Source organism: Hyla sarda, chromosome 13 (assembly GCF_029499605.1).
Source record: "Hyla sarda isolate aHylSar1 chromosome 13, aHylSar1.hap1, whole genome shotgun sequence".
Lineage (NCBI taxonomy): Eukaryota > Metazoa > Chordata > Amphibia > Anura > Hylidae > Hyla > Hyla sarda.
This window is the reverse complement of record NC_079201.1, coordinates 49,340,142-49,484,320: the sequence shown is the minus strand read 5'-3', so window position 1 is coordinate 49,484,320 and position 144,179 is coordinate 49,340,142. Positions and strand designations below refer to the sequence as shown.

The following is a 144,179-nucleotide window of genomic DNA, read 5'->3' as shown; positions in this document are numbered from 1 at the left end:
AGGAAAACTAGCAGGGAGTGATGGTTTGCTTGTGGAATTTTATCTTGAGTTTTGGAATTATCAAAGAGTATGGGTGAGAGTGTGATTGTGTTATTGTTTAAAAAAGGGGATAAGAGGGACCAAAAATTGGAGTCCTATAGCGCTCTTGAATTGTGACTATAAAATTATTGCTAAGGTGATAGCAAATAGATTAAAGGACATGATTGATTGTATGGTAGGTGAGGAGCAAATGAGTGCAGTGCTTGAACGTAAGAGTGTTTGTTGAGGTTAAGGGATGTATTGTGGGACTGTAAAACTAGGAAACAAGGTGTGGCTGTTGTTACAGTGGATTTTGAGAAAGCGTATGATAGGGTGGTACATGATTTAATGTGCCTGAAAGAATGATGAAATGGATTGAATGTGTCTGTAGTGGTATTTGTAGTAAAGTTCAGGTGAATGGTTTTTTGAGTAGGGGGTGAAGCAGGGGTGCGACAGGGGTGTCCCCAGTCAGCAATTCTTTTTATTTGTATGATTGAACCTCTGTTGGGTATGAGTAGGAGGGATAAGGTGATGTGTGGGGGTAGAGATTCCAGGGAGTTATGGGAAGGATATGCATGTGATTGGATACATGGATGATATTACTGTTATATGTAAATCAATGGCGGGGGTAAGACATGTTAAGTTGATTCATTGTTTTTGTTTGATGAGCGGTTTTAAACTGAATGTTGACAAGAGTGGTTGTAAATTCTTTGAAGGATGGAGTGAAAGTTGGGAGAGGGTTCTAGGGACGGTGGGAAATAAAAGACAGTTTTGGTCTTTAAGGACTTTATCTATTGAGGAAAGGATCTTGTTTATTAAATCTGTTATTATTCCTATTTTGTTGTATGTTAATTATGTGTTTCCTCCACCTGATAGGTGTCTCGATAATTATCAGACAGATCTTTGTTTTATTTTGGAATTCAAGGATGGAGAAATTGAGTCGTGGAAAAGTGGTTGTCCCGATTCGGCTCACAGGTTGTGGATCCACTGTGTCAGCGAGGGATTGGCGTGGACCGTGCTGGTGGACCGGTTCTAAGAGGCTACTGGTGTTCACCAGAGCCCGCCGCAAAGCGGGATGGTCTTGCTGCGGCAGTAGCAACCAGGTCGTATCCACTAGCAACGGCTCAACCTCGCTGACTGCTGAGAAGGCGTGGGACAGAAGGACTAGGCAGAGGCAAGGTAAGACGTAGCAGAAGGTCGGGGCAGGCGGCAAGGTTCGTAGTCAAGATGGATAGCAGGAGTTCAGGTAACACAGGCTTGGACAACACTAAACGCTTTCACTGGCACAAGGCAACAAGATCCGGCAAGGGAGTGTAGGGGCAGTGAGCAGAGATAGCCTGGGAGCAGATGGAAGCCAATTAAGCTAATTGGGCCAGGCACCAATCATTGGTGCACTGGCCCTTTAAGTCTAAGAGAGCTGGCGCGCGCGTGCCCTAGAGAGCGGAGCCGTGCGCGCCAGCACATGACAGCAGCGGACCGGGACGGGTAAGTGACTTGGGATGCGATTCGCAAGCGGGCGCGTCCCGCTGTGCGAATCGCATCCCCGACGGCCATGTCAGTGCAGCGCTCCCGGTCAGCGGGACTGACCGGGGCGCTGCAGGGAGAGAGACGCCGTGAGCGCTCCGGGGAGGAGCGGGGACCCGGAGCGCTCGGCGTAACAGTGGTAAAAAGCGTAAAGTGTGTCACTTTTTGTGTTGCTATAAGTAAGAAGGAATGAGTGTTTGGGTGCATGATGAATTATTTGGCTGGGAATGTGTTGTTAAAATATAAGTTAATGGAGAGAGATTTAAGAATGCCGGTGAGTTTTGATGTTCCTTGGTTCTACCAGAGGATTGAGAGGTGTATTAGGAGGAAAAATTTAAGAAGTGTGACTGAATGAGATGATAGTAAGAAGGTAATGAAAATACTGGAACATAGGGAAACTGTTGAATGTGTGGGTGGATTGTCTGAAAATGAATGTAAGCTGGTGTGGAAAAATGTCAGCAATAAGGAATTGACAAATAGACAAAAAGATCTGTCTTGGATGTTGGCCCATGGGTGTTTGCCATCACATGAATTTCAACAGAGAAGGAGATTAGTGGATAGTTAAATGTGTCAGAGATTGTTGTGGTGGGTGTGAGAATTCTGTACATGTGTTCTGAGAGCGGTCATGTGAAGATTGTGTGGAGAGGGATGTCTGGCCTAATAAAGGGTTTTACCAGGATTGAAGTCCTATCTTTTCATAAGATGATGTATGGGTTGTGTGGGGTGAGTAGAGAGAAGGCGAGAGTGTTATGGCTTATAGTTAATTGTGTAAAACAGGTACTATGGGATGTTAGGAATATTAAGATCCTTAGACAGACTGAAGTGCGTGGGAATGGGTGTCTAGGCATGATCCGTGGTAAATTTTTTCTTTATGTTTTAAGTGATCAGAAAAATTTGGGTTTTGATGATTCCGAAGGAATATGGAAATATAAAAAATGAAAACATTGGATATGAACTGTATTCCAATTAGTTTCTTTCTTTTCTTGCAGAATGGACTCTGATGGAGGGACAGAATATCTTGGGATATTTAAAGGAAAGAGATAAAGGGAAAGTTATGGTTGTATGTCCATTTATAATTTCTGTATTCTATATTGTACATGACGAGAATGTATTTGTCAGAATCCGGGTTGGCGGAGGGTGAGGACAATGGAAGTGGATCCTCTGTACCAGAGAGGTGATGGTGTGGGCCGTACCAGGGGAACGGAGTCTAAGGGGTTACTGATATTCACCAGAGCCCGCCGCAAAGCGGGATGGACTTGCTGCGGCAGGTAACCCCCAGGTCGTTCCACCCGGTAGCGACTCAACCTCTCTGGCGGCTGAGATGGCGCGGTACAAAAGGACAAGGCAAGGTCAGACGTAGCAGAAAGATCAGGGCAGGCGGCAAGGTTCGTAGTCAGGGGAAACAGCAGAGATTCTGGAAATACAGGCAAGGACACACTGGAACGCTTTCACTAGGCAACAAGATCCGGCAGGGACAGGAAGGGGAAGTGATGTTTTATAGGGAAAATAGTGATTGGACTAGATTGGGCCAGGCACCAATTAGTGGTGCACTGGCGCTTTAAATTTCAGAGAGTCGGGGCACGCGCGCCCTAGAGAGCGGGGCCGCACGTGCCGGGATGGGACAGAGGAAGGACAGAGCAGGTGAGAAGAGACATGGGATGCGATCCGTGAGCGGGCAAGTCCCGTCCCGTGGATCGCATCCCCTCAGGTGACAGGGTAGCAGCGCTCTCGGTCAGCAGCGCCGACCGGAGCGCTGCAAGCAGAGTAAAACCGCGAGCGCTCCGGGGAAGCAGCGGGACCCGGAGCGCTCGGCGTTACAGTACTGTCTATGTTTTTGTCCTGATTGAATATGTAATATTTCATTGTTTATGTTTTGAAAGATTATGCATTGAATATTTTCTTTTCTATAAAAATAAATACAGGAGCTCTTAACAGAAGGTATTCGGCTACCCCTCTACTCGGCCATGCGGGATCGCCCAGGTTTATTGCCCCTATGGAGGGGCAAGTGGTGGAGAAAGAGAATGACATTGGAGCCCAGAGGACCATAGTGCCAATGCGTACAACTTACACTCCTGTGGTCTCTGTGTGGGGGGGGATCAGTTGAGCAATGGCAGTTCCTCTCCAGCTTCCTCAATGTGCACAGTGGAGTCGGATGTGGGGGGCTATGAGAGTTCTAGTCAACTCTCTGGCTTATAAGATTGAACATGAGCCTCTCTTTTCTAATCTCCAATGGTTGTTTTATCTGGATTGTCAATGAACATGAGAAGTCTGAGTGCGAGAGCGAGAAGGGTTGCCCTTTTTAATTACTTGTCTATTTTTGTTGCCTCTGTGTTTTTCCTACAGGAGTGCAGCATCCCGCATAGCTTAAATTACAATAAGTACAAGAACGATTGGGTACACGGTCCATCAGTCTGGTCTGGATCTAACTAATCCAGATCAGCAAGAGGTCGCCATACTTTTTAAGAAATAAAATGTTTTTATTGATTTTATTAATGAGATTTTACCAAGCAGAATTTAAATGGTTAAAGCTTTTATTGATGGTATCAGATGGCAGTTTTTAAATTTTTATGGTTCGCCAGATAAAAATGAAAGCACTAGAATGCTAGTGATTTTACCCTTTTTTATCAATGACTCTGAACCTCTTATTTTAGCAGGTGATTTTAATTGTATTTTAAGGAAGGAACAGCATTTTTCCAACGCAAAAAGTAGGAACTACGATAAAATTTCCTCTGTTAAAGATTATGATTTTTAGATTTTAAGTTTACTGATGTTTTTAAGAAATTTAACAGTGTTTTACCTGGGAAAGATGGTGTAACCTGGAGCAATGCAAACTGCTGCTCCAGGATCGATTTTATCTTCTGCCTTTTAAATGTTACATTTTAACCAATGTTTTTTCTGACCACAAACTTTTATCTTTTAAGGAGAAAAGTGATTTTAAAAAGAAAACTGGTCGGATTACCTGGAAACTAAACGTATCCCTGATTGAAGATCGGCAGGTTTTATCCGATTTTATCATCTTCTACAAGGACTGCAGATGGGGAGGTGAGATCCTAACAATTCCCATCAGTACTTGGTGGGAAAAGATTTTTTTAATGAAATTTGCAGTCTCAAATGCTATGGAGAAGCACGAGTTTTACTCTCTTCTCAATACCCATCTGCAAACCCTGTACAAATTTAGAGATAATGATATTGATGCAGAAAAAGACATTACTGAGCTTAAAAAAGAAATAGCAAAATGCCTGGAGCAGAAGGGGAAGGAGATCATTTTTAGATTGAAAATAAAACATATAGAGGAAAATGAGACCTGCTCCAGGTACTTTTTTAAGAAGGTAACAGAGAAAAAGGTTTAAATTGAAAATATCCAAGGTGAAAAAGATGCACAGGGTATTTTAAAGATCTTTGCAGATCTTTTTAATACAAAAAATGTTAATGTTGATTTTATGAATGACTCATTGAAGGAGATTTCCAATGTTTTAGATCCTGTGTCCCAGTCTCTCTTACAGAGGGAGATCTCGGAACAGAAGATTTTGGAGACAATTAAAAGTTTTAAATCAGGTAAGGTGCCTGGTCCTGACGGTATACCCATTGAGTTTTATGTGGTCTTTTATGGAATTTTAAAAGACAATCTTTTCTCCCTTTTTGCTAAAGTTTTTAAGTGAAAAGCCCTCCCAGGATCATGGAGGAATGGTGATGTCTCCTTGCTTTTTAAGAAAGGAGACCGGACTGAGCTGAAGAACTGGAGACCAATCACCCTCCTCAATTGTGACTACAAAGCAATGGCAAAACTGTGTGCAAATAGATTAAAAAGTGTAATAGAAAAAATAATTAATTCAAATCAGGTCTGTGGGGTACCTGGGAGGAGCATATGGGAGAATCTTAACCTTGCTAAGGATGTAATATGTGACACAAAGTCTAGAAAAAGAAAACTCGCTGTTTTATCCCTGGACTTCAAAAAAGCGTTTGACAGTGTGTCACATTTTTATCTTTTTAAGATTTTACAGAAAATGAGTATCCCTGAAGGTTTTTTTTACTGTCTCTTCAAGCTTTTTATAAGTAAGATTTTAGTAAATTTAAAATCCGGAGTGAAGCAGGGGTGTCCCTCATCCCCACTACTATTTATTTGTGCGTAAAAGCCTCTTTTGTGTGCCCTGAGAAGAAACAAATAGATATGAGGGGTCCCCCTGCCGGGAGGAGGGGGGACTTGAGGCAAAGGTAGTGGGGTACATGGATGATGTTGTGATGGTCTTTCCACCCCCTGAAGTGATTTTGAACAAAATTATTAAAGCCTGTTTTACTTTCTTTTGGAGCTCCAGGTATGAGAAACTAAAAAGAGAAATTGTAATGAAGCCAAAAGCTATGGGTGGAAAGGATTTCCCTGACATCAAAGCATTCCTTTTTATCAAGTTTTTTTAGCATGTGTGTTACTGCACTTTTTAAGGAAAATTATTGACCATAATTTATCCGTTATAATAAAGGTTATTTCATGCGAAAACAAGTGGTTTTCCACTGTTTAAAGTTGTCCCTATGCTTTAAATCTTCCCCAGCAGTACAACATTTTAGAGAGAACTTTTAATCTGTATAATTTTAATGGGAAAAGTGTCCAAAATATAATGAATAACAAGAAAGTATTGAAATACATTAGAGAAAGTGGTTTTATTGCACCTATAAGAAAGCTTAATAATGAACAATGTAAAAAAAATATGGAAAATGGCAAATACTAACTATATTTTTAATTCACAGAAGGGTCTGGCTTGGAGCTGCATACATGAGTGTCTTTCATGCCGGGCATTCCAGTACCGAAGAAGGATGGCCAACTTTGTAATCTGCCCAAGGGAACAAGGAACAAGAGAGCATGTAATACCTATTTTGGACTAGTTTTTAAGCACAACACAAATGGACTAAAATACTTCCTCTGGCGAAAAGGATTACCGGACTGAAAGATTTTAACATTGTAGATGTTTTTTAAGGTTGTCTGGAATGCCCAACACAGACTCAAGAAATCATGGCATGGAAGATTGTAAACTGTGTAAAGGCAGCTCTATGGAAAGCCAGAAATATTTTATTTATTTTTTTATTATTTATAAGTCAACAAGTGCCCATTTTAAAGTGTATTATGATTGTATGTTAAATTGTACTATGATTGTTTTTGTGAGTTATTTATAAGAACAATTATTTATTCATATGCACTTTGTTAAAATGTTATGTTTTTAATAAAGATACCCCGGAAGGCCCCGGTATCCAAATAAAAAAAATCTGTTCTTATCAGAACAAATCAGCTTGGTCTGGACAGAAGGTGCTGGTATTCTGCAAGCAGCAGAGAGCATTTGGTGTGGTGATCCTGTGGTTTAAGAACCATGTCTGCAAGAGGTGTCACTGGTGTGGAGAAGACCGTTCGCCTGACCGTTGATATTAAAGATGGCGAGAATAATATCGTCTATATCGGACACAAAATTGTGAAGAAGATGCCCGGATTAGCTGTGTACAGGCTGTTCTGTGTCCAGGAATCGAGAAAGACTGGCATATACGACATTTCCTTTAAAACAGTGGGTGAGTGTTTGCTTATTTTATGAATGTTTGAAGACCAATGCCAAAAATACAGTCATGAAAAACGTATAGTTCCTGTCGTTGTTTGAGATGGAGGAGAAGGTGCTGTTCATGCACGTCTACAATCTGTTTATGGATGTGACCATCCTAAAGAACTTTCTCAATATCTATTGCTCCAGTGTGAAAGGTGGCCTGAAGCATACAAGTGTTCTTGGAGTGTTTAATGGCACCATACAAGTTCTATGTCATGCATTGGAGGGGTTAAACATCCCCCTGCAAATTTCACAGTGGCTGGCTTCAGAGGATACCTGTACTATCAAGGACAGCCCTCTTTCTGCAGAAATTGTTTCAGTTTTGGCCATGTGAAGGAAGAATGCCCTGGTCTCAAGAGGTGTCGGAACTGTAAGATCGCTGGGCATGATGCTGGCAGATGTACTCAGCCTAAGACCTGTGATGGATGTGGGCAGCCTGGACATGTGTACAAAGCTTGTACTGAGGTGGAAAAGAAGACAGTGGAGAAGAAAAGACAGGATGAAGCTAGAAGTGAGCAGATGGCCAGAGAGATGGAGGCAAGAAGTGTCTTAAAAGGACTCAGCCAGTCTAATGATGGGGTTGATAAGATCCTTTACCAGATTCTGTCAGAGTCTGAGCCGGAGGAGATGGAGCATGAGCAACAGCAAGCAGAGATAGTGATTGAGGAGACACCTAGCCTGCCCTGTAGGACTTTGCAGAAGATTGATGCCTGGTCTGATTCGGAGGATGAGGGCCACGATGGTTGGGTGCAGAGGAACAAAGGCAAGCCAGATGCAGAATGTTTTTGTCCCCCAAGGAAAACAGCAAAGTTATCCCATCTGGTACCGATGGAATTGCCGCTCGTGGGTACGAGCAATTCATTTGCACTATTATTTGAGACCTGCTTGGATCAATGCTCTGGAGAAGAAGCTGCTTCCGGGTCGCCGTCCTGATTAGCTCCCTGAGAATGTTTCTTTTTCATCCTTTTCTTCCATGTTTAACATGTCTTTTGTTTTAGCTACCTCCAATGTTTGAGTTTTTAACAGCAAGGTAAGGAGGAAGGCGGTTTTGGACATTTTGGCTGGCATGGGTGCGGATGTTATCTGTGTGCAGGAATGTGGTCTGGACATTGCGCCAAAACCATCAGAGTGGGACTATGGGCCAGCGGTTTGGTCCGTTTCTACAGTTAATAGAAATGATGGGGTGGGAATTCTGTTTAAGACTAAAAAGTTTTAGATTTGTGAGTCTATAGTTATCCAGGAGGGAAGATGTTTGTTAGTTGTAGTTAAACTGCACGGGGTTAAATTTCACCTTATAAATGTGTATGCACCTGCTCATAAGGCAGACAGAGTGGAGTTGATACAATTAAAATATCTCTCTCATCGAGATTGCCTGTAGTGTGGGTGGGGGATTTTAATTGTGACTTAGAAAAGGATGTTGATATTTCAGGCAATTTACTTAAAAGTATGATTCTAGATACTCTAGGTGCTTCTTCAAAAAAGTCATTGGTAAAAAAGATTATTTCATTCAAGTATATGTGGGAGAATGGGAGTATGGCTGAGAGCATGAAGAGTGATGATTAGTGTTGATCCATAAGAAGGGAGAAATGAAGGAGGTAACCAATTGGAGACCAATTACCCTATTAAATGTTGATTATAAAATCTTTGCTAAATTAGTGGCATATAGGATGAGAGATGTTCTTCACCAATCACTTGATCAATGACAAGTGTGTGATGTGCGAGGGAAGAGGTTGAGTGACAATTTTTATTTACTGAGAGATGTTTTGTGGGATAGTATGGTGAGAGGGCAAGTGTTAGGTGTGTTGTCTATTGATTTTGAGAAAGCGTATGATTTTTTATTTAAAGTTTTGGTGAGAATAGGGTTCCCTAGTGACTTTGTGCAGGTGGTGAGAGTGTTGTATAAGGATGTGTTCAGTAAACTCTTGATAAATGGTTGGGTTGGGTCAAAGATTGATGTGTGTTCTGGGGTAAGGCAGGGTTGCCCCCTGTCTCCAGAGGTTTTTATTTGTGCTCTTGAGCCTTTGATGCAACTGATTCGTAAGGATACGTGTGTGAGAGGAGAGAGGATTCATGGTAGTGGGGTAAGTGTTGGCTTACATGGATGATGTATGTGTGGCATGTGAGTCAGGGGCGGCTTTGAGAAGGGCTAAGTTGTTAGTGGGTATGTTCTGTGGGGCTTCGGCATTTAAGGTAAATTGGGGAAAAGGTGTATATCAAAGTTTTGGTGGTCAAATGGAAACTTATGATTTTGGTGTTTGGAGAGTGGAGGAGGAGATTGAAGTGTTAGAGGTTAAAATGGATGAAAGGTTGGATGGCAGGCAGAGTTGGGAGGAGGTGCAACAGAAGGTAGTGAAAAAATTGTCCTTTTGGAAATTAAGAGAACTTTCAATAAGTTCTGGTGGTAAAAAAGTGTTAACCTGTCGATTCTGTTATATGTTGCGGTGGTTTTTCCAACCAGATATTTGATGTTGAGGAAAATTAAGAGACTCCTGTTTGTCTTTTTTTGGAGTTTGAAAATGGAAAGGGTATGGAGAGAGGTGGTAATGAGGGAAGCTAAAAATGGTGGTATGTGGTTTTCCAGGCCTGGATGTTTATTTAGGTGCGAATGTGATTTTTGCTGTGAAGAGGATGTTGCAGGGTGAAACAGGTTCTGCATGTATGGTGCCGTATTTAGGTGGGAGTGTGCTGTGTAAGCTGGACTTGATGCTAAGGAATTTAATGGTACCGATTGCCTTTGAGAGCAAAATGGTATGTATATGTGGGAAAATGTTTTGGTACTTTCAAGCTGCATGGAGGTGTTTGTGAGTAAAAGGCACATTGTGGCTTTTGCTAGAAAAGATGAACTACAGTGTCCTATTAATATGGTGAGAGGCGTGGATGTGGGTCGAGTATGGAAGAGCTTGCTGACAGTTGGGATATCAAACAGGCAGAGGGCGATTGCTTGTCAAGGGTTAGAGAATTTCAGCATAATAGAGGAATGGGGAGAGATGCCCAACAGAGAAGTGTGGAGGGTGTGAAAAGTGTGATGCATGTGTTTTGGAATTGCGACATGGTGCAGGATGTGTGGAGTGGAATAGGTCCCCTATGTAAAGAGAGGACTGGAATTAACTCCATGTCCTATGATGTTATCATGTTTGGTCTGAGTATGGTTGGGAAGTCGAATGAAAGGGTGCTGTAGATACCATTGACCATTGTAAAGGAAGTCTTATGGGATGCATGGAACTTGTTTGTTTTAAAGAGAAAATAAGTGTCTGTGGAGGGATCTTTAAAATGGTCCTCAATAGGTTATATACTGTTTATTTGTGGGATAAGAGTTGGGAGATGTTGATGCAGAGAGGATCTGGAAATTTTTGAAATGGAGGCATGTAGTTAAATGTTAGAAGAGTACTGAACAGTAATGTTACAATGAAGAATAAATGCGGAACACTCACCCAGTGTGCATAGCAGGATTGTTCTTTATTCTTCATATCAGGATACAGACAGGGGAGCGGGATGGTACGTGTGCGGGGGAATGCTGGTCAGCGGCGACGGACTGTATTCGCGATGAAGCGCCTCGGCGCGAATACGGTCCATCGCCGCTGACCTGCATACCCCCGCACATGTACCATCCCGCTCCCCTGTCTGTATCCTGATATGAAGAAGTCTTGCCAATAAATAACAATCCTGCTATGCACACTGGGTGAATGCTCGGCATTTATTCTTCATTGTGACATTGATCGAACTGCATTCCACAGCGTGATTAGCACCACTCAGTTAGCAGGTGTGACTTCGGCACGCAGGATCGCACCACCGGCCAGCTTATGCATGTGAATAGCTACAGGTAGTTAGTGCTCACACCACACCTTTTCTTTGTATTGAACAGTAATGTTAGAAGAGTTCTGTGCAGTTATGACTATATGCTTCTATTGTACATGTTTTTTGTGAAATAAAAAGACTTTATAAAAAAAAAATCTGTTCTTATCAGTTTAATATCTGATACGTTCCCTATCTGGGGACCATACATTAAATGGATTTTTGAGAACAGGGGCCGATTTCGAAGCTTGCTTCCGTCGCCCCCTATGCATTGAACCGATATGGCAGTATCTTTGGGTACAGTGCACCACCCCATTTCAGTGTTAAAAAGAAAGATTCCTTGTTTCTCTGCTGCTTGCTTGCTGGCTAGTCCAGTGGGCCTTGCTGCAGCCGAAAAACAAAAGGTGCTGAATGGCCTCCTTAATTGGATAAGCTCAGGGCCAGCACACCTGTGCAGGTTTGACATGACATGATAGGTAGCTGTCTTGCAGGTGGTGGGTGCTGAATCTTGTTACTTGACATGGGGGTCTCCTGGCTATTCACACAGGTGTGTCATTGCTGTTGATTGATCATGCATTGGTTTCGTGGTATTGGAATAATAAAAACAAATGTTGGCAGCCATCCATTGCAATATTGGATTGGTAATCAGCTAAGAGGCATTTGTTTTTACAAACCGCTGCTCTGCTGCTCACAACCAATGATGCAATATAGTGTCTCCATCTGCTGGTGGTATTGAATAAGCATTAGTGCAATGATAGGGTCTGAAGAAGAAGAAGTAAAATAAGAAGAAGCATAGAAAAACAGGAGGAAAGAATAAAAACATGGAAAGAAAAAAAATGTATCTATATATAAAAAAAAAAATATATATATATATATATATATATATATATATATATATATATACACATACATACATATATATGTGTGCATTTATGGAGTTGGAAACATAGGTGCACTTAACAAACTCATTGCGGCTATTCCCCATTGAGAGATTGTTGCATCCAGGACCCTTAGCATTGTGAGATGCCACTCAATACCACTGGCATGGCTAGGTGTAAACAGCATATCACCTTTGTTGTGTATGTAACCATGGAGATTGTGATGTCACCTAGGCCGAACAAAGAACAGCCTTATCAGAAGCAGCACCGCCATGAGCAGAAGCAGCACCGCCATAGTTTGTCAAATATCCTGGATTTAACCAAGACAAGTGAGTCCAATAGGATGCAGGCATCTCCTCTATCCTTACAGCTTCCCGTGGCTGTTGGTTTTATACCATTTAGGGACAGCCAAGGAGGCGGCTGCAGGCAACAAAGGTAGGTGTGTGTTTCATATGCAGATCCTAAACCCAGTATCACATGCAAGGAGGAGGAGTAAGAAGGGTTCCTGCAAAAGCCGGGGTATGGATTGCATTCAAAAATGCTCTATCAGCGTGGAATGGACTCCTGTCTTTCTGCTTAGCAATAATGATAGGGTTTAGGATGTGCTGTGTGCACTGGTGGCTGACTGCCACCCACCCAGAGTGTGTATGGGAGGCTGCCAGCCAGCCTCCCTTCCTACAAGTAGTGATAGTGCTTGTGAAGGGGACATTGTTGGTTCTGCCCCTTACCCGGTTATCGCTTCTCTGCCTTTTGGCTCAGATCAAGGTTTCCTTGGTCTGGGGTGCAGGTGACTCTGCGTGACAGAGTGCTTTCGATGATACTGTGGTTCCAGGACCGACGGAGAATGAACGGCTTTTTGAAGAACAGGATTCAGGTGAAGGTTGAGGTGGCAGATGAGGAGAAAAGCAAGATCACGTTTGTGGGGCATCGCTTGGTTGAGGATATGGCTGGATTATCGATGACGGATCTCTTTTGCCTACAGGAAAGTAGGAAGCAAGGTATTTATGATGTGACCTTCAGTAACATTAATGGTTGCCTCTCCTTTTACCATAGTCTGCGAGAAAACAAGGAAAATGAGGTAATGGAGAATGTATAATTTGAGCCCTTTATGGATGTGAAGTTGATCGAAAGTTTTTTGAAACAATATTGTGCGAGTGTCAGGTGGAGTGCCACAGAAGAGTGTTTTGAGTGTGTTCAATGCGGAGTATAAGTTCTGGGTGAGGCTGAGGCCAGGCCAGATGGAATATATGGAGTAAGGCACCCCCCCCCCCCCGGCCAGTTTTTCCAATGGCGGGGCAAAGGGGGTATTTGTCATACCCAGGTCAGCAGATGTATTGCCACACACCAAGGAGCAGTGCCCAAGTGTTAAACTATGTAGAAACTGTAAGCAGGCGGGTCATAAGGCTGGTGCATGCCCTGAGCCTAAAGTTTGCCATCTGTGTGGAAAGCCTGGGCATGTCCTGAGGGACTGCCTGGTACAGAAAAAAAGAAGGGAGGAGGCTCAGGAAGAAAGGCAGAAAACGCTGGAAAAGAGGCAGGAGGAGGGAAGGAGGTATTTGGAAGAAAAAATAAATAATGGAGGCAAGAAATGTGGTGAAGGAGAGTCCAGTTTTGGAGGGAAAGTCTGCCTAAAAACTTGAGGAGAAGAAAACAGCTGAGGTGGAGGAAATGGAGGAGAAAAAAAATTGATAATTTTTCCAGTAAAGAGAGTGAGGAGGAGGAGCCTCACATTGACTGTCCAGAGTCAGAGGAAGAATCTACATCAGGAATGCAGGTGGGGGGGGGGGTGTTTCAGGCCCCCTAAAAAAGGCCAGGAAAAAAGCAAGGTCTGAGAGGAGTGAGTCGGTTCCGGTTGGTACGAGCAACCGTTTCCGACCGCTATTTGAATCCGAGATTGATTTCGAAGGTCATGAACAAGTACCGCTCGCTACCTTGAACCAAAAAGTGGCAAAATGATTGATGTTTTTTTTTATTAATGGTTCTTTTTGACTTGTCATAGGGTGTATGGTGGTGGAATGTTTCATCAAATGTTAGGGTGTTTAGAAATAGGGTACGGAGGGCTGCAATTTTGCAAGAGTTGGCAGGCATGGGAGCTGATGTTGTGTGTGTACAGGAGTGTGGGTTGGTGGAGGAGGTGAGGAAAGGGGAGGGGAAATATGGGAAAACAGTATGGTCTATGTCTTCTGTTAATAGGAATAGGAATAAGGATAAGAGGTTTAAGGTAGAAAGTTATACAGTGATTGAAGAGGGAATATGTTTGATGGTCAGAGTGGAAGTGGGTGGAGCTAAGGTTCACATAATTAATGTATATGCGTCAGTTAAAAAGAAAGAAAGTGTGGAGTTGTTTGAGAAATTGAAGTTGTTTTTTTTTTTTAAATGGATGTGTCTGGTAGGATGTTAAAGAATATGGTGAATGACTTGAAGTTGCAGGATGTTGTCAAGTTATGTAATGTTGATATGAGTCCGACTTACTTTTCAGATAGAGAGGAGTGTGCTTCGAGATTGGATATTAGTTTTCTGTCAAAAGGTGTGGTGGGTATAGAATATAAGCAGATAAAAGTAATGTATTCAGATCATGAGTGTGTGCGATGTGGCTTAGGGATAGATGTGGAATGTATGAGTGGGCGGAGTTTATGGAAATTGAATGTTGGTTTGATGGAAGAGGAAGGAGTATATGAAAGTTAGTTACTTTTGACTTAAAATGTAGAAAACAAAGACAGACAGGGAAAGCAAAAACATATAACTTTAAAAAGGCAAACTTCCCTGGGCTGAGGGCTGCACTACAGGACATAGACTGGGGGGAGGTGTTCTCAAATACTGATACAGAAGGTAAGTGGGACATCTTTAAATCAACTCTAAATAACTATACAGCTAAATATATACCAAAGGGGAACAAATATAAACGATTAAAACTAAATCCTACATGGCTGACAAATGAGGTTAAAAGAGCAATAAACAACAAAAAAATAGCCTTCAAAAAATAAAAATCTGATGGGTCAGCTATAACATTTAAACAGTACAAGGAGCTTAATAAAATCTGTAAAAATTTTATAAAAACAGCAAAAATTCAAAATGAGAGACAGGTGGCCAAAGAAAGCAAAACTAATCCTAAATATTTTTTTAGATATATAAATACAAAAAAACCAAGGACAGAGCATGTAGGACCCCTTAATAATGATAATGGGGAGGTTGTCACGGGCGATCAAGAGAAGGCGGAGCTACTGAATGGGTTCTTTAGTTCTGTATATACTATGGAAGAAGGAGCTGACATTGGCCAGGTCAGTGCTGGTAACACATCATATAATGTATTGAACTGGCTTAATGTAGAGATGGTACAAGGTAAGTTAAGTAAAGTAAATGTAAGCAAATCTCCAGGGCCGGATGGACTACACCCAAGAGTTCTTAGAGAGGTAAGTTCAGTAATATCTGTACCCTTGTTCATGATATTTAGAGATTCTCTGGTGTCTGGTATTGTGCCAAGGGACTGGCGCAAGGCTAATGTGGTACCAATCTTCAAGAAGGGCTCTAGGTCTTCGCCAGGCAATTATAGACCGGTAAGTCTAACGTGCATTGTGGGTAAATTGTTTGAAGGACTTATAAGGGATTACATACAGGAATACATAGGGGATAATAGTATTATAAGTGATAGCCAGCATGGGTTTACTAAGGATAGAAGTTGTCAAACCAATCTAATTTGCTTTTATGAAGAGGTGAGTAGAAGCCTTGACAGAGGAATGGCTGTGGATATAGTGTTTCTGGATTTTGCCAAAGCGTTTGATACTGTCCCTCACAGACGTCTGACAGGTAAGTTAAGGTCCTTGGGCTTGGAAACTTTAGTTTGTAACTGGATTGAACACTGGCTCATGGATCGTACCCAGAGAGTGGTGGTCAATGATTCGTACTCTGATTGGTCCCCGGTTATTAGTGGTGTACCCCAAGGTTCAGTACTGGGCCCGCTGCTGTTTAATTTATTTATCAATGATATAGAGGATGGTATTAATAGCTCTGTTTCTATCTTTGCAGATGACACCAAGCTTTGTAGCACGGTACAGTCTATAGAGGATGTGCATAAGTTACAAGATGACTTGGATAGACTAAGTGTCTGGGCATCCACTTGGCAAATGAGGTTCAATGTGGATAAATGTAAAGTTATACATCTGGGTACTAATAACCTGCATGCGTCGTATGTCTTAGGGGGGATTAAACTGGCAGAGTCACTGGTAGAGAAGGATCTGGGTGTACTTGTAGATCACAGACTACAAAATAGCATGCAATGTCAGGCTGCTGCTTCCAAAGCCGGCAGGATATTGTCATGTATCAAAAGAGGCATGGACTCAAGGGACAGGGACATAATACTCCCCCTTTATAAAGCATTGGTACGGCCTCACCTGGAATATGCTGTTCAGTTTTGGTCGCCTGTTCATAAAAGGGACACTGCGGAGTTGGAAAGGGTGCAGAGACGCGCGACTAAACTAATATGGGGCATGGAACATCTTAGCTATGAGGAGCGATTAAAGGAGTTACAATTGTTTAGTCTTGAGAAGAGACGTTTAAGGGGGGATATGATAAACGTATATAAGTATATAAATGGTCCATACAAAAAATATGGAGAAAAACTGTTCCAGGTTAAACCCCCCCAAAGGACGAGGGGGCACTCCCTCCGTCTGGAGAAGAAAAAGTTTAGTCTCAAGGGGCGACACGCCTTCTTTACCGTGAGGACTGTGAATTTATGGAACGGTCTACCTCAGGAACTGGTCACAGCAGGAACAATTAACAGCTTTAAAACAGGGTTAGATACATTCCTGGAACAAAATAACATTAATGCTTATGCAGAATTATAAAACTACATCCCTTTCCCTTATCCCCTTACACCCTTCCCTTCAATCCCCTGGTTGGACTTGATGTCTTTTTTCAACCATACTAACTATGTAACTATGTAACTATGTAACAAAGGTATGAGAAGAAGTATAAGATTTGGAAGAAAAAAGGAGGATTTTGTGGATGTGTTGTGCTGGTGGGGCTGGGTGAAGGAGAGAACGCAAGTATTTTTCAAGAGAGAATGGTATAAGAGAGCAGCGGAGAAAAGAAGACGGTATGAGTGGTTGCAGAAAAGATTGAGCTTCTTGAAGAAATGGAGGAAAAGTGGGGGATGTGTGGAAGCCGAAATTGAGGAGACTAAGAGCAAAGTAGGGGAATGGATGTTGGAGAGAGGAAGGGAGAATGTGTATCAAGCAAAGGTAGAAAAGTTGGAAAAAGATGAAAAATGTTTGAGATTTTTCTTTAAAAAATTGTTGGATAAAAGAGAGGAGTTGATTGAGGTGTATGATAAAGATGGTGTGGTGGTAAAAGGTGAAAAGGTGTTGCGTGTGGTTGAAGATTTTTATAAGGATTTGTATGCTGAGAAAGAGTGTGATGAAGATTTGCAGTCTGAGGTGATGGGAAGGATTGAGAACAGAGTGCATGATGGGGAAGTAGAAAGTTTGATGAAAGGAGTGGGGGTGAAAGAGTTGGAATTGGTGATTAAAAGGAGGGCTAGGAATAAAACGCTGGGTGAGGATGGGTTGCCAGTTGAATTTTATGCTAAAATGTGGGAAATCATTAGAGAGGATATGGTAGAGATATATGATTTTGTGTGAAGGAATGGTAGACTGGAGGAAAGTATGAAGTGTGGTGTGGTGGTGTTGATTTATAAAAAAAGGAGATAAAAAGGATGTTACTGAATGTTGATTATAAAATTTTTGCAAAAGTATTGCCAATAGAATGAGAGATGTGATTGATCAGGTGATTGGAGAAGAGCGAGTATGTGGTGTACCAAAAGAAGGATAAGTGAGAATTTGGGTTTGTTGCGGGATGTGTTATGGGATGGTATGGGGAGGGGACGGAGTATTGTCTTTGGATTTTGAGAAAGCATTTGATAGATTGTCGCATGGCTTTTTATTTAAAGTATTGATTAGAATGGGTTTTCCGGGAGATTTTCTAAGAACGATAAGAGTGTTGTATGAAGGAGTGTATAGTAAAGTATTGATTAATGGCTGGGTTAGTAAGAAAGTGAATGTGTGTTCTGGAGTGAGACAGGGGTGTCCCTTGTCACCTTTGGTCTTTATATGTGCTATAGAGCCTTTGTTGCAATTGTTGAGAAGAGATAAATGTATGAGAGGTATAATGATTCCAGGAAGTGGAGGGAGAGAGTTGAAAGTTTTGGCATATATGGATGATGTTTGTGTAATCTGTGAGTATGTAGGGGCTTTGAGGAGAGCAAAGTTATTGGTGGGATTCTTTTGTAGTGCTTCAGGTTTTAAAGTTAACTGGGATAAAAGTGAATATAAGACTTTTGGAAGAATGAGTGAGGTAGAGGATGTTGGAGTGAAATGTGTAGATGGGGCGATTAAAGTGTTGGGAGTCAAGTTTGATGAGAGGCTTGATGGAAGAGAAAGTTGGGAGGATGTTGGTGTTAAAATAAAGAAGAAGTTGGATTTTTGGAAGATGAGAGAATTGTCATTGATTGGGAAGATTGTGGTAATTAAGAGTGTGATATTGCCGGTATTGTAGTATGTAGCTTTGGTTTCTCCACCAGGGTATATGACCTTGAGAAAGTTCAATAGGATTTTGTTTGTGTTTCTCTGGGGATCGAAAGTGGAGAGGGTGAGAAGAGAGAATGTGATGAAGGAGTATAGGAATGGAGGAATTAATTTTCCAAATATTGAGGTGTATCTGGGGATTAATGTTGTTACGCCTAGCGCTCCGGGTCCCCGCTCCTCCCCGGAGCGCTCACGGCGCCTCTCTCTCCGCAGCGCCCCGGTCAGTCCCGCTGACCGGGAGCGCTGCACTGTCATGGCCGTCGGGGATGCGATTCGCACAGCGGGACGCGCCCGCTCGCGAATCGCATCCCAGGTCACTTACCCGTCCCGGTCCCCTGCTGTCATGTGCTGGCGCGCGCGGCTCCGCTCTCTAGGGCGCGCGCGCGCCAGCTCTCTGAGATTTAAAGGGCCAGTGCACCAATGATTGGTGCCTGGCCCAATTAGCTTAATTGGCTTCCACCTGCTCCCAGACTATATCTGATCACTGCCCCTGCACTCCCCTGCCGGATCTTGTTGCCTTAGTGCCTAGTGAAAGCGTTACTGTGTTGTCCATACTGTGTACTTGACCTCCTGCTATTGCCTTATTGACTACGATTCTTGCTGCCTGCCCCGACCTTCTGCTACGTCCGACCTTGCTCTTGTCTACTCCCTTGTACCACACCTATCTTCAGCAGTCAGAGAGGTTGAGCCGTTGCTAGTGGATACGACCTGGTTGCTACCGCCGCTGCAAGACCATCCCGCTTTGCGGCGGGCTCTGGTGAAAACCAGTAGCAGCTTAGAACCGGTCCACTAGCACGGTCCACGCCTATCCCTCTCTGACACAGAGGATCCACATCCAGCCTGCCGAATCGTGACAGTAGATCCGGCCATGGATCCCGCTGAGGTTCCCCTGCCAGTTGTCTCTGACCTCTCTACACTGGTCGCCCAGCAAGCCCGACAGATCGCCCAACAAGATCACCAGCTGTCGTACTTGACCACCATGACACAGCAACTCCAGTCGCAGCTACAGCAGCTTCAGTCACAGCTACAGCAATTTCAGTCTCAGCTACAGCAGCAACAACCATCTCCTCCGCCAGCTCCTGCACCTCTTCCGCAGCGAGTGGCCACTCCTAGCCTCCGCTTGTCCCTGCCGGACAAATTTGATGGGGACTCTAAGTTTTGCCGTGGCTTTCTTTCACAATGTTCCCTGCACTTGGAGATGATGTCGGACCAGTTTCCTACTGAAAGGTCTAAGGTGGCTTTCGTAGTCAGCCTTCTGTCTGGGAAAGCTCTGTCTTGGGCCACACCGCTCTGGGACCGCAATGACCCCGTCACTGCCTCTGTACACTCCTTCTTCTCGGAAATTCGAAGTGTCTTTGAGGAACCTGCCCGAGCCTCTTCTGCTGAGACTGCCCTGCTGAACCTGGTCCAGGGTAATTCTTCCGTTGGCGAGTACGCCATACAATTCCGTACTCTTGCTTCTGAACTATCCTGGAATAATGAGGCCCTCTGCGCGACCTTTAAAAAAGGCCTATCCAGCAACATTAAAGATGTTCTGGCCGCACGAGAAATTCCTGCTAACCTGCATGAACTCATTCATCTAGCCACTCGCATTGACATGCGTTTTTCTGAGAGACATCAAGAGCTCCGCCAGGAAAAAGACTTAGATCTCTGGGCACCTCTCCCACAGTCTCCGTTGCAATCTACGCCTAGGCCTCCCGCCGAGGAGGCCATGCAAGTGGATCGGTCTCGCCTGACCCAGGAAGAGAGGAATCGCCGTAGGGAAGAAAATCTTTGTCTGTACTGTGCCAGTACCGAACATTTCTTGGTGGATTGCCCTATTCGTCCTCCACGTCTGGGAAACGCACGCTCGCACCCAGCTCTCGTGGGTGTGGCGTCTCTTGATTCAAAGTCGGCTTCTCCACGTCTCACGGTGCCCGTACGGATTTCTCCTTCAGCCAACTCCTCCCTCTCAGCCGTGGCCTGCTTGGACTCCGGTGCCTCTGGGAATTTTATTCTGGATTCCTTGGTGAATAAATTCCGCATCCCGGTGACCCGTCTCGTCAAGCCACTCTACATTTCCGCGGTCAACGGAGTCAGGTTGGATTGCACCGTGCGTTACCGCACGGAGCCCCTCCTAATGTGCATCGGACCTCATCACGAAAAAATTGAGTTTTTGGTCCTCTCCAATTGCACTTCCGAAATTCTCCTTGGACTACCATGGCTTCAACGCCATTCCCCAACCCTTGATTGGTCCACAGGAGAGATCAAGAACTGGGACTCTGCCTGCCATAGGAAGTGCCTCTCCCCCCCTCCCAGTCCCGTCAGGCAAGCCTCAGTGCCTCCTCATGGCCCCCGTCCTGGTGTCACACTGCCCCGTGCCAGGCTTCGCCCTCTGCCCTCCCTCCCCATTCCCACTCCTGCTGTACTGCCTGCCGTTGAGGAAACCCTCCATTCTTTCCCGGTGTCCTCATCCGGGGAGGCAGTTACCGGACAAAGAAAAGGGGAGACCTAAGGGGGGGGGTACTGTTACGCCTAGCGCTCCGGGTCCCCGCTCCTCCCCGGAGCGCTCACGGCGCCTCTCTCTCCGCAGCGCCCCGGTCAGTCCCGCTGACCGGGAGCGCTGCACTGTCATGGCCGTCGGGGATGCGATTCGCACAGCGGGACGCGCCCGCTCGCGAATCGCATCCCAGGTCACTTGCCCGTCCCGGTCCCCTGCTGTCATGTGCTGGCGCGCGCGGCTCCGCTCTCTAGGGCGCGCGCGCGCCAGCTCTCTGAGATTTAAAGGGCCAGTGCACCAATGATTGGTGCCTGGCCCAATTAGCTTAATTGGCTTCCACCTGCTCCCAGACTATATCTGATCACTGCCCCTGCACTCCCCTGCCGGATCTTGTTGCCTTAGTGCCTAGTGAAAGCGTTACTGTGTTGTCCATACTGTGTACTTGACCTCCTGCTATTGCCTTATTGACTACGATTCTTGCTGCCTGCCCCGACCTTCTGCTACGTCCGACCTTGCTCTTGTCTACTCCCTTGTACCGCACCTATCTTCAGCAGTCAGAGAGGTTGAGCCGTTGCTAGTGGATACGACCAGGTTGCTACCGCCGCTGCAAGACCATCCCGCTTTGCGGCGGGCTCTGGTGAAAACCAGTAGCAGCTTAGAACCGGTCCACTAGCACGGTCCACGCCTATCCCTCTCTGACACAGAGGATCCACATCCAGCCTGCCGAATCGTGACAAATGTGTTGTTTGCTATGAGAAGAAGTGTGGGAGAACAGTAGAAATTTGCATGTATGATGAGGTTTTTAGTAGGGTGTGTGTTATGCAGATTAGGATGAATGGAGAGGGATTTGAGAAAACCGTATGCTTCGGTGTGTCCTGGATGATATGTATTTGTTGAGAAAATTTGGTCTGTTAGGAGTGAGGCAAGAAGTGTTAAAAGAGAAAAAAAAGTATGGTGAAGTATGTAAGGGAGAAGAAAGTTCAATACAACATTAATTTGGTGAGAGGACAGAATGTCAGTAAAGTGTGGAAAATCTTGGAAACAGATGGAATGACAAATAGAAAGAGATTGTATGGCGCATTGCCAGTGAGAGAGGTTCAGAAGAGTTGTGGGATTGGAAGGAGTGAGAGATGTTCAAGAAAGGGATGTGGGGGGGAATAAAAGTATTATGCATTTGTTATGGAATTGTGAGAGAGCGCAAGAAGTATGGAGAGGAATAGGTCCGTTGGTTAAAGAATTGATGGGGATAACAAAATGGTCTTTTGAAGTGATTATGTTTGGTTTGAGTATGGTAGGTGCGAAAAAGGAATGAATGTTATATGTGTTATTAGCAAAAATTAACCCCTTAAGGACCCCGGGTTTTTCCGTTTTTTCCTCCTTACCTTTACAAAATCATAACTCTTTAAATTTTGCACCGAAAAATCCATATGATGGCTTACTTTGTAATGCCGTCAGTCATTTTACCCACAAATCTACGGCGAAACGGAAAAAAATCATTGAGACAAAAAAAAAATGTAAAACGCCATTTTGTACATTTTGGGGGCTTTCGTTTCTACACAGTACATTTTTAGGTCCATACGATTAAAATGATGCCCTACTTATATAGGTGTGATTTTGCTGTACTTCTGGAAAAAATCTAAACTACATGCAGGAAAATTCATATGTTTAAATTTGTCATCTTCTGACCCCTATAACTTTTTTATTTTTGGGGCGGTATGAGGGCTCATTTTTTGTGCCGTGATTTGATGTTTTTAGCGGTACCTTTTTGATCACTTTTTATTCATTTTTTCATGGTATAAAAAGGGACCAAAAATACACTATTTTGGACTTTGGAATTTTTTTGCTCGTACGCCATTGACCGTGCGGTTTAATTAATTATACATTTTTATAAATTGGACATTTCCGCACGCGGCGATACCACATATGTTTATTTTTATTTACACTGGGTTTTTTTTAAATGGGAAAAGTGGGGTGATTCAAACTTTTATTAGAGAAGGTGTTAAATGATCTTTATTAATTTTTTTCCCACTTTTTTTGCAGTGTTATAGCTCTCATAGGGGGCTATAACACTGCACACACTGATCTTTTACATTGATCAGTGGTATCTCATAAGAAACCACTGATCGATGATTCTGCCGCTTGACTGCTCATGCCTGGATCTCAGGCACTGAGCAGTCATTCGGCGATCGGACAGCATGGAGGCAGGTAGAAACCCTCCGACTATCATGTCAGCTGTTAGGGATGCCGCAGTGATCCCGAACAGCTCCCTGAGCTAACCGGCATTGTTTTACTTTCACTTTAGACACAGCGTTCAACTTTGAACGCCACGTCTAAAGGGTTAATAGCGCGCGGCATCGCGATCAGTGCTGCGCGCTATTAGCCACGGGTCCTGGCCGTTGTTAGGTGCCGGGCCCGACGCGCTATGACACGGGGCCACGCCGTGGACCTGCGTTATAGAACGGGAGCAGACTCATGACGCACCGGTACGTCATGGTTCCTTAAGAGGTTAAAGTAGTATTGTGGGATGCTAGGAATTTATGTATATATAAGAAGGAGGATGTGTGAGTTGAGAATTTTATGAAAATTATACTAAATAGATTGCATACTTTATATTTGTGGGATAAGAAGAGATTTGGAGAGGAGGATGCGGAGGGGACTTGGAAGTTTTTAAAATGGAGACACGTGGTGAAGGTATAAGGGATGTTGTTTGTTATGTAAGAAATAAAATTTGTAACCTAATGATGAGATGAATTATGACAAAGTTCAGTAAAACTGAGAGGTAAATGTGAAGTAGTTCTGAACTCATGTGTTTTAATTCAAACCTGAAGGTTTAAAAAAAAAAAAATCTGTTCTTATCAGTTTAATATCTGATACGTGCCCTATCTGAGGACCATTTATCAAATGGATTTTTGAGAACGGGGGCCGATTTTGAAGCTTGCTTCCGTCGCCCTATGCATTGACCCAATAAGGCAGTATCTTCAGGTACAGTGCAATACCCCATTGCAGTGTTAAAAAGAAAGATTCAAGTAGGTGAGTGGTCCACACTGTAGTATTAATCCGGTGCTCATGCATAAGAAATAATAGTAAAAAAAAAATTCCCGGCACTCGATGTAGATGAATATATTTCTTCTCTTTTATTTATGCATACAGCATATATCACAAACAACGCAGCACGCGTTCCGGCTCCTGCCTTTTTTAACTGAACATTGTAACTGAACATAATGGCTCATTTTATACACGTCATAGGAACACAATTATTACATCATTGGTAACCATGACAACAGGATAAACAATAACAAAAACACACATGGTGATTTTTGGACTGAAGATCAGTAGTACATTAGAAGTAATCAGGTTGGTCTCTAAATGAAAAGATGAAAAAATTTATAATTGCACAAAATTTACAGAAGTTGGTTAATCTCATATTCACAATTCAACCTCCTTGGTTCGAAGGTGCCCAAAGTGTGAATCCAAAATGCTTCTTTTTTGCAGAAGCAATTTTTTTATATCGCCTCCACGTTTTGGTGGGAACACCTGATCAATCACCTGGTAACGTAACTGGGAAATATTATGTCCCTTGATCTTGACATGGTAAGGTATAGGGAAAATGACGTTGCTGCAAAGGATAGATGATTTATGTCTATTAATGCGGTCTCTAAAACCCATTTTTAGACCGATATAGACTGTATAATAACCCTTTATTGGTATAAGCTTACCTGTGTGTGTATGTGTTATCTTGTCCCCTTTAATGATATTGCTACATTGGGCACAATTGATGCATGAAAAAGTGCCACATTTACTAGTGCTTAATAAAGTTTGGCGTAACTTTCTGATGGAACCCGAGTCCGCTTTTACTAAAGTATTCCTTAGGTTTGGTAAACACTGGGGGATGTGGCCGGAAGCCGATGGGGTAAGACGTGCCTGAGCTGAGCTCCGTCTTCCCACTGCCTTCATAGCGGTACTTAGCCCTACATTTGCCCGCAAACAGAGCGATTACATACCTGGCAAAGCCCTCACCTTCCCTGGTTGCCGCAGGCTTGGAGGAAGTACACCTGGGACCACGCGCCATCCTCCTTCGGCCGGCCCCAGTCTCCCAGCGCAGACGCACGCTACGAAGTTCCCACCACGCGCTCTCTGGACACAGAGGACCTGCAGCACAGGGCCATGCAGATCGCGGGAGGCACAAAGGTTAGTGACGCCCGATGGCGTCTTCTCACTCCCTGGTTGCCGCCAGCGTTGGGGGTGCCCCCCTGAGAGTACACACCACCTGCCTGTGACGGGTCTCGGACTCCATGCTGTGAACTTCCTGAGGTGCGCAACTCATATGCAGACAGCCTGCAGCCTGGGTCTCCATAGATCATAAGACAAGTATGATAGGGGTGCCCTCTGCAGACCTCACCAGCTTATACCCGGCGGACAGTTCTCCCGATCTCCTATCCCTGAGGGGACGATATCATAGGAGACCCACTTATACTAGGACTGCCATGCAATACAACGTTGAAAAGTACTGGGGCTTCTACTCCACATGCGTGATCTGTACACATAAGTCACCCAGCTTGTGTTATAATGCACAGTAACTAACAGAAATACTTGGTTTACCTTTGGGGTTTGCCTAGAACTGATTCAGTGGAGACCCCCCTCATAACGGACATTTCTTTCTGGGTAGATCTGCCTTCAGGCGCCATAGCAACCACACGTGGTGTACTCTTCATCTAGCTGTATAACTTGTGTATCTATCTGAAACACAGTTTTTTGCTGCCACCTACTGTCCAGTGGGGAAATTGCACCCTCTTCAACTACAATCCCCTCTGTGTGGAACTAACTACTTATCTCCTGTGTATATCCTTTTTTTAAGTGATTCTCATCACTCTTCATTGGCACCTATAAGATCTCTACGATTCCCATGGGGAATCAAAAAAAGAATAAACCACAAGCCTCATCAAGAACTGCCAGGTCGCAGTCAATACCTACGATACATCCTTCATCTGGAACACCCCTACTCAAGACGATTCTGCAGCATATACCCATAGTGCCCCATCTTCACCTGTTAGAGACTCCAAAATTGCCTCTGCTCTGAGTCTTCCGTCAATTGAAAGTCTCTCTGTATCTCAAACCAAAATGGATGATCCTCAATGTGCTACTACTCCTCACACCCTATCTGCTCCTCATATACCTACTGATTTTACTGAGAAAACTACAAAGGACCCTAAAATGTGAACAGACCCTAAAGAACAAAGATTGTCCAGATCCCAAACACATTTTGCCATAAGAGCTTTGTCCAACTCATCACATTGCGATGCCATCCCCTCAGAATTTGTGTCCTCACCAATGCGCAAAAGACAGGACTGTTCTTCCTGGTCATCCAGATCTTCAGGCTCTGAAAGAGGTCTAGTTCAAGACGACAATGAGGATACCTGGAGGAATCGTCTTGATAATCTCCCTACTAAGGACTACTTCAGGGACTTTATGAAAGAAATGAAGGATGCTTTTAAATCCGAAATTTCGACGCTCAGACAAGACTTACGTGTAGTCACACAAAGGGTGGACTCTGGAGACTGACCATGATGAAACGAGATCTTATATATCATCGCTTCAATCCACAGTAGTGGCCCAGCATGATAGTATCTGCGAATTTCAAAGACCCTTAGAAGATCTCAATAACAGTGGAAGACGGTATAATATCAGAATTCGTGGTCTCCCAGGGGCGACCCAAGAAGAGGACCTCAAAGTCACACTTGAGGCGATCTTCAATGACATCCTGGGAGCACCGCCTTCACACAAAATAGAATTTGACAGGGCCCTCAGGGCTCTACGGCCTAAAGGGGCTTCATCCTCCCACCATGACGTCATATGTTGCGTCACAAACTATTCTCTCAAAGAAGAAATAATGACTAAAGTCCACAAAATGAAGGAAATAGACTTTGATGGAGCCATTCTTCAAGTCATGCCAGATTTTTCATGGGTCACTCTCAAAAAAAGGAGGCTACTTAGACCCCTCCTACAGTCTCTACGTGACCATGATGTGAATTACAGATGGGGGTTCCCTTTTAGTCTCAACGCAAGACGCAATGGCCGATCAGCTACTCTGAGAACAACTCAGGACTTGCAACCCTTCTGCGAGACTTAGGACATCCTGATCCCAAAATTACAGAATTGGCAACTGTTTCCCGCTCCATCTTCTCCACCTCCGATTTGGAAAAAAGTTTCTCTGAGAAGGAAGAAAGCTCCACATCCGTCTACCCCTACTGGTCAGAGATTATCATACCGGGACCCTGCAGATGACATTGATGCCTGACCTCTTCGCATTCTTTAATGCTCATTTACTTTTCATTGAGTAATACTGTTTCATTAAAAATGTATACTTTTGCCTAATGCAGGGCTTAAAGATGTTATCACTAATATATAATTAGTTTAGAACGCTTCATTATCTTACTACTAGACACTTATGTTCAAAAAGCAGTGGGATTGAGCTTACCTCTCATTCCCTTACCTAGACTTGTTTCCTAGTTGGCTTCCGCCATATTTGCTCCCTATATTGAGGAATTGACCCTTCCCTTCTAGTCTAACTAGTTTTAGGTGTGAGTCAATATGCCAATTCCTCTACTTGGTTTAGTTCCTCTAGCAGGTTTACTGAGGTGTTCCTCTTTATGTTCAATTTTATTATTACTTGTTCTTTAATTATCTGTAAGATGTATTTAATGGTTAATATTTGTTATCTTTTTCCTCTCTCACATGGTCATGTATATGGTTTTTGCTCCGCCACAGCCTATCCATTTGATCCTTCCGGACCTTTAGGTGATATCCACTCCATATCACAGACCTCCATTTCACATTCGGTCCCGGCTGCTAACGATAGCCGGGACCCTGGGCCAACAGCGTGCGGCATCGATCGTTCAGACGCGGCGGGCAAAGTTGACCGCCGCGTCTGAAAACAAAAGTAAACGCTTCCCGACAGCTTAGTCGGGCTGATCGGGACATTGCGATAAAACCGCGATGTTCCGATCAGCTGGGACGCAAGCGGAGGTCTCCTTACCTGTCTCCGCGGCGTCCGATCGTCGATTGATTGCTCCAAGCCTGAGATACAGGCTTGAGCAATCAAGCCCCTATCTCACTGATCCGTGCAAAGCTATGGCTTTGCAGGGATCAGCATAGGAGATCAGTGTGTGCAGTGTTAAAGGTCCCTATGGGAGCTATAACACTGCAAAAAAAAAAGTGAAAAAAAAAGTTAACAAAGGTCATTTAACCCCTTCCCTAACAAAAGTTTGAATCACCCCCCTTTTCCCATTAAAAAAAAACTGTGTAAATAAAAATTAACATGTGGTATCGCCGCGTGCGTAAATGTCCGAACTATAAAATTATATCATTAAAGGGGTATTCCGCCCCTAGACATCTTATCCCCTATCCAAAGGATAGGGGATAAGATGTCAGATCGCCGCGGTCCCGCTGCTGGGGACCCCTGGGATCCCCGCTGCGGCACCACGCTATCATTACAGCACAGAGCGAGTTCGCTCTGTGCGTAATGACGGGCGATACGGGGGACGGAGCAGCGTGATGTCATGGCTCCGCCCCTCGTGACATCACGACCCGTCCCCTTAATGCAAGTCTATGGCAGGGGGCGTGACGACTGCTACGCTCCCTCCCATAGACTTGTATTGAAAGCGGCGGGCTGTGACATCACAAGGGGCGGAGCCGTGATGTAACGATGCTCCGGCCCCTGTACCGCCCATCATTACGTGCAGAGCGATCCCGGGGCTCCCCAGCAGCGGGACCGCGGCGATCTGACATCTTATCCCCTATCCTTTGGATAGGGGATAAGATGTCTAGGGGCGGAATACCCCTTTAATTAAATACCCCTTTAATTAAACGCGCTTAAAAAATACCAAAGTCCAAAATAGCGTATTTTTGGTCACTTTTAATATAATAAAAAATGAATAAAAAGCGATCAAAAAGACCTATCAACACAAAAATGGTGGCGAAAAAAATGAGCCCTCATACCGGCCCGTACGCAGAAAAATAAAAAAGTTACAGGGGTCAGAAGATGACAATTTTAAACGTATAAATTTTCCTGCATGTAGTTATGATTTTTTTCAGAAGTGCGACAAAATCAAACCTATATAAGTTGGGTATCATTTTAACCGTATGGACCTACAGAATAAAGATAAGGTGTAATTTTGACCAAAAAATGCACTGCGGAGAAACGGAAGCCCCCAAAAGCTACAAAATGAAATTTTTTCTTCAAATTTGTCGCACAATGATTTTTCTGTTTCGCCGTGATTTTTTTTTGTAAAATGACTAATGTCACTGCAAAGTAGAATTGGTGACGCAAAAAATAAGCCATCATATGTATTTTTAGGTGCAAAATTGAAAGCGTTATGATTTTTAGAAGGTGATGAGGAAAAAATGAAAATGCAAAAACGGAAAAACGCTGAGTCCTTAAGGGGTTAATGTGAAAGGCTTGAACACAAATGTCAAGCGACGGCTCCTAATTAAAGAGCTTAGAAACCATAAAGTAGACTTAGCACTGATTCAGGAGACCCACCATGATGACTCCGGCTCTTTTAAGCTCGCACTCAGACATTATCCAACTACATACGCTGCCACCCAAGACAGGAAAAGAGGCGGAGTACCCATACTGATTTCCAAACACTGCCCGTTTCGAGTGTCCTCCACACATATTGACCCCAACGTCAGATTCTTAATAGTCACAGGTATGTTAGCTGATACTCCAGTGACGCTTTGTAATATCTATGCCCCAAATTATAGCTAAATCCCTTTTCTCACTAGAGTTTTTACTAAATTAGCTAAATTACCACAATCCACTTTACTTATTGGAGGAGATTTCAATGTCCCTTTCTCGCCATGTACAGATAGGACCTCTCTAGACCACCCTATACCTTCGCCATCGCTCACACGCATTTCCACTTTATTTAGACAATTAATCAGACGTCATCACCTATTTGATTTCTGGAGAGTGTCAAACCACACTAGTAAAGAATACACTTTTGATTCGCACCCCCACAAAACTCATTCAAGGATTGATACTTTTATGGGTAACCAAATGGGCCTTCGTCTTGTCAAAAATACTCTGATCCACCCTATTACTTGGTCGGACCATGCGCCTGTTACTCTTGTCTTACAACCAACCTCCATACCAAGGAGAATATGTCATTGGTGGCTCAACGAGTCACTTCTCAAGACGGAGGCACATAGAGAATCCCTGGGGACTTGAATTAAAGATTTTTTTCTTCAAAACACAGGCTCAGTCTCCTCTCAGTCCACACTTTGGGAGGCCCACAAAGCAGTATTTAGAGGTCACTGCATTGCATTATCCTCAAGACTCACTTAAACTCAATAATGAACTACAAAAAAAAAAACAAATCTTTTGAAGAAAGAATGAATAAGCACCCCTCTGTAGCCACACTTAGACCAATAACACACTTAAGATCTCGGTTGAGAGACATTGTGGTGGGGAGAGCTGAGAAACTCCTCACTTTTACTAAACATAAATATTATATGAAGGCTAATAAGCCTGATTGTTTGTTGGCTTCCCAATTGAATGCACGATCGGTTCAGGCGAATCCTTTCACTTTGAAAGACTCCGGTGGTCATCTAGTATACTACCCTACTCAAATGGCCAATTTGTTTAATGATTTTTATCATAATTTATATAATTTACCTTCCCCTCCATCTGCACGGTCTGGTGGAAATATATCTATATCTAGATCTCTCGTCTTGCGGGCTCCCAACGGTCAATCCTGATGACCTATGTTTATTAAATACCAATTTTACTATTGAAGAAATACGGGAACCTATCAAGGAGCTGCCAAACGGTAAAACTCAAGAACCAGATGGTCTTCCATTTATTTACTACAAAACGTACTCTGAGATACTTTCCCCACACTTAGTGCTATTATTTCTTTCCTATTAAAATCTCCCATCCCATCCACTATGTTACACTCATATATAACCGTTATCCCGAAAGTAGATCCCATCTGAATGCGCAAGTTACAGACCTATCTCCCTACTAAATTCAGATTTGAAATTATTTACTAAGCTCCTAGCAAATAGATTAGGCTCTATCCTTCCCTCTTTAATCAACAAGGACCAAGTGGGCTTTGTGCTGAATAGATAGGCAGGGGATGGCACCAGGCAGAATATAGACTTGATAGATATATTAAACAAGACTAAAACCCCAGGTGTTTTCTTAAGCCTGGATGCAGAAAAATAATTTGATAGGCTCACTTGGCATTTCCTGATGTCAACCTTACGCGCCTATGGATTCTCAGGTCCCTTCCTCGATGCCGTCTCCTGCCTCTACACCTCCCCCTCAGCACAAGTTCGTTTACCACATGCCACTTCTCGTAGCTTCTCCATTGGTAATGGAACATGGCAGGGATGCCCCCTATCTCCATTATTGTTTGTCCTTTGTATTGAACACCTCAGGAATCATATTCGCACAGACCCCAAAATCCAAGGAGTCACAGTTAATGAGAGGGAATTTAAAATCATTTTGTATGCAGACGACGTCCTCCTGTCATTATGCAATCCACAAACCTTCACGCAGCCTTGAACGAATATAGCAATCTCTCAGGTTATAAAATCAATTCCCACAAAACTGAAGCTTTAACAATCAATATTCCAGATGATGTCCTCAGGTCCTTAAAAGTCTCCTTCCCATACAAATGGCATACTGAATTCCTGTCCTATCTTGGGATACACCTTACAGCCAAATATTCTACCCTATATAAGACTAACTTCCCACCTCTTCTAAACTCCATTAAAACATTATTGGTGAAATGGTCCTCCCTCCCACTTTCATTTTTTGGGAGAATGGCCACAATAGAAATGTCCATCCTACCTAAAATACTATATCTTCTTGAAACATTGCCCGTCCATATTCCCAAAACAATGTTAAAACAATTCCAAATGGAATTTTTTTTATTTATCTGGAATGGGGGACAACATAGGCTCCCTGCTTCCGTCCTCACTGCAAAGAAAACATACGGAGGTCTCGCAGTACCTGATCTTCAAAAATATTATCTCTCGGTACATCTCCGGAGGATCCCTTCCTGTTCTACCTTTTTGGCCTTTAATAAGTGGACGGAAGTAGAAAAGATGTGGGTTTTCCCTATACATCCAAGTTTTTTCATCTGGTCCAAGGAACCCATAAGCCCCTCTTCTAAACTGTTGGGACCAATGCAGTTGACAATAAAAATCTAGGAACACTCAAACCCACATATCATCTGAAGTCCAATACTACACTCCTTACTCCCCTCCTGTTCAATCCACAGATCCCGGGCAGCTGTGATCCTCCAACAATCACCCCATAGGTTACATCTAAATTATTTCATTTGGCCGACATATTAGATCCATGTAAAAGGACACTCCTCACCTTCCAAACATTACGAGACAAATATCACCTCCCTAATGATGCCTATCTGCTTTATCAAGCAATTATACACCACCTGAACTTGTCCATGGACAATCCTCCTTTTCCATCCCCCACACCATTTGAAATGCTATGTAGGGGTTCCAACTCAACTGAAGGCCTCATTTCTAATATTTCTAATATTATGTCCTCTGAAGGAGGTCTTGATAATCACAGACACGCCTACATGGATAAATGGGACTCTTACCTTGATCACCTAATATCAACTTCACAATGGCAGAATGTTTGGAAAGCTGCAGCTAAGTCATCTTCTTGTATCTCTCACCAGAAGAACCAATATAAAATCTTGACAATGTGGTATCAAACCCCAGAAAAATTAAACCACTGCCCCGCCTTGAGACACTTCTGGTTAGAGGTCCAGTCCTTGATTACTCGGATTTTAGGCCTGTATATACCCCTACACCCGAATACATACCTTCTAAACCTCCCTCCTCCCAGAATGTCCTCCACTGCATTTAAACTGCTTCTCCACATCCTTACGGCTTCCAAATGCCTTATAGCCCGTTGGTGGAAACGCCCTGAGGCACTGCCTTTCCAGGCTTTAATAGAAAAAATTAGGGAAGTTCACAGGATGGAACGCCTCTCGGCTGTTTTAGAAAATAGACTCCATATCCATCAGAAGGTGTGGAGGCTCTGGGAGGAGCACGAAGAATCTATGGATGATCATTGACCTAATAAGACCATGCGAGACTATATTCCTTTTTTTTCCTAGTCTTTCCCTTTTTTATCTAGTCTTTCCCTTTTTTTATAGCTAAGCCGGCTTTATAACGGCTTTTTATTTCTTTTCTCTTCAACTGATACTACATTCCTACCTGATAATTTGCGCTGTTCTATATTTTCTTTTTCTCCTTTTATGTACAGTGCCATTTCCTCATGTATATGTTTGAGATGTATATATATATATATATATATATATATATATATATATACAACCATTGTACATGTTCTTTTATTTTTCTCTATGTTAAAATTCGAAAAAATCTACTAAATAAACAGTTATATAAGTTTTGGTAAACGCTTATTACAAAATAAAGGGAGATCATGAAATTCTTTTACCCCGAGTATATGCTTTTTGTAAGATAAACCAATGTTTATGCACAATTGTATCAACTTTATCACTCAAAGGATGGTAAGTCATAACAAAAGGTATATATGTCACCTTTTCTCTGGTTCCTCTTATCTCTGGAGTTACTCTTAAAATTCGCTCTGGATATCCCCGTACAGCAAATTTATCCTCCAGTTCTCTTATGCTTTGTTGCTGTTACGCCTAGCGCTCCGGGTCCCCGCTCCTCCCCGGAGCGCTCACGGCGTCTTTCTCCCTGCAGCGCCCCGGTCAGTCCCGCTGACCGGGAGCGCTGCACTGTCATGGCCGTTGGGGATGCGATTCGCACAGCGGGACGCGCCCGCTCGCGAGTCGCATCCCAGGTCACTTACCCGTCCCGGTCCCCTGCTGTCATGTGCTGGCGCGCGCGGCTCCGCTCTCTAGGGCGCGCGCGCGCCAGCTCTCTGAGACTTAAAGGGCCAGTGCACCAATGATTGGTGCCTGGCCCAATTAGCTTAATTGGCTTCCATCTGCTCCCTGCCTTTATCTGACCTCCTCCCATGCACTCCCTTGCCGGATCTTGTTGCCTTGTGCCAGTGAAAGCGTTTAGTGTGTCCAAAGCCTGTGTACCTGAACTTCTGCTACCCATCTTGACTACGAACCTTGCCGCCTGCCCCCGACCTTCTGCTACGTCTGACCTTGCCTCTGCCTAGTCCTTCTGTCCCACGCCTTCTCAGCAGTCAGCGAGGTAGAGCCGTTGCTAGTGGATACGACCTGGTTGCTACTGCCGCAGCAAGACCATCCCGCTTTGCGGCGGGCTCTGGTGAAAACCAGTAGCCTCTTAGAACCGGTCCACTAGCACGGTCCACGCCAATCCCTCGCTGACACAGAGGATCCACTACCTGGAAGCCGAATCGTGACAGTTGCCTAATTGTGGGATCTGTGACTATCCTATTGATGCGCTGCTTTTGTGAAAATGGGATGGATTTCTTAATACTGGGAGGGTGTGCACTGGTATAATGTAAGAAACTATTCTTTTCTGTAGGTTTACGGTATAAATCAGTGCACAATCCCCCAGAACCATTCTTCAGTAGCAGTGTGTCAAGAAAATTTACTTGTACATTGTCTACATTCATAATAAATTTAAGTTCTTCACGGACGTTATCAAAACTCAAAAAATATATCGAGCGACGAAAGGGGCCCCTCCCATATACATACAATGTCGTCTATGAAATGCTTCCATAATTTGACATTTTCAACACAGTACAGTATGCAGTTTTCACAGATAAAATCTATTATGTTGAAACACTTACCTGTTCTCTATGAAGATGAAATATTGTACACTGTCCTCCAGGAAGGTGTTAATATTGCAGCAAAAAGAGGTCGCACTCTGCGCAACCAATTGTCCCCTAGTGACTTCATAAATAAATCTCGAGATAATACGTGGTTGCATTTAAAAGGTTTTTTTAAATGTGCCAAAAATAGATGCAATCTCTGCCGGTATGCCACCAAATCTAATACTTTTACTTCCATGACGAATGGCAAGAGGTATTCCATTAAATAATTTCTTAACTGTGATACTACACATGTCATATACGTGGCTACCTGCAGAGATTGCAAAAAACAATATGTAGGCTGCACAACTAGAAAGCCGAAAAAACGCATATATGAACATATGCATAATGCACACATTGCGGTTTTCAACTCACGCTCAATGTCCGGTTTGTCCAAACATATAGCCGAGGTCCACCAGGGAAATCCGGACTCTATTGAAGTATGCGGCATTGAAAGGGTTTCCCCTCCTCAACGAGGTGGAGACTGGTCCCGTTTACTGCTTAAACGCGAGGCATATTGGATTCTCATGCTGGAAACTAGATTTCCGGCAGGGATGAATTATAGAAATTATCTGGCATATATCTATTGATATTCATGTTTTCTTTTCATGAGGGATTGATATACAAATTTTCATTATGGTTGTGCTTTCTGGCTTATAGTGATTTAAGTTTAATTAAGCATCAGATGTGTAGGGTCATGTGGACTTGGATCATGTGACCTTTAATAAGGTTGCCAGTGTATATAAGCAGCCCGAAGCATGTAGGCCATGCACCAGGATTAAGGGCTTTTGACAGCCCGAAACGCGTCGGTGGACGTGAGATTTTAACTCACCATGCACGTTTGATTTTGTTTTTGCACTTTTTTACCTTTTCTAATTTTATGGAACGTCAATAAAGGATTTTTTCACTTCCAAGTGGAGCTGGAGTTTCCCCTTCCTCCTCCCCCTCCCCTACCTTCTCCTTGGATCTGGACTATGTTAACCAAGAATATGGCTTGGCTCTGTGCTCTCATGCTCCCTGCCTGAACACACCTTCCATGTGCGAACTGCATAATTACCGGTGAGCTGGAGTTTTTTCTTTTTTGTCTTAGGACTTTGTGCTTATTACAGTGGAGAAGAATTTGTTTAATATATTTGCTTTTTCCTGATCCCCGTTTATAATTTCTTCCTCCTCATTTTTTAAAGGGCCCACACTTTCATTTTTGGTCTTTTTGCTATTTATATAGTTAAAGAACATTTTGGGGTTAGTTTGGCAATGAGTCTTTCGGTCTCTATTTTTGCATTTTTTATCTGTTTTTTACATATTTTACTTTTTTTCTCCATAGCTTCAGTCAAGAAATCACCATGTGTGTTTTTGTTATTGTTTATCCTGTTGTCATGGTTATCAATGATGAGTAGTTGTGTGCCTATGACGTGTATAAAATGAGCCATTATATTCAGTTACAATGTGCAGTTGAAAATGGCAGTAGCTGCAACCCGTGCTGCGTTGTTTGTGATATATGCCGTATGCATAAATAAAAGTTAAAAAGAAAGATTAACTGTTCATCCTCTGTGGGTGCTGATCCTTGCTGGTTAGTCTAGTGGGCCTGCTTGGCTGGCTGCAGCTGAAAAACAGAATTTGCCGCTTGTGTCTGGCCTCTGTTGGAGCGTCCAGGCACAGGACTGCTGCTGAATGGCCTCCTTAATTGGATTAGCTCAGCAGCCAGCACACCTGTGCAGGTTTAACATGACATGATAGGTAGCTGTCTTGCAGGTGGTGCTGAATACTAAAAAATGAAGGTCTCATGACTATCCACAAGGGTGCATCATTGTTATTGATTGACCATTGGTTTATTAGTTTTGTGGTCGGCAAATTTAAAAACAAATGTTCCATTGATGGATGGAAAATCAGCCATGAAGCATTTGTTTTTACAAACTGTTGCTCACAACCAATGTTGAAATTTAGTGCCTCGATCTGCTGTTGGTATTGGATAAGCATTAGTGCTATGATGGTGTCCAAGTATAAAAAAATAAAGAAAAATGTAAATAAAAAAATAAGAAATAGGCTATGTATTTGCAAACATCGCGGCTGTTCCCCATGGCCGGGGCTTGTTGCACCCAGGACCCGTAGCACTGTAAGATGCCATTCCATGCCACTGTTGTGGCTAGGTATAAACAGCACATGACCATGCTGGGGATGTTGACATGGAGACCCAGGTCAGGCGTGATGTAACTTTAGAGGACCAGAAGCAGCATTGCCATGGGTTGTCAGATCACCCGGATTAAGCAAAGACAGGAGTCCACGAGGACACAGGTGGGTCCTCTTTTCTTTCAGCTTTCTGTTGCAGTTTGTTTGACCCCATTTCAGGACAGCCAGGGAGGCGGCTTCAGGCAACAAAGGTAGGTAGATATGCAGATCCTAAACATGGTCTCACATGCAAGGAGGAGGAGTGAGGAGGGTTCCTGCAAAAGCCAGGGTATGGATCACATTTATACTGTAAATGCTCCATCAGAGTGGAACTGACTCCTGTCATAAGCAATGATGTGGGTTTAGGGTGTGCTGTATGTATGGGTGGCTTGCTGCAACCCACCCATACAATGTATGGGAGGCTGCCTGCCAGCCTCCCTTCCTTCCCTACAAGTAGAGTGAGTGCTTGTGAAAGGGGAATGGGTGGTTCCGCCTCTTTCCTGGTTATCGTTTCTTGGCCTTTTGGCTTTGATCATGTGCGGTTTACCAGGCTCATGTTTCTGGCAGGAGGAGATCCTGGCTTTTCCTACCGAGGATTTTATTTTGCTTCGACCTTTCCTTTTGGATTACAATTGGTGGAGAAATGTGTATAGCCCCGCCCACGTTCTTCACCTAGTTGGATTTTCTTCAGGATTTAACCTTGCTTTTGAATTTCGACCGTTCTTTTGGATTTACAATGGCTTTGGTTAAGGAGACCCAACCTGGATCCCTTTCTCCTGATGCTCCCCAGGCTTCTGAAGCGGCTCCCCCATCGGCTCCTAGGCAAGGAGCTGGCTCCCAGCCCTGCCAAGGTTCTCCAACCCTGGAGCCTTGGATGAGGCAGACCGTCATTCTCAAGCTGAAGGAAGTCGACAGAAGGATCCCCAACATGAGCCAGGATATTTTTGGGAAGTGATTGTGCGCATGAACAAGGCTCTTCATCCCAAGATGGGGTTCAACACCTGCCCCAGTCCTTTGCTTTGAGGAACTCTTCAGGCCTGATTTTCTACCGGGACATAGGGCAATGAGAATAAGGAATATGCCTGCAAGTTCTGTCGATGTGAAACCTCTGGGGACAAGCAGTTCATTCCTACAAGGGCATCTGTTTCACCATAAGCCCCGAAGTCAGCCCTAGCTCTGGAGCCAGCAGCACAGAAGGCCAAGAACAAACCGGCTAAGAAGGAGGGTAAGAAGCCCACCCCTGCCTCCCTAGCCCTGGCCCTTCCCACCGAAGTTGAGTCCTACAAAAAGAAGATCATCAAGGCCTGCGATGCTCCCCTGCATTTAGATCATGAGGAAGAGGAGATGGAGCAGGCCATAGACGGTGGCGCAGCTGTTCGCTGACACAGAGGTCCACCAGCTGTTGGATGTGCCACAGAACCCTAACTATGACGAGTTTTTGGAAAGAAGTCTGGAGAACCCACGAAAGCTGATAGACATCGGTGAGGAGGATCCGCCAGATCGGAGTGGTAACTAGTATCATCTGCACTAACCTTCTTTTTATCCCCCATGGCTAATCACAACATCTTTAGCATTAATGTGAGGAGTATTAGAGATAAGATCAGACATCAGACTGTGCTTACCTTTTTAGATTCTCAGATGTGTGAATAGTATATGTTGCAGGAATGCGCTTTGCCCTCTTCTAGGTCCTACAACCAACTGGCCGGGCAGTGGTCCCACGGCCCCTTCTACTTGTCTGGTGGGTGTCCATCCTCATTAGGGGTAGGTAGCTTTCCACTCGACTCCGACCGGGAGCTCGTCTGTAGCAGACTTCTTGCCGCAGATGACATGCAAGGAGGAGGAGTAAGAAGGGTTCCTGCAAAAGCCAGGGTATGGATTGCATTTAAAAATGCTCCATCAGAGTGGAATGGACTCCTGTCTTTCTGCTTAGCAATGATGAGGTGGGTTTAGGGTGTACTGTGTGTACTGGTGGCTGACTGGCACCCACCCAGAGTGTGTATGGGAGGCTGCCAGCCAGCCTCCCTTCCTACAAGTAGTGATAGTGCTTTTGAAGGGGACATTGTTGGTTCTGCCCCTTTCCAGGTTATCACTTCTCGGCCTTTTGGCTAGATCAAAGGGTGCGAGGTTGGAGTGCAGGAGCTATCCCTTGCGGGGGCTACTGTGTTTTGTGAGCGACATGGCTTCTAAGAGCCTAATCAACTACCTGAGAGATGTTGAAACCCGAATCAAGAACGGATTCCGTGTGGACATTGAAGAAGCTGCTTTGGACAAGTTCTCCCTGAGTTACCTGGTCAAGGAAATCTTTTTGAAGACCCTGCTTGTGAAGAAGCAACATATTCTTTGTCTACAGCAGCATGGGAAATCTTTCTTTGTCCTTGTGTTGGAATCTCAAAGTGCCTGCCAGAATCTGCACCACCAATTAAGATCCAAGCCGTCTTCACCTGAGCTGGATGGACTCACCTTTACTGTGCTGTACACTGCAGGAGAGATCAACCTGGTGGTCTTCATGTACAATCTGTATGTGAATCTGGCTGGTATTGAGCGCTTGCTCCAGAGGTACTGCTCAGAGGTGAAGGTAGGAGAAAAAATCTTTAACTCTGAGGAGCTTTGGACTGGGAAATACAAGTTCAGAGTGAAGTTCAGAACAGATCCTGACGGCGTGGAGGGTATGCTACATCCCCCCTCCAGCTTTACCATCGGCCGTGACAGAGGCTACCTGTTCTATAACAACATGCCGGAATTTTGCAGAAAATGCAGGAGCTTTGGCCACAGACAGGACGCTTGCACTTCACCATCTGTGCAGTTCTGTGGTCGCTGCGGCAAAGCTGGACATACCTCAGGAGGTTGCACAGAGGAGGTGGTGTGCAATCTCTGCGGGCAACGTGGACATGTGTTCAAAGACTGTCTGTACAGGTCCAGAACTTGGGCGGAGGTGGCTGCATCATCTAGTGACCAGGCTGCTGCTGCTATTGCTGCCACACCCGAGGCTGGATCCAAACTTGTGGACACTATTCAGACTGCGGATCCTGTTCCTGTGGAGTCTGTTCAGACTGCAGTCCCTGCAGTTAAAAAGAAAGAGACTGTTAAACCTGCTGCTGTAAAGCCAGATGTCATCCAGCGGAAGGTTGGTGGCAGTGAACCCCGTGCTGTCCCTGCTGTCACCATGGGGGTGGTGGAGTCGGTGGTCGCTGTCACTGAGTCTGACTTTGCTGAGTCGGATATGGAGCAGGGATCATCTGTGGCTACACCTGCAAGAGACTGGAGGTTGAAGAAAAGAAAAAAAAGAGAAAGAAAGATCCTGTTGTCTCAAATGTGAACAGTGGCCAAACAAAACGGTCACTGGTTGCATCATCTCAAGTAATCCAGGAATTTACATCTCCTGAGTCTGAGGCAGCATCTCCTGAAAAGGGTTAAATGGCTACCATCAGCATTGCCTCGCTTAATGCGAGAGGAATAAAGAGTCCTGCAAGGAGGACTGCTTTTTTTGCATTTTTGTCAACTTTGAATGCAATCATTTTTCTAATTCAAGAATGTGGAATTGATCATCACATGAATTATGAATATCTGAGAACTGACTGGTGGTATGGCCCATCTATCTGGTCAGGTGACAACTCAAACAAGAACTCTGGAGTTGGAATACTTTTTAAGGGCCAGGACTTTAACATCATGTCTAGAGATGAACGAATCGAAGTTGACGAACCCGAATTCGTTACGAATTTCATTGCTTCATTAAACTCCATTTTACAGTGTTCCAGGCTATTGGAGACCTAAGATAGCGGATCCACATGTGAGTACATGGGGCAGGGGATTATGGGAGGGCGGGAAACAGCGGCGGGAATTAAGGTAGGCGGGCTGACCCTGAACCACATGTGAGATGAAGTCTATCAGTGTTCACTGACCCCTGTGATGTCACAGCCCCTATATAATCGGCAGCCATCTTGCCTCTCTTCATTTCATCTATGCACTCAGATAGAGAGCACGGGACTGCGTGTGTGTGAATAGCTCATACCACAGCGTTACACTGCAACTGCTAGTCACATCAGCATTAGGGAAAGACAGGAGTGCAGAGTGCTTTGCTGTTCACACTGAGAAGGATCATTGATAGCTAAACCTCCTATTCACGTTATTGAGCATTGCAGCAGAGAGGGGCAGATAGCTGTCAGCTGCCTCATACAGATCTCCAAGCTGCCTGAACTTTCTGAAGCATCTTATCTCCTAATTTTTCAGCCCAATTGAGTTTTTTTTTTTTTGCTCCACAAATCTTCTGCTGCTCAGAATTGTGTAACAGAGTGCAATTTAGGGTTTAATCCCTGGATTTTTTTTTGTGGTGCTCCACTGTTGGGTCCTGCTGCTGTTCAGAAATATGTGCTTGTTCAGTGGACTGTAGTGCGTTTGTACCATTTTGTACCTGTTAATCTGTCAAGGGGCTACATACTGTGCAAGTCCAAACAATAGTATTCGCTGTCTGTTTTTTTTTTTTTAATAGTTTTTTCTGCATATAGTTACGCTTATTACTGCCCTCATCAGTGCATACCGCATAGGTACATCCAAGTATTGTACCCTTTAGTACCTGTTAATCTGTCAAGGTGCTCCAAACCGTCAAAGTCCAAACAATAGTATTCACCGGCTGGTGTTTTACAAAAATACAGAGTTTTTTCTGCACATAGTTACGCATATTACTGCCCTCATCAGTGCATACTGCATAGGTACATCCAAGTATTGTACCATTTAGTATCTGTTAATCTGTCAAGGGCCTACATACTGTGAAAGGACAGCCGTAAGTAATCACCTGCTGCTGTTCTAGACAAATACTGTTTAAAGAGTAGTGTAGCGCATTGTAATACCCTCATAAACGCACTAAGTATGTCAGGCAGAGTAGTGCCAGGACATGCACAGAGGAGTGGCAGAGGCCTAAATACTTCAGGCAGAGTTGGCAGCAGACTTGGGGCAACAGGAGTCGCAGCAAGAGGCCTGAGCTCCCGTTATCAGCCAACGGTCGTGTCTCCACCAGCAACCCATCTGCCGTCATCGATTGGTTAACACGCTCATCCACATCATCACAAGTGACATCTGACACCCCCAGTCAACAGTCCGTGGGTTCCTCAGACACAACCCTCAGTTGGCATGGCCCGGGAGCAGTCCCTGTCCTCCCATTGCCTTTGTCCTATGCTGTTCCCTCTCCTAAAGAAGTATCTTATGCTGTGGGTTCAGCTCCACTATTTACTGAGGAGGATCTAAAAGAGGACAGTCAGCAGCTACTGGACAGCCAAGAAGGGGAGGAGACATGCGCCGCGGTCATTTGCGGTGTTGCAAGGGTTCAGGGTCCTGAAGCAGACACTGTAGGGGAACCTGAGGAGGACATCAGTGACGTGCACACACCTGTGGATGATGATGAAGCTGATCGCAATTGGGAGCCGGGTGCAGAAGGGGCTTCATCATCATCAGGAGAAGAGAGTTGCAGGTTGCCCTTGAGGCAGCAAGGCGGTAGCACGGTTGGCAGTCAGCGTGGTGGCAGTAGTGGAAATTCAGAACCCAAACGTGCCCGGGGGAGACTACCTTTCCGGGAGGTAGTGGAACAGGGGTTCCTGGAGACGGCGCCAGTAGCAGTCAATTAGTGCGGACTGCGGGTGGAAAAATCAGCTACTTGGCGGTGTGGAAGTTTTTCATAAGGCATCCGGAGGAGGTTCACGTAGCCACATGCAAGATCTGTCGGCAGAAGGTGAAGCGTGGCCAGGGTCCCAATGTCGGCACCACGGCCCTGCATCAACACATGCTTTGCCACCATAAAGCGGCCTGGGAGAACCGTGGCTCCGATGCAGTGGTCCAGCCTGCTGCATCACCCAGTGGCCATCCGCTCCCTCCTTCATCCAGTCAAGGCTCCACCACCTCAGCCGAAGGGAGCTGTGAATCAAACCCTCCTTCTGTGGCTCCTGCTTCTCCCGCTTTTAATCAGCCATTCCGCCAACAATCCATCGGCAAAGCCATGTCCAAGAGACAACAGTATGCGCCCACTCATCCAACGGCGCAGAAGTTGAATGTGCTCCTGTCCAAGTTGCTGGTGTTGCAGTCCCTCCCTTTTCAAGTGGTGGACTCTGCACCTTTCAGAGAATTGATGGCTTGTGCCGAGCCGAGGTGGAGAGTCCCAAGCCGTCATTTATTTGTGAAGAAGGCAGTACCAGCCCTGCATAAGTTTGTACAAGAGAAGGTGGGCCAGTCCTTGAGCCCGTCGGTGTGTTCAAAAGTTCACGGTCGACGCGTGGAGCTGTAACTACGGGCAGGGACAATACTTGTCTTTTACGGCCCACTGGGTAAATGTGGTTCCTACACAGCCACTTGGACAGGTCCCACCGCTTACTCCTCCACGCTCTCGCTCCCAGGCAGTTGGTCCTGTTACAGCGTGCAACGCCACCTCCTCATCCTCCACCGTGTCCTCGGCCTCCACTGCACATCCAAATCTCAGTGGCCCTTCATCGTACCATGTGCGTAGGGCACGCCGGTGTCAAGCTGTTCTTCACATGGTTTGCCTTGGCGAACGGAGTCACACAGGGGAGGAACTGCTAAAGTTCATTCGTAAAGAAATCCGAGTATGGCTTACTCCATGAAATCTGGAAATGGGAACCATGGTGACAGACAACGGGAAGAACATCGTGTCCGCGCCGCAACAAGGAAGTGTGAAACATGCACCCTGCATGGCACACGTGTTGAATCTGGTTGTCAAGCACTTCCTCAAGTCTTCACCCCATTTGCAAAACATACTGAAAATGGCAAGGAAACTGTGCATACACTTCAGCCATTCGTACACCGCCAAGCACGCCTTCCTTAAGCTCAGCGCCTTCATTTCCATGGGCGCACGCACGGGATGTCAGTGACGTCCCGGCGTGCGCTATGTCCCGGCATGGAGTTAATAGTGATGGGAGGAATTGCCCCGTCGCTACAGGACGGGCAAACACCAGCTCTGCTCGGGGCCCTGGGCCAGCTCGGGGCCCCAAGCAATTGCTTGGTTTGCCTGTCCTGTTGAGACCTCCCCCGCCGAACCCCCGGGACTGACTCACCGAACCCCTGGGGTTTGATCGAATCCAAGTTAAGAACCACTGACATAGCGTGTCACGCCATATTACTCAGTATCATAAGAGTGACTTTGGGTGTATAACAGTAACCCCTATTGAATCCATTCCCAGAGATAATCCACAGAGATTTAATACGTTGCGGAGACGGGAGAATTTCTGGATTTATAAATTGTAAACACTTATCCCTTCAGGTCTGAACGAGATTATAGAGAGCTCCCTATAATTTTATCTGTGTATATCATATGTAGGTCAGTATTTTATTTATTATATTATTTATATATCTCGTATATGTCTTTTAGTCCTCAGACTTTGTTTATGTATTATGTATTTTAGTCCACAGACTATGTGCTTTTCCTTACCACTATTGTTTTTATTCATATATGTATTTTATACATATATTTATATGTTATATTATTTCTTTAGGTACAGTATTTCATATACTTTTTCCCTTATTCTGTGTTCCCCATATCGTATGACTGTCAGTATTGATTTGGCAGCGTTATAGCCCTTCCTGGCGTATGCCACATACAATGTATTCCCACATGTGTGACATTGATAGTCTTATGTGGGAGTATATCCTTTTCATTTATTTTTAATTTATCCTAAATATGGTTGCCACTATAGTACTTTGGCAAATATTTTATTATGAGTACTCTCTAGTATGCCCTAGTGCCGATATTCCTATTTATTACCTGGTCAGAAACATGGCTCTTAGTCTAATAGCACTGACAGCACAGTTCATGGGTAGAACGCGCTGTCATTGAGCGAGATACGAGTTGGTCTCGCTTGGTCACCCAGCCAGGGAGCGCGCGCTGTCTGTAATACAGTAATGAGTGCGATCGCGCTCTGTCAATAGCCTCTGACAGACGCGATCGCATTGTTTATATACACCGGCCGCATGTGCTTATGTTTACAGGCATCGCCGGGTCTGCTTCCGGGACCGCGGCGTTTGCCTGTAAATGTTATGATTTGTTTCTTGGGCAGATTTGATCATATCTGTCTGGTCTTTGAGAGTTTTGATGTTATTTATGTACTATAATACTGATTATTAAATACTTGTCTGTACCTAGTATATATAAAATATATATATATATATATTAACTTTCTATGTGTATTGTGTTGTTAACCACTCCCCCTGACAACCATTTTGGAGCCCTATAAATATCCAGCATGTTGTCATTTGTGTACCCTGATCTGAGGAAGGGAGGGCTCCTCCCGAAACGCGTAATCCATTGTTTTTTATTTTGTTTTTGTTTAATAAATGGTCCTGCTGAGGATCCTTTACTTCATCCTGGATGTTATTGTCTGCATGCTCTAGTCGCAGTGCCGGTATTCAAGGGTTCTTTATTATTTCTTTCTACTGCATCTACAGGATGACCTGGGTCGATCCTGCTACCCACTGGCTGAGCAGCGACGCACCATCATTGGTACCCCTTCAAATAGGGGTTATATGCCTGTTATTTTCCACTTTGAGGTGAGTGGCCAACTATAAGCCCCGTGGGGTCATCCCCTATTCCTCATACCTACCGCTTTTATCTCGGGGTAATACACGAGGCGCCGTTTGTCGGTCCTTTTCTCTGCTTTTCTCTGATAAGGTTTTTGGCTCTTTTCTACCCCTTTTTGTTAGCCTGTGTTCACACTAAGAATTCCGCACAGACATTCCACATCAGCAAAGTCCCATTGTCTGAGGTTAAATCATTGCTCTGTATTCATAGTAGACTTCAGCATACTGGCAGAAAAGTATTTTGACATATACCGTGATGCACCAGTGCAAGGTCTATTGAGATTAAGAGAACAAACACAGTTTAGGCCCAAATTTATCAACCAGTATGCTTTCAGCTGTTGCAAAACTACAATTTCCAGCATGTCCGAGCAGCCAAAGGCTGTGGTTTTGCAACACCTAGAGGCACACTGGTTGGAAAACACTGGTTTAAGCTATGTTCACATCTGCATTCAAACTCTGTTCAGGGGGCTGCTCTGCAGAATTCATTCAATTTGCGGGACCTGAGCGGAGATAAGAAGCTGCAAGCAGTAATTTTTATAATGCCGGTCCGATCCTGCTAAACGAACGGACACCATACAGACCCCATTAAAGTCAATGGGATCTGTCGGGGTCTATTGTGCAATGGACGGTTCTGCTCAGTTTTCAGATATAAGCGATGCCTTAGTAGTTGTGGCCCGGTTGCGCCTTTTTTAGTGTTTTTATCTTTGTGTCTTTTCCATTGTTGTTCTCTAACTTATCATTGGGGTGTGCATTACTTTACTGCTTTGTCTTTGCTTTTGGTGTATATGATGCCTTAGTAGTTGTGGCCCGGTTGAGTTTTTTTTTTGTGCTTTTATCTTTGCGTCTTTTCCTTTGATGTTCTCTAGCTTATCATTTGGGTGTGTATCACTTTACTGCTTTGTCTTTGTATATGATGCCTTAGTAGTTGTGACCCAGTTGAGCCTTTTTTGTGTGTTTTTATCTTTGTGTCTTTCATGTTGTTCTCTAACTTATCACTTGGGTATGCATCACTTTACTGCTTTGCCTTTGCTTTTGGTGTATTCAATGCCTTAGTTGCCCTGTTGAGCCTTTTTTTTGTGTGCTTTTATCGTTGTGTCTTTTCCGTTGCTGTTCTCCAACTTATCTTTGGGGTGTGCATCACTTTACTGCTTTGTCTTTGCTTTTGGTGTATGATGCCTTAGTAGTTGTGGCCTGGTTGATCCTTTTTCAGTGTTTTTATCGTTGTTGTTCCCTAACTGATCATATGGGTGTGCATCACTTTACTGCTTTGTCTTTGCTTTTGGTGTATACAATGCCTTAATTGTTGTGGCCCAATTGAGCCTTTTTTTTTTATCTTTGTCTCTTTTCCATTGTTCTCTAACTTATCATTTGGGTGTGCATCCCTTTACTGCTTTGTCTTTGGTTTATAGGATGCCTTAGTAGTTGTGGCCAGGTTGAGTCTTTTTTTTTGTGTTATTATGTTTGTGTCTTTTCCGTTGTCGTTCTCTAACTTATCTTTGGGGTGTGCATCACTTTACTGCTTTGTCTTTGCTTTTGGTGTATACAATGCCTTAGTAGTTGTGGCCCGGTTGATCCTTTTTCAGTGTTTTTATCGTTGTTGTTTTCTAACTGATCATATGGGTGTGCATCACTTTACTGCTTTGTCTTTGCTTCTGGTGTATACAATGCCTTAATAGTTGTGGCCCATTTGAGCCTTTTTTATCTTTGTGTCTTTTCCATTGTTGTTCTCCAACTTATCATTGGGGTGTGCATCATTTTACTGCTTTGTCTTTGCTTTTGGTGTATACGATGCCTTAGTAGTTGTGGCCCGGTTGATCTTTTTTAGTGTTTATATCTTTTTTTAAGTGTTTTTATCTTGGTGTATTTTCCGCTGTTGTTCTCTCACTCATCATTGGGGTATGTATCACTTTACTGCTTTGTCTTTGCTTTTGGTGTATACGATGCCTTAGTACAGTGATTCCCAACTGCGGTGCCGCGGCACACGTGTGTGCCGTTCAGCACTGCCCGTGGTGCCACGGGATTTTGCTGTGATTTTTTTTATTTTTTATTATTATTTTGGTTTTCTAAATGTCCCGCCCCGGCCTGACGGCGCAGGGGGGGAAGGGAAGTCTGCGTGCGCACTGCGCACACAGCGTCCCCCTGCGTCTCCCGCGTTCCCCTCCTTCCCCCTCTGTTCCCTGTGTCCCCCTCCTTCACCCTCCGTCTCCTGCGTCCCCCGCTCCCTTGCGGCGCAGTGAGCCGAAAATGGTGCCCTAGGGCGGAACGAGCTGCACCTGCGCCAGACTCCCGTGCCTGCTGTGGGACTGCAAGCTGCGCGGGCTGGCTTGCTTAAGGTACCTACCATTTCCACCCCTCTGTTCACCTTCTCAACCCTGTCTAAACAACCCCCCCACCGTCACCCAGGTACACCCTCTACCCCCCCCCCCAGCACCCATGTCCACCCCCGTCACCCATGTCCACCCCCCCAGTCACCCATGTGCACCCCCCAGTCACCCATGTCCACCCCCCGTCACCCATGTCCACCCCCCCGTCACCCATGTCCACCCCCCCGTCACCCATGTCCACCCCCCCATGTCCACCCCCCCATGTCCACCCCTTCCTGTCACCCATGTCCACCCCCCGTCACTCATGTCCACCCCCTCTCACACGTGCCCCCCCCCACCTATCATCCCCGTCACCCATGTCCACCTCCCCTCTCATCCATGTCCACCCTCCTGTCATCCATGTCTGCCTTGTCCACTCCCCGCTCACTCATGTTTACCCCCCCCGTCTACCCCCGTAGTCACCCATGTCCACCCATCTGTCCCTTTGTCCCCCCAGTCCACCCATCTGTCCCTTTGTCCCCCCAGTCCACCCCTCTCTGTCACTCCTGTCCCTCTTTTACCCCTTTCTCCACCCCTCTGACCCCCTGTCACACATCCCCCCCCCCCCCGTCACCCATGTCCACCCTCCCGGTCACTCGTGTCCACACACCCCCTGTCACCCATGTTCACCTTCCTGTCACCCATGTCCACCCCCTCTCACACATGCACCCCCCACCTATCATCCCCGTCACCCATGTCCACCCCCCTGTCATCCATGTCTGCCTTGTCCACTCCCCTGTCCATCCCTGTCACTCATGTTTACCCCCCCCGTCTACCCCCGTAGTCTACTCTGTCACCCGTGTCCACCCTCCTGTTCACCCATCTGTCCCTTTGTCACCCCAGTCCACCCATCACTCCTGTCCCTCTTTTACCCCCTTGTCCACCCCTCTGACCCCCTGTATCCCATGTCCACCCCCCATCCAACCCTCTGTCACCCCTGTCCATCCCTGTCACCCATGTACACCCTCCATTGTCCACCCCTCTGACCACATCCTTGTCACCCATGTCCACCCCCTATTCACCCCCGTCACCCATGAGCACCCCCCCTGTCACCCATGTGCCCCCCCCTGTCACCCATGTCCACCCCCCCATCACTCATGTCCACCCGCACTCACATGTCTCCCACCTATAATCCCTGTCACCCATGTCCACCCCCCTCTCACCCATGTCCACCCTCCTGTCATCCATGTCTGCCTTGTCCACTCCCCTGTCCATCCCTGTCACTCATGTTTACCCCCCCCCCGTCTACCCCCGTAGTCTACTCTGTCACCCATGTCAACCCTCCTGTTCACACATCAGTCCCTTTGTTACCCCAGTCCACCCCTCTCTGTCACTCCTGTCCCTCTTTTACCCCCTTGTCCACCCCTCTGACCTCCTGTCATCCATGTACACCCTCCATTGTCCACCCCTCTGACCACATCCTTGTCACCCATGTCCACCCCCTGTCACCCATATGCCCCCGTCACCCATGTTCACTCTTCTACACCCTTGTACACCTCCCTTCACCCCTCTGTACACTCCTCTACACCCCTCTGTCACCCATGTACACTCCTCTACACCCCTCTGTCACCCATGTACACTCCTCTATACCCCTTTCATCCATGTACACTCTTCTACACCCCTCTGTCACTCATGTACACTCCTCTACATCCATCTGTCACCCATGTACACTCCTCTACACCCCTCTGTCACTCATGTACACTCCTCTAAACCCCTCTGTACACTCCTCTACACCCCTTTCACCCATGTATGCTCCTCTACACCCGTCACCCATGTACACTCCTCTATACCCGTCACCCATGTACACTCCTCTATACTCCTCTGTCACCCATGTACACTCCTCTATACCCCTCTGTCACCCACGTACACCCATCTGTCACCCATGTATACTCCTCTACACCCCTGTCACCCATGTACACTTCTCAACACCCCTCTGTCACCCATGTACACTCCTCTATACCCCTCTGTCACCCATGTACACTCCTCTACACCCCTCTGTCACCCATGTACACTCCTCTATACCCCTCGGTCACCCATGTACACTCCTCTACACCCCTCTGTCACCCATGTACACTCCTCTACACCCCTCTGTCACCCATGTACACTCCTCTATACCCCTTTCATCCATGTACACTCCTCTACACCCCTCTGTCACTCATGTACACTCCTCTACACCCCTCTGTCACTCATGTACACTCCTCTATACCCCTCTGTCACCCATGTACACTCCTCTACACCCCTTTGTCACCCATGTACACCCATCTGTCACCCATGTACACTCCTCTATACCCCTCTGTCACTCCTCTAAACCCCTCTGTACACTCCTCTACACCCGTCACCCATGCACGCTCCTCTACACCCCTGTCACCCATGCACGCTCCTCTATACCCGTCACCCATGCACGCTCCTCTACACCCGTCACCCATGCACGCTCCTCTACACCCGTCACCCATGCACGCTCCTCTACACCCGTCACCCATGCACGCTCCTCTACACCCCTGTGACCCATGCACGCTCCTCTACACCCGTCACCCATGCACGCTCCTCTACACCCGTCACCCATGCACGCTCCTCTACACCCCTGTCACCCATGCACGCTCCTCTACACCCCTGTCACCCATGCACGCTCCTCTACACCCGTCACCCATGCACGCTCCTCTACACCCGTCACCCATGCACGCTCCTCTACACCCGTCACCCATGCACGCTCCTCTACACCCGTCACCCATGCACGCTCCTCTACACCCGTCACCCATGCACGCTCCTCTACACCCCTGTCACCCATGTACGCTCCTCTACACCCCTCTGTCACCCATGTACGCTCCTCTACACCCCTCTGTCACCCATGTACGCTCCTCTACACCCCTCTGTCACCCATGTCCACTCTTCTACACCCCTCTGTCACCCATGTAAAAAAAAAGAAAAAAAAGTTTGGCGCCTAATAGGTTTGTTTTTCAGGTTTAACGGTGAAGAATTGTGTGTGATAATGGCGCAGACCAGATGGAGAAGAGAAGGCAACGATGCAAATTAGAAAAGACATCATTGGTGAGTTGCTGTGTAAAGCAGCACTTTAAACTACATACCCACTGATAAATAGATACAGTGTATTGCGTTTTTTACTGTTTTTTTTTCTTGCTAGTCAACCTCGGTAGCGGTGCCCCATGGAAAAAAAAAATTCCGAGGTGTGCCCCGACCCGAAAAAGGTTGGGAAACACTGCCTTAGTAGTTGTGGCCCGGTTGATCTTTTTTAGTGTTTATATCTTTTTTTAAGTGTTTTTATCTTGGTGTATTTTCCGCTGTTGTTCTCTCACTCATCATTGGGGTATGTATCACTTTACTGCTTTGTCATTCCTTTTGGTGTTTTCAATGCCTTAGTAGTTGTGGGCGGCCCGGTTGAGCCTTTTTTTTGTGCTTTTATCTTTGTGTCTTTTCCGTTGTTGTTCTCTAACTTATCATTGGGGTGTGCATCACTTTACTGCTTTGTCTTTGCTTTTGGTGTATAAGATGGCTTAGTAGTTGTGGCCCGATTTAGCCTTTTTAGTGTTATTATTTTTGTGTCTTTTCCATTGTTGTTCTCTAACTTATAATTTGGGTTTTGTAAGGACTCACGGTAGTAGGCAGGTAACACATGGAGGTAGTGGATCCGCTGGACCTGTGTGGCAGATAACGCAGGCCGTGGCAGGGAGCGGAGTCTAAGGTGCCGCTGGTTTTCACCAGAGCCCGCCGCAAAGCGGGATGGTCTTGCTGCGGCAAGCGGCACCCAGGTTGCTACCCCTGGCACGACTCGACCACACAGGCAGCTGAGGTGATGCAAGGCACAGGAGGAGTTAGGCAAGAAGTGGTCTGGATATCAGGAGGTCAGGGCTGGCAGCAGTGGAGCGAGGTCAGGAACGTAGCAGGAGGTCAATTGGCAGGCAGCACCGGAGCAGGGTTCTGGTCACCGAGCAGAGGGTAAGGACATGGCAAGGCAAACACAGTATACGCTTTCACTAAGGCAACAAAGATCCGGCAGGGGTATGTGGGAGGTGCCAGTACTTATAAAAAAAAAAAAGTGCAGGTGCAAGACATAATTACAGGCACACTGGCCCTTTAAATCTGAGAGCTCCAGCACATGTGCCAGCGAGGTAGGATGGAGGGGGCAGAAGAGAACGAAGGTAAGTGACGTGCTGGGGTTAGCATGCGGGCACATCCCGCGATGTGAATCCCGGCCATGCCGACTGAGGAGGAGAGGGAAGGAAATCGCTCACGGCCAGCATGTCTGGCTGGAGCGCTTAAGTAACAGGTGTGCATCACTTTACTGGTTTGTCTTTGCTTTTGGTGTTTACGATGCCTTAGTAGTTGTGGCCCAGTTGAGCCTTTTTTGCGTTTTTATCTTTGTGTCTTTTCCATTGTTGTTCTCCCACTTATCATTTGGGTGTGCATCACCTTACTGCTTAGTCTTCGCTTTTGGTGTATACCATGCCTTAGTAGTGACTACGGTCAGTTCTCTGAACAGGTACTGTTATTTGTGCAGGACTCATACGCACAGACAAAGCACTTTTGAGTTTGTACTTAGAAACAGACCAAATGTATTCAATATTAAAGTACGTTTGGTCCGTGAAACACAATGAACCTTGCACGGGTGTGTAGCGGTATACATTAGCGTACTGTTCTGCTCCTACGCCACCAACTATTAGAAAGCAGCGTTGTGAAATGTGATATTTCATTTTTGGTAGCAAGACCCCGTTCCCTCCATTAAACAAAAAAATAAAAATTCAGCCATGAAGGGGTGAAAGGGTTATTACAATTTTCTAACAGAGAAGAGCTATATGTGCATTTGCCTCGAGTGACTAATACTCCGGAGCTGACAGAGTTCCACACGTTTTGCCTCCGACGTTGCAGGAAAATGGCTGCTGGGGAGTGTAGTGTTTGCTGTATTTCCTGTGCTGGGGTCCTGCAGCTAGCGGGAGTTCTGCGGCCTCTCTATACCGCGCTCTCCTAGTATGTACAGTGCGGTGCTTAACCATTTCACGGCCTTACAGGCCTTATACAGCGCGGAGTCCCGTGTACAGTGTCGCATCCAATCTTCACTCGCGCTGGGAACTGCTTAATCACCATTGTACTTCAGTTCCCGGCATGCTCCGCGCGTCTCCACCTTAGTCAGCTGACCCCTCAGCGAAGTGTGGAAACAGAATTGGTCAGGTGACCAGTCCTCGTCCCTTGTCTGCTGCCCCGGCAAACTTCACATACTGCTGCGGCCGGAGTGTCAGCCTGCCAGCCAGGTAAGTGGGGCCTGTACACTGCTTACAACCCCCCAGTGCTCATGGGAGCTGTAGTTCCACTAGCTCTGTAGGTTTATAGGTGACTGGTGGGGGCATAGTGACAGCATACACTACACACAGACTGTAAACCAGTGTTTCCAAACCGGTGTGCCACAGGCTGTTGCAAAACTACAACTCCCAGCATGCCCGGACAGCCTTTGGCTGTCCGGGCATGCTGGGAGTTGTAGTATTGCAATAGTTGACAGTGCACTGGTATGAAAACACTGCTGGAGATCTCTTTAAAAATGAAAGAAGTATTCTGGCTTCTATAGGCAACAGCTCCTCTGCCCCCTGTTCTCCAACCTGTGTCTCGCCAGCTGTTCAAAAACTACAGTTTCCATTATGCATGAGCCTAAGGCTGCTTTCACGCTATAAAATGTTTCCGTTTTAAAAATCTGTTTAACCCCTTAAGGACCGGGTTTTTTTTCCGTTTTTGCTCCTTGCCTTTAAAAAAATCATAACTCATTCAATTTTGCACCTAAAAATCCATATGATGGCTTTTTTTGCGCCACCAATTCTACTTTGTAATGACGTCAGTCATTTTGCCCAAAAATCTACGGTGAAACGGAAAAAAAAATCATTGTGCGACAAAATTGAAAAAAAAAACGCAGTTTTGTAACTTTTGGGGGCTTCCGTTTCTATGTAGTACAGTTTTCAGTAAAAATGACACCTTATCTTTATTCTGTAGGTTCATACGGTTAAAATGATACCCTACTTGTATAGGAATGATTTTGTCGTACTTCTGGAAAAAATCATAACTACATGCAGGAAAATTAATACATTTAAAATTGTCATCTTCTGACCCCTATAACTTTTGTATTTTTCCGTGTATGGGGCGGTGTGAGGGCTAATTTTTTGCTCCGTGATCTGAAGTTTTTAACGGTACCATTTTTGCATTGATAGGACTTATTGATTTATTTTTATTCATTTTTAAATTATATAAAAAGTTACCAAAAATGCACAATTTTGGACTTTGGAATTTTTTGCCCGTACGTACCATTTCCGTATGCGGTGATGCCATATATGTTTATTTTTATTTACACAGTTTTTTTTTTTTTGTTTTTTTTTTATGGGAAAAGGGGGGTGATTCAAATCAGATCTCATGCCTGGATCTCAGGCACTGAGCAGTTATTCGGCGATCGGACAGCGAGGAGGCAGGTAGGGACCCTCCCGCTGTCCTGTAAGCTGTTCGGGATGCCGCGATTTCGCCGCGGCTATCCCGAACAGCCCACTGAGTTAACCGGCAGATTTTACTTTCACTTTTAGCCGCGTGGCTCAGCTCTGAGCGCGCGGCTAAAGGGTTAATATCGCGCGGCGCCGTGATTGGCGCTGCGCGCTATTAGCGGCGGGTCCCGGCTTCACTATGACGCCGGGCCCGCCGTGATATGATGCGGGGTTACCGTGTAACCCCGCGTTATATCACGGGAGCAGGACCAAGGACGCACCGGTACGTCTTTGGTCCTTAAGGGGTTAAAAATGAAAGAAGTATTCTGGCTTCTAAACAGCTCCACTTCCCCCTGTTCTCCAACCTGTGTCTCGCCAGCTGTTCAAAAACTACAATTTCCATTATGCCTGAGCCTAAGGCTGCTTTCACGCTATAAAATGTATCCGTTTTAAAGATCCGTTTAACCCCTTAAGGACTCGGGGTTTTTCCGTTTTTGCATTTTCGTTTTTTCCTCCTTACCTTTAAAAAATCATAACTCTTTCAATTTTGCACCTAAAAATCCATATGATGGCTTATTTTTTGCGCCACCAATTCTACTTTGTAATGACGTCATTCATTTTACCCAAAAATTTACAGCGAAACGGAAAAAAAAATCATTGTGAGACAAAATTGAAAATAAATACGCGATTTTGTAAATTTTGGGGGCTTCCGTTTCTACACAGTACATTTTTCAGTAAAGATGACACCTTCTCTTTATTCTGTAGGTCCATACGATTAAAATGGTACCCTACTTATATAGGTTTGATTTTGTAGTACTTCTGGAAAAAATCATAACTACATGCAGGAAAATTTATACGTTTAAAATTGTCATCTTCTGACCCCCTATAACTTTTTTTATTCTTCCACATATGGGGCGGTATGAGGGCTCATTTTTTGTGTCATGATCTGATTTTCATGATATAAAAAGTGACCAAAAATGCACTATTTTGGACTTTAGAATCTTTTTGCACGCCATTGACCGTGCGGTTTAATTAACTATATATTTTTATAATTTCGACATTTCTGCACGTGGCGATACCACATATGTTTATTTTATTTACACAGTTTTTTGTTTAATGGGAAAAGGGGGGTGATTCAAACTTTTATTATGGGAGGTGTTAAATGATCATCATTTTTTCCACTTTATTTTTGCAGTGTTATAGCTCCCATAGGGGGCTATAACACTGCACACACTGATCTTTTACATTGATCAGTGGTTTCTCATAGGAAACCATTGATCGATGATTCTGCCGCTTGACTGCTCATGCCTGGATCTCAGGCACTGAGAAGTCATTCGGCGACTGGACAGCATGGAGGCAGGTAGGGATCCTCAGGCTGTCATGTAAGCTGTTTGGGGTGCCGCGATTTCGCCGTGGCGATCCCGAACAGCTCCCTGAGCTAACCGGCATTGTTTTACTTTCACTTTAGACACGGCGTTCAACTTTGAATGCCGCGTCTAAAGGGTTAATAGCGCGCAGCACCACGATCAGTGCTGCGTGCTATTAGCCATGGGTCCCGGCCGTTGTTAGAGGCCGGACCCGACCCGCTATGACGCGTTATAGATCAGGAGCGGACTCATGACGTACTGGTACGTCATGGGTCCTTAAGGGGTTAATGTTCCATTATAAAAAAAACTGGCTGTTAGAAATTAAAGTCTATGGGATTTTTACATTATCTGTTTTAACCTGTTATAGCCTGTTAATAAAGGAAATCTGTCATCAGAATCACCCGCACTAAACCTGTTACACAGGCTTGTAGTGTGGGTGATCCTGATTAAAACGCTCCTTACCTGGTTAAAAATGGTTCAGCGCTTCTTAAGATATCTATATTTTTAGTTTTGTTATTCCCTGGCTTGAGACTCAGTGGGAGGTGTTATCATCTGGGACTCGGCCACACGTCATTAAAGCTGGGCGGAGCTGCCGCCCGGCTCATGAATATTCATGAACTTATCCTCGCGGCCCTCCCCACCAGACCTAGAAAAAGGAGCTAGAATGACGTGTGGCCGAGTCCCAGATGATAACACCTCCCACTGAGTCCCAAGCCAGGGAATAACAGAAAACTAAAAATATAGATAACTTAAGAAGCGCTGAACAATTTTTAACCAGGTAAGAAGCGTTTTAATCAGGATCACCCTCACTACAAGCCTGTGTAACAGGTTTAGTGCGGGTGATTCTGATGACAGATTTCCTTTAATAACAGATGTTATTTTGTGACGGATGCACATGTACTATTTCTCCCGTTACTATCTTCTGTCATAAAATAACATCCATTATTGATAACGGGTTAAAACGAATAATGTAAAAATCCCATAGACTATAATGGGATTTTGTTACGGCCGTTTAACGGCCAATTTTCTGATTTTTTTTATAACGGCACATTGAACGGATCTAACAGATACATTTTATAGTGTGAAAGCAGCCTAAGGCTGTCTTCTTGCTGTACGCTGTATCAAATATCTCAATAACAACTTGAAGGGGTTGGGCTAGGTGTTCACAATGCTGTTGTGCTCCTGTTCCCTTCTAGGTCTGCTTGCCACTTTTTTTGCGCTAAACAGCCCCAAAACGGATCCTGACAGACTCTGTTGACTTGAATGGGGTCCGTCGTAGATCCTGGAGTTTAGTGGAGGAAACAAATAGTTCACTTATTTCATTTTCTCTGCTAAACTGCCATCAGAGCTCTACATTACATTACTCTGCCCAGGCTTCATAATTAAAGGACATCTCCAGCGAAAGTTTACTTATCCCCTATCCACCGGATCATGGGGGCCCCAGTTTTCGGACCCTACGCGATCAGCTACTTATCCCCTATCCTGTGAATAGCAATTTTTGCCAGGGTACTACTTTAACTAAAAATAGCTCCCACTCACTTCACTTGTAGCTAGGGAGCACGAGTACCGATACTTTTGTTTATTTAAAGGGTACCCCTGTGGAATACTTATTTTATTTTATTTTTTTTTCTAATCAACTGGTGCCAGAAAGTTAAACAGATTTGTAAATTACTTCTATTAAAAAATCTTAATCCTTCCAGTACGTATTAGCTGCTGAATACTACATTATTTTCTTTTTGGAACACAGAGCTCTCTGCTGACATCATGACCACAGTGCTCTCTGCTGACATCTGTCCATTTTAAGAACTTTCCAGAGTAGGAGAAAATCCCCATAGTAAACATATGCTGCGTGTCCTGGTTATTCAGCATGCTCAGCTGCTGAGCGTGCTGCATAGCTAGGGAGTGGGCACAGGGGAGTTTATCCATGCGGAGAGTGCAGGCGGCTTACCGCACCTCCGTGATACCTGCCTGCGGAAGTCCCGCTGGCAGGTATCGAGGACATTTTGCACAAGTACAAGTACTCGTGCAAATGTCCAGTATTGGTCCCGATACCAGTTTTGGTATCAAGACATCCCAATCTCTGACTGGGGTGGAGACCTCTTTAAAGAGTCACTGCAATTTGTAACCATTTTTAACATGCTGCCCAAATATGTTAAAAGTTGTGACCGCATCAAGTCCTAGTCCTACGGTGCATTGACACCTCGTTTTGCATCGGATCCGGTTTTGTAGCCGGACTGAAAACTGTTCTATGCTGCGGTTTTCAGTCCGGCCACAAAACTGGATATGAGGCAAAATTTTGCCAACTGAAGTAACTATCTGACTCCAGTCGGCGCATTTAAATGAATGAGATTTGGCGCCGGTCCAGCTGGTATACAGAAGCGCCAAATCAGCCGCATCTCTGAAACATGGTGTGAATGCACCCTTATTAGCTACCCTCTAGATCCGACTCATTCACTCCATTATATACTAGGGGGAATTATTTGGATTTGAGCGACAGCAAGGAGGGTAAGTCTGGCTCTAGCTCGTGAACTTTTGATGTGTCTGGGAAAATTACAGTGATGCTTTAAAGGAGTAAATTTGAAGTGATCATCCACTCTGGCTAACATGAACCATCTTATATGACACATGAAGTTCATTTTGCATTCAGATCTGCTTCATTTTTCCACTAGGTGAAGCACATCAGCCCATTCGGACAGAACCACTTGCCGCACTTTAGATGTAGGTCCTGATCATTGGATTGTGTACTGCACTCGGGTATGTATGCTGCAGTGTAGTCAAGGGTAAAAAAGTTCCCATACACTTTAGTCAAAAGTCATTCTACCTTCTGGCTTTGTCTGGATTGGCTGAAGGTCTAAAGAAGTCGTCTCCAGCTGTTGCAAAAATACAACTCCATACGGGCATGCTGGAAGTCCACAGTTAGACCATTGGTCTGAATTGTATGGGGTCCTCCCTACTGACCCCCGACAGATGGTGTAAGAACAGGAAGGTTGGGCATGCTGGATTTCTACTGCCCTACCCACTTGTTGGGCCTGCCAGTGTCTTGCCATTTCCCTGTCTCCTTTGAGAACAGAGAAGCTTCAACCAAAACAGAACAGGTGTTGAAGAAGAAAACTAACAAAAAAACAACCTTGCTATGTATATTTGTATCTGCTGTATACAGTAGTCTAGCTGACTACACCTTTGTATACAACAAAGATAAATGGAATGAAACAGAAGTTTTTAAACATAAACACAGACTGCAGTGTGAACTTAGCCTGAGGCCTGAGCTACACTATGACATTGTGTAGCACTGCTGGTTGATTCTAAATAGTAAGTGACAAATTGACAAAACTCAATGGCCCAGATTTGGCCCGGTCTAAAGTCAAAACTTTGTTGCCAATAGCAAACAATCACTGTTCAGCATTTACTTCTCAAATTGCTGTTAACATGAAAGCTGATGTAAGGTTGCTATGGGCAACAGATGGTTTTCATAAATATGTGCAGTATATGTATTCATTTTTTACTGCAGCTGTCACTCAGCTAAAATCAATCTATAGCACTACAAAATATTGCAGTGTAGCTTAGGCCTAATGTGTACAGGGCTATCAGACCCTGATCTGTTCATTTTGAAAAGGGAAGTCAATATGTACTTGATGTGTAGATAAACTCTGTAGAAGGTACCTGCTGCTAGGTGGCAAAATTTCCTTCTTAGGCCTTGTTAACACTGCAGACATCCAGCCGGCGGAGTTCTACTGTTTTCAATGGGATTTTGCTGCTCTGTGCACCCTGCAGAAATTCCACAGCATTCGACGGAAAGGATGTTTGTCCATAGATTGAGCATGTTCATTCTTTGGGTGACATGCCACCAGACTGCATTACCATCTTTGGAGACTGCTGATGTCTGCACAGTACTACTGCCGTGGCTTCGGTCATGCCTGCTGCAGGCAGAATTCCGCTTGCTAGTTGCCAGCAGTGTTTATCAGCCTATGGGCACCCAAGCTTCTCTGTGTTGCGAATGTTCCCAGACCATTTTCTTACCTGGTGAGTGATAGCTGTAATGTCGAATCCGGATACTTCTAGAGCTGTCAGCCATAGTTGAAAGGAGAGGCCGGTAACACTGGCAATACAGAGCATTCAGATCATGTTAGGTGTCCTGAATGTTCTGTATTGACAATGCTGCCGGCCGCTCCTTTCAACTATGGCTGACAGCTCTAGAAGTATCCGGATTCGACATTACAGAAAAGAGTCTGGGAACATTCGCAACACAGAGAAGCTTGGGTGCCCATGGGCTGATCCACACTGCGGGCAACTAGCCAGCGGAATTCTGCCTGCAGCAGGCATGACTGAAGCCATCGGCAGTAGTACTGTGCAGACATCAGCCGTCTCCAAAGATGGTAATGCAGTCTGTGGTCCGGACCTTTTACAAGCTTTATCTGGGTGCTGCATGGCTGTGACATCAGGTATGTATGGACTCTCTCCCTGACTTCTTTGTGGGCCTGTAAGTAGTTTGATAGCTTAAATGCGGTATTAGACCCACATATCTGTAATGTTGCCATGTGCTTAAGCCATATGGAACAGCTAGATTGTGGCATCTAACACTAGTACAGCTTTACGTTTAGCCTATTGACAACACTAACTGAGGCCCAGCTCAGCCATTGGTTGTCCCAATTCTGCAGTACAATGGCAAGTCACTGTTTTGATATGTCATACAGGGGGGGGATTTATCATTGTTGTCTGTGGTAGGCGTGTTTTGCAGTCAATAATTTTTATCTGTGAAAGTGCTGATTAGAGATGAGCAAACTTACAGTAAATTCGATTCGTCACGAACTTCTCAGCTCGGCGGTTGCTGACTTTTCCTGCATAAATTGGTTCAGCTTTCCGGTGCTCCGGTGGGCTGGAAAAGGTGGATACAGTCCTAGGAAAGAGTCTCCTAGGACTGTATCCACCTTTTCCAGCCCACGGGAGCACCTGAATGCTGAACTAATTTGTGCAGGAAAAGTCATCAACTGCCGAGCCGAGAAGTTCGTGACGAATCAAATTTACTGTAAGTTCGCTCATCTCTAGTGCTGATGTGCGTCAAATTTATGACATGTCACTGAGCATATGATAAATTTCTGTGCAATACACAGCTAGGAAAAATTACCTCAGCTCAGTCACTTTCAAAAGTGGCTGTGATAAGGGCTGTGTGTTGTTGCATTGTCCCCTATGCTGACTCCTATAACTTTCTTATTTTTTCACACATGGGGCTGTTAGAGGGCTAATTTTTTGCACCATGATCTGTACTTCTTAGCAGTACCACTTTTGCGTGTATGTGACATTTGTTCACTTTTTTTGGCCTTATTATGTGATGTGACCAGAAAATCTGCAATTTTGGATTTTATGCCGTTCACTGCAGGGGATCATTAACATAATATTTGAATAGTTCGGACATTTCTGCCTGTGGCGATACCACATGTTTGTATATTTAATTGTTTTTACGGTTTTTTATTCGTAAAGAGGGTTTATTTACGTATTTTGAGGGAAGTAGCTTATTCACATTTATTAAAACTCAGGATGCTGGGAGTTGTAGTTTTATGCCATATAGAGAGACACATGTTAGGGCAGCGTTCCCCAACCTATGACTCTCCAGCTGTTGCAAATCTACAACTCCCAGCATGTCCTCACTGTCAGGGCATGCTGGGAGTTGTAGTCTTGTATTTATAGAAGGAGTCTATTACTAAACTGAGACTTAGCTCCAATTGCAGATAGCGCTAACCCCCAATTATTACCCCGTTACCCACCACCACAGGGGTACTGGGAAGAGTCGGTACCAACAGGCCGAAAAATGTTGCTCCTGAGCCTAGGCAGTAACAGGCTGGCGTTACTTAGGCTGGGGAGGGCCAGTAACAGTGGTCCTCGCCCTCCCTGGTAACATCAGGCTGTTGCTGCCAAGAGGCCCAGAGCATCAAAAATAATAACGCTCCTGGGCCTAAACAGTAACAGGATGGCATTATTTACAATTGTCCTTGCCCTCCCTGGTAACGTCAGGCAGTTGCTGCTTGCTTGGTTGGTATCTGGCTGAGTATAAAAATATGGATAACCTCACACGTTTTTTGCCAGATACCAAGCAAGCAGCAAAAGCCTGACGTTACCAATAACTGTTACTGTTTAGGCCCAGGAGCGTTATTATTTTTGATGCTCTGGGCCTGTTGGTACCCTCTCTTCCCGGCACCCTTGTGTCGATCGGTACCGGGGTAATAATTGGGGGTTAGCGCTAGCTGTTTTTGGGGCTAACGTTAAGCCCCGGCTTAGTAATGGATTCCATCTATAAGACGGCTTCCACTACTAAGCCTCTAAAGTAAATTTAAAAAAAAACACATTTAAAAAACTGTTATTCCAGAAGACGCTCCCCAACAATCCCTCATTAAAGGATATATGCAGCATAAACATTTTTTGTCTCCCTGTGCCCGGGCTGCAATAACAAATAAAACAAACTTTAACTCGCCTTCCTGCGTTGCTCCGGTATAGGGTCCCGTTCCTCCGATGCTGCAGGTCTATGGGCTCAGAACGTAACAGAGCCGTCAGTGTATCGCCGGCCGCAGCGATGTCCCGCCTTGGCCGGTGATAGGCTGAGCGAACTGTCATGTAAAGGAACCCAGCCAGAGCTCCTTTACATGACAGTTTGCTCAGCCTATCACTGCTGACGGCTCCATGACATTCCGAGCCCATAGACGTGCAGCACCGGAGGAACGGGACCCGATACCGGCGCAACGGGGGGAACACAGGAAGGGGAGTTAAAGTTTGTTTTATTTGTTATTGCAGCCCGGGCACAGGGAGACAAAAAATCTTTTATTTTGCATATCTCATTTAACCATTTTATTAATATGAAACAAAAAAATCACTGGTCATCGACCACCGAATACAAAGTATTCCTCTGTATACACGGATCTGAGATAAGAAAGAAAAAAAAACACAGAAAATTGGTAAGTACGTTTATGGCGCTCTCCCCTGGGAAGAACACCCATAAAGCAGTGTTTCTAAACAGGGAGCCTCCAGCTGTTGCTAAACTACAACCCTGATCATTTCCAGACAGCCTTTGGCTGCCTGAGAATTATGGGAGGTGTAATTTGGGACCAGGTCCAGGTGCAATTTGGAATTATGGCTCCGAGCGGAAATATGACGTAGTTTTATATTTCTGTGAGTTGGTCGGCTCTGCTTCCCGACCACCTGCCCGCATCTACCGCCCCACCAGCCCGCTGGCTGTTGCAACTACAACAACAAGCATGTTCTTAAAGTAAGGGCATGCTGGGGGTTGTAGTCCTGTAATAGCAAGCGGGCAGCCGGGGAGCAGAGCTTTACAAAAAGTTGCAGCTGAGACTTTTTGTGTGACCTCTACAGGCAGTTCAGGTCTCACCTGGCGGTGACTTGCGACTTTTTTGGGTAGTTTGCAATTTTTTTTTTGTGCGACTTTCCCACAGAAATGATACAATCCTGACCACTGCATTCGCATTTGGAGATTTCACTGTGAACAGTAACTTCTCACAAATTGGTGGTGCGGTAAAAAGTAATAAATTCCTCCTCCCCGCGGACAAAAATTTGTTTGGCCAACAGTTATTCCTCCTGACCCTTCCCCCATAAACATGCACGCTCAGCTGAGATTGCATGTGTTTGCATTGGAAAGAGGAAAATAAGCCAGCACCAGATGTCTCCACTAGGAAACATAAAAGGCATTCAAACATGCCTGATCGTCTGTCAAGGGGAGTTGGAGCCCCCTATACACAACAGTTAGTGGCTCATACTCTGGGTTCCTATTGTCTGAGGTGTTTTTTTGGCTGACAATGTGACAATCTGACAGTGTCACAAAGTGTTGTGTATACACTGCACCCCATCATTACTGATAAAAGTTCTCCACGACTTTGTGCTCCTCCTATATATTGTATACTAAGAATTCTCTTTTCTTGGCCAAAACATGAACCCAAATTCGGATATATATCAGTCTGTGTTATATACCTGTGTTTTTTATGTTCTACTGTTTTTGCACTATTTTCCTGCAGCTGCTGGCTACAATATCTCATCCAGTTTTATTTACTGCCCCAATCTGAGAAATCTTGGAAAAATGACGCCGGACCAGAAGAAGCTGTTAAACATCTTCATCCTGGGCTTCGCTTTTATGTTTATGTTCACCGCCTTTCAGACATGCGGCAACGTAGCGGTAAGCTGTGCAGTGCTTACATATATAACATTTCTATTCCCTGCTCTACATATGTTAGTATGTTGTACCACTGGAGTCACAATGACTCATTGTATTTCTCTTTCCCTGAATACAATGAGTACTGTATATAATGCTATTTTCTGGTTATTTTGGAGGCAAAATGTTTTTTCAGACAGCATATGGGCAAATAATTAATTGAAAGGGTTCTTCAGGTCCAGTAAAGGAAGCCTATTCATTGTATACTGAAAACTGGCAGACGGTTTGTATATATGTTCATACAGTTTTACAAGATCTATGCTTGCTGTTATTGTGTGGAACGTTCTGTGTTGGAATAAGTCATTCGTGGGCATCACATGACTAGATTTTCACTCACTGAAATTACATAGGGTCTTTTCTCTGTCGCTCTTCATTGGAGGACACCTTATGATGGGTATATGCTCTTGCCACTAGGAGGCGCTGACACTAGGAAAAAAGTCAGCTCCTCCCTGGCAGGATGTACCCGCCCACTGGAAGTGAGGTGACCAGTTTTAGCTAGTGTCAGTAGAAGGCAAGACACAGGTCTTGGAGATCCCCAGACCCGGTCTATTATTTTCTAGTTAAGTATGTCTAGTTAGGTTCTTTTTCGTTTGTTATTTTTCTAGGTTGGGCGACAGGAGCATGGCGCTACCTGATCGCCCACATGCAACAAAGGGACACGGTACATAAGAGTATGGGCCTTCAGCCCCTTATCGCCAATGGCAAGCGCCTGGCGGTAGTACCCTCTGTCCGGGTCTCCTACTTGCCCCTGCCCGTCTCACTATGGCAGCCTGGCGTGATGCAGTGTGGCCTAATGCTGGCTAAAAACTTCAGGGTGACTATATTAGAATTACCGGAGACCTACAGCTGCAACAGCGAGACTCCGGTCCCACGCGGCCGACCGCATCCTCGTTACGAGCACACAGCCCGCTACAAGTTCCCTGGCCCCCCCTCCCAGTGCACCTTATAGCATGTGGCCATCTCCGGGGGTGGTGTTTCTCCAGAGCGCCCTCCTTTCTCTGAGGGCTGAGGACCAAGGACCACTGGTCACTCGGACCATTTGGTGGCCTTTGGCCCCCTCTTGTGGCCATAAATGTATTGCACCCTGGATTTTTTTTCATTGCTTCTTATGAGCTCCCCCTTGTGGAGACCATGCGCTATTACAGCCTTGGTCTGTCACATCTGTTTTTATCAGTTTAGTATCTGCAGGGTCCTTTTTCTAGGGATGGTTTTGGGGGTCGCCTTATTTCCTTCAGTCACCCTGTACGGTGACTGGCTATGGCCTAATTACATTGTCATTTGAGGTATGCCTTCAGTGTATCTGTTTTCTGCTGGGTTCTCACTCTGTCAGGGTGCGTATGCGCACCAACGTGGCGGGTTATTTCCAGGGATTCTTTATCGGGGATATATACAGTGACTGTTCTCCCCTACCACTGAATGCCATACTATGCCCATCGTGCCCACAGCCGACTTTCACTCACTCCCTCCCTTCCGAGACAAGATGCTGGTCGGGTGCCCTTGTAGAGCTTTTGCATCCTGGCGGAAAATGAGGACGCTCTGTCAGGTTCACCAATCATCTATCAAGGGGTGTTCTTGGCTTTTCATAAACTGTGATTCCTCCTCCACAGAATGCCGCATCCGCGGCTAGTCCTCCAGATCCTCATGTTTAGTGCAAGGTCTTCGTCGAAGTATCCCTGCGTGGGCATGGATTCCACCAGATATCATTATGCCAGACTGTAGTCTCACCTGTCACTCAGGCACCCCACTGCTAGTGCAAGGTGTCCACCGGAGGGACCCATTGTCTACTATGGACCCATACCAGTAAGCCAGACAGTGGTCTGCGTGTTTTCTCCGCCCCCTGCCACTCATCACATGGCTGATGTATCTGCGGATGGAGTTCCATCACCCACTGCTTTGCGAGGTATCCGAAGGAGGGACCGTTGTATACTATAGACCCATGACAATAAGCCAGACAGTGGTCTGCTTGGTTTCCTCCACTGCCTGTCTCTCTTCTCATGGCTGATGTATCTGCGTCTGGCGTTCTGGTACCCCACTGCTGCGTGAGGCGTACAAAGAAGTAACCCAGTGTGTCACCTGGACCTTATATGGGGTAATGGAGGATACAATCCCCAGCTACTCAGCCTCCGCCGATCTCCCAGGGTGGCGGGGATACTATCCATGGCTCCAAGGCCGCCTCCTCCCTCCCACAGGCGACAGAGGGGCACAGGGATCACCTATCTGGCATTCCCCTTTTGCCAGTGCCTACTTATTCAGCCAGACTGTTGTCTGCACGGTCACCGCCGCCGTTAGTCTCCCATCTCTGGTCTGCTGCGGGCATGGTCAGGTTTCCCGTACCTCACTGCTGGTGTATGGAATCTGACTTGGGGTCCCCGCAGGTCCTCGGGACTGATGCCAGCCAGCCGGACTTTTGTCTGCTGGGTCTCCTGCACCGCCAGGTCACCAGTAAGGTAAGCCAAACTCCTGTACCTCGCTCTCCATGGGAGGTTTTGAAAGTGTGCCCACGAGTGTTCAGGAACTCTATACCAGTCAACCAGACGTTGTCTGCATGGTTTACTACTATGTCGGGTCAACTACCATACACTTCCAAGTAACTCACTGCCAAGGTGTAGTTCCAAGCAAGTCTCCTCATGTTGCTCCATGGGCCCTATTCAACACACCTCATCCTTTATCAGGTCCCTCTCTACATGCCGGCCGCTCTCTCAACTGAAGGCTGGTAACCCACACTCTGTGTGTGGTTCTGAATGCAGGACCCGGTGTGGCCATGGTCCCTATGCCAGATTTTCTGATCTGCCAGGTCACCTTCCCCATTCTTGTCGCTCCCACGGCTGCAGTCTGGTGATTCGTTTTCCACGTGAAGTTCCAACAGTGTGTCTCCGTAGGTTCATTGTCTGCATGTTTCCTTTCCCATGTACTGTTCATCCTTCATCTCTAACATCTGCAGCCGTAGTCCTGATGTGTGCACCATTAGAAGATTGCATGTGGGTGTTTCCGTCAGGTTCCAGGGACTTTCACAGCAACAGCAGCACTCTGTTCCCCTTTCCGAGGGTGCAACGTTGATCTGCTAGGGGCATGGTTGTGACACACTGTTGTGACATACTGCCGAACTTCTGGATGTCTGCGCTTCCTTTCGCGTCTGCAGCCTGGGTACCTCACTACTCTTGTGCGCTAACCATGTCTGTGTCCCTATGTGTACTAGGCCACTCTGCACGTGTAGAGCCCACCTTACCTTCCTTTCAGCTTGGTGTGCATCAGGCCTCCCTGTGATCTTGTTTCCACAGGTCTACAGCAGTTGAGCACCTCTGTTCTGGCATGGGGCTTGATGGGGCGACTGTCGGTTCAGCCCCTTCCCTATTCCTCCAGGTATCTGTCCAGGGTTCCTGTACAAGGTGGTTCAGACGCTGGCTCTGTTACCTTAGACAACAACCAGGATGACTTCATTGCTGCCCATCTGATCCAGGGTTTCACTACGTTGGGGTGTTCCTCTCAACGCTTTGGTTGCTGTGTGTGTGCTTCTTGCTTGTATTCGCAGTCACGTCTTTGTACCTTTTGCCCAGCACCAGTGTCCACTAATACTGCTCTCCGGGGACACAACTTGGCCTCTCCATACCTTGATATGTTGTTGCAGGGTTCCTGAGGGCTATGTCCATCCAGTACTTTGTCCCCTTGCCTTCGGGCAGCATTCCAACGCTCCTATAGTGCCTGGCGCACTTTGAAAATCCCCCTTCCACAGGGGGTACGGAGATCAAGGAGCTTGGCTGGTCAGTGTTTCATCACGACCACCCCTTGTTTTCCCCTACTCTATATAGGTGGGGTACCTGGCTGGGCCATTGTTTCTTCCTGAGAGCTCTCGGCAGAGCTGCACACTTTTCAGCCTGGCTCTCTTCCTGTTTTTTGGTTATCTACTGCTGCTCATGCAGTCTAGCATTCTCCTCTGTTGGAAGAGTTTATGCACTCATGTATGTGCGCTTCACTGACTCTACGGTCTTCTGGAGCAACCTTTGCTTTTGTTTCCATCTCAATTCCAATCCGGACGGGATGTTGCTTCGGTCTGCTCTGACCTGGGGTTCATGTATGGTTAGTCTCCTTTTCTTGGACACTATACTAGTATGCTTTGGAGTGCCTTCTTTTCTCTGTAGACCCTTCTGGTTCTTTGGACCTTAGTGATGGTTGAGGTCTCGGGCAGGTTAGCCCTCCTGCCCAGACTTCTCCGCGATCCCATTTGTGGGACAGTCAGTCTGTACCGCGCTTCTTCTTGTCTCGACATAGAAGTTTGTCGCCCGGAGGGTTTCGCGGACTTTGGGTTTACTTCCCCTACAGATGTAAGTCTTCCAGGCGACTCGGGAACCTCCAATTCCCATGTCGGTCGCCCCGAGGTTCCAGGATGCCCCTTTTCAGGCCTTTCTCCCTTTTTGGCCGTTATTCCTCCCATCTCCTCCTTCAGGGTCCATGTTTTCCCAAGGTGGAGGGCGTTCCAGTCATCCGGATCATGCTACTCGAGCTTCTTTCACCTCCTAGGTGTTCGCGGCGGTGTTTTGGGGCTGCAGCTGTTTTTGGGCACCAGGCCTCTTTAGAGCTGGTCTCCATCTTTCTTTCTTTTTACCAGTGGTTTTTGGGACTCCACCTCTTGTTTGCCTTCTGCTCGGCGTACGCTGTTCTCCCCTGGCATTGTTTCCGCCATGTTCTCTTGAATTGGTTGACTATGGATGGGGCTCTCTTGTTGCCTTTTTCCATTTTTGTTTCTCAGCCGGACTAGCCCTCTGTCTGGTTCTTTGTTCCTTGGAGTTGATTTCCTACCTCCTCCCAGGATGGTTCCTGTCAATCTGGCTTCCTAGTCCCATTTTCTTTGTTTTCTTGTTTCTCTATATGGACCATAGGTTTAGAGTATCTACATAGGACGGTTTCTTTCTTTTGACATCCTGGATTCTTTCTATGGTCCTTTGGACATGTTCTTTGTTAGCTTCTCCTCAGCTTTGTGACAAAACTGGTTACCTTTCTTCCAGTTGGTGGGTATATCCTGCCAGGGAGGAGCCGACTTGTTTTTCCTAGTGTCAGCGCCTCCTAGTGGCAAGAGCATATACCCATCAGTAAGGTGTCCCCCAATGAAGGCTATGAGAAAGATTTTTACGGCGAGTACAAAAAAATATCCTTTTTCAATGACTGCATGCCGAGATCTTTACAAATCATTTCACTGCATAACATCTCCATATTGTTTCTGCTGTTGAGACTAATATTTCAAGAAATAACACACACGGCCTTCCCATTTTTACTAAAAAGTTTATTTAGCTAGTACTTGTAATTCTAACGGCATCTCTAAAATACAAGATGTTGCAGACAAATCAAGAAACTGGCAGCACCATGTCATTTACCTTTTGCTGTTTTTATAGTCCTAATGTGTTCTATAGCACTGTACAGACAGGACAGGAGATGACAAGCTAAAAGGTGAGGTCTGACCGCTAGGACCTCCACAGATCACAAGAGTTGAGGAGAACTATTCTCTGTATTAAAGGAGCATACTGCTTGTGCATGGCCAGTGCACCATTCATTCTTTGGCCGGATTCACTTGGCAGAATTTCTGCACTGAATTCTGCATGGAATTCTGCATAAAAGTTTTGCATGAATTTATAGCCAATTAACTTCAATGAAATTCCTGCAACAGAAATTTGGCAGCATAAATTCTGATGTGTGAATGGGACAGCAGAATCCATTTGAAGTGTATTGGCTATAAATTCATGCAGAATTTTCATGCAAAATTCAGTGCAGAAATTCTGCCGTGTGAATGTGGCCATTATTGACCTTGGCAATGTTCAGTAGCCCATAAAAAATAAATTGAGTGTGGGCTGGAAGTGGACTCATTCATTCTGGGATTAATTTTGTCCCCCTTTCTTGGGAGCAGGGTGGGGTCCCAGCGGTCAGACCTCAAACTGATCATCTTGTTGTTCACTTTAGTGTGATATCCCATTTAGATATGGAATAACTTCTTCGGGTATGACTTTAGGTAAGTGATTTTCACAGGCAGAAGATCAGCAGCGCAGCTGGCTGGACAGGTTATTCCAGTATATAAGTGGCACATGTGACCATTGCAGTCTTTCCAGTAAGGTATGGTATGACATCTCCAGCATAAAGTTCTGTTATCATCCACTCTCAGTTGGTCAGAGCCGATCATAGTGTATATACATCGAAAAAAGCGCTGCACAGTGGGAAATATGCTGCATATTTTTCTGTGAGCAGGCACACAGGTCTACCTGGCAACAACCCTGTATGTGCAGTAAAGTTTGGAGGTGGGCCTGCGTGTTAGTCACATCTTCACGCTGCCTTACAACAATATAACCCTTGGGGGGTTAGATAGAAACTCTATGGTACATGTGTTACTAATAAAACATAACTTTTAATGTGTATTAGAGAATAAAATTAAAAGCGAGAAAAAAACGTTTAAAAACACAACTCAATTGTGTTTCTCTAGGATTCTGAAAATGTGTGGAGTGGACCTTAACCTTTGGCACTCTGCACTAGATCACTACCACAGTGTGACTAACCTCTAGTGTAACTAATACTCTAGGGATTAACATCCCTCAATTCATGCCAACGAACTAGGTTGGATACTCCTGTTACCAAGCCTATATGATATTGGAGTGATGCTAATGCGTTCCACCTCCAGGTTACTCTTATATATGTGGTATTGGAGCAGATATTCTCCTATAAAATGTAGTAACCCTTGGCTGGCTGACAATTCAGATTTATATGTATCAGCGTCCGTTGCACTGCTGTACACCGCAGGTACAGACAAATAATTGTCTCACTAGCTTTTCATTTTGAACATGACCCTGTTAGATTTTGGACGCAATAGAGGTGCAATTAAAACATATAACTGTCACACCCTAACAAGTTTCGCCACTTGCGTGGCTTTTTCAAGAAGACAACTGCCATGTGTTATGTGGCCATTTGTAGTAGTTTACATCTGCATGCTGGGCCCACCTCCAAGGCTCACTGCACACACAGGGCTACCGCCAGGTAGACCTGTGTTTTCTTATAGGAGAATGCACAGCATATTTTCCATTGTGCAGTAGATTTCATGCATCGTAAAGTACGCTGCATATATACACTGTGTGACCCTACCCTAAAGGTCAATTAAAAGTTCCCATAAAGTGGCCGCAGTAAGATACCTGATGTGATATTACGATCTGTTATGAAAATTAGCATAAAAATTATCTGATGTCCTAAATTTCGGAGGGGACCTGTAAACACTAAAACATCACCTGCAAAGGATTTGTGAAGATGAGGTTCCCTCAAAGGAAATCTGTCAGCTCTATTTGTTTCCAATAGCTGCAGACACCATTGGATAAATGTTAGGATATAAAAGCAAAAACTGTAACTTTCCTCAAGCTGATGGTGGTTTCCCAGCTTATATAATTATAAAATTACCTTTTTTTTTTCCTTGGCAACTGTCAATAAGACATGGCCAAGCTTCTATAGTGCCACAGCCTGGTACGCCTCCTAGCCCCTCTGTGATTGACATGCAAGGCTCTTTACATCAATCAAGGAGGGGGGCTGAGATGTGAGGGCAAAGGAGGAGGTGTGCCAGGCTGTGGCACTTGAGCAGCTGGGAAGGGGCTAGACAGTAAACAGTGATCTGTATAGACCAATTCTTAATTTAGAGCAGTGGCACTGCCAAACACTTACCTCTCCCTGCTCCTGGCTGTGTATATTTAGCTGCACTACAGTCTCTAGTGACCATCGGGTGATTCCTAGAGGCTGCAGTACAGGTGAAGATACACAGCTAGGAACAGGAAAGAATTAAGTCCCCATAGAGGAGCAGAGCAGCCATAATTTTGACAAGTGTTCTGCTCCTTAACATTAAATTAATGTGTAGAATAATCTTATCCAAGAGTATGGTGAGCAGATCACGTAAAATGTATCTTCTGTTCTTCTCTACAGCAAACTGTCATCTCCAGTCTGAATAATACAGAATTCCAAGGCAGCGGATATACCAGGTAGAGAACTCCATGGATACAAACCTTCTCTCTGTGAGATGTTTGCCAATTTTACAGTAGATCTCTATATTACACTTTTATTCTTCATAAAATGTTGTATAAACAGTGGCATTTATTTATTTCTTTATTTGGTGACAAAAAATTCCAGAAGGAGGGTTAAGAATATCACAAGATAGGTAATAACTCTGCAAAGTCTTGAATGACTGGATATACACGCATGCAGCGCTCCATTCTTTTAGGGCAGTGTTTCCCAACCCAGTCCTCAAGGCACACCAACAGTCCAGGATTTTAATTTTTCCCTGTTCTATTCCAATGGAGTAACTGAAAAAACCCGGAATGTTGGTGTGCCTTGAGGACTAGGTTGGGAAACATTGTTTTAGGGGACAATGTTCTCATGATCAGTTTTGTTCACCTAACTAAAGGCCTCTCATATCCATGAGGTGGTGCTGTTCCAGCACCAGGTGGGTGGGTCAGTACACCTAGGGGTAAAGTTACTTCCCCAGTACATCATAGAATGCCCTCATTAGTATATTATTAAAATTTATGTTACACAAAAATGGCGCAGTGGAGAGGGATACAAAAGGTACTTTGGTAAACAGTATCCCTGCTCTAATAGCCCATAGCAGGTTACATTCTTCTAATCTGCTGGAAGTTACCCTTTAAAGTGTCACTGTAATTTAAAAAACAACTCTAGATATGTCAAGAGTTTAGAGTGCACCGGATTTCAAACCTTAGACACACTGCAATTGCGAGTTCTAAGCCAGCGAAGTGCACAGCAGCTCTCCCCAGCTGTCCGCTCCGTCTGTGTAGACTAAAACAGTGAATAAGAGTCGGATTCGATTGACAGCCACTCACTTCACCAGCTTATAACTCAGGACTGAGCTCGTTGCGATCTAAAGTTTTGACAGGTCTGGACGACTTGTGAAAAGTTTGTTTTTAAATAACAGTGACTCTTGAAAGGGGTTGTCTTGTCTGATAAAGTAACAAACAACACCTGTACTTGTCTCTCTTGCTCCCCTGCAGTCTCCGTTATCATGGCACTCGCTCTCTGCTAAATTTCACTTCCCAGTCCTGAGGCAGGACACCGATGCATCCAGTGATTGGCTGAGAGGCAATGTAATGTTTTTACCAGCGTGGGCCTTGCAATAAAGAAGGCTATAGAGAAAGTACAGACTTTTTTTTATTTTATCAGACATCCCGGGCATATTTCTTTAAAAAGTATTTTTGCTGGACAGTCCCTTTTAAGAATTGAAGATGATCTTTAGAGATTGTTAGTGATCAAATAATCTTTTCTTGTCCTCTCATCAGACAAAAGCTCCTGTACCTAATAAACATTATTAGGTTTGTTGATGAGGTTTATATTTGAGTGGTTCTGTCCTTTCTATAACTAAAGTTGTAGACTTACATATTAAATAAAAAAAACTGGTCCAACAAGCACTGAAAGAACTATCGTCAGGTGAATGGCATTTCACTGATGCAGTCGTATACATTTTATTCCATATTGTCTATTACAATGATTAATACTGGGCATACATGAGTGACTGTGGGCAAAGGGCCAATGATCTTTCTGGGAATGTTCTTTTACTAAATGATCATTCTTGGACCTTGCTTAAAAATTTAAACCGAGCCCACTTTCACTTGTGGAAGGATTGTTTTAATGAAATCAGATGTTTTCAGCAGCTGTAATGTAATGTGTATTGGTACATTTAAGGCTGAAATAAAGCAAACCTCTCCCCCAAAAAATAGATATGTATATTGCATATATAGTTTTGTTAGTAAGTTCAGGTATCATTTGCCATTTATATCTCTGCTCACTCTGAGTTTAGAGTCCAGTGTTCCAATCTCAACTTATCTAGTATCCATAGGATAAGGGACAACTAGCTGATTGGTGGGGGCCCGACTACTTGGACCCCTGCTGATCCTGAGAACGAGGACATAATTGTCCCCAGAATGAATGGAGCACACAGTTCCTGTGAGGCCACCTCTCCATTTAGAAGTGGCACATAGATATGATGCGCTCTGTTCATTCCGGGGAGAGTTTTGTCCCCGTTCTCAGGATTAGAAGGGTTTCCTGCAGTTGGACTTCTACCAATCAGCTTGTTATCCAATTTGAGTTGGGAATCCTCCTTTAAGGGTGACCAGTCAGCCTCTATATTTAATTTTGCCTCCTCCTGGGCGCTCAGCTAGCCACTGGAAAAGATCCGCATGGACACATCTGGCTGGGATTGTGCATAGTATTAGTACAATAGTAGTAAGTCCTGTTCTGGTTGAAAGTGACATTATGTGAATATTTGCATCCCTTTCTGTGTAAAAACGTGTTTTATGCTTACACTTGCATAGTTTTGTGTCAGAGCAAAAATCGAAGGCCCAGTACTATATTACTATATTGATATATAATTATATTTTCGATAATTGGATGGTCGTAATCCAACATACAGAAACCGCCATGTAAGGGTTAGGAAAGTTAGCAAGGAAAGAACACCTCAATAACAGTATAATTTTCAATTTTTTTTTTCTTTTTAACCCCTTCCCGACCTATGACATACCTGTACGTCATGGGTGGCAAGGTGTTCCCGACCCATGACATACAGGTACGTCGTGAACATTACTGCCGCTACTCGCGGCATCCCGCAGCGCCCGGAAAGATGGTGGCTATCACTGATAGCCAGCCATCTTACCGTGCGACCACGGGGGGTTTCATCCCCCACCCCCAGCGATCGCTGCTATCAGCTGGTCAAATCTGACTAGCTGATAGCAGCGTTTCGCTATGAAAATACTTAGCAGCGCGGTGTGTGAGTCCCGATCACGGGGATCGGGACACACACCGCTCTAACTGTCCCTGACCCGTCCCCCGGTGTCACTTACCCGTCCGAGCGGTGTCCCGAGCGGTCCCGGCGTCCTCCATGCGGTCCTGGCTGCGCTGCGTCCCAGAGGTGAGTTTGCAGCAGCAGTGCGGCATCTTCATTGGCAGCAGTGAGATCGCCGTAAAGCGATCTCACTGCTGCCTCTAAGAGTTTCAAAACTGCAACTCCCAGCATGCCCAGACAGCCTTTGGCTTTCTGGGCATGCTGGGAGTTGTAGTTTTGCAACATCTGGAGGTCCTCAGTTTGGAGACCACTGTATAATGGTCTCCAATCTGTGCTCTTCCAGATGTTGCAAAACTACAAATCTCAGCATGCTCAGTCTGTCCAGGCATGCTGGGAGTTGTAGTTCTCTAACATCTGGAAGAGCACAGATTGGAGACCATTATACAGTGGTCTCCAAACTGTGGACCTCCAGATGTTGCAAAACTACAACTCCCAGCATGCCCAGACAGCCCAAGCATGCTGGAAGTTGTAGTTCGGCAACATCTGATCCTTCAGATATTACCGAACTACAACTTCCAGCATGCCTGGGCAGTGTGGGCATGCTGGGAGTTGTAGTTTTGCAACAACTGGAGGCACACTAGTTGGGAAACATTGTCCGTTTCCTACCTCAGTGCCTCCAGCTGTTGCAATTGTTGCAAAACTATAACTCCCAGCATGCACTGACAGACCATGCATGCTGGGAGTTGTAGTTTTGCAACAGCTGGAGGCACACTGGTTTGGAAACACTAAGTTTGGTTGCAAAACACTTGAAAGTTTATTACTTAACTTAGTGTTTCCAAACCAGTGTTCCTCCAGCTGTTGCAAAACTACAACTCCCAGCATGCACGGACAGCCAAAGGGCATGCTCCGAGTTTGCAACAGCTGGATGTTTGCCCCCTCCCCCCAATGTGAATGTACAGGGTACACTCACATGGGCGGAGGTTTACAGTGAGTGCTGCAAGTTTGAGATGGCGCAAATTTTGCGCTGCAGCTCAAACTTCCAGCGGCAAACTTGCTGTGAACCTCTGCCCATGTGACTGTACCCTAAAAACACTACACTACACTAACACTAACCTAAAATAAAAAGTAAAAAACACTACATATACACATACCCCTACACAGCCCCCCCTCCCCAAAAAAATGAAAAATGTCTGGTACGCTACTGTTTCCAAAACAGAGCCTCCAGCTGTTGCAAAATAATAACTCCCAGTATTGCCGGACAGCCATTGACTGTCCAGGCATGCTGGGAGTTTTGCAACAGCTGGAGGCACCCTGTTTGGGAATCATTGGCATAGAATACCCCTATGTCCACCCCTATGCAAATCCCTAATTCAGGCCTCAAATGCGCATGGCGCTCTCTCACTTTGGAGCCCGGTCGTATTTCAGGGCAACAGTTTTGGGACACACATGGGGTATCGCCGCACTCGGGAGAAATTGCCTTACAAATTTTGGGGGGCTTTTTCTTCTTTAACCCCTTATGAAAAGGTGAAGTTGGGGTCTACACCAGCATGTTAGTGTAAAAAAATAAATTTTTTACACTGACATGCTGGTGTTGCCCTATACTTTTCATTTTCACAAGAGGTAAAAGGGGAAAAAAGACCCTCTAAATTTGTAACGCAATTTCTCCTGAGTACTGAGATACCGCATATGTGGGCGCAAAGTGCTCTGGGGGCGCACAAAAAGGGCCCAGAAGGGAGAGTGCACCATGTACATTTGAGGCGATTTGCACAGGGGTGGCTGATTGTTACAGCAGTTCTGACAAACGCAAAACAATAAATATCCATATGTGACCCCATTTTGGAAACTACACCCCTCACTGAATGTAATAAGGGGTGCAGTGAGCATTTACACCCCACTGGTGTATGACAGATTTTTGGAACAGTGGTCTGTGAAAATGAAAAATAAAATTTTTGATTTGCACAGTCCACTGTTTCAAATATCTGTCAAACGCCAGTGGGGTGTAAATGCTCACTGCACCCCTTATTAAATTCCATGAGGGGTATAGTTTCCAAAATGGGGTCACATGTGGGGGGGGGTCCACTGTTCTGGCACCATAGGGGCTTCCTAAATGGGACATGCCCCCCAAAAACCCTTTCAGAAAAACTCACTCTCCAAAATCCCATTGTCGCTCCTTCCCTTCTGAGCCCTCTACTGCACCCGCCGAACACTTTACATACGCATATGAGGTATTTCCTTACTCGAGAGAAATTGGGTTACAAATTTTAGGGTGATTTCTCTCCTTTTACCCCTTGTAAAAATTAAAAAATTGGGTCTACAAGAAAATGCGAGTGTAAAAAATGAAGATTTAGAATTTTCTCCTTCACTTTGCTGCTATTCCTGTGAAACACCTAAAGGGTTAAAACACTTACTGAATGTCATTTTGAATACTTTGGGGGGTGCAGTTTTTATAATGGGGTCATTTATGGGGTATTTCTAATATGAAGACCCTTAAAATCCACTTCCAACCTGAACTGGCCCCTGAAAAATTACGATTTTGAAAATCTTGAGAAAAATTGTAAAATTGCTGCGGAACTTTGAAGCCCTCTGGTGCCCTTCAAAAATAAAAACATGTCAATTTTTTTATGCAAACACAAAGTAGACATATTGTATATGTGAATCAATGTGTCATTTATTTGGAATATCCATTTTCCTTTCAAGCAGAGACTTTCAAAGTTAGAAAAATGCTAAATTTTCAAAATTTTCATGAAATTTTTAGATTTTTTTACCAAGAAAGGATGCAAATATCAGTGAAATTTTACCAATAACATAAAGTAGAATATGTCACGAAAAAACAGTCTCGGAATCAGAATGATAAGTAAGAGCATTTCAAAGTTATTAATGTTTAAAGTGACAGTGGTCAGATTTTCAAAAAATGCCCAGGTCATGAAGGTGAAAATGGGCTGGGTCATGAAGGGGTTAATCATGTGAAATTCAGCATTGTTACAATAGCTGTAGGTATTAAATAAAGAGACACAATATATACTAAAAGGTTTATAGTCCATTTACTGAGCAGTTGCATGTTACCTGAGCAGCTATTTAGGGCAATGTGTGGCAGAGTATAGTGTTCCTACTGTTACCCAATCTTGTGGCAGAATTACAATTCCCGTTGTGTTTGGACGGCCTTTAGCTGTCAGGGCATAATGAGAGATGTCGTTTTTCTTAAGGTTAGAGATCACTGCTCTATGCGTTAGTAAAACTTGTCCATATAAATACTGTATGTTTTTTTTCTTCTTTTCAGCATGGCCATTATATATGGAGTGTTCTCTGCATCCAATCTTATAGCTCCGTCCGTGGTTGCTTTGATCGGTACTCAGTTGTCCATGTTCCTGAGTGGAATATTTTACAGGTAAATGATGTCTACACCTGTGGATGGGGCACATCTGTCTGAAGAGTGTTGTTACTGTGCTTATACAGATTTTCTGTAGTGAGCTGTATATTTGTATCTTTTGTATTTCTATATATTTTCCTTCTTTCTTTTCTCTTAGTGCTTATATTGCCATGTTTATTCAGCCGTTCACATGGTCATTTTACACTTTGTCTGTTTTAATCGGCATTGCTGCTGCAGGTAAGTGTGATATGCTCCATACCATGTGTGGTGCAGCCATATTTGTTTTTTCTTTATCTTTTATATTCTTTATATTTTTTTCTATATATTTGATTGCTACCTATCCCTGTTTCATCAGAGAAGATTTACCCAGCACAAAAACCATTAGGGAATGCTCACATGGCCAAAAACATCAAGTATTTTGACGCGGAAGCCTCACTGATTTCTGCCTCAAAACCACAGGACGTACAGGACTTCGCCACAGTTCGGACATAAACAGCAGTGCAGCTCTGCACACTGTTTTACCCATGTGTACAAGCCATCAATGTGATTAAATAATTATATGGGCTCAAAGGGCTTTTTCTTATGGTTCTTTCAGCAGAAATTAAAGCATAGTGGTGAATGATTCTTAGCTATTTTTAAGTATAGCACTGAGGATTCTTCAGGTTTCTGTGTCCTAGTGACATTAGGTGGTGATTTGTTCTGTGAATTCATATCTAATTATTTCATAAATCATTTCCTGGAAACAAATAAGTTAAAGGGTACCCGTCAGATCAAACAAAAACATTTTTTTTTAAATATATCACTCAGTACCTAATCCTGACCATGTACATCTAATTGTTATGTGTCTAGCACCTTAAATTTTTTATTACACTTTTTTAATTTAGCTCACTAGTCTGAATTCCTCTGAAAGTGAGGGGGCGTGGCCTCACTGTGCAGGTCTCTGCCCCCTCCCTCAGTATGCTGTCTGCTCACATCTCCACTAGCATTTGCAAAACTACAACTCCCTGCTTGTCCTCACTGACAGTAGCGGAACACAAGCTGACAGTGGGATATTTCCTCCAGATGTGAGCCCTGCGCTCATAGCTAGCTGTCAATCAAGGAAGTGTGTCCATGACATAGGTGATGATGTATGGACACAACAGAACTAGTATGTGTCCAAGCAGGCAGGGGGGGCAGTTGTTTGACTGGCTTTTTAATTATGAAATACTGAAAATTTTCTAATGAAAGCAATTGCAAAATCTATTGGTTTTGCATGCTTTACAACATATCAAAAGTTTTTGTATCTGACCGTGCCCATTTAAGTTATTTCCAGTTATGAAAAACTTTGTCATAGAAACAAGTCCAATGTTTTCCACAGTAAAGGTTCAAGTTCCACAGGACAGAGCTGCTCATTAGAATACATAGGAGCTTCTCCCGGATATAGCTGGTATAATTGAAGATAGCTGTAGCGTCAAGCCCTACAACTCTCCAGAAACTCCTGTGTACTGTAGCATCTTGAAAAATGAGGGTCTTAGTGCCCAGCGATTATATCTAACAAATTTTCAGAAATTGAAGGCACATTTTAAGCATTACTACTTGTAAGTTGCCTTCAGAGATTACTTCGCTGTTTATCTTCCCTAGTGGAAAAACTGGAGTGTTAAACTGGTCATGTACATTAGACATGTGTTGGTCAACCACACCAATTGCAGGCCTCTAGACTCTTCCCCCAGCAGATGATACATGGGGAGTGAAGGATAAGGGTACATTGAATTTTAGCCACTCAATCCTTTTGTATTCAGGAAGGTAGGCCTCCCTCCAACTATCAGGCAGTGGCTTATCCCTCTTCCCTTCTTTGTGAACATACAGATGTTTGGCTTAGCAGAGTGTTTATGTGTACTGTATAAAGGATGTTAGCTGAAGACAGCCCTCAAAAATGATATGAGGAATGTATAATTCTTATAGTTCTAAAATTAGTGCATTATAATTTTGTTATCTGGAAAGCCACTATGGTATCTGGATAATTTTGTTTGAAAATGAAGTTTATGATCTTGAAATAGGTGTGACTCATATTTCTAAAACTAGTAATATCTGTAGTTATGAAGACTTAAATTGTACCTGATATAGTGAGATGGAAGGGGTGTGTGTCACAAAGACCACTTCTTTATTTATTTATTTTTTTAATAAATTCTTTATTTTTTATTTCAAGCACCTTTACAACAACTCAAAACATACATGTCAAACATATTATTATCGCCATATCCTCCTGGCCACCCAACTACTCTGGTGCTTCTCTCACCTAGAAAGAAAAGGGTGCCTTCTATATTCTTATTTGCCCCTCCTGCACTTCTTACACGCTCACTTCATCAAAAAACAAAAAAAAGATAATTCCTCACTTAGCAAGAGAATGCCCACACTAACCCTTTTCTATCTTTGCTCCCTCTTAAACCTTCCCCCACTACATCGGAGCTCTCATTGAAGCGTCATAATCTCCTGACACTTGAAATTGAACCCAATTCCTCCAAGTACAAAAAAATTCAGTATTGGTATTTTGTCGCCCTGACCACAAGACTGTGTGTGCCCTCTCTTTTTTCCACAATAACTGGATGCAATTCCTGGCTGTCCTAACTAAATACCCTAACAAAGAATTTTTATATTGTTTTAGGGATATATCAGTGTGTTTCACGTGAGCAAAGGCTAATTCCTCGCCTGTTATTTTTGTAATTAACTCATGTACCTTCGTCCAGAAATTTCTCAATTTCGGGCATAGCCAGAAAATGTCAAGGAGGTCTCCCTTGCTTTCCCCACGTCTCCAACATTTACCTTCACCCTCGGCATGCTCCTTGCCTCGGATTATTTCTGGGACCCTGTACCACCTCGACTGGGTCCTGCTACTCCAGCGCTGTGCTGGCCGGCGGGACCAGTAATGGCGGCAGGTAACTCAACCCCTCTTCTTCCCTGCTTCTGAGCGGGAGATGACTCTCTTTCTGCTCTGGCTGCTCTGCCTTCAGAGCGCCCGGCAGGGAAGGATCTGTGTCCTACTACAGAGCTTAGCTTTGCCCCTCTCCTCCCCGCAGCGAGCCCTCCGGACTCGGTGCGCTGCAGGGGTCTTAAGTGCCACCAGGGAGGTCAGAGGCTGTATCCTCAGACTCCTTGTTTTTTGAACTGTAGTCCTCAAGCCCCGCGGGCCCCTTTCCAGCCGGACACCGCTTTCCCTCTCCCGCCACCGAAGAGACACGGACGTGCCGCTGGACGGGGGCTCGGATCATATCTCTGCCCCCCCCCACGAATGAACTATCTGAGTACCGGCAAGCTAAAAGTGCTAACAGTCACACATCTGTGGGAATCTGGATTCGGTCCTAAAATAATAATTTATGTGGGATGATTTTCTGGCATAATCTCTCAAATATTAAAAAAAAAAAATCATCTGCTGGTTCCTCAGACCATTTGAGTGGCGTTTTGCGCCCTCTTGTGGTCTTCAATTGCATTTTTCCTTATTTTCCATGCACGCTTGTGATCTCGGGGAGCACAAAATTACAGCCTTTGCCTGTACTATTTATCACTTCTCCCCTCCACTCAGGTGTACTATCTGTTCTTCTGAGTTTTGTCTTTGATATGTCCCCTATCTGGGGACCATAAACTAAATGGATTTTTGAGAACTGGGGAATATTTCAAAGTTTGCTTCTGTCGCCCTATGCATTCACCCGATAGGGCAGTATCTTTGGGTACAGTACACCAAAAATGTCTGCTAGGCTTCATGCCTTTGGAGTACCTGCTGTCGCCAAGGTTCTCACTCTGTCGGATATATGTGACTCCCTGTGGCGGGTTGTTCCAGGGATTTCACGATCCCTTAGAAGTTACCAGAGTTACTGTCGGGAATGTTTTTTCCTTTCTACTACCAGTTGTCATGTCATCTTTGCCAGGTCCGCAGGTGTTTTTTGATGTGTACATAAGTTATTCCCTCTTCGTCACATTTGCGGCTGCTGTCCCAGATCCCCTCGTCCAGGGCAGGTTCTCTGTGGGAGTGTCCCTGCGTGGCCATGATTGCACCTGCTCTCATGAGACCAGACAGTAGTCTCAGTCCTCTCACAACGGCCATGTCCATCCCCCCCCCCAATAAAAATGAAAAAGGTCTCATACGGCAGGGTTTCCTGAATGGAGCCTCCAGCTGTTGCAAAACAACAACTCCCAGTATTGCTGGACAGCCATAGACTTGCAACAGCTGAAGGCACCCTGTTTGGGAAACACTGCCCTAGGGTTTTGGTGGAGACAAGCCCCATCCTTGTATCTGGGTCCGCCCCTATTGCAAAGTCCTAATTTAGGCCTCAAATGCGCATGGCGCTCTCTCAAATTCGAAGCCCTGTCGTATTTCAAGGCAACAGTTTAGGGCCACATATGGGGTATTTCTGTACTCGGGAGAAATTGTGTTAAAAAATTTGTGGGGATTTTTCTCCTCTTACCCCTTATGAAAAGGTAAAGTTCGGGGCTACACCAGCATGTTAGTGTAAAAAAGAAAAAATTTTACACTAACAGAAATACCCCATATGTGGACGCAAAGTGATCTGCGGACGCACAACAAGGCTCAGGAGTGAGAGAGCACCATGTACATTTGAGGTCTAAATTGGTGATTTGCACAGGGGTGGCTGCTGGTTACAGCGGTTCTGACATAAACACGAAAGAAAAAATACACACATGTGACCCCATTTTGGAAACTACACCCCTCATGGAATGTAACAAGGGGTATAGTGAGCCTTAACACCCCGCAGGTGTTTGCCAAATTTTCGTTAAAGTTCGACATGAAAATAAAAAAAAATTTCCCTTGAAATGCTGGTGTTACCCCAAATTTTTCAATTTTGCAAGGGGTAATAGGTAACCCCATTTCTTGTAAGGAGTATGGAAAGACCCCATATGTGAATGTAAAGTGCTCTGCTGGTGAACTACAAGGCTCAGAAGAGAATGAGCGCCATTGGGCTTTTGAGAGAGAGAATTAGGCCGGAATTGAAGGCCATGTGCGTTTACATGAGCCTTCACACCCCACCCCTTGACAGTGAGCATATACACCCCACAGGTGTCTGACAGATTTTTGAAACAGTGGTCCGTGAAAATGAAAAATTTAATTTTTCATTTGCACAGCCCACTGTTCCAAAGATCTGTCAAACGCTAGTGGGGTGTAAATGCTCACTGCACCCCTTATTACATTCCGTTAGGGGTGTTGTTTCCATAATGGGGTCACATGTGGGGGTCCACTGTTCTGGCACCATGGGGGCTTTGTAAATACACATGGCCCCCGACTTCCATTCCAACCAAATTCTCTCTTTAATGGCCCTCCTTCTCTTCTGAGCATTGTAGTTCGCCTGCAGAGCACTTTACATCCACATATGGGGTATTTCCATACTCAGAAGAAACATTTTTGGGGGCTTTTTCTCCTATTACCCCTTGTGAAAATGAAAAATTGGGGGTAACACCAGCATTTAAAAAAAAAAAATTGTCAATAACCTGTGGGATGTTAAGGCTCACTTTACCCCTTTTTACCTTTCTTGAGGGGTGTAGTTTCCAAAATAGTATGCCATGTGTTTTTTATTTATTTATTTATTTATTTTTTTAAACTGGTCTGGTATCATGCGGGCTTCCTAAATGTGACATGCCCCCCAAAAAACATTTCAGCAAAATTCACTCTCCAAAACCCAAATGTCACTCCTTCCCTTCTGAGCCCTCTAGTGCACCCACAGAGCACTTTACATCCACATATGAAGTATTTCCTTACTCGAGAGAAATGGGGTTACAAATTTTGGGGGGCATTTTCTCCTATTACTCCTTGTGAAAAGGAAAAGTTTGGGGTAACGCCAGCATTTTAGTGTTAAATCAAATTTTTCATTTTCACATCCGACTTTAATAAAAGTTCGTCAATCACCTGTGGGGTATAATAACTGAATAATATAATAAACCATTTCAGCAAAATTTGTTCTCCAAAATCCCATTGTTGCTCCTTCTCTTCTGAGCCCTCTAGAGCATCCACAGAGCACTTTACATCCACATATGAGGGATTTCCTTACTCGAGAGAAAATTAATTACAAGTTTTGGGGGGCCTTTTTACCTTTTACCCCTTGTAAAATGAAAACAATGGGGCTACAATAACATGTTAATGTAAAAAAATGGAGATTTTGATTTTTCTCCATTCTGCTGCTATCTCCATTCTGCTGCTATTCCTGTGAAACACCTAAAGGGTTAACTTTTTGAATGTCATTTTGAATACTTTGAGGGGTGCAGTTTTCATAATGGGGTCCATCATTGGGGATTTGCAGCTTAAAGACCCTCAAATTCACTTCTAAACTTAAAGGAGTAGTCCAGTGGTGACCAACTTATCCCCCCCCCCCCCCGCGATCTTCTGTACGGGGCCCTGACAGGCCACGGGAAGGGGGCGTGTCGACTACCGCACGAAGCAGCGGCCGAAACGCCCCCTCAATACAACTCTATGGCAGAGCCGGAGCGATCTCCGGCTCTGCCATAGCGATGTATTGAGGGGTCGACACCCGCTATCTGGCCGGAGAGCCTGGCCCCCATACAGAGAGATCGCAGGGGGCCCCAGCGGTCGGACCCCCCCGCGATCTCAAACTTATCTCCTATCCTTAGGATAGGGGATAAGTTTTTCACCACTGGACTACCCCTTTAACTGGTTCCTGAAAAATTCAGATTTTGACATTTTCGTGAAAAATTGGAAAATTGCTGCTATACTTTGAAGCCCTATGATGTCTTAAAAAATTAAAAACATGTCAACTTTATGATGCAAACATAAAGTTAACATATTGTATATGTGATTCAATGTTATTTATTTGACATGTCCCTTTTCCTTACAAGCAGAGAGCTTCAAAGTTTTCAAATTTTCTAATTTTTCCAGAAATTTTGGAATTTTTCACCAAGAAATTATGCAAGTATCGACGAAAATTTACCACTAACGTAAAGTACAATATGTCACGAAAAAACTATCTCAGAATCAAATTTATAAGTAAAAGCATCCCAGAGTTATTAATGGAGAACTGTCAGATTTTTTCTCCCCCACTATCCACACTACTGGTGGATAGTGTGGGAGACGCTGATTTAAACGAGCCCTACCTCGCCCGGATCCACCTGGCCGTTCGCCTGCAATTGTAGGTTTAATCTATGTGTATATCTTGCTGTAACTGGCACGAGCGGGGCTTCTGCAGCTAACTGGCACTGACGTCAGCGCTGCTTAAGAATATTCATGCCCCCTCCCTTCAGTTAGGAGCGGCGAAGAGAGGGAGAACTGGAGGGAGGGGGGATGAATATTCATAAGAGTTGCTGACGGTAGTGCCAGTTAGCCTGCAGAAGCCCCGCCCATGCCAGTTACAGCAAGATATACACATAGAATAAAACTACAATTGCGGTAGAACGGCCGGGGGGGATCCGGGCGAGGTAGGGCTCATTTTAATCAGCATCTCCCACACTATCCACCAGTAGTGTGGATAGTGCGGGAGAAAATATCTGACAGTTTTCCTTAAATGCATAAAGTGATAGAGGTCAGATTTGAAAAAAATGCTCCCGTCCTTAGGGTTATAATGGGCTCCGTCCCCAAGGGGTTAAGAAAAAACGGATTCAGGATTTCTTTCAAGCATTTGTAATAGGTCAAGGATAGCCCACAGGAAGTCCTGGCGACTTCCCTTCTTGCAATGAACTTAAGGCCTGATTCAGTTCCTCTTCTGAAACAGCCTTTTCTAGCTCCTCTACTTCAGTTCTCTCTAATTTCTGCGATCCTGAGCTTGCTATGTATGACTTCACTTTTGCTCAGAATTCACCCCCCCCCTAGTCATAGGATTATGCACATCAATGTCATATAACTCCCCATAAAAGATTCTAAAGGTCTGCTATCTTTGTTGTGCGGTATGAGATATTAGGAGTTTTAGTTTGTATTTTTTCAATGAATGTTCTTGATCTTTGCGCCTTTTCCGCCACAGCTAGAGCCCTCCCTATTTTGTTGCTATACTTATACATTTGACTCTTACAATTTGTTAGATTATTTTAATTTTCAGTATGCATCTGAACTTCCTTATACTCTATCTCCAGGTCTCTCAGTTCTTGCATTAACCTATTCAGTTTTTGAGTTTTTTAGTCGGGCTCCATGTTTAACTAATATCCCTCTAGCTACACATTTATGTGCTTCACATACTACTCCTGGGTCTATCTCTGCTAAATCCTAAATCTCACAATATTCTTTCACTTGAGCTTTCAACTCGGCGACTGTTACTTAATTTCCAGTTCCACTGTCTTGCGTAGATTTGAGGCATCGCGATTACAATTTTTACAAGCACGTGATCAGAAAAAAATATGCTGTCCATTAATGCCACCGGTAACATTTCCACAGCTCTCTGTTTTATCAAAAAAAATAAAAAATCAGTCCTAGAGAATGAGTCATGCATTGATGAATAACAAGTATAATCCCTCTCTTTCGGATGTAGAATTCGCCAGGCGTCCACCAATTGAAAGTCATGTATCATCCTTTTAAATCCCCTCAGTGAAATCCTCGAACTTGTCCAATATTTTATGCAATACTAACCCCTGTTTAATAATTGGGAGGTATATTGATGCCAAAGTTACCTTTTGTAACGCGATAGTCCCCGTTGCAAAACCATATCTCCCTTCGTCTTTACTACTATCTACATGATTCCATGGAATATTTTGGGATTTCAAAATGCTAGTACCTTTTGCTTTGGGATTATCTGTATGACTATGGGAAGCAATTCGGAAGTTTTTGTTCATAAGATCAAACTTATGTGTTGGTAGATGTGTTTCTTGGAGAAATCCTATGTCCAAGCCTTCTTTCCTCAGTAAATTACTCAATATTGATCGTTTACCCGCGTCCTGCAAGCCCCTCACATTATACGAGCCCACCATCAGTTTCCTATGGTCACTGGGCACCCACGTTATCCCTTTGCCCCCCCCCCCCCCCACATGAGTCCCAGTCCAGCCAATTCATTACTTCCATACTTCCACAGGGCCAATATTGAGGAATAGAGATGAGCGAACGTCCAGTAATTTGATTCGTCACAAACTTCTCTGCTCGGCGTTTGCTGACTTTAACCTGCATAAATGAGTTCAGCTTTCAAGTGCTCCGGTGGGCTGGAAAAGGTGGATACAGTCCTAGGAGAGAGTCTACACGTTGATGCTCTAACTTGTAACTCTATGTATTCTATAAATTAAGAATGTAGCCACCACTGGGCGACCTGTAGCTTTGTTAAAGATTTCAGTCACATGCCTATATAAATCATCTTGTTGGTACAACTCAGGCACACCTTTCAGCCTTATATTATTCCGTCTCCCTCTGTTTTCTTGATCATCCAAGTGTAAAGATAATTTTTGCACTTGTTGTGATGTTTTTATTACTTTTCCTCTAGGGAGGCTACTTTTCCTTTCAATATTGCTGTGTCCTCTTCCATTGTTTTAATACGTGATGTTATCTGCTCAATGTCCGCTCTAACTTCTCTGAGTGCTTGTTGTTGAGACTTCTCATTTTGCTTCACTGCACTCTCTAAATCATTTTTAGATTGTAGCGCTTGTATCAGTGCTCGTATCAGATCGAGCTCAGAATATGCCCCACTTTGATCCCTTGAAGCAAATGTCTCTCCCTGGGCTCCTTCATCCCTGTTACACGATACCATCCCCTCTCTTCTGACTCCACCTGCTTCTTCATTCACTCTTTTCAAGATTCCATAGATCACTCTGAGACTCTGCGGATCCAGCATATATCAAATTCTGCTCTTGAGCAGCGATACCCCCCTCTGTATGTGGCATGTGGTAATTTTCCATGCTACTCTACTTCTGCTCCACTTACAGCCGCCTCCGTCTGTGCGCTAGCACTCTCCTCCAACCCCTGACCTTCCAGCTAATCTCTCGCGTGTCTGCTGCGGCCGTTCGTCGCCGCAACGGCTCCATCCCTGGGTTTCGTGAGCTGCCGCACTCACGGCAGCCCGATCAGCTGACTGTTCACTTGTTCCGGCGGCTCCCAGGAGACCTCTGCGTCTGGACGCTTATGACTGTTTCCCCCGCTGCACACGCTGGGACATACGGTAAGGGGATTTCACTGGGGATTTTCTTCGGGTTAGCGTCCCGTTTTGTCACTCACTCCAAGCACAGTTTGTGCTCCTTGGCACACTCTTTAATACGGATCCCACTTGAATCACCTCTGGGCCACTGTCGGATACAGGTGCACACTGTGACAGGGTCCTGGTTTATTTCTCCGAATTAGTCGGGGTTAGTTAATGCCAATATCGGTACACGGAGCTCGGCTTAGATGCACCTCCCTCCTCCGTGATTAAGCCAATGTTTTTCTCACTACAACGTCTCCCCACTCCCAAAGACCACTTCTGCCTATGTGACTTCTTGGGTGACCCCCCTACGCAAAATATAGAACTGCTACCAAACAGGTGCTCTAAATTTGGTGCACTTGAGTTGTCCATGTATCACATAAACAGCCATTCACTTTAAAAGCAACATGTCTTATAATATTAGTGGGAAAAGATTCAGTATAAGACAATTTTTTTTTTTTTTTTTCATGCAAATGTCTGCTCCTTATAGGCTAAAAAGTCCTAAGTATGGCGCTACTCCTTGATTAATAGCCTCTCCTATGTGTACATGTACAGCAGAAAGCTGTCAATCTCTGAGTAGGACTGCCCACTAGTCTTCTAAGCCCAGAAATAGCAATTGGTTCAATGGATAAATCAAAAATTATACTAAATCTTTTACTACAAAATTATAATTGGTACAGTTGAAAAATTACATGTCCATCAAGTTAAACCAAGAAAAGGGGTAGGTGAATCAAGAGAAGGGGATGTGTGCAACCATAGACAAGGGTTCCATATTTCTATATATGCATGCATGTTATTTTGTTCTAAGAATGTATCTAAGTTTTGAAGCACTTTTTAAGTTTTGAAGAACTGTTTTTGCTCTGACCAGTTCCTTAGGTAGACTCACAGATTCACAGTTCTTATGGTAAAGAAGGCTTGTCGTCCTGAAGACTAAACCTTTTTTTCACCAGGTGGAGGGAGCGCCCCCTTGTCTTTTGAGGAAGTTTAACCTGGAACAATTTTTTCCCCATATTTTAGTATGGGCCATTTACATTCTTAAATAAGCTGATCATATCCCCCCGTAAACATCTCTTTGCAAGACTAAACAAATGTAATTATTTTAATCTTCCCTCATAACTAAGATGTTCCATGCTCCTCATTAGTTTAGTTGTTCGTCTTTGTGCCTTTTCCTTCTCTAGGGCATTCCTTTTTATTAAAGGGGTATTCCAGGCAAAACCTTTTTTTATATATATCAACTGGCTCCGGAAAGTTAAACAGATTTGTAAATTACTTCTATTAAAAAATCTTAATCCTTCCAATAGTTATTGGCTTCTGAAGTTTTCTGTCTAACTGCTCAATGATGATGTTACGTCTCGGGAGCTGTGCATGATGGGAGAATATCCCCATAGGAACTGCACAGCTCCCGGGACGTGAGTCATCAGAGAGCAGTTAGACAGAAAACAACAACTCAACTTCAGAAGCTAATAACTATTGGAAGGATTAAGATTTTTTAATAGAAGTAATTTACAAATCTGTTTAACTTTCCGGAGCCAGTTGATATATAAAAAAAAATTTTGGCCTGGAATACCCCTTTTAACATGTGCTCGAAATTGAGCAGCATGATCCAGGTGAGGCAAGTCCATGCCTATTTTCATAGATAACTATAACCTGCTGTTGCAGCTGCTTGATATTGCATGCTATTCTGTACAACCAGATCCTTCTCTACCAGTGACTCTCCTAGTTTATCCACCCCAAGACATATATTGCTTGCAGGTTTTTTGTACCGAGATGCATAACTTTACATTGATCCACATTGAACCTCATTTGCTAAGTGGATGCCCAGACATTTAGGGGGAACCTGTCCAGATGAAAAGTTGCTGAGTTGCCCATAGCAACCAATCAGATCGCTTCTTTCCTTTTTAACAAGGCCTCTGCAAAATGAAAGAAGTGATCTGATTGGTTGCTATGGGCAACTCAGCAACTTTTACTTTGGACAGGTTTTGATAAATCTCCCCCATTATGTGTCCAAGTCAGCTTGTGCTTGTCTTCTATAGACTGTGCCGTGCTACAAAGCTTGGTGTCATCTGCAAAGATAGAAACAGAGCAGTTAATGCCATCTTCTCTATCATTCATAAATAAATTAAATAAGAGCGGGCCCAGAACTGAATCTTGGAATACACCACTAATAACTGGGGGCAGATAAGGAATCATTGACCACCACTCTCTGGGTACGTTCCTTAAGCTATTTTTCAATCCAGTTAAAACAAAACTTTCTAAACCTATTGCCCATAAAGTGCAAGTCCCAAGTTTTAGTCCCGTGCGATCTTCAGCTCCAGCGTGGGGTGGCATTACAGTTGCCGAGGCAACTGTTCCAGGATCAGCAAAGTTCCATGCACAAGCCCTTTTTTAATGAACGGGACTCGGTGCACAGAACTGAGCGTGGTACGTGCCTCGGCAACTAAAGTACCAAGTGTGGCCTGTATTTTTCCACACTGAAGCTGTGGATAGGGGATAAGATGTCTTAGCGTCGGAGTACCCCTTTAAGCTTCCTGGTCTATAGTTACCTGGGGAAGACAGAGCCCTTCTTGAAGATCTGCTTAACACCCCCTTGGTCTGTGATATACTACCTGCATACAGGTATTTGCTATGTGACAGTTTCCCTTTAATAGAAGAAAATGCAATCCTACATTTCCCCTGCAGCAGCTGGACATGCACGGCCTACGAAAACCTCTCCCTGTTGTTTGTATTAGATAAGATTAGTCAGTCTGTCTTCCATAGTAAAACTAGTTTGCAAGACTGTCTCTTTAAATTGATCTAGTTCCCTGAATTAACCAACCTTCATGTGGTTTTCTTCAGTTCTGTGGACTGCTCAGGGGACATGCTTGACTGTAAATTCTGACGACAAGTCCATTGGGAGGAATAGTGGCATTTTCTGGGCACTGTTACAGTTCAGGTATGGTATTGATGTATTTACTGTAGATTTTTATGTTTTGCTTTTATACAGATTTTTGTTGATTATTTCCTTTCTTTCCTGTAGTATGCTTTTTGGAAACCTCTATATCTATGTTGCTTGGAAAGGAGAGGTCACAATATCAGGTATATTGTATTTCAGTGTTATCGGTGAAAGTAACAAAATGTATTAATCTAGTAATTTTTTTGCCACGCTAGGGTCAATTTGCATTCAGGATGGGACCTTATACTTCAATAATCCTATAAGCCTCCCAATTATCATATACTAGGGGGCTTGTAATCATATAAGCCCCCTAGTAATCCAAAAAAGACACGTGTTCACATTGTGATTATTATTATTTTCCATTATGTTTCCAAACAAAAAGAGGAGACCTGTTAAAACTTCACATTTATTATCTCATCACTTAAAGGTAATTATTGGCCCACAAAACACATAGTCTATTTAACTTTTTGGCTAACACCTTCTAGTACCGCTCATATAAATGCTTTTATCTCAGTGTGCTTTTCTGTGGATAATAAGTTACTCCAGTCCACATTCACACTTAAAATGCACTATACAGTGATCCCTCAACTTACAATGGCCTCAACATACAATAGTTTCAACATACAATGTTTTTTTCTGGATCATCGTAACTTGAAACCAGACTCAATATACAATGTACAGAAAGTCCAGATCTGTGATACCTGTCACAACTGGAGGAACTGACCAATCAGAATGGGCATTTTACTGGTAAATCACCTCTATTTCTTAAGCGCCTGCACTGACTGGTATCTGGTAGCGCCTCCTACAATACAGGGAGGAACTACAAGTTCTGTACTTCTCCTTACCTGTGCCAGGGTTAGCTGCTCTTTTGGACACCAAGTAAAGGTGGCTCCATTTGGGACACTGTGTGTACTGTATAGGACCCTGAAGAAGCTCCTGTCCTCTAGATAAACCATTGTTTCCCAACCAGGGTGCCTCCAGTTGTTGCAAAATTACAACTCCCAGCATGCCCGGACAGCCAACGGCTGTCCGGGCATGCTGGAAGTTGTAGTTTTGCAACAGCTGGAGGTACCCTGGTTGGGAAACACTGACATAGACAGTGATTTACAGCTCCCAGCAGATCTTTCTTACTTTCATATGTAAGGACTTGCTTTATCTAGATCAGTTATCTACTTATTTTTGTTCAGACCTCACCTTTTCCTATTTTTTTGGATGACATTTTTGTGGCTTCAGAACCAATTACCAGGTTTCCATAGAGTTATGGTCTCAACATACAATGGTCATCCTGGAACCAATTAATATTGTTACCTGAGGGACCACCGTATTCAGTTCTTTTGGGCCTGCATCATCCGGTGTTAGAGTATATATGCACGCACACTTTACATTAGCATACTTGATATATCCACTTACATCACACCGTTTGCACTAAATGACATCTCAAACGTTCTAAATGTCCACCAGCAGACTTATATATATTTTTCGTCCTTTTTTGATGCATTGCTGTTGATAGAAATTAGCATGTTGCCCTATATAAGCATGAAAAATAAATGGAAACATTAGAGACTTAGTGTTACTCCATGGTGACTGTTATAATCCAATGCAAGATGGTTTACATTGTATATGTCTAATGCATTATTAATCTTGCATTAGATGTATACAACTCTTTCTGCCATTAAGGCATTAGATTTCTTTTTACATGCATGCGACCCATATTTAGGTTTTGGATCGGGATCACACTGCTGAATCTCTGGACAGAATTTCCGCCGGAGATGCCACGGTCAGTGCTAGGACCTGAGCGGATAAATGCATTGCCGTCTATTGGGACAGCAATGCAGTCCACGGGATTTCCAGCAGAAATTCCTTCTGGAGGTTCTGCAGTGTTAACCCGGCTTTAAAGTATGAAATACCTGTTTCTTGTACCACCAGGTGTCATGCCTGTCTGTAATATACACCTTGTCCTGTTGTCATCCTTAATAATGCATGCTTTTTGTTTTTGTTTTGTTTTTCTTAATCAGAAAGAGACCGCAGGACGGTATTTATCGCTCTTACTGTGATCAGCTTGGTTGGGACAGTCCTATTTTTTCTCATCAGGACTCCAAAGCCAAATGTATCACAGCTAAATGAAGAGGATGATGGTAGTTCAGATGTCCTGGAAGGGAGCGCGTAAGTGCATCATTGCTTAAAATACATCTGCAGCAAAATCCAACTTATCCCCTATCCACGCCTCTCCCATAGAGATACATGGAGGAGGCGTGTCGGCCACGATGTCACGCGGTGGCTGGCGCACCTCCTGCACGGGAGAGCCGCTGCAGAGCCGTGGCCCCATGCAGGAGATCGCGTGGGGTCCCTGCGGTCGGATAGGGGATAAGTTGTGCTTGTCCCCAACATGATTGCCTGAAAAATATTATTTTTTATATGAAAAAAATAATTACATTATAAGTGTATGTGTATATAAAAGCCATTAAGCGGAATAATTACCTGAGGTTTTTGTTATAGGGGAAATCTTTTTTTTTTCCCATAGACATCTAATGAACATCCCATACAGGATATGTGCAAGAGATAACACCTATATAAACAATAGGTATCTCTGGTTCACACAGGTCACAGAGCACCGCTAGAAAACTCTACCTATATGCTTGCTTACCGCCCATAGACTATAAATTAACTGTGCACTCCCTTTCTAAAACAACCGTGTGGAGTATTGCAGCTGCATTCGTTCCATAAGGTGCAACTCATTTAGAATCCGCATCGGTTCGAAACTTGTTTCACCTTACGGAATAAATGCTTTAGACTTATCAAACTTTGAGCCACATCTTTCAATCTGGAGAAGTACCATCATACTCCTTTAACTGAGGCAGCTGAGCTGACTTCAATGCGAGTCTACAGGCACTTGGAGGTGTTGTACCCTGATTTATGGCTGGTTTTATAACTAAGATTCCTGTAAAACGCTAGAGCATTTCACCTCATTGTCTTAATGGGGTACTCCAGTACCACAGGTTTATGGTTATCTAGCGTGCTTGTAGTGAGTTTAGCACTTTTGTAATTCACATGTTATACATCTGTCCACAGCATATGTTTTTTACTGACCTCTTTTCTGTGAAGGAAGTTCAGTAGTTTTTCTGGTTGCTTTTGACTGTTTTCCACACCTGCGGCCATGTTTGTTCACTGTTGTGGGCAAGATGTCAGAGCTGCAGGCGTTGCTGTTTTTTTTTTTCTTCTTCTTCTGCAATGGCTTCGCCCCCTTTCCACACCCCTGTAATGACTATTCATTGAATTGTTGAGGGAGGATGGATGTCTCCCCCCGCTGTCAGCCTGCCCTGCGCCTGACTTGAATACCCTGTATCATGGGGTAAACCCTTCCCTGCCATGGGGACCGTGCGCCCATGGGGGCTATCATGATTCCCCCCGCAAGTGCACTATCCCCATGGCCTGGGGAATTAGTAACATGTCAGCCGCAGCGCTATCATGATTCCGCCCGCGGCAGTCCCCACATCAGGGAATGAATTGCCAGCCGCAGCTCTGTCCCCACATCAGGGAACTAGTCATATGTCAGACGCTTCTCCGCTTCCTGATAATTCGACGCCCCCCCCCCCGCCCCCCAAGTAATGTCCCCGTTAACTGTTAGCCGCACACGTCGGGGAATGAATGAATTGTGAGTGCGGGCGCAGGGCTTCTGATCAACTTCTGTTCTCTGACACAGTTAAGGGACCTCTGTAATAATGAATGTGACATATTCCTGTGCCCGGGGCTGCAAAAACAAACAAGATAAACTTTGACTTACCTTCCTACGTTCCCCCGTTGCTACAGGTAACGGCTTTGCGGTCATCTGCTGCAATCCTCATGCTGTCACAGAGCCGTCAGCAAATCACCAGCCGAAGCGATGTCCCGCCTCTGCTGGTGATAGGCCATCCGGCTCCTTACATGACAGTGCGCTCAGCCTATCACCAGCTGATGCAACAATGTCCTGCTCTCTGCCGGTGATAGGATCGCAGCAAAGAACCGCGAAGCCATTACCTGTAGCAACGGGGAACGTAGGAAGATAAGTAAAAGTTTATTTTGTTTATTTTTGGGGCCCCGAGCACAGGAATATGTTACATACATTATTACAGATGTTCCTTAAAGGGGTTATCCAGGAAAACAAACTTTTTTATATATATATATCAACTGGCTCCAGAAAGTCAGATATGTAAATTACTTCTTGTAAAAAATCTTAATCCTTTCAGTACTTATGAGCTTCTGAAGTTGAGGTGTTCTTTTATGGAACCGCCCAGTTTAGAAGCAAATCCCCACAGCAAGCCTCTTCTAAACTTCCCGAGACACGAGTCATCAGAGAGCACTTAGAAAAGAACAACTCAACTTCAGAAGCTCATAAGTACTGAAAGGATTAAGATTTTTTAATAGAAGTAATTTACAAATCTGTTTTAACTTTCTGGAGCCAGTTGAGATATAACATTTTTTTTTTCCTGGATAACCCTTTTTAATGTGACAGAGAACAGAAGCTGATCAGAAGCCCTGCACCCGCGCTCACAATTCATTCATTCCCCGACGTGGGGAGAATGTACAGCGCTGCTTCGGCTCACAGTTAACCCTTGCGGGGACATTGCTTGGCGGGAGGGGGGGTTATCTGGAAGCACAGGAGCACCCACGGGTCACATATGACTAGTTCCCTGATGTGGGGACAGTGCTGCGGCTGGCAATTCATTCATTCCCTGATGTGGGGAGAATGTACAGCGCTGCTGCAGCACAAAGTTAACCCTTGCGGGGACTTCGCTTGGGGGGGACAGGAAGCAGAGCAGCGTCCGAGTGTCACATTGTGGGGACAGCGTGCTGCGGCAAGAGATTCATTCATTCCCTGATGTGGCAACTGTGGGGTAAGAAGCTGACAGTGAGGGTGCGAGGACTATACTAATGAGCAGGGCGGAGAAAGGGAGTGCTTAAGGGGAAAGAGAGAAAAAACTCCCACAAAAAGGGCTGGGCGGCAACGCAAAACAAGTTGGGCAGAGGAGACAGACTACAGGGCATGCTGGGAGCTGTAGTTTCTGAAGCAAAGGCAAAACGGAATTAGATGCTACACTACATGGACACACTTGTGCAAAGAAAGGAAAAGAAAGACAAACAAAGAGCAGGCACGAGACCAGAGATAAGAAGAAAACTCACCTACAAGGGTAAGTAGAAACTGAAAAAACACATTGACCACCGGAGTACCCCTTTAAGGCAGCTGTCCCTGTTTGACAGGTCCTCTTCAAAAGAAGACTAAAGTAGGTAAAATGTTAAAATTATGTTCAAGAGGCTTGCCATTTGTTGCCTCACCCCTTTCAGTTTCCTCAGATATCCAGGTCTTTGAAATGTATTTAAACATCTGTCCTCCCACCTCATTCATTCTTTTTCTTTTAACTCAGATCTTCACAAAGTTATATGACTAAAGCTCTGGATGCTTTCAGTAAGTATCTACAGACTCTTTGATTAGTTTCTTGGACATACAAATCTTTTTACTATAAAAATAATTTCTTATGTTTTTTTTTTTTACAGCAAGGTCTTTGAGGTTGTCTATTACAAAAGAAATGTTGCTGCTGAGCATATCCATGGCATATACAGGTAATAGCATGGCTCATGTGAATTAGTTTTACAGACTGTAGAAACGGAGGAAAGCACACACAAGGCAGCCTTAAAGGGGATATCAACCATAAGGTGATTTTAGTACGTACCTAGCAGGCATTAATGGACCTGATTTAGGAAAGATCTGCGCTTTTCTTGGAGCTAAATGGCCATGTTGTGAGATTATAACACTGTGGCTAGCTTTTTGTGAACTGGTATTTTCTGTTTGAGTTTCCTTCTTTGCCTACAAATCCCATAATTCCATTTTCCTCCCTCCCACAAATCAGCCACCCCACCCATTTAAACATAAATGAGCTGTATCCATTCAAAAGGCCTGGGGTTTTCAATTAGGGTGCCTACAGCTGTTGCAAAAATACAATTAGTTCCAGATTGATCTCTCTCTCTCTACAGTCGATCGCTCCACCCTTTGAAGCAGACAGGCAGCCTGTCATCGGCTGACTAGTGATGTCAGGTCTCGGCTGCATTGCAACCTGAAAAAAATCTGAGAAAACAAGTCATTTTGTATGCTGTTAAAAATAAATATTGGGGTTAAAATCACATGAGAATTGTGAGACCACTGTCACACACAGGTACAGGCACTACATTATGAACTACACTAACTTTACAGCCCCTGTAGCTTAGTTAAATAAATACATTCCTCTAATTGTGATTTATATGTACACTCCTATGATTGCTCTTTATACAATGCATAATTCTGTGCCCAATTTGACTATATTTTCATACTCCTTACCACTGATATACATTGTCTGTTCTGTTTGTTTCAAACTAAAAAACTTATTTCTATATAAAAAAATTAAACAGTATTTAGAAATGTTTTCAAATGTATAAAAAAGGAAAAACTACCCTTAACTATGACACTTGAGATTTAGCTCCTGGGCCCATTTCTCTTGATCATCTTTGAGATTGTATAAGGTCTCACAACTGACAATGCGTATAAGATCAAAAACCAAGCCATGAGAATAAAAGGACTGCCTGTATAGCTCAAAGGCAAGATTTTGTGGAGGCACAGATTTGGAGAAGGAGACAAAAAAAATGTCAGCTGCACTGAAACATCCCAAGAGCACAGTGGCCTCCATGATTCTTAAAGGGTACCTCTGTTTTTTAGACAAACGCCAGTCATGCAGCACTGTGAACGTCAGCTGTCTAAGGGTGCATTCTCACCTGGCGTATTTTGCTGCGTATTTGCTGCTGCGTATTTTCCTACCCATTGACTTAAATGGGAAAATAAAATACGCAGCAGCAAATACGCCAGGTGGGAACGCACCCTTAATCACTTTATTACCTAAATCCCTGAAGGTTAGACATTCTCCATGTTGTATATAACTATACACTATGAGATGGAGCTTCCAGCATCATACAATAACATCATACAGGGTCTTGGGTTGGAGATGATTTCTATAGAGACAGAGCTAGAAGCCCGGTCTCATAGTTATATGTGACTCTTGAGAACTGTCATCAATTATTTTTCTTTGCCTTATGTTTCTACATGTTATCTATATGTTAATAGAAAAAGAGAGGAAAGGCGGAGGCGCTCCTTGTGGAATAAATTCACTTCAATATGAAGGGGAGAAGGGGGGGGGGAATCACCGCTCACCCGACATAGTTGTGTAGCCCATACACAACAATGGAGATCGCGTAGGTTGATAATCCGGGGTCTGCAGCCTTCCTGATATATGCATTGGTAGACAGGGCGAGCTTCTGATTCAGGAATTACTCGGCGCTGACCGGGATAAGGACACCATACGGTAGGATACCATCAAGGAGGGATTTATTGTAGATAATGCAACGCGTTTCACCACGCATGCGTGGCTTCCTCAGCCATCCACTGAGGAAGCCAGGCATGCTTGGTGAAACACGTTGCATTATCTACAATAAATCCCTCCTTGATGGTATCCTACCTGTATGGTGTCCTTATCCCGGTCAGCACCGAGTAATTCCTGAATCAGAAGCCCGCCCTGTCTACATCTATATGTTAATGGAATTTTTTGAAAAACTAAAAAATAAACAGTTATATAAAAAATAAGTAGGGAAAACAGTGCCCTGTTCAGGGATTCAGGCGCTGAATTTAAAATCATTGTGACACAGAACCAGGGCTGTTCCTTGAGCTGGCTGCCGCACCAAACTAATTGGGGAGAAGGGCCTTGGTAAGATCCCAATGGACACCCAAAATCCCACACATGAAAGCCCAACTAAAGTTTGCAGAGAAAAAGCCTCTAAAAGACTCCAGGGTTGTAAGAAATAAGATTCTCTACTCTGGTAGATACAACATTTTATCGTCCTAACATCCATTCTAAATGTCATGTCTGGAGGAAACCGGTCCAATAACATCCCTACAGTGAAGCATGCTGCTGGCAACATGCTGTAAGGGTGTTTTTCATTGACTGAGACAGAGAGACACTGGTCATAGTTGAGGGAGAGCTTAATGGAGCAAAGTACAAAGATATTCTTTATGAAAACCTGATCCTGAGTTCCCTGAATCTTAGACTTATCCAAAAGTCCACATTCCAACAAGACAATGACCTAAAGCACATAGCCAGGACAACACAGGAGTGGCCCAATTGAACATCTCTGAAGAGACCTGAAAATCACTGTCAATCGACACTCATTCACATTCAATCTGACAGAGCATGAATAGAATGACAGGAAACCGACTAGATGATAAAATCCCTGTAAATGGTGCTTTAAACGGGTTTTTCACCATAAGGTGATTTTAGCACTCACCTGCCAGACAGTAATGAACATGCTTAGGAAGGATCTGCGCTTGTCTTTGGGTTAAATGGCTCTGTTGTGAGATTACCATAAAGCTGAGGCTTTCTTTTTGTGAACTAGGTATTTCCCGTTTGAGTTTTCTTTCACCACAAATCCCATAATTCCACTTTTCTCCCTCCCACACATCAGCCACACCACCCATTGAACCACAAACGATCTGAATTATATGCAAAAGTCAAGTGCTTTCTAATCAGGGTGCCTCCAGCTGTTACAAATTCCCTTTGGTCGCTCCACCCATTGAAGCAGAACAGGCTCCCTGTCATCACCTGACTAGCTGCACTGCATCCTGGAAATACCTGAGACAGGAGTTATTTCGTATGCTGTTAAAAATGAACACCCAGAGCAAAGATCACATAAGAATGCGAGACTCAGAGACAGGTACAGACGCTATATTATGAACTACACTAACATTACAGCCCCTGTAGCGTAGTCAAATAAAAAAAAACAATCCCCTGTGTTTTCCATGCAGCACCCGACATTCTAAAAAAGTTATTTTCAGAATGCCGGGTTTGGGTAGCCATGGTCATGACTTGACACCACGCCCCCTTGTGAAGTCAAGCCATGCCACCTCCATTCAAGTCTAAGGACCAAGCCCATTTTGGCCTTCAGCACCATGCCAATTTTTGTTTTTGTATTTTTGTTTTTGTATTTTTGTTTTTTCCTCCTCCCCTTCTAAAAATCATAACTATTTCAACTTTGCACCTACAGACCTGTATAACTTGTTTTTGCTTCACAAATTGTAGTTCGTAATGACATCAATCATTTCATAACAAAATCAACTGCAAAACCAAAAAAAAAAAATTATTTGTGTGTGAAATTGGAAAAAAAAAATGCCAATTTGTAACTCTTGGGGCTTCCATTTCTATGCAGTCCACTTATCTGTAAAAATGACACATTATCTTTACTCTGTAGCTTCATGTGATTACGAGGATACCCAATTTATATAGGTTTTATTTGACTTTTTTGAAATTATAAATACATGTACCAAAATTTGTATGCTTAAAGGAGAACTGTGGCGCAACACTTTTCACTTCCCCTGTGCCTGGGCTGCAAAAAACTAAAAAAATAAACTTTAACTTGCCTTCCTACGTTCCCCTTGACTACTCTTAATGCTTCTCCCAACCTTGAAAAAATTAACAATCTCTGTATAATTGCTTTATTCATGCTCACATGTGCAATCTCCCAGCAGGAGATAGTGGGCGTCTCAGCAGGCATGACATCGCTGACTCCTGCTTCTAAAATCATGTTTAATGACATTTCCCATATAAGTACCAGGAAGCAAGGACATACCCCGTCCTTAAAGGGGTACTCCGGTGGAAAACTTTATTTTTATTTTTAAATGAACTGGTGCCAGAAAGTTAAACAGACTGGGGGGACGGGGTGGGAGGACGGGATGGGAGGTCGGGAAAGGAGGACAGGATATGGGGTTAGGATATGACAACAATATATGAGTACGGGATAGGAGGTCGGGTTTAGGAGGATGGGATAGGAGGTCGGGGTATGAGGACAGGATATGGGGTTGGGATATGACAACAATTTATCAGGACGGGATATGAAGTCAAAAGTTTCCTCTGATAATTTTCCTCCACAACAAGGATTAGGAAGGAAAACCCGGGCAACACCGCATACTCAGCTAGTTATAGGATAAACTAGCTGAGTACCCGGCATTGCCTGGTTTTTCCTTCCTAATCCTTGTTGTGGAGGAAAATCAACAGAGGAAGCTTTTGACTTCATATCCCGTCCTCTTATAGTGTTGTCATATCCCAACCCCATATCTCGTCCTTCTATCCCGTCCTTCTATCTCGACTTTCCATCGCGACCTCCTATCCGCATTTCCTATGCTGTCCTCATATCCCGACCTCATATCCCGACCTCATATCCCGACCTCATATCCCGACCTCATATCCCGACCTCCTATCCCGACCCGTAATATGTGTACCAAGTATTGAAATATCTCCAGCCTTACGGAAGTTATGTGGGAACATGCATTTCCCATTGATTTGCATGGGACTTTAAAGAAAACCCCGACCCTCACAAATGGGGGTGGTTAAGGGTTAAATTAACTATCCTATATTTTAAGTGGACATATAAGTAACATGTGACCAAGTATTATCGAAATATCTCCAGCCATTTGAAAGTTATGCAGTAACATATATTTCCCATAGACTTGTATGGGACTTTAAACAAAAACCCTGACCCTGGCAAATGGGGGTAAGTAAGGGTTAAATTACCTATCCTGTGTTTGTTTTGACATATAAGTAATGTGTGCCAAGTTTCATGTTAATATCTTTAGCCGTTTGGACGTAATGCTGGAACATACATACATACATACACACACATTGGCCCTCATTCACTATTGCAAACCTGACATGTTTTGTTGGGTTGTGCTCCAGAATCTGTCACATTGCGCCAGAAATTCTGTCTGGGCCAGATTTTGCGCCAGAATTGAAAAAAAAAATCAACTAACTCTCCATTTTGCTAAGAAAACCTGAAAAAGGGGCGTGGCCACCAGGAAAAGGGGGTGTGTTCCCGACATTTTCACAAATACCCAACATGTTTACTAAGGTTTCTACATAAAATGTGGTGGATTTGAGCTGAGGAAAACCAGACAGATCAGAGCATGTGTAAAAAAAAAAGAAAAGTGTAGGGAAACCTTAATAAATACCGTGGAAAATTAAGTGTAGGGAATGAAAACCCACAAAGAAAGCTACACTCCACTAGTAAATGAGGGCTATTGAGTTTTATATATATAGATTTAAAAAAATTGTTGCACAGTACATTTTACACATTAACGTGTTATTACAAAGTATAATTGGTCACACAAAAAAGCAAGCACTTATATGGCCCTGTGGATGGGGGAAAAAAAAAACACAAAAATGAAAAATAGCAGTGTCCTTAACAACGCAGGAATGTAAATGTACGTTCTGGTGAGGTGGTACTTAACGCACCAGGACGTACATTTGCATCCTATACATGACCGTGAGCATCGGAGCGATTCTCGGGTCATGCGCGGCAGGTCCCAGCTGCTGATAGCAGCCAGAGACCGGCCGGTAATGGTCGAGAAGCAGAGAACCAGAGCAGAAGATCACCGATAACACTGATCATTGCTATGCCTTATGAATAGCACTGAACAGTATTAGCAATCGAGTGATTGTTATAAATAGTCCCCTATGGGGACTATTAAAGTGTAGAAAAATAAATAAATAAAAGTAAAAAAAAGTGAAAAATCCTCTCCCCAAATAAAAATTTAAATTGTCCCATTTTCCCCATTTCACCCCCAAAAAGTGTTATATATATGTCATAAACATATTTGGTATCGCCACGTGCGTAAATATCCGAACTATTAAAATATGTTAATGATACCATACGGTGAACGGCGTGAACGTAAAAAAAAGTCCCAAATTGCCGCTTTTTTATAACATTTTATTCCCCCAAAAATTGATAAATGTATTAAAATTTTATATATGCAGATATGGTATCAATAAAAAGTACAGATCACGGTGCAAAGAATGAGCTCTCATACCAACACTTATATGGAAAAATGAGAAAGTTATACGTCTCACATTAGAGGGATTTTAAACGTACTAATTTGGTAAAAAAAAGTTAGATTTTTTTATTAACTTCAAAAGTAATAGTAAAGGATGTAATCATTTTAATTGTATTGACCCAAAGTAAACAAGTAATTTTTTGGGGTAAATTGTACGGCGTGAAAACAAAACCTTCCAAAATTTGAAAAATTGCGGTTTTCTTTTTAAGTTTCCCACACAAATAGTATTTTTTTGGTTGCGCCATACATTTTATGGTAAAGTGAGTGATGGCAATACAATGGTCCTTAAAGGGTTAAATGGGCACTGTCAGATATTTAAAAATAATAACTTTTGATATGTTGTAAAGCATGCAAAACCAATAGGTTTTGCAATTGCTTTCATTAGAAATTTTTCAGTATTTCATACTGAAAAAGCCAGTCAAAGAACTGCCCCCCTTGCCTGCTTGGATGCATTCCAGTCCTGCTGTGTACACTGCTGTGTCACTTTGTCATGGACCCACTTCATTATTGACAGCAAGCTGCTCTGCTCTCAGCTCAATCACTGCTTGTGTTTACTTGTCTGCTCTGCTCATGAGAAGAGAATGGGGAGAGGGGCAGAAACACACTGCAGCCGGTGAATAGAGGATTGAGTTGTTTAAAAAGTACCGTAAGTGTCCCTGCATGTATGTGTGTGTGGATATTTATGTGTGTGTGTGTGTGTGTGTGTGTGTGTGAATATATGAAGTGAATGTGTGTGTGTGATACAGAGGGACTACAATCATGGCCATAAAACCAGAAAGGAAAGGGTTACTGCTTCCAGAGCAGAGAGAGGGGAGGGGAGTGGTTATCACAGAAAGGGACCCACCCCCTGAGATACTGAGCAACATATAACAGTTTTTTTGTTTTGTTTTTTGTGATCTGCCAGGTATGCTTTAAGGAAAACCTGTCACACTGAAAATGAAGTCTAATCTTCAGGCATCATGTTATACAGCAGCAGAAGCTGAGCAGATTGTATAATTTTGTGGAATTAGTTCCACAATATAATTTTATTTATTTTATTAATTAAAGGACATCTGCAGAGTTACAAACACTTATCCCCTATCCTCAAGATAGGGGATAAGTGTTTGATTGCGTGGGGTCCGAACGCTGGGACCACCTGTGATCTCCTGTACGGGGCCGCGGCTCTCCCGTGCAGGGGGCGTGCCAGCCGCAGCATGACTTTGTGGCCGGCACGCCTCCTCCATACATCTCTATGGGAGAGGCGGGGAGGCAGCATTCATGCCTCCCCGCATCCCCATAGAACTGTATGGGGACGGGGAGGAGACGGGGCGTCACCTTCGACCTCTAGGTCGACGCTACGCGTCTTAGCTCTCACCATGAGCGCTTATGGCGGCGCCCCGTTAGGGAGATCAAAAATGTTTCCTGGACCATGTAGAGTGACACCTTGTGGCCAGGATTGCAACTGTAACAAAAAAAGTGTTAAAGGGGTTATCCAGGAACAAACTTTTTTTTTATATATCAACTGGCTCCAGAAAGTTAAACAGATTTGTAAATTACTTCTTTAAAAAAAATCTTAATCCTTTCAGTACTTATGAGCTTCTGAAGTTAAGGTTGTTCTTTTCTGTCTAAGTGCTCTCTGATGACACGTGTCTCGGGAACCGCCCAGTTTAGAAGAGGTTTGCTATGGGGATTTGCTTCTAAACTGGGCGGTTCCCAAGACACGTGTCATCAGAGAGCACTTAGAAAAAAACAACCTTAACTTCAGAAGCTCATAAGTACTGAAAGGATTAAGATTTTACATAATTTACACATCTGTTTAACTTTCTGGAGCCAGTTTATATATACATATAATATATATATATATATATATATATATATATATAATAATATAAAAAAATGTTTTTTCCTGGATAACCCCTTTAAAGGTAGATTTTTTTTTTTTTTTTTTTATAAAATATATTACAAACACTTTTTTTTACTGCATAATCTATATTATATAAAAAGTTACGTTTTATGAGCGTTCCCATTTAAATAAGGTTCAGGAGGCTAGTGTTTTAGTAAGAAACTAAACTAGTTATTGATGTTTCGGGCTATAGATGTATTTTGACATTGTGTTATGTTATATTTTATCTTTGGTACACTACATTTATGTTTGAAGTATTGTAGGAAATGTTGCCTGGCTGTTGTTTGGTTAAGGTGCATTGCAATCTGTGCAGTATACAGCAGCTCCTGTTTTTCTAATGATTTCTGTATGTGGGTGGATGGAGGCATTATTTTAGTTTACACAATGGGTAATGTTTTCTTCCATAATGTGTTTGTGCTTTTTTCTAAACAAAAAATAAATAAAAAAATCCTAAGCAGTTTGCTTATCCAGTTTGATTTGATGTTTTGACATTTTTGTGCGTATACTGCTGAGCTGAACAGTTATAAAAGCTGCTTTTCTGTTCCCCAATAGCAATATAACTTAATAAGGCAAAAGTCTCCATGTGTGTGAGGAGTTATCTAGAAATTAAAGGACTACTGCAGTGTTAGACACTTATCATCGCAGGTGGTCCGACCGCTGGGATCTCTCGTATGGGGACCCGGCATTGCCGTGGCTCTGCACGGCTAATGCACGTGTCATCTACCACACTGGGGTCGAAGACTCGCCCCTCCATACAGCTCAGATCGCCCCTCCATGCAGAGCAGAAGATACTGATATGTGCTATCCCTATGCTTAGCAGTGAACATATAAAGGATAATAAAAAAAAAAAGGTGAAAAATCCCATCCCCCAATAAAAATATAAATTGTCCCTTTTTTCCCATTTTACCCTCAAATAGCGATAAAAAAAATGAATAAACATATTTGGTATCACCGCGTGTGTAAATGTCCGAACTATCAAAATATAATGTTAATGATTCCGTATGGTGAACGCTGTAAACGTACAAAAGTCCAAAATTTTTGCTTTTTTGTCACATCACATTCCCCAATTTTTTTTATAAAAAGCGATTTGAAAGTTTCATATACGCAAATGTGGTATTGATAAAAAAGTACAGATCACGGCGCATAAAATGAGCTCTCATATCTCCCCATATACGGAAAAATGAGAACGAAATAGAGTGATTTAAAACATACTAATTTGGTTAAAAAGTTTGAGATTTTTTTTAAGCAGTACAATAATAGAAAAGTATATAGTTATGGGTATCCTTTTAATCGTCATTTTTACCGTAAAGTGTACAGCGTAAAAAGGAAACCTTTCGAAATTGGCAAAATTGCGTTTTTCTTTTCAATTTCTCCACAACACATTTTTTTTTTTTTTTTTTTTTTTTTGCGTCATACATTTTATGGTAAATGAGTGATGTCATTACAAAGGAAAACTGGTCGTGCAAAAAACAAGCCCTCATATTGGTCTATGGATGAAAATTTAAGAGTTATGAATTTTAGAAGACTAGGAGGAAAACGAAAATGCAAAAATTAAATTGGCTTTGTCCTTAAGGCCAAAATGGGCTGTGTCCTTAAGGGGTTAAACTTACCAGCACCAGTCACTTCGGCTGTGGTGATGCCCCCTTGGCTTCATTGACGGCTCACGTCACTGCTCTGCTCTGTCTGCAGACAGGTGGGGCCATGACCGAAGCGACGGATGCTGGTAAGTTACCTTGTTATTTTAGATGCATTGGGAAAGAAAAAAATGGATGCAAAGTCGGTGACAACTGCAGGTTTGCCCACTTAATAGGAATTGGTTAGAACAAGAACATACCTCCCAGAGAGGTGGCCATATGTGCATAGGCTGGACCCCAGCCATGTTGGCCGCACGTGCATGGACTGGAGATGCTACCATCTCCCGAGGGGAGCTTCCTCAATATTAGTGCAAGGGCAAGTGGAACAGTATCTACGGACAACTGCTCCTCCCTCCCCCCTTACTGGTTTTGATAAATTCCCCCATTATGTTCTGCCTGTTATGTTGTCTTCTATTACTCTTTTTGAATATAAATCTCAGCTGGAATAGGGTAGGTGGTAATTGCATGTCAATGCTTTTTTTTGTGTATCTTTCTTTGTGCCAGCACTTTTATCTTTATGTAACTGGGCAATGAGAAGCGGGGGGGAAAAAACACGGACTTGCTGTACAATTACTTTTTAATGCTCCTTTCTTTCCTGAAAATGATTGTAGAGGAGAAAGTCACAGCAGGCGGCAGGTTATTGATTATTGCCACCTACAGGGCAGCCTCCTCCTTCAAAGCAGCCTCACTAACATCACAAAATACTCCTAAGGATTCAAGCTGCAATTCGGCGAGAGATTAGCTCACTGCAAAATGAGCCTAGTAAATGGCGGATGAGTCCGTTAGCCTGATTCTCTCTCATTTTAATGGATCCAATAAGGTTATGTTAGGTTTGAGCAATAACATTTTTCACAGGACAAGCTGCTAACATGATATTTAATGCAACAGACAGAGGCCAGTAGGCTAATAGAAAAAGCGGCACTGCCGGTGGGATGGGAGAGCAGGTTCCTCTGCAGTAAATGGTCATCTTCACAATCCATTACTCACTGCTTGTAAAAAGAAGGCAGATTACCTGGAAGACATGACACGTTCTTGCTCACATCCAGGGTGAAATTGTATTTTCTCCCTAAATATTCTATTATTGATTGCCAGTGTCTGACAGCATGCTTCCTTCACATTATTATTAAATGATTTACTTTACTTGTTATCACTGTGCCTTTTATTGCTGAAAATTTCAGATTTTATTAATTACTGTAAGGACCTGTTCACACTACGGAAATTCCACATGCATTCTGCATGCAGCAATCTCCCATTAATCTCAATAGGAATTATGCTGCTAGGCTCACATGTTGGAAGTTCCGTAGCGGAATCTGCCATAGAAACGAGATCTGTCCATAGGATAGTGTTTACTAAAGTGAAAATTTCAGATAATTTTTAAACATGGATGCGCGGAGGTAATTCCTCCCTAAATTTCCTCAGTGTGAACATATCTTTAGGGTTTGTTCATACAGGATTGAAATGCTCTGTATTTGTTGCAGATTTTGACTACCATATTGTAGTAAATTGGGACAACCCACACATAATCTGCAGCATTCCAGTCCTGTGTGAACATACCCTAATCGTTACTGAGGGGAGATGTATAAAGCTAACTGATAGTAACCTTCTTTGTTGCCATTAGCAGCAGAGCTCGGCTTTCATTTTACCAGAGCAATATGTCTAATGAAAGCTTGATTGGTTACTATTAACAACCAAGACAATCTTACTAGTGTAACATTCATGTCTCTGAAGACAGGACTCCAGTGTATGTGTTTCCGCTGGACCTGTGTGGCAGATGACTCGGACCGTACCAGGGAGCGGAGTCTAAGGTGCTGCTGGTCTTCACCAGAGCCTGCCGCAAAGCAGGATGGGCTTGCAGCTGCAGGTGACACCCAGGTCGCTACCCCTGGCACGGCTCGACCACACAGGTGGCTGAGAAGATGCAAGACACAGGAGGGATGAGGCAACTCGTAGTCTGGATAGCAGTAGGTCAGGGCTAGCGTAGTCAGGACGTAGCAGAAGTTCAGTAGGCAGGTGGCAGAGGTTCAAGGTAAAATCACAAAAGCAGGAGATCTGGTACACGGCAAGGCAACACAATGGAACGCTTTCTCTAGGGCACAAGTCAACAAAGATCGGGCAGAGAACTGAGGAGGGTGGAGGAATTTATAAACAAGCCACAGGTGGTTACACTAATGAGCGTATTGGCCCTTTTAATCTTAAAGCTCCGATGCGCGCACGCCCTAAGGGACGGGGACATTCGCGTCGGAGCAGAGAGGTGGAGGCAGAGGCAGGAGAAACACCCTTAGAGTGACGGACTGGGGCTCGCATGCGGGCGCCTCCCACGATGCAAGTCCCAGCCCTGTCGGCAGCAGAAGGCAAGGGGACCATGCGCTCACGGCCAGCATGTGAGGCCAGAGTGCATAGTGGAACAACTAGAAGACAGGATGATAAATTATCCCCCTTCTTCCTGGTGCCTAGGCCTGATACATCACCCTGCCGCTCAGCCAATAACTGGTCTAGGCGGGACATTGTTGTGGCCTGCGATTAGCTTAGCACAGTGTGACATGTCGAGCCCCAGAAGCGGGAAAAAGACTGGGACTGGAGGACAGAAGAGCGATATTGGCAGAACTGGGGGAGCGACGGAGGTAAGTTTACATTATTTTTTTGGGAGAAACCTGGGCATATACAGATAATGAAAGAAGGGCATACTTCTTTAACCCCTTAACGACCGCTGCCGCAGGGATCCGATCATCCAGCATGACAGCCGGAGGTCCCCTTACCTAGCTCTGGCTGTCTCCCGAGTCTTCTGTTCTTGTCTGCGATCGAGCAGACCAGAGCAGAAGATCACCGATAATACTGAGCAGTGCTGTGTCCTATGCATAGCACTGCACAGTATTAGCAATCAAAGGATTGCTATAGATAGTGCCCTATGGGGACATAAAAAGTGTAAAAAAAATAAAATAAAAAAATAAAAGTTGAAAAATGTAAAAATAAAAAGTAAATAAAAAAGTGAAAAATCCCCTCCCCCAATAAAAATGAAAATTGTCAGTTTTTCCCATTTTACCCCCAAAAAGCGTAATTTTTTTTTTTCATAAACATATCCGCATGCGTAAATGTCCGAACTATCAAATATAATGTTAACGATCCCGTACCGTGAATGGCGTAAACGTAAAAAATTAAAGTCCACAAATGCTGCTTCTTTGTCACATTTTATTCAAAAATAAAAAATTATCTAAGTTTTATATATGCAAATGTGGTATCTAAAAAAAGTACAGATGACGGCGCAAAAATGAGCCCTCATACCACTCTATATACGGAAAAATAAAAAAGTTATAGGTGGTCAAAATAGGGCGATTTTATTTTACTGATTTTGTACAAAAAGTTTTAGATTTTTTTTTAAGCGGTACAAAAATATAAAAGTATCTAGCCATGGGTATCATTTTAATCGTATTGACCCACAGAATAAAGAACACCTATCATTTTTACCGTAAAGTGTACAGTGTGAAAACAAAACCCTTCAAAATGTGCAAAATTTTGGTTTTCATTTAAATTTCCTCCCTAAAATTTTTTTTTTTTGCGTTCGCCGTACATTTTATTGTCAAATGAGGGGTTTCATTACAAAGTACAATTTGTCACGCAAAAAACAAGCCCTAATATGGGTCTGTAGATGGAAATATAAAGGAGTTATGGATTTTAGAAGGCGAGGAGGAAAAAATTAAAACGCAAAAATAAAATTGGCCTGGTCCTTGAGGTGAAAATGGGCTTTGTCATTAAGGGGTTAAAAAGGTTGGGAGCCTTTATTATGAATAAGGCTATGGCTATGTGAACACACTGGCCCTGATTTACTAAGCTAAAACAGACTCGTTTTTGTCAGGTTTTTACAAGTTATTTTGGTGCATAGTGTCTGCGACATTTCTGCAGCAGGAAAATCAAGCAAACCCGACATTCCATTGAAAAAAAAAACAAAAAAGGATCGTGGTCTGTCCAAAAGGGAAAGTGGTTTAAAAAAAATGACCTATTTACTATTGAATTCACAGAAAATTCTGTGAATAAATGGCTGGAAATTTCCACCTAGAAAAAGCTGTTAAAAAATGTTCTCGACTTCCCATAGTAAATAAATTGAAATCCTGACAAACAACATTTCACACTAATAAAAACCAAACACTTTTAGTAAATGAGGACCACTGTGTTTACATCTTTAAAACAAGGTTCCAAGTTAGATTTATGGCAATAACTTGTATTGTAAAATGAAGTGCAAGGGACAACTTTTGGGTCGTGTTAATTTATTTAAAAGGAAGTTAAACGGCCATTTACGACCCAAAAATCAGCTGGTTAGCAAACTGCATATAGCCGAAAAACAAATTGCTGTAGCCCAAGAACAATTAGAAAAAAACACTTCCGAAAGGTTTAAATGCAAAAAAAAGTGCAAATACCAGAAAAAAGTCTGAATATTAGGATGTCTTTTGCCTGTAAAATGAGGCTATGTAAGGGTCTCAAAATACAGTTTTTGCACAAAACCCAAGGATAATAAAAAGGACAGAAAACTATTTTTTCCTTTTTCTAAATATTCGTCCTAATATGTCCTATCTCACACATTTCCAGGTTTTGAGCTTACCTTTTACTCTGGTGTGTTTGGCACATGTATCGGAGCTATCAACTGGTTTGGAGCTGATGCCAAAAGCCTCATTGGACTTTCAGGAATATTTGTTGGACTTGGAGAGGTTTTAGGTTTGTTCTTCATTTAAATTCCTTGTTGTTTCGTACTGTGTTTCTCTCTTCATCCGTCATCCAATATTATTTGGTCCATTTATTTACAGGTGGAGCAGTCTTTGGATTGCTTAGTAAGAACAGTCGTTTTGGAAGGAATCCAGTCTTTCTCCTTGGCCTTGTAGTTCATTTCTTGGCTTTTTACTTGATATTCCTAAACATTCCAAATGATGCCCCTGTTGCCTCTCGTGATGGAACTTACAGTCGTGCTTTTGTAGACCCAAGGTATTAAAATCTATCTATTTATCCTGTCTGTTATTCGTCCGTTTAACTTACGTATGTATATATATATATATATATATATATATATATATATATATATATATATAAATATATGTGTGTGTATGTGTGTATATATATATATATATATATATATATATATATATATAAATATATGTGTGTGTATGTATGTATATATATATATATATATATATATATATAATATATATATGTGTGTGTATGTGTATATATATATATATATATATATATATATATATATATGTATATATGCTGTATCTGTAAAAATACATTCTATATAACATTCTATATTATTTTTTCTTCTAAACTCTGATCTCCATTTAGTAAAAGAATACTCAAATGTAACCAAAATTTGCAATTGAGGCAGAATCACCATAGTAACAATCATAGCATTGGTATCCAACTGGTAGATTTGTTTAAAGTCTGTGTCATAGAATTAACGCCAGTAAAGGGCCAAAAAAGTCCCACAGAAATCAGCAGATTAACAGACTAGAAAATGTCTTCATGAGACATGCTTCATGCTTCTTTGTATTTACAGTGCATTCAGAAACTGAGATATTTTTTTTTTCTCATTTTATGTTGAAAGTAACCCCCTAATAGCTAAGTGAAAACAGAAAGATCGAAATGTTTGCTAAATTATTGAAAATGAAAAACTAAAATATTGCATTGACGTAAGTATGCAGACTTTTGGCTGTGTGCTTAGGGCATTTGTCTTGTTGAAAGGTGAACCTTCAGTCCAGTCTGAGGCTCAGTACTTTGCTCATTAAGGTTTTTCTCAACCCTAACCAGTTTCCCCCTCACAGCCACTGAAAAATACCCCCACAGCATTATGCTGGATGGTATTAAGTATGTTTCTTCCAGCCGTATGCTTTGAATTGAAGCCAGAAATGTCATTCTTTAACACCGTAACATAGTTCATAAGGTTGAAAAAAGACCAGAGTCTATCAAGTTCAACCTATAACCCTTATAAGTCCCTACTGAGTTGATCCAGAGGAAGGCAAAAAACCCTCATACTCGAGGTAAAAATTTCTTCCCGACTCCAAATATGGCAGTCAGCATAAATCCTTGGATCAACCTTCTGTGCCTATAGATCAAGAATCCATAACCTGTGATGTTATTATTCTCCAAAAATGCATCCAGACCCCTTTTAAATTCTTTTACCGAGTTAACCATGACCACCATTTCAGGCAGAGAATTCCACAGTCTCACTGCTCTTACAGTAAAAACCCCTGTCTGTGCTGGTGTAGAAACCTTCTTTCCTCTAAATGTAGAGGATGCCCCCTTGTTATAGATACAGTCCTGGATATAAAAAGATCATGGGAGAGATCTCTGTACGGTCCCCTGATATATTAAAAAAATAGTTATTAGGTCGCCCCTAAGCCTTCTTTTTTCTAAACTAAATAACCCTTATTCTGATAATCTTTCTGGTAGAATTATTTCCTTGTCGTGGGCATCTATGCCCCTATTGATGCACCCCATGATTTTATTTGCCTTGGCAGCAGCTGCCCGACACTGGCCACTACAGCTAAATTTACTATTAACTAAGACTCCCAAGTCTTTTTCAACGTCAGTTGTCCCGAGTGTTCTCCTATTTAATACATAATCCCAGCCCGGATTTTTCTTCCCCATGTGCATTACCTTACATTTACCAGTGTTGAACCTCATCTGCCACTTCTCAGCCTAAACCTCCTACCTATCCAGATCCATTTGTAATAGCGCACTGTCTTCTATAGTGTTTACTAGGGATACCGCTACCATGCGATACCGATAATGTCCAAAATCGCAAATATCGTCCCATGATATCGGCCAAACCGATAATTAGTCGATCCCTAGTGTTTACAGCTTTACAGAGTTTAGTATGAACTGCAAAGAATGCTACTTTACTATTCAACCCCTCTACAATGTCATTTATAAATACACTGCTCAAAAAGATAAAGGGAACACTTAAACCACACAATGTAACTCCAAGTCAATCACACTTCTGTGAAATCACACTGTCCACTCAGGAAGCAACACTGATTGACAATCAATTTCACATGCTGTTGTGCAAATGGAACAAACAGGTGGAAATTATAGGCAATTAACGAGACACCCACAGTAAAGAAGTGGTTCTGCAGGTCGTTACCACAGACCACTTCTCACTTCCTATGCTTCCTGGCGGATGTTTTGGTCACTTTTGAATGCTGGCGGTGCTTTCACTCTAGTGGTAGAATGAGACGGAGTCTACAACCCACACAAGTGGATCAGGTAGTGCAGCTCATCCAGGATGACACATCAATGCGAGCTGTGGCATGAAGGTTTGCTGTGTCTGTCAGCGTAGTGTCTAGAGCATGGAGGCGCTACCAGGAGACAGGCCAGTACATCATGAGAAGTGGAGGAGGCCGTAGGAGGGCAACAACCCAGCATCAGGATCGCTACCTCTGCCTTTGTGCAAGGAGGAGCACTGCCAGAGCCCTGCAAAATGACCTCCAGCAGGCCACAAATGCGGATGTGTCCACTAGGGATCGACCACCATTTTGGACGCTATCGGTATCGGCAATTACCTTGCCGATAATGCCCCGTGCCCCGCACCGCTGGACTGGTCCGCACACCTGAATACGATTGAGCACATCTGGGACATCATGTCTCGCTCCATCCACCAACGCCACGTTGCACCACAGACTGTCCAGGAGTTGGCAGATGCTTTAGTCCAGGTCTGGGAGGATATCCCTCAGGAGACCATCCGCCTCCTCATCAGGAGAATGGCCAGGTGTTGTAGGGAGGTCATACGGGCACGTGGAGGCCACACACTACTGAGCCTCATTTTGACCTGAATCAGCCTGTAGTGTGGTTTTCCACTTTTATTTTGAGTGTGACTCCATATCCAGACCTCCCATGGGTTGATAATTTTTGTGTGCTTTTATTGTCAGCACATTCAACTATGTAAAGACGAAAGTATTTCATACGATTAGTTCATTCATTCAGATCTAGGATGTGTTATCTTATCGTCCCCTTTATTTTTTGAGCAGTGTATATTAAATAAGACCGGACCCAAGACTCACCCCTGTGGTACCCCACTAGTAACAGTCACCCAATCAGAAAGTACCATTAATAACCACTCTGTTTCCTATCACTGAGCCAGTTACTTACCCACATTTCCCCCCAGTTCAAGCATTGTCATTTTATGCACCAACCTTTTGTGTGGCACCGTATCAAATGCTTTGGAAAAATCCAGATATACGACATCCAGCGATTTCCCCTGGTCCAGTTTGGCGCTCACCTCCTCATAAAAGCTGATCAGGTTAGTTTGACAGGACCGATCCCTCATAAAGCCATCCTGATATGTTGTCATACATTTTTATCATGATACTCCAAAATAGCATCTCTTAGAAAACCCTCAAACTATTTGCATACAACGTAGGTGAAACTAACAGGCCTGTAATTCCCGGGGTCACCTTTTTGACCCCTTTTTAAATATTGGCACCACATTTGCCATGCACCAGTCCTGGGGAACAGTACCTGTTACTATAGAGTCCCTGAATATTAAAAATAGGGGTCTGTCTATTACACTACTTAATTCTTTTAGAACACGGGGGTGAATGCCATCTGGACCTGGTGAGGTATATGTTTTTTCTTCCTATGAAGCCTATCCCTATTAACTATTGTAACCCCTCCATATGCTCCACTCCCAGGTATATTAAGTCCCCCCTCTCTATCTACACTATCTTCCCCCTCTACATTGTAGGTTCCCTCCCCAATCCCTAGTTTAAACACTCCTCCACCAGTCTAGCCATCTTCTCCCCAAGCACAGCTGCACCCTCCCCATTGAGGTGCAGCCTGTCCCTACGGTAGAGCTGGTATCCGGCAGCGAAGTCGGCCCAGTTCTCCATGAACCCAAACCCCTCCTTCCTACACCAGCTTCTGAGCCACTTGTTTACCTCCTTAATCTCCCGCTGCCTCTCTGGTGTGGCTCGTGGTACAGGTAATATTTCAGAAAACATTACCTTGGATGTCCTTGCCTTAAGCTTGCCGCCCAAGTCCCTGAAATCATTTTTAAAAACACTCCACCTACCTCTTTGTCATTGGAGCCAATATGTGCCATGACTGCTGGGTCCTCTCCAGCCCCGCCCAGCAACCTGTCAACCTGATCCGCGATGTGCCGAATACGAGTGCCAAGAAGACAACACACTGTTCGGCAATCCCGGTCTTTGTGACAGATCGCCCTGTCTGTTCCCCTAATAATTGAGTCCCCCACTACCAATACCTGTCTGGCCTGCCCTGCACTCCTCCCTCCCTCCTTACTGGAGCAGACACCCCCTCTGGTGGTCACAGGCAGAGTCCTGCTGCAGTACTGCTAGCTCTGAAATGGCATCCCCCTTATCTGCCAACTGGTCAAACTTGTTGGGGTGTGCCAGTTCCAGAGTAGCCTCCCTAACACTTTTCCCTCTACCCCGTTTTCTAACTGTAACCCAGCTAGTTGCCTGACTGTCCTGCACCTCCGTCCCACTACCCTCCCCCACCTCTACCCCAGAGAGTACTTGCTCAGTGAGCAGGAGACTCCTCTCCAAGTTGTCAATGCGCCTCAATGTTGCCAATTGCTCCTCTAGATCCAGGACCTGGGCTTCCAAATGAACATATTGCACAACAATATGCACCCTCAAACTACTGTTCAACAATTGCATACATTGTGCAAGATGCACACTGGACTGCCTTTTACAACATGGAGGCCATACTAGATTTGGGGATTGCAAAAATTAACAGTAAAAAAAAAAAAACAATCAAATATTTCAATTAAACTCCCTGAATTTAAAGTCCCTTGATTTTAAATTCGTCTCACTTTTATACTTAGACTCACTTGTATACTTCACACTCTAGTATACAGACACAAAATCACTAGCTCAGACAATCGCTTAGTATACTTTCTTTTATACGCTACTCAAAAAAATAAAGGGAACTCTAAGATAACAAATCCTAGATCTGAATGAATGAACTAATCGTATGAAATACTTTCATCTTTACATAGTTGAATGTGCTGACAACAAAATCACACAAAAATGATCAATGGAAATAAAATATATCGACCCATGTAGGTCTGGATATGGAGTCACACTCAAAATCTAAGTGGAAAACCACACTACAGGCTGATCCAACTTTGATGTAGTGTCCTTAAAACAAGTCAAAATGAGACTCCGTAGTGTGTGTTGCCTCCACATGCCCGTATGACCTCCCTACAACGCCTGGGCATGCTCCTGATGAGGTGGTGGATGGTCTCCTGAGGGATGTCCTTCCAGACCTAGACTAAAGCATCCGCCAACTCCTGGATAGTCTGTGGTGTAACGTGGCTTGGTGGATGGAGCGAGACATGATGTCCCAGATGTGCTCAAACGAATTCAGGTGTGCGGGCCAGTCCATAGCATCCATGCCTTCCTCTTGCAGGAACTGCTGACATACTCCAGCCACATGAGGTCTAGCATTGTCTTGCATTAGGAGGAACCCAGGGCAAACCGCGCCAGCATATGGTCTCACAAGGGGTCTGATGATCTCAACTCAGTACCTAATGGCAGTCAGGCTACCTCTGGCAAGCAATTGGAGGGCTGTGCAGCCTCCCAAAGAAATGCCACCCCACACCATTACTGACCCAACACCAAACCGGTCATGCTGGAGGATGTTGCAGGCAGCAGAACATTCTTCACGGCGTCTCTAGACTCTGTCACGTCTGTCTCGTGTGCTCAGTGTGAACCTGCTTTCATCTGTGAATAGCACAGGGTGCCAGTGGCGAATTTGCCAATCTTGGTGTTCTCTGGCAAATGCCAAACATCCTGCACGGTGTTGGGCTGTAAGAACAACCCCCACCTGTGGATGTTGGGCCCTCATACCACCCTCATGGAGTCTGTTTCTGACCATTCGAGTGGACGCATGTGCATTTGTGGCCTGCTGGTGGTCATTTTGCAGGGCTCTGGCAGTGCTCCTCCTTGCACAAAGGTGGAGGTAGCAGTCCTGCTGCTGGGTTGTTTCCCTCCTACGGCCTCCTCTGTCTCCTGATGTACTGGCCTGTCTCCTAGTAGCGGCTCCATGCTCTGGACACTACGCTGACAGACACAGCAAACCTTCATGCCACAACTCGCATTGATGTGCAATCCTGGATTAGCTACCTGATCCACTTATGTGGGTTGTAGACTCAGTCTCATGCTACTACTAGAGTGAAAGCACCGCCAGCATTCAAAAGTGACCAGAACATCAGCCAGGAAGCATAGGAACTGAGAAGTGATCTGTGGTCACCACCTGCAGAACCACTCCTTTATTGTGTCTTGCTAATTGCCTATAATTTCTACATGTTGTCTGTTCCATTTGCACAACAGCATGTGAAATTGATTGTCAATCATTGTTGCTTCCTGAGTGGACAGTGTGACATTGTGTTAAGTGTTCCCTTTATTTTTTTTGAAAATCTGTAAGAAGGAAGGAACAGCGCTCCGTGGTGTAATAAAAGAGGACAATATGAACGTATAAAAGCTGTAAAAGCTGCTCACAACAATAGTGAGCGTATAATATAAAGGTGTCCACAGCCCTCCGGCTTAAAACAATAGTGAGAGGAGTAGCTTCGGAAGAGATGCGGGCTCAACGTGGTGCTGGACACAGGCAGCCAGAAATAGGTAAAAGCAAGGATATTTAATTTTCCCAGAATCCATTCTGGGAAAATTAAATATCCTTGCTTTTACCTGTTTCTGTCTTCCTGTGTCCAGCACCACGTTGAACCGGTGTCTCCTTCAAAGCTACTCCTCTCACCTTTATTTTTTTTGAGCAGTGTAGTTACCAGACACCACCTCTCTTCCACTGCCTGGAAGTGAATGCAAAGGGCTAGCTGGCTGTAAACTGCTGCAATTTATCAGCTGCTAATTCATTTACTACTCCACCCACTCTCCACATGTATTCCTCCCAGACAGAGAAAGATAAGTTTCATCAGAGAATCTTGTTTCTTAGTCTTCTAGTTGTTATTTTTGCAAACTCCAGGTTGGCTTTTCTGTGTCTTTTACTGAGGGGTGATTTCTATCTGGCCAGTCTGCCAGTAAACCAAAACTGGTGGAGTGCTGCAGTGATAGGACATGGAGCACCAGGACGTACATGTCAAAACAAAGTTCCAGCTATAAAACGAGCGCCTCATAGACTGCAGGTCCCAGCTGCTATCAGACTCAATAATGATCACGGCATCTGAACTATGCAGGGGGCGTACAGAGCATTGATAGGACCACCCGTGTTGGAATCATGGTAGTATGATCAGTAAAAATTTCCAGCCACCTAGAAGACAGACTAGAGAAGTAGATCACAGGTAACACTGTGCAATCTAAAGACAGCAATAAATAGTAAACAAGAAAAATATTTTAACAAAAGGTTATAAGCCCCCTTCCCCCCCCAAAAAAAATAAAAAAAAATTCCCCTATTTTCTCATTTTACAAATAAAAAAATGTAAAACAAATAAATAAATTTAAAAAAAATCAACGTGCTTGGTATTGCGGCATGCAAAAATGTCTATTTAAATATTGTGTTATTAATCCTGCATGGTGAACGGTGTAAACTTTAAAAAAAAGTCCAAAGTTGCTGCTTTTATTGGTCTTATTCCAATCACAGGAGAAAAAAAAGCATAAAAAGTACCGTAATCTAAAAGTCGTACATAAAATTATAGGGGATCAGAATAGGGCAACAGACTCCTTTATGTTAGAAATGTTTGAGTTATTTTAAAAGTAGTATAATATTACAAAAGTCTGTAATTGGGTATCATTTTATTGGAATTAACCCTCAGAATAGAGAGAACATGTCAGTTTTACCATAAAGTGCTCTGCGTTAAAAAAAAAAAAAACTAAAAGTTGCAAAAAGTGCTTTTTTTCTTTCAAATTCCCATCATAAATAATATTTTTTGGTTATGCTGTAAATTTGATGGTGAAATGAAAGGCACCATTACAAAGTACAATTGATTTTGCAAGAAACAAGCCCTCATGTGTCTGTGGATGGAAATAGAATAAAGTTATAGCTCTTTGAAGGCGAGGAGGAACGATTAAAACGCAAACCTTTTTGATATACTGTGTTCTGAAGGCCAAAATGGGCTGTGTCCTTAAAGGGGTTATCCAGGAAAAAGTTTTTTTTTTTATATATCAACTGGCTCCAGAAAGTAAAACAGACTAGTAAATTACTTCTATTAAATAATCTTAATCATTCCAGCACTTATCAGCTTTTGAAGTTGAGTTGTTCTTTTCTGTCTTACTGCTCTCTGATGACACCTGTCTCGGGAGCTGTCCAGAGTATGAGTGAATCCCCATAGCAAACCTCTTATGCTCCAGACAGTTCCTGAGACAGAGGTGTCAGCGGAGAACTGTTGTCAGACAGAAAAGAACAATTCAACTTCAGCAGCTGATAACTGTTGGAAGGATTTAGATTTTTTAATAGAAGTAATTTACAAATCTGTTGAACTTTCTGGAGCCAGTTGATCAAAAAAAATAAAGTTTTTTTTTTCCTGGAATACTCCTTTAACTACCAACTCTTCACTAAACTGTCTATACTCTCCAATCTATCCAGAATGCCTCCCACTTTGTCAGTCACTGCATTGGTTGCTCATTTACAATAGAATACAGCTTAACCCCTATATTTTTGCCATAGCTGCCAACAACCTCCTCCATTTTCCGAACCACATTTCTCTTGCTTCCGCTGTTCTCCGGAAACTGCTTCCCCAGAAAACACATCTTTATAGGCCTTTTAAAGCGTTACTGTCGTTAGAAACAACTATTATCCATTCAATACTTCCTTAATTAAAAACTAAGCATTTTCCTAATATACTTTAATTTATGTATTTATTTTATTGCTGAAGATGTGAAATAAATGTTTTAGAACATGGCTACTAGGAGTCTCTGTCTTTTGAAGTTTTGATAACAAACTCTGGTCTAGGGCTCTTTGGTCCTGACAATGAAGAAAGGGACCGAAATTCTGAAGGGAGTAGGGGTGTGGTTTTCTCTCTCCTCTGCTCACTCAGTACAGTGTATCAGTGCAGATTTCATCTCTGTGAGGAGAACACCAGTGAGATCTAGACAAGATGCAGACAGCTTGCAGCCTCTTCAGGAGAAGCATTCACATGCACAGTGACAAGCAATACAAGGTGCTAAACTATTATATAGCGCATGCATGGCTGCATTATAGTTATATAGATCATGCATTTAGACAGAAACTTGTACAAGTGTAAAAATGTTTGTGCAGACCTCATGACAGGGGAGGGGAGGAGAGGAGCTCATCACACTGCAAGCGGAAACACCCCCAGCTTCTGAGAGGAAATCAGAAAGACTCATTACAGGAATATATATATAGGTCAAAAGGTATTTTACATATTAATATTGATTTAAGCATTTGTTTTTCAATTGTCTTATTAATGACAGTATTGCTTTAACACTAATTTTTACTCCCCTTCTTTTTACGTTGTTCATCAGAACGTGATGCCATTCATTCATGCACTTCGTATACTGGTGTGTGGCTCATGTAGCATTATATGTGTTTATAAATGTTGGCTTGACAATTGCACAAAAACAAGCATCTTTACTACTTTTGTGCCCTTTATTTGCTCGTTGATAGTAAGCTTTTGTATGCAGGGCCCACACGCCTGATGTTTCAATAATTGCTCTGTGATGTCTGATTTAATCTATATAAGTACCCTTTGTACTATAAGGTGCTGTGGAATATGTTGCCACTGTATAAGTAAAAATATAGCATTTCTGTAATGTATCTAATGGACCCCTTTGGTGTTACTGACAGAATGTGTGGAGTGAAATGTGTATAGCTATTGTTTCTTGTTTTATGCTTTGCTTAAAAATAAAATCTCCCAATATATTGGAATACTTATCCTTATACTATAGGGCCCAGTGTAGCACAACCATGCAGACAGCAGGGGTCACTATTTCACTTGCTGAGATTAGACTAAAGACCTTCTTTATAGACATTTCTAGGAAGACAATGACAGCAAAGGCTTTCAGCCAGAATCCTGAATAGAATGAGCTGCAAAACATAATTATAGCTGTGTCTATAATGAACCAATAAAAGCCACAAACTGCGGAAACTATTAAACATTATATCATAAAAAGCTTCCTTTCTCTTACAATCTTGATCATATTCGAATACTATGTTCTATGACTGCACATGTCAATTCTGCATCTCTTCTTTTCTTTCAGCAAAGCCCTGGCGATGTTCACTAGCTTTCTGCTAGGCTTAGGAGATAGCTGTTTTAACACCCAACTCCTAAGCATCTTGGGGACCTTATATGCAGATGACAGTGCACCTGCATTTGCAATCTTCAAATTTGTACAGGTAAAAAATATGAAAAAAGATTAAAACATCCACATCTTCTCATCTAGTAATTCTTGTGCTACATCGACATTGCTCGATCTGCAGTCCATTTTACATATACAGAGCCAAAACTATTCAGAAATCTTTACAGGGAACCTGTCACCTGCTTTCTTTTCTCTGAACCAGTCACACTGCCATGTACCTGCTGGGAATACAGTCAACTCCCTGTCAATCCCAAATAAAGATTCAATTGTGTTGTGAATATTTTTTGAATCCTGAGCGTTTTTGGCACAGGACGAGTCTGCCATATTTATGAGCCTCATACAGTTCCACCTCCATCCTGTATGATTTTCTGGAACACAAAGCAGTACAAGGGTCTAGCAGGTTGAAGGCAGAGTTACAGAAGATCATTAGCATGTTGGACTCTTCCTCTCCCAAATGGACACAGCTCAGGTGTGCAAAAGATTTACCATTTTCAGTAATATCTCTTTGAGAATACCACCTAAATTTGCCTTGAAAAGTAGGTTTCTATGGGGGTGGACTTCTCAAAGAAAATGACCTATATGCAAAATGTATAGTAAACTGAAAACCCAGTATTCGCTGTGAAGTCACATGAAATCTGTTGTGGACAAGGGGGTGGTCTTCTCTGTATTGTCAGCATGTACATGGCTCTGTAAGCAGTTTTATGTTCACACAGCATCTTTTCTAGTGTTTCCTTGAAACATGTGGAAAAACTGCAGAGTAATAAATGCCATAGTTTACACTTTGAACTTTAGTGCACATTTTTTCACTGCATATTTGAAATCCATGCAGATGAGTGACATATCCCTTTTAAAGTTGCCAAGACGCAGATGAACCCATTGAATGTGGCTATTCTGCAGTAATGCATAAATACATTTTTGAAATAAAAAAAGTGTGCTGATTTATAATTACTGTGTGAACATACCCTTGGGGGGAGGAAAGGCGGTCACAGATTCCTTTTAAGAGGCACAATAGGAAACATGAATCTTTTCATAGTAATTAAACTTTGGTCATATGATGTTTGGGCCAAAAATCACCATTCACTATTCTGTAGAAAGTCTTGTGGCCTTGTAGTTCTCATCCTGACTGACCGGAAAAGGGAGGCCAGGACCCAGTGCTGAATCATAGATCTCCTGGGTTCAGGTAATTCCTGGTTTGTCAGAAGTGGGACTGTCAGAAGATGTTTGAAATAGGTCGATTAACACATCATTAGCCTTATGTATTAAAGGAAAACTGTCATCTGTTCATCCACACTAAACTTAATACACTTGGTTATAGTGTGGGTGAACAGGAGACAGATGAGGGGTTAATGAATTAAATACGTACCTGCAGCCCAGAGATCTGTCCCCGCGAAGATCTTCTTCCATCTTCAGTGAACTGCGTGCTGGAAGCGGGCCCGCCTGCTCAATATGAATATTCATTGCCGCGGGTCATGTGAGCGGTGTGCCGACTGAGCACTCACGTGACACGTGACAATGAATATTCAAATTGAGCTGGCGGACTCTCCTTCACTGAAGATGGAAAAAGATCTTGACAGGGACAGATCTCTGGGCATCAGTCTCCTGTTCACCCACACTATAACCCAGTGTATTGGGTTTAGTGTGGGAGAACCGATGACCGTTTTCCTTTAACCTAATACAAGACTATGATCTGTTGTGGATGCTATCCTACTCTCAAATGTTTACAATGGCACATTCCTAGCTTTTGACAGGGTTTGTTCAGTTATTGTAAATGTATCTGGTTTAGTGTCAGACACACTGGTAGTTAGTGGAAATTAATACTTATGTACAGTACTATTGAATAGTATGGAAAAAACTAAGTTGGCTCAGTGAATCTGTTAAATCTCTGATGTCTCCATTATCTGTTGTAGTTTTCCTCAACCTATTGCTCTCCAGCTGTTACAAAACTACATCTCCCAGCATGCATGGGCAACCAAAAGCTGGGCTTGCCGGGAGTTGTAGTTTTTCAACAGCTGGGGAGCCACAGATTATGAAATGCTGATTTTTGCACCTGGTTCCCAATAAAAATGGTACATAAAATAGTTATTTTTTTCTTTTGCAATAGAACACCCATTTCCAGTGCATTCTGAATTCATCTTAAAGGGGTACATTTTGTTCCGAATGCTTGGAGAGGGCAGCAGGGTTCGTGATGTCATGGCCACGCCCCTGGTGACATCACGAGGGGGTGTGCCGTGACATCACGAGGGGCATGGACGTAACGTCACTACCCCCTGCCGCCCATACCCAGCATCTAAACATGCATTAGGTGCTACACAGAGATGGTGGGGGTCCCAGTTGTGGGCTCCCTGCAATCAGACCTCTTATCCCCTATACTTTGGATAGAGGATAAGATGTCTAGGGGCGGAGTACCAGTTTAAGTGGTTGCCAGACTACCCCTGGCAGAAAAAGCAAGCCAGCACTGCTTACCTGCCTCCATAGTTCAGTCCTAAGTATGGCTTAGTAGTATAAAAGTGAACACAGGAAGCCTCTGAACCATTGAGCCAATGCAATGTATACATGGAAAAAAGATAATCCAGCTTGTGGAGAAAATAAAATCTTCAATACTTTATAACTCCATTTTAAAAAGCCAGTATATCACCAATTCATTTTTGGGTGCATGCCCTGTTGTGGTTGAACCATGACTAAGGTTGTTTGTATTTGTCCGCAGCAGATCAGTGACATGCCGGCTTTTTTTAATTGATCAATAAAACTTGACCATTCGTCCTGACCCATTCAGTTTGCAGTTATTCTAGGAGGGAAGGTGATCACTCCTTGCCATACACTTATACCCAGTGTTTATCTCTCTCCAAGAAGAACAGGTCAGTGTGCGCCGGTCACTGTGTTCCGTCAGCTGCAGGAGTTAAATGTAATACTAGAGATGGACTGTATCTGGCTTGGCATTTCAGAGTGCTACATTCTGAACTTAGTAATCAGCACTTTGCTATTTAATTCTGATTATCATGTATCTGCTAATGATTTTTTGCTGCCGAGTGCTCGTATTTATAGACTTTTTAAGTGATTCATGGCAAACAGATGCCTTTTAACTAACCGTGTGTATAATCTGCTCTTTTCTCTTTTTTTCTCTTTCAGTCCATCACCGCAGCTGTTGCCTTCTTCTATAGTAACTACCTCCTTCTGCAATGGCAGCTGTTAATCATGGTGATATTTGGGTTCTTTGGCACCATCTCCTTTTTCTTTGTGGAATGGGGAGTGGTCAGTTTAGATCCTCAGGAGACCCGCTATGGTAGCATTTGATTATGCCAATCCTGTTCCACGAGGTGCCAACATCTATCTGGTACCAGAGGCTTAGAAAAGGAACAATGAGATCTGCGCTGGTCGCAGGGCATTCCCTGGAGCCAGTCTGTGTTCACCTTAACATTTTTGGACAATTTGACTACAATGCACTCTCACAAGTGACAGTAGGGGCAAAGAAAAGTCCCTGTGGGCGCGCTTGTTAGACATTGCCAGTACAATAGCTGCTAAATTCCTTGGCCTGCTGTCCTCTGGGCTCATTACTGTTGCATGACAATTATAGAATCTGGAAGGATCACCAGACATGCTGAATACAATTCTCTGGCCACTGAATGCCGTTGACTTCTTCACACACTCCTAATCCTTTAGATTGTACCATTTTTAAGCATTTTTTTTTAAAAGAATTACTGATGGTAGTTTTTACTATAGGAATTATTATAAAGGTGCATAATTTGCTAGTGATCAATTTCAAGTACTGTGCAAGAGATTGGTGTTTGTATATTTGTGCTAGTGCCAAATCAGCATTGCTACAGAAATACTCAAGGAGGCTTATAGTCTTTACATAATATTTTTCTCCTTCATTTGTCCTCTTTTGCCAAAATGAATTTTTTTGTATGGGGCGTAGAAGACATAGTATCAAATGTAGAACCTGGTTGTTAAAGGGATGTTTCAGGGGCAATTTTCAAATGTAGAACCTGGTAGTTAAAGGGATGTTTCAGGGGATATTTTCAAATGTAGAACCTGGTAGTTCAAAGGATGTTTCTGGGGCGATTTTTAAGATTTAAGCTCAGACCCCTGTACAGAAGAAAAAAAACATATACTTACTGTCCTTGTGCCCCCACTGCCCTGGTTATCTAAGATATTAAAACTAAGCTAATTTCTTTCAAAACGAGTACCACCCCTGTCCTCAGGCTGTGTGGTTTTACAACTTGGCTTGGTTCCCTTCAATAGAATTCAGCTGCAATACCAACCTACAGATTGTGGAGAAGTGTGGAGAGGTTTGTTTTTGTTTTGTTTTTTATTAAAGAAATTAGCTTTGTTTTTCTAATCCTGGATGACCCCATTAACACGGAGCCTGGTCCTGCTCTTCTGCACTACATTTTGTCTAGGTCAGCCTTAAGGACCTTTCAATTGAGCCAGTCAGTAGCTGCAGAAGGACACTGCTGCAGCCATCAATTGGCTGCATGGGAATGTCTTTGTGGTGACACATCGAAGTGCTGGAACCTGGGTCCATGTTACAGTGTATGTCTGTCTTTTACAAGGGTTTGAGTCTAAATCTTTATTTTAAAAAATATCCCCTGGCATACTCCTTTTAAGGGGCACAATTACAGATTTTGCATTGGATACTGGAGCTTTAAGTTGCACTTCTATATAAATACAAGAAAAAGGACTGAAAGAACAAGGAGGGAGTTTTTACTCCTTAATGTGTCTTCTGTGGATACCCAAACAGTCAGAAGAATCATAAGGCCGCGCTTTCACTGTCTGTATTCACACTATAGATCAGGCAAGCTTTTACTTTTCTGGTCAGAGAAGAGAGTTAAAGGGGTATTCCAGGCAAAACCTTTTTTTATACATATCAACTGGCTCCTGAAAGTTAAACAGATTTGTAAATTACTTCTATTTAAAAATATTAATCCTTCCAATAGTTATTAGCTTCTGAAGTTTTCTGTCTAACTGCTCAATGATGATGTTACGTCCCAGGAGCTGTGCATGATGGAAGAATATCCCCATAGGAACTGCACAGCTCCCGGGACGTGAGTCATCAGAGAGCAGTTAGACAGAAAACTTCAGAAGCTAATAACTATTGGAAGGATTAAGATTTTTTAATAGAAGTAATTTACAAATCTGTTTAATTCCGGAGCCAGTTGCTATATAAAAAAAAGTTTTGGCCTGGAATACCCCTTTAATACACTCTCTTAACAATCTGCCAATATGCTGCTCCAGGTTTTGATCTCTGCTCACTGGGTCCCCTAATCATCTTGAATGCAAAACAGTATAGAGAACATAGAAAAAGTTGTCCCCGTACACACGCACACTTTATTTAACAACACATTCGGCACTGCATTTGCACCTTCATAAGATCACTATGCCCTGCATTAAACGGGTTGTGCAGAATTAGAAAAACATTAATGCTTTTTACCTAGAACAGTACTACACCTGTCCTCAGTTTGCTTGTCGTATTACAAATGTTTTCTATTCACTTCACTGGAACTGAGCTGCAATACCAAACATAAACAAGAGTGTCACTGCTTTTTAACCACTACAGGTACGCCCTGGTGTCCTGGTACTTAAGACGTACGTATCTGTAAGCCCTAATGCGTTAAATTGCTTTGAAGCGAGCGCAGGTGCTGCGGATTCTTCAGAGTAGTGAGTGTTGGCTGCTATCAGTAGGCAGATGCTCACTGCTTATGCCGGGCAGCGCCGACCCCGCTGCTGCCCGGCATTTAACCCTTTTAGACACAGTGATCAACGCTGATCACAGCATCTGAAACGGAAGTAATAATTGTCAGTAGCTCAGTGGAGCTCACAGAACCCCTGCAATGTGATCGAGGAGGTTCCCCTTGCCTGCCGCCGTTTGACGATTCACTGATGTATCCTAGCTTAGCCAGGCTAGATCAGTGGATTGCCCATCACACTGTATAATACTATGCCCTAGGCAAAGCATTATACAGTGAAAGCAATCTAATGATTCCATAAAAACTCCAGATCAAGGCGCAAAAAAATTTGCCCTCATATAGCCCCGTATGCAGAAAATAAAAATATAGGGATATAGGGGTCACAAAAGGACAATCTTATGCATACCAATTTTGTAAAAAAAAAATATATATAATTTTTTTTTTTTTTTTAGTACTACAATAATAGGAAAACTATATAAACATAATGTATAATTTTTACCATAAAGTGCACTTCGCAAAAAAACCAAACCCCCCAAACTCAAAATTGCAGTTTTCTTATACATTTTTGCCCACAAATAATAATTTTTTTGTTTCACCATACATTTAATGGTAAAATGAAAGCTGTCATTACAAAGTACAATTGGTCACGTAAAAAACAAACCCTCGTATGGGTCTGTAGGTGTAGGTAAGAGTTATGGGTTTTAAAAAGAGAGGAGGAAAAAATTAAAAAGATGTGTACTATGTTTTTCTGGTTCATCCTTTTATCACAATGACTGGTGCTGTATGATAAATATTGTGCAGCCTTAGACGCTGTTGTCTATCTGTTATACCACCTATGGTGTAGTGTTGTTTTTCAGGCCATTCATCTACTAAACCAATTCTTGCTGTTAAACTACATCCCTGATGTTGAGCAACAGTGTCTAGATTACATAATATATGATGGAAATTGTGCAAATCATGTACGCCAGTGGTTTGAGCCAATTAAATCGGGCACATTTGCAATAGAAATCTGAACCACTTACCTTTCCCAGAAACAAAAATTGCAAACAAATGTTTACCAACTTGACAGAAGAGGATGCATAAAGGACCATATTTTCTGGTACCATTTAACCTGTAAATATGCTTAAAAGGAACATCTTATGCAGGTTCTGAGAGGGTTGAGCAGAGACTGATGAGGCGTTGGCTTCCAAAACACCAAAGTCATAATTCATGCATTAGTCCCCACACTAGGCACACAGTGTATCCGTTTTGCCAGGGAGGGTTTCTTTAATTTCTCTGTTTTAGCCAAAGTACAGTATTGATATTGTATCCACAGTCAGTCAATTGTATGCACTTTTTAAACAGTTAATGTTGTTTTTTCTCCTTTAATGCAGTGACACTAGACTCCTGCTTTTAATTGTTATGCTTAGTTGAGATGAGTGTGAATCTGGATTCTGTCGGTCTGTGACATGGCACACAAACCGGGCATAGCAGTGAAAGTGGCATTTTCCTATTCTGAATAAGCTTTATGATGCTCTGTAGCCTCCTCAATCCATTTGACAGGTGTTTACCTCTTGTTCATCTTGCTGGAGGTGGTTCCTTTAAAAGCTGCACAGGATCCATAGCGCTGTTTATCTTCTATCTGTGCCATGGGCAAAATATAGAAAACAGCTTAAAACCAAAGGAGAGAAGTCTTCTTGGTCTTGAAGCTGGAGCCATCATCTCCAAAACAAACATGGCTGTGAAATAAGACTGATAGCTATTGAAATCATCTACAAATGAATTATGTATTCTTGTTTGGCATCTTTATCCCAACTGAAAACATTAAAACATATTTTTATTAACTGGGAGGTAAACTATTGTCTTATATAACCTCTCAGTGGAGATCACTTACTCGACACAGTAAGATGCCCACTTTACCACAAAAACAGCAACTAATTACAATGTGAAGAGTTCTCATCGGAATGAAAATAAAGATAATTGACATAAAATTTACTGCAGTCGAAGAATTTTACAGGTTTATTTCACACTACAAAAAAAAAAGTTGAGGATCTGCAGCTTGTATGATGCTAATCCCTGCTTATTACACTGCCAGTAGGGTGCCAACACTATTAAAGGGGTTATCCAGGGATAGAAAAACAGTGCCACCCCTGTCCTCAGGTTGTGTGTGATATTACCTTCCTTTCTTCTTAAAAAGTACCATTCACAACCAAGAAAAGATGTAAAGTTCTGAGTCTCAGACCATTTGGGAGGATCCTCATGAAAGGTAGTCTGGCTGAAAGTGCTTGTAACTCGCCCAATCTTTTAGCGGAAGTAATTGGTACAAGGAAAAGTGTCTGGGTGGGGCTGGAGAGGACCCAGCAGTCATGGTACATATAGGCACCAATGACAAAGTAAGAGGTAGGTGGAGTGTCCTTAACCCCTTAAGGACTAAGGGCGTACAGGTACGCCTTTGCTCCCGGGTACTTAAGGACCAAGGGCGTACATGTATGCCCATGGGAATTTCGGTCCCTGCCGCGTGCCGGGCAGGGACCGGACGGGGGTGACTGCTGATATCTATCAGCAGGCACCCCGCGTAAATGCCCAGGGGGGACATCAGGCACCCCCTGTGGGCGATCGCCGCAAATCGCAAGTGAATTCACACTTGCAATTTGCGGTTATCCTGGGTCATACGGGTCTATGGTGACCCGGAATAAAAGGGGGATCCTGGTTGTCCAAGACACCCAGAATCCCCCTGAAGGGATAGGCGTGAGGTGGCAGGGGTGCCACCCCTCCTATCCCTGCTGCTGGTGGTCTAGACGCGACCACCAATAGCAGATCGGGGGCAGGAGGCTTTACTTTCAGTTTCCCCGTTCTGCCCACCCACAATAGGCGGGGCAGTACGGGGAACCGACAGAGGACCGGCGCCGATGTCCACTTACCCTGCGGGCGACCATCGGTGGAGCTGAATTTCTAGAACAGAACTATGACTGACAGAATATTTAATGGAGTCATGAAATATTCTGTCATAGTTCTGTTCTAGAAAATCAGCTCCACCGATGGTCGCCCGCAGTGTAAGTGGAGTCCGGCGATGTCGTGCGGCTGGCTCCCTGGATCCAACGGAAGCTGGTAAGTTGCCTAGCAACATCTGGAGGGTACAGTTTGAGACCACTATACAGTGGTCTCTAAACTGTAACCCTCCAGATGTTGCAAAACTACAATTCCCAGCATGCCCAGACAGCTGTTTGGGCATGCAGGGATTTGTAGTTTTGCAACAGCTGGAGGGCCCCAGTTTGGAGATCACTGGCAGTGCTCTCTAACTGTGGCCCTCCAGATGTTGCAAAACTGCAACTCCCAGCATGCCCAAACAGCAGTTTGCTGTCAGGGCATGCTGGGATTTGTAGTTTTGCAACAGCTGGAGGTCCACAGTTTGGAGATCTCTAAATTGTAGCCCTACAGATGTTGCAAAACTGCAAATCCCAGCATGCCCAAACAGCAAACAGCTGTCTCGACATGCTGGGAGTTGTAGTTGGGTACCTCCAGCTGTTGCATAACTACATCTCCCAGCATGCCCTTCGGCGATCAGTACATGCTGGGAGTTGTAGTTTTGCAACACCTGGAGGCACACAGGTTCGGTTACCTAACTCAGTATTTACCAACCAAACTGAAGGTTTTCCAACCTGTGTGCCTCCAGCTGTTGCAAAAGTACAACTCCCAGCATGCAATGTCTGTCAGTGCATGCTGGGAGTTGTAGTTTTGAAACAGCTGGAGGTCCCCCCCCCATGTACAGGGTACATTCACACAGGCAGGTTTACAGTAAGTTCCCTGCTTCAAGTAAGAGCTGTGGCAAATTTTACACCGCAGCGCATACTCCTAGCGGTAAGCTCACTGTAAACCTCCGCCAGTGTGAATGTACCCTAAAAACACTACACTACAATAACACAAAATAAAGGGTAAAACACAACATATACACCCCCTTACACTGTCCCCCCCCCCCCCCCCCCCCCAATAAAAATGAAAAACTTATTGTACGGCAGTGTTTCCAAAATGGAGCCTCCAGCTGTTGTAAAACAACAACTCCCAGCATTTCTGGACAGCCACTGACTGTCCAGGCATGCTGGGAGTTTAACAACAGCTGGAGGCACCCTGTTTGGGAATCACTGGCGTAGAATAACCCCTATGTCTACCCCTATGCAATCCCTAATTTAGTCCTCAAATGCGCATGGTCCACATGTGTTAATTCATAGTTTTGATACCTTCAGTGTGAATGTACAATTTTCATAGTCATGAAAATAAAGAAAACTCTGAATGAGAAGGTGTGTCCAAACTTTTGGTCTGTACTGTATACACACACACACACACACACATATAAAAAAAAGAAAATTCCTGGATAATCCCTTTAACCCCTTCATGACCCAGCTAGTTTTGACCTTCATGACCCAGTCCGTTTTTTCAAATCTGACATGTGTCTCTTTAAGTGGTAATAACTTTGAACTGCTTTTACCTGGCAAAGTGATTCAGAGATTTGTTTCTTCAAGACATATTGGACTTTATATTAGTGGTAAATTTTTGTTAATACATGAAGCGATTTTTGTGAAAAACTCTAAAATATTGTGAAAAATTGAAAACCTTTTCATTTCTCTATGTTTGAAACTCTCTACTTGCAAGAGAAAAAGTCCTGCCAAAAAAATTTAGTTACCGTATATACTCGAGTATAAGCCGACCCGAGTATAAGCCGAGACCCCTAATTTCAACCCAAAATCCCAGGAAAAGTTATTGACTCGAGTATAAGCCTAGGGTGGGAAATACCTCATCCCCCCCTGTCATCATCCAGACCCGTCATTAACATCCTCATAATCATCCCCTTGTCATCATCCCACACATCCCCCCTTCATCATCCCCTTGTCATCATCCCACACATCCCCCCTTCATCATCCCCTTGTCATCATCCCACACATCCCCCCTTCATCATCCCCTTGTCATCATCCCACACATCCCCCCTTCATCATCCCCTTATCATCCCCCCTTCATCATCCCCTTATCATCCCACACATCCCCCCTTCATCATCCCCTTATCATCCCACACATCCCCCCTTCATCATCCCCTTATCATCCCGCACATCCCCCCTTCATCATCCCCTTATCATCCCACACCCCCCCTTCATCATCCCCACCCCCCTTCATCATCCCCACACCCCCCCTTCATCATCCTCTTCTCATCATTCGCCCTCAGTGGTCTTCAACCTGCGGACCTCCAGAGGTTTCAAAACTACAACTCCCAGCAAGCCCGGGCAGCCATCGGCTGTCCGGGCTTGCTGGGAGTTGTAGTTTTGAAACCTCCGGAGGTCCGCAGGTTGAAGACCACTGTGGCCTTCAACATCATCCAGCCCCCCTCTCACCCCCTTTAGTTCTGAGTACTCACCTCCGCTCGGCGCTGGTCCGGTCCTGCAGGGCTGTCCGGTGAGGAGGTGGTCCGGTGGGATAGTGGTTCCGGGCTGCTATCTTCACCGGGGGCGCCTCTTCTCCGGAATAGAGGCGTTGCCTTGACAATGACGCAGGAGTACGTTGGCAATGAACGCACCTCTGCGTCGTTGTCACGGCAACGTGACTATTCTGAGGCCGGGCCCGAAGCGCTTAGAAGAGGCCTCCCCGGTGAAGATAGCAGCCCGGAACCAGTATCCCACCGGACCACCTCCTCACCGGACAGTCCTGCAGGACCGGACCAGCGCCGAGCGGAGGTGAGTACTCAGAACTAAAGGGGGTGAGAGGGGGCTGGATGATGTTGAAGGCCGCAGTGGTCTTCAACCTGCGGACCTCCGGAGGTTTCAAAACTACAACTCCCAGCAAGCCCGGACAGCCGATGGCTGCCCGGGCTTGCTGGGAGTTGTAGTTTTGAAACCTCTGGAGGTCCGCAGGTTGAAGACCACTGCGGGTGGGGGAGTTCACTCGAGTATAAGCCGAGGGGGGTGTTTTCAGCACGAAAAATCGTGCTGAAAAACTCGGCTTATACTCGAGTATATACGGTATTAGTTCACACCCACAACATGGCTACTTTATGCTGGCATAATTTGTTAAACATTCTTATACTTTTTTACGACATTAGAAGGCTTCTATTATTATGAGCATGTTTTTAAAATTTTCTACAATAGTTCAAAATCACATTTTTGGGGGGAACAATCATTTTTCTTAATGTATGTGTGTACACACACACACACACACACACACACACACACACCACACACACACACCACACACACCAAACTTTTAAATAATTCATGAAAGAATAAAGTTACGTTAAAACCAAGCACATCATTGTTTTTCTTGTGAAATTCCCAATAAGTTTGATTTGTCACATGACCCTCTTCCTATTGAAAAAAACTAAAGTTGGATTCAAAATGGCCGCCATGGTCATCACCCCTCTTGAAAAGTTTCCCCCCTCACATATACTAATGTGCCACAAACAGGAAGTTAATATCAGCAACCATTCCCATTTTATTAAGGTGTATTCATATAAATGGCCCACCCTGTACAGTACACACCAAAAGTTTGGACACACCTTCTCATTCAAAGAGTTTTCTTTATTTTCATGACTATGAAAATTGTAGATTCACACTGAAGGCATCAAAACTATGAATTAACACATGTGGAATTATAGACATAACAAAAAAGTGTGAAACAACTGAAAATATGTCATATTCTAGGTGGAAAGTGTCCCCACGTGCAGTCACAAAAACCATCAAGATTCCCAGTGGGAGAGTGTGTGTACAGCTGTTGCAGTATATTATTACATACTGCAGGGTATACTATTGGAACTATCTGCTTAATTTATATCAGCATCTTGTTAATAAGGTTGGGGTGTTTTGGACACCTATGACACTTTATGTGATAGCAAAATTGCTGTGTGAGCCTTTCAACATATACATTAGCAGGGTCATATCCCATCATTGGATGTGAGGCGTGGCTGAACATAGTTATCATTATTTGGGAATCACCTATTATTATTATTTTTTGTTTTGTGGTGGTTTTTAACGCATATCATTAAAAATATATTTTAGGCACTTCCCCCCTCTTATTCTCATTATATACAGTGGTCCCTCAACAAACGGACCATCGTTTGTTGAAACCATCGCATGTTGAGGGATCCGTGCAATGTAAAGTATAGGACAGTGGTCTACAACCTGTGGACCTCCAGATGTTGCAAAACTACAACACCCAGCATGCCCCGACACGTTGGCTGTTCGGGCATGCTGGGTGTTGTAGTTTTGCAACATCTGGAGGTCCGCAGATTGTAGACCAGTGTTAGAGGAAGTTGTACTCACCTGTCCCCGCCGCTCCGGACTGTCACCGCTCGTCACCGCTGCCGTGAATGTCACCCTCCATCGCTGTCGCCACATCTCCGGGGTGTCCCCGACGCTCCAGCAAGGCCTCAGCCTCCCCGGCATCCGCGCTCTCCGTCGCCGCCATCATGTCGCTACACACGCCGCTCCTATTGGATGACGGGACGGCGTGCGCAGTGACGTGATGACGACGATGGAGAGCGCGGACGATGCAGGGGATCCCGAAGAGGACGCGCCGGAGCCCCGAGGACAGGTAAGAGACATCACCGGAGCCGGAGGCCATCGCGTGTTGAAATTATCGTATGTGGGGGCCATGTAGGTCAAGGGGTTATCTTATTTGCTGGGAATTTGCTGGGAATTATATTAGCAGGTCTGCATATTACCTTTATTGTATAGGCGAGTTGCATCTCCAGGCTGTGGCATTGTGCCGCCATATGGTCTCCTCATGCTGCCGCCAACTCCAGACTGTGTCATTTTGCCACCTTATGGTCTCCTCATGCTAATGCCACCTCCAGGCCATGTCATTCTGCCACCATATGGTTTCCTCATGATGCCGCCAACTCCAGGCTGTGTCATTCTGCCACCATATGGTCTCCTCTTGCTGCCGCCACCTCAATGCTGTGTCATTCAGCCACTATATGGTCTCCTCATGCTGATGCCACCTCTAGGCTGTGTCATTCTGCCGCCATATGGTCTCCTCATGCTGCCACGACCACCAGGCTGTGTCATTCAGCCACCATATGGTCTCCTCATGATGCTACCTCCTCTAGACTGTGTCATTCTGCCACTATAGGGTCTCCTCATGCTGTTGCCACCTCCAGGCTGTGTCATCAAGCAACCATATGGTCTCCTCATGCTGATGCCACCTCCAGGCTGTGTCATTCTGCCACCATATGGTTTCCTCCTGCTGCCGCCACTTCCAGGCTGTGTCATTCTGCCAATCTATTGTTTCCTCATGCTGCCACCACCTCCAGGCTGTGTCATTCTGCCACCATATTGTATCCTCATGTTGATGCCACCTCCAGGCTGTGTCATTCTGTCACCATATGGTCTCCTCATGCTGCCACCAACTCCAGGCTGTGTCATTCTGCCACTGTATGGTTTTCTCATGCTGATGCCACTTCCAGGCTGTGTCATTCTGCCACCATATTATCTCCTCATGCTGATGCTACCTCCAGGCTGTGTCATTCTGCCACCATATGGTCTCCTCATGCTACCGCCACCTCCAGGCTGTGTCATTCTGCCGTCATATTGTCTCCTTATCCTGATGCCACCTCCAGGCTCTGTCAAGCCACCATTCTGCGGCCTACATAGGCTGCCACCACCTCCAGGCTCTGTCATTCTGTTGCCATTTGGTCTCCCCATGCTGTTGCCACCTCCATGCTGTGTCATTCTGCCGCCATTCAGTCTCCTCATGCTGTCCCCACCGCCAGGCTGTGTCATTCTGCCACCATATGGTCTCCTCATGCTGCTGCCATCTCCAGACTGTGTCCTTGTGCCGCCATATGATTTCATGCTGCTGGTGGCACATTAAACTTGTTAATCTCTTTGAACTCTTCAATTGACATCTCAAAAATCTCTTCACTTGTGATGCCACATCCAGACGCTCTGCGGCACTGATTCTAAGAGTGATGCTTGTAATCTGCTTGTCATTCTGAATAACAGTATTATTTCACTAACCCAGAACACTCCCTATGCGTGTTATGGCAAGGTCGTAAGGAAAATTTGGCGAATTTAGCTCTGACTTCTCTTGATTACCAGTGACCACCTCCCCATTATAATTTTTAAGTGGTCATGCATGCTATTTTTTCTTTGCAGTTATATAATGAATTTGTTATTTTTTTTTGGCAATCTACCTTTCATTTATTTTAATTGCTATATTTGGTCATCACTCACTCTTTTAAAGGGGTTATACAGCTATTTAAAATGTTTCCCCTATCTTCAGCAGGGGCTCGACTTTCCTGCTGAACATTCTGCCACCACCCAGTTTTCACACCCAGTTACATTCTCAATCAGCTCTGCCATACTGAAATTCAGCATGCCTGAACCCTTGTTTCCCCGACCTCTGTTGTTGGGATAGAGTCCAAATAACCTACAATAGTGAAAAGAAACATCTCAACAGTAGATTCTATAAGCAGGGTGTTTCAGTATGCATGGATGTTCTCACACTACAGGTATATTGGCAGGTACTTTAAGTCCACTTTACAGAAGCTATTTCTATAAGTACAATCCCACCGTTTTCTGAATATTACAAAGTATTGTAGTACATCTAGGCCTTCCAGGTTCAAATTATCTGATGTACCCATCTGAAGCCATTGCTTTACCTACATGGTAACCAGAATTATCAAGACACCAGGACAAGTTTGCAGAATGACACCCCCCCCCCAACAACAAAAAAAGGCACAGAAGCTCTCCTTAGTCTTTTCAGCTAAACTAAGATTTTCATAAATCTACACAAAGAACAGCAAACACTTGGAAGCAAAAATTGTAATTCACTATATATAGAGCTAAAATCCAGAATGCTATTCATCCCGGCAGATTGCTGAACACTGTGGTTAATGAGAAGCAGCAGAATATAAATTAGGAATGATCAAGGTCCTTTCGTGTTCCCTTTTCTCTGTTCTTACACAGTTTAAATAAAGTTATTATAGGTGATTCAGGTGGAGGAGGCTCTTTATAGATTCTGCACTGGCCCATGAAAAGTATTCAATACAGAAACAGAAGCTGTAGAAGAACATTAGGACTTTTTTTTATTGTCTCTTATTTTGTAACTTATCAGAAAAAATGTGTTTATAATATATAGTTATCAAATTAACAGGTACTTAAGGCTAGGTTGCTATGCTTCTTCTGTGGCACCAAAACCAACTTAAAGAAGAACTCCCATTTATAAAAACCTATCCCCTTTGCTAAGCATAGGGCATAAGTGTCAGATTCAAGCGGTCAGACCCTCAACGATCTCTAGCACTTCATTTTTTACACTTGCATGCTCTTGTAGACTCAGTTTTTGAATTTTTACAAGGGGTAAAAGGAGAGAAATCCCCATAAAAGTTGTAACCCAATTTTATTTAGAGTAAGGAAATACCTCATATGTGAACGTAAAGTGCTCTGTGGGTGCACTAGTGGGCTCAGAACGGAAGGAGCGACAATGAGATTTTGGAGAGTGAGTCTTTCTGAAATGGATTTTGGGGGGCATGTCACATTTAGGGAGCCCCTATGATGCAGGAACATCAACCCCCCCCCCCCCCCATGGCATACTATTTTGGAAACTACACCCCTCAAGGAACGTAAAAAGGGGTACAGTGAGCCTTAACACCCCACAGGTGGGCATGCCTGGAGTTGTAGATTTGACACCTCTGCCGCTGCATCCACTTGCCTGCTCTAGTCCCCCACTGCCTGCACCGGGGATCAGGTAACTGCTGCCGGACCCCGCCACGCTTGCCCCCGCAGCTGTATCCGCCATTTTCCCCTGCTCGGCCCAGACTTCCAGGGGTGGGCAGAGCAGGGGAAATGAACTGTCACCCTCCCCCGGCACCTGCCTCAGCCCTGACTGCCCAATCGCAGGGGATAGGAGGAGGTGGCACCTTTCACCTCGCTCCTATCCTTCAGGATGGTCAGAGCTGTCTCTCTGACAGCTCCGATCATCCCTATTTTCTGGGCGATCGGGTACCAGAGACCGGATCAGCCCAGAATCGCTGCAAATCAACGATCTCAGGACCCCCCAGGCATTTGCAGGGGATGCCTGCTGAATGATTTCAGCAGGCATCCCGTTCCGGTTCCCGCCTGGCACACGTCAGGGACCATAATTCCCACGGGCGTACAGGTATGCCCTGGGTCCTTAAGTACCAAGAAGCCAGGATGTACCTTTACGCCCTAGGTCCTTAAGGGGTTAATGGAGATCCAGGCCTGGCTTACTGTAAGACTCCATTTCTCACATGAAGTCCCCTTGGATATGTGTTTTTATACTTTCTGTAAGTAGGATTTCTATGCAAACATAGATAAGAAAGGAGAGAAAAAAACACACGCCCCTAGTGCGGTACCGTGAGAGTATTTGGCACAAGTACAAGAATTGCGCTTACCAGAATGTGTTGCGCTGTGGGCACAACACCATGAAGAGCATAGTCGATAAATATGCATGCAGCCAGGATCCTCCGGTTGAAGACTTGCTCACTGGTGGAGATTCATAGGAAAAAATTGCAGATGTAAAATTGGATCCTTAGTCCGGCGCAGTGCAGTAGAAGAAGAGTCCGTAATTGCAGGGGTTAACTTCATATGGTTTATTCAAAACACAATCGCAATGCGTTTCTTGCCTGTACAGGGCACTTCCACAGGCAATGTGTATACAGGCATGGCAAACAGCTCAGTTTAAATAAGCATGGCAAACCTTCTAAAGGTTACATCAATTAGGCTACTCTGGCTCTATTACTAGAACCAGAACAGCTGCACTAAACACTAATAAATACAATAATAAAAAAAAATGCAAACATGGGTATTATTTAAATTGTTTTGACCTCATATGTGGATGGAAAAATAAAAGAGAAAATGCAAAAATGAAAATTGGTCCTTAAGGCCAAAAACCCACTGTGTCCTTAAGGGGTTAAGACTATGTATAATTTGCTGTGAATAAATATGGTGTTGTAACAATACTAGCAGGTCATAGGCTACAGAACCTATTTCACCTATAACAGCTACTTTCCACAAGTCTAAGTAATAGTTTTCCATACTTAGTTACTCATGACATTCACCACATACAAGATAGTATCAGGTCAGATATAAGAAATAAGAGTAAACACTCACTAGGATTATTGTGGAAGATGTAAGCAGTAGTACCTGTGGAATGATTGATCTGGCTGCACCATACAGGAGCAGAAAACTTGCAGATTGGGAGAGCAACTATTCACATAGAATGATTGCAAATGATAGGAGTAGTAGTACTAACAAACCGATTCATGCAAACCGATAACAGGCAAGAACCACATTTACTGGCCAACAGAAACTTACAGAAACACTCAGGCAGGGAAGACAGAACCCAACATTAGCTAGCAGAAGATTAAAGGACATATCTCATCCTAAAAAATGTATCCCCTATCCACAGGAAAAGTTGTAGATCATGGGGGATCCGACAGCTGGGACTCCCACATTTTTCTGTACTGGGCCATGGGTATCCCCTGGAGCGGCTCGTCATTTCTCCTACCTGAAGCGGAGGCTACCATGTCCCCTCCAAATATCTCCTTGGAAGAGCCAAAGATAGTCGAATGGCCTCCCACTTTGGGCGGGAATTGGGACGTACAGCTCCAGGGAGAGCCTAGGCCCCATACAGGAGATCGCGTGGGGTCCCAGCGGTCGGACCGCCCCAATCTAAAACGTATCCCCTGCGGATAGGGCATACATTTTTCAGTCGTTTTTAGGATGAGACATCTTTTTGAAAGAAGATGTCCAGCAAAAAAAAAAAAAAAAAAAAAATATATATATATATATATATATATATATATATCCTCTATCCGACCACTGGGACCCCCTGCGATCTCCCATACGGGGCATCGGCTCAGCCCCGTCTCTGCTCCTGTAAATGACATTTCGTGCCCAGCATGTCAGCTAGTCAAAACATGCCCCCTTAATTCATCTCTATGGAACAGGAGGAGACACAGCGTTCGTATGTCTCCGCCTCTCCCACAGAGATAAATGGAGGGGGGCGTGTTTTGATCAGCTGACATGCTGGGTACCAAACATGCATTCCCAGTGGTCGGATGCCCTGTGCTTGGCTATTTACTGGCCACATCTGTTTCCCCCCTCAGCTAGTGATTGGCAAATGCCACTGTAAGTTCCCCTAGCTACAGATGTCACAATCTGCAGCTCTGAGGAAAGCAGGGTCACCAGCCACAGAGGGGGCACCCTAATACCGGAACTACAAAGGAGAAAGTAAGGTGTATTAAAGGTTTTATTGTTTTTTTAAGGCAGTCTGGAGACATTAGATTATAAAAGCAACTTGCCGGACAACCCCTTTAAATAATGAGAAGCCCAAACCACACCACCAGCAGGATACAACTAAAACCTGGCAATGATTCATTAATCTGGCAAAAAAAAAAAAAACATCTGCTGCTAGGAACTACTAAAATAAAAAACTGAAAATAATAAGACGGTGGCTGTGTATCTGCCAGGCACACCAAATGTGGTTAATGCCCAGGTATTGGGAAGCTAATTGACAACTTCTGTAGTAGCATTCTATTTGGTTGCCATGCTTTAAGAAATGGCTGAGCTTATTCGGCAATAAAAAAAAAAAAAGACAGAAGATACTTTATGTAATAGTGTTTTATTTCCAAAGGGGAAAGCCCTAAATAATGCAATATAAACACTCATCCATATCTGTATTGCTACGTGGTCCAGTAAATAATAATGTGATCTCTATATGTAATCGCTTTGATCTCAGAGAGTGGCCTACAGTTCTCATGAAGCAGCAGTTTTGATAAGTGACTCTTTTTCCGGCTGTACAGACATCGGAGCTCTCATTCCCTTTGAGGTTAGAGGCTGCGATCATGTTGATTTATGAGAGTCTAAAATGCTGCACAGTTATAAGTGTGGAGAGAAAAGTCATCTCTTGTGGGTTAGAGATGAAAGCACCAGTCTACGCTCTAGAGCTAATACCAAGAACGTCTGCTTAAATGGGCACGGTCACCATCTTTATTTTTTGATATGTTGTAGTACTTATGTACTACAACATATCTCTAATATACTTTTATTATTTTTTTTTTTATTAAAAAGGTTTAATTTACATTAAAAAAAACGGCCACTGAAAAAGGACTGATTTGGAGATGCAATCAGTCCTTTTTCAGTTAGGCTGCACTCGCTCCCTGCCTGTCAATCAGACAGGCGGGAGCAAGCGCATTGGCTCCCCGGCCACTGGCTGGGATGCCACTCCTCCCACACATCGCCGTTGCCGCCGCTGTCCCTGCACGCCCGCTGCCGGACTCTGCAGTAACTGCAAGTGTAATGAGGGAACGGGGTATGCAGGGCGGGGGTAGGGGGGTGGAGGAGGGACTGGGCTAGTGCCGTAGCGGGGGGGGGGGGGGGGGGAACAGGCTAACAAAACAAAAAAAATAGGATGGTGGGAGCTACCCTTTAAGGCTAACCCTATGAGGGGGGTATAACTGCACATGGAGGTGCCACTGTCTCATTAAGAAGGGGGATGAAGAAAAGGCCTGTCAGAAAGACTTCATTGGGTTGTCAGCCTGCTTCAATAGAAAATATGATGACATTTCCTGTGGAAAATATGAAGAGGTTCCATGGCCAAGGAGATATTCTGTTAAATTGGTGGCGAGGGAGATCAAAAACAAGTTTGCAATATGCGGAATTGTTTCTTTTAAAAGGTGGGCAGCAGATAGTATGCATATATTAGAACCAATCCCTCTTGCATTACCTGGACTATTTGTCAAACTGTAGGACTTATCTATTATGCTATTATCTACTAACTTCTTCAACAGTCTATTCATTGGAATCTCTAGGTTTTCTAAAAGTTTCTTACAGCACTGAACCAGGACATGCAACAGTTTTGTGCCATTTTATGATACGAACAGATACAAATAGAAAATTGGTATCATCGCCAGCTTGCTCCATTCTAACCATGGTTCGAGTTTAAGACACGCCCCCATTCTCATGCGGGGGAAGAAAAATGTTTTCCAGATTTGTAAATTACTTATCTTTAAAAATCTTAACCCTTCCAGTACTTATCCACTGCTGTATGCTACAGAGACAGTTGTGTAGTTCTTTCCAGTCTGACCACAGTGCTCTCTGCTGCCATCTCTGTCCATGTCAGGAACTGTCCAGAGTAGAAGCAAATCCCCATAGCAAAGCTCTCCTGCTCCACACAGTTCCTGACATGGACAGAAGTGTCAGCAGAGAGCACTGTGGTTAGACTGAAAAGAACTGCAAAACTTCCTCTGGAGCATACAGCAGCTGATAAGTACTGGAAGGATTTTAAAAAATCTAAAAAAGGATTTACAAATCTGTTTACATTTCTGGCACCAGTTGATATAAAAAAACAAACAAAAATTTTTTTCCCTCCGGATTACCCCTTTAAGGGTGTGAATGGGAGCATGTCTTAAACTCTGAATCAGTATAAAAAAATTTAAAAAGTGATCGAAGTATCACATGTACCCCAAAACAATACCGGGTAAAAACTCCAACTCTCCTTCTCAGAATATGGCAATGCAAAAACGCCAACTCATCCCACTCAGAATATGGCCAATGCAAAAATATTATATTTTTTGTCTTTTTTTTTTTTATTGAAAAGGTTTTTACTTTGTAAAAGTAGTACACCATAAAAAAAAGTTTATACATTCGATCTATAAATCATTGTTTTGATTGTACTGACCTGGAGAATACAGTTAACATGCCATTTTAACACAGTAAAAAAATAAAAATAAAACTCAATCAAAAAAAAACAAAAAAACTAAATTACTGCTTTTTCTCTTTCTTTCTTTTTTCTTAATAATCCTACTACCATACCTAAAATCAAAATGAAAAGTAATCAAAATGTCATATATCCCCAAAAAATTTTTTATAACAAAAAGTGTTTGTCCAGTGAAATGTTTACTGTGTAAAAGTAGTACACCATAACAAAAAGTACAGAAATTTGGTATTGTCATAATCCTACCAGCCTGCAGTATAAAAGTGACATGTCATGAATACAGCACAGAGAACACTATAAAAAAAGAAACGAAAGACAATGGTAGAATTTCTGCTTTTATTCATACTACCTCCAAAAGAAAGTTAGATAAAAAGCAAAATATCACTTGTACTCCGAATGGTACCAAATAAAAAGTCATCTTGTCTTACAAAAAAAGGTTTTGGTACACCAAAGCCTCTTTAAACTTGAAATGGTGGCTGCAAAATATCCTAAAAAAAATTAGACCCCAAAATCAACTAGCAGATCCTTCAACAAACAAGTTTAGGGGGGCCTGGATGATTTTCTGGAAAAATATAATATTATAAGTTATGGATACCAAATTAATGGGGACAGAATACTGATCCAGGGATTTATTCTCATCGTCATATTGGGGTCGGGAAGGAATTTTTCCTCTTTTATTGGACAATTGAAGTCAACCTCATTCGGGTTTTTGCCTTCCTCTGGATCAACACAGTAGGGTTTTAGGTTGAACTTGATGGATTCTTGTCTTTTTTTTCAACATTATAAACTATGTAACTATGTCTGACGCCTGTGTGTCAGTTAAGGAGCATCCTCGGGCAGGCCACATATTTATAAAATCTACAGAATTAGGGAATAAATAGCATAGCATTTCTCTGTCAACACATGTTATGATACGGAAAAATTGATTAAAATGTAATATCTGCAAAAATAATAATTATTATTACTTAGCCTCCAGAGCAAAGGTGTTCTTATTAAAGGGGTACTTCACTGGAAAACATTTTTTTTTTTAAATCAACTGGTGCCAGAAAGTTAAACAGATTTGTAAATGACTTCTATTTAAAAATTGTAGTCCTTCCAG

General features: G+C 43.7%; 1 protein-coding gene and 3 non-coding genes across 6 annotated transcripts; all 4 read left to right on the top strand.

The window, feature by feature from the left end:
- Nucleotides 1–11,029: 11,029 nt before the first annotated feature.
- LOC130297849 (U2 spliceosomal RNA) lies at nucleotides 11,030–11,223 on the top strand. The gene has a single exon (XR_008849714.1). It is a non-coding gene; the product is annotated as a U2 spliceosomal RNA (small nuclear RNA).
- Nucleotides 11,224–23,654: 12,431 nt separating this feature from the next.
- Nucleotides 23,655–23,843, top strand: LOC130297856 (U2 spliceosomal RNA). The gene has a single exon (XR_008849720.1). It is a non-coding gene; the product is annotated as a U2 spliceosomal RNA (small nuclear RNA).
- Nucleotides 23,844–50,650: 26,807 nt separating this feature from the next.
- Nucleotides 50,651–126,763, top strand: MFSD11 (major facilitator superfamily domain containing 11). Of its 3 annotated transcripts, XM_056549519.1 has the most exons (15): nucleotides 52,072–53,031; nucleotides 58,271–58,355; nucleotides 63,614–63,771; nucleotides 71,740–71,795; nucleotides 77,880–77,987; nucleotides 78,127–78,206; nucleotides 90,878–90,974; nucleotides 91,059–91,117; nucleotides 92,990–93,137; nucleotides 96,374–96,414; nucleotides 96,504–96,569; nucleotides 111,001–111,126; nucleotides 111,216–111,390; nucleotides 121,602–121,737; nucleotides 124,827–126,763. In XM_056549519.1, the coding sequence occupies exons 3-15, from the start codon at nucleotides 63,676–63,678 to the stop codon at nucleotides 124,989–124,991; spliced, it is 1,353 nt and encodes a 450-aa protein (XP_056405494.1). In that variant the 5' UTR covers nucleotides 52,072–53,031; nucleotides 58,271–58,355; nucleotides 63,614–63,675; the 3' UTR covers nucleotides 124,992–126,763. The 3 variants fall into 3 exon arrangements, with proteins under 3 accessions (XP_056405496.1, XP_056405494.1, XP_056405495.1); XM_056549521.1 differs by lacking the exons at nucleotides 52,072–53,031; nucleotides 58,271–58,355 and adding an exon at nucleotides 50,651–52,052; XM_056549520.1 differs by lacking the exon at nucleotides 58,271–58,355.
- On the top strand, nucleotides 81,504–81,686 carry LOC130297864 (U2 spliceosomal RNA). Its single transcript, XR_008849723.1, has one exon. It is a non-coding gene; the product is annotated as a U2 spliceosomal RNA (small nuclear RNA).
- Nucleotides 126,764–144,179: the final 17,416 nt, after the last annotated feature.

Bases quoted from the DNA above. Each gene is read 5' to 3' on its own strand.
- MFSD11 (XM_056549521.1), top strand. From the start codon at position 63,676: ATGACGCCGGACCAGAAGAAGCTGTTAAACATCTTCATCCTGGGCTTC. The intron at 96,570-111,000 runs GTAATAGCATGG...ACACATTTCCAG, and splicing joins CATATCCATGGCATATACAG to GTTTTGAGCTTACCTTTTAC. The intron at 111,127-111,215 runs GTTTGTTCTTCA...ATTTATTTACAG, and splicing joins TGGACTTGGAGAGGTTTTAG to GTGGAGCAGTCTTTGGATTG.